The sequence below is a fragment of the Spea bombifrons genome, chromosome 1 (assembly GCF_027358695.1).
Source record: "Spea bombifrons isolate aSpeBom1 chromosome 1, aSpeBom1.2.pri, whole genome shotgun sequence".
NCBI classification, from domain to species: Eukaryota; Metazoa; Chordata; class Amphibia; order Anura; family Pelobatidae; genus Spea; species Spea bombifrons.
The window spans coordinates 136,976,543-137,120,721 of NC_071087.1; the positions used below are offsets into that span (position 1 = coordinate 136,976,543).

Below are 144,179 nucleotides of genomic sequence, written 5' to 3' on the forward strand. Positions count from 1 at the left end.
TAAACTGGCAGTATAAAGCCTCACAAAACAAATTAACAAATGAGAGGTTTAGACTTTTTTTTAAAAAAAAAGTTTTTTCTTTTATCCAAACTAAAAAGCAAAATTTGTCAACCTACAAAAACCTTAGATTCACACAATCCTAACCAAAGTAAATACATCAATTTTAAACACATAAACCAATTTATTTTTCGGTTTGTGATTTGTCTAAATATCTGTTTCCGAAAAAAAAAATATATATATATATATATATATATATATATATATATATATATATATATATATCTATATATATGGCTTTTGCAGTGTTTAACAACCATATGTAGAATATTAATAGAGCATGCCTCTACACCATAGGCAGTTACAGTACCTAGTCCACCTACATTTTAGTGCCAGCCCCAACTAAAGTACATAAAAAGCAGATATACAATATATGGACAAGTATTGGCACGCCTGACCATTACACCAACAGGGACACCACATCAAACTCATCCACCCACATTACGAGCCTTGCTTTTGTGCACTATGGCAAAGTCATGCTGGAGCAGAAAAACACTGTTGGTGACTTTTACGCACCATGCGCCTCAGCACTTGGTGACCCCACTCTCTGACTTTACGTGGTCTTCTCCTTTGTGGCTGAGTTGCTGCTGTTCCTAAACGCTTCCACTTCCTAATAATACCCCTTACAGTTGGTGGTGGAATTTCTAGCAGAGATGAACTTTCACTAAATTACTTATTGCAAAGGTGGCATGTTATCACAGTACCATGCTTGAATTTCCATTTTCTTTCACAAATGTTTGTAAATGCATACTGCATGGCTAGGTGCTTGATTTTACACCTGTGGAAATAGGTCTGATTGAAACCTGAAATCAATAATTAAGAGGTGTGTCCCAATACCTTTGTCCTTATAGTGCATATGTGATGGAAAATGACATAAACATTACATCTTAATAATCTTATGTCATATTAACTTCCAGTGAGAGAGATGTATTTGTTTTCACTTTTACATTATTGTATACTCACATTCACCTTTTTAGGTTGAGTGTCTTGCCTTAAACAGCTTCAGTGGGTTTGGAGTGGGAGAGACATAGGTAGGAGCAGACATTTAGTGACCCAGAGGAAGAGTTATCAAACCCTTGAAGCGTGCTGCCAAATGTTTGAGCTTGAGCAGGCTCTCAAATGTGTTTTAAAAGATCAATGATTGTGCCTTGCCACTGCACTTGTGCCTCCATCTTTTTTTGAGAAGTGGCTCTCCCTTGTACAAAAACATTGGCTAGCGGTTGGAGTATCCATGTTAGTTAGTTTGTGGGCTCTAAAGACCTTACATTTTGCTATAGTTGTCCGATCAACTATAATCTTTTTTTAAAATACAAAAAAACTTAACTTAGAAAGTCATAAACATTAAACAAATATTAAAAATTACAACGGTTTAATAACTGCTATAGTATACCTGATGATGATAAATGTTTGACAATTTTTGCACTCATCTTTCAAAAATACAGAATTATCTTAAATTAGTTGACCTAATCAGAACTGCTTTATGGTTAAGAGACACTGATTTTAACAGGAGGAGAAAGAGAGAAAGACAGTAAAACATTAGACCTTGATTTACAAGAATTGACTATGATGGTTCAAAATTATGTATAGTTGTTGAGATGATAGATAAGGAATATCAAACTAAAGATATATTTGTTTATTCAGTTTGGATTGATGCTTTCAAGATTTGTTATATATATATACATATATATATATATATATATATATATATATATATACAGTATATATATTGTGACAACTATATCTGTGTATTTTACTTTTTTGTCATCAAAAAAGCAAAGTCATCAGCATCAGATTAAGCAAAACAAAAATAGAATTCTTGCTCTGCTGAGCACTTACTAAACATGTATTTTCTCCTGACTATGCTTAGGGGGCTTGCTATTTGCCAATATCCAAAGCATCAAGATATCCCCCACTCATATAGGCTTTGATGTTTGCTCCCTTATGTCAGGGAACAAAATGATCCTCTCCCTCAATGCAGGCTGAGTATGATTATGATTCCAGGGATTGCAAACATACAGACAAAGCCATTAAAAACTATCTTCAGTGGGACTTCAGGAGTTCTGGAAGTGATGGGATGACCACCACAGAGCCCTGATCGCAACATCATCTAGTATGTCTGGGGTTACATGGAGTCTAAGGCTGCCTATATCCACAGAAGAACTGTGGTTAATGCTTCAAGTTGTTTAGAACAACCTACTTGGAAATATTGACTCAGATTTTGCATTTTGTTAACTGATAAAAATGAACTATTAACACATTTTTTCACACTTGCCTAAAGCCTTTGCACAGTACATATTATACATATTATGGTAATCCTAAAAATATAAAATGAATCAAACTTTTGGATTTATTTTGTTTTAAGGGAGTTTGCTGTTTCCTCATTTCATAAACTCGCCATTCAGTTCAAGATATATAAAAAATTAAATATGTTCAAAATGGAAACATTTTAGTAAATTGTGTATTATTACAAAAGAATGAAGCCCACGGGGGTCAGAATGGGCCTGAGTGGACCGTTGACTGGGTGCCGAGCAGGGATAGGCCTTGGCGGCATTTTTTGAATGTTGGGGGAGGGGTTAACGGTGGGGTTATTTAAGGGGTTGGCGCCACTGGGGCAAGCACCATTTTCTGTCACCTACCATTCGCTGTTTGTGCGACCCTCACTCCCTTCCTCTTGGTGTTTTTTGTTTGTCTTGGTATGTTTGTTCTGTCACAGTTGTGCGTATGCTTACCAGGTATTCTAAGGGGTTAATGCTGATAGGAGAGCATTGGTGGTGGGAGGTTTCCTGGTGGAGCTGGGAACCTCAGGTCTGGGTTTGGGCATCTCGGTATGTCCTTCCCTGTGTGGTACCTGGATAACCTGGTAAGCTTGGGGTGGTTTTGAATTAAATGGTTAATGTTTAATTATGTTAATTTATGTTATTTATTGTTCAGTGTGTTGGTCATTGTCCTGTTAATGCACCTATTTTTGGTTTTAGGTCTGCGTGGCAATGTCCTGCATTTAAATAAAATCGGCTGTGGCCTTTTTCTACCCAAAAATTCATGTTGTTGTGTTTTTATTGGGGGATGTGGTTATGTGTTTTCCATGGATGCCTAGCACGAAAGTCGAGGCTACTACAGTCAGGTGATTTAAGAGTTGTAGGATAAAAACTATGGCATGATATTACAGCGAAAATAGTAATATCTATCATAGTAAAGGAATAAAAAAAATATTTGGGAACTGCATGAAGCTATTACGGGGAACAAAGACATGAGAATAACTTGGTCAATTGGTACATCTGGCCTATTCTAATCATTTCATAGTGTGATTCTAATGCTCTTTTGTAGACTAAATTTGATTTCAAAGCCAAAGTCAAGTCCTACACATGCACATACTGTGTTTTAATCTATTCCTAATCTAAAGATACACGGTTGTGCATATTTAAATGATTACAGATGCACATTTTATAATTCATACATATTTTAAAAGGGGGTCATCTACCATTTTTATTACTAGATTAAAGTATTTTTTTTATATTCTTTATGTCTTCCATAAATACAGAACAGTGCCTGAGAAAATCTGCAATAATAGGTAGCATACTAAATTAGAATAAATGTTTTGTATATTAGTATCAAATAATTCAAGCAATTTATTTTAAAAGTTCATTAGACAGGCTCACTGGAAAATAATTGAAAGGACAGAGTCTGCAGATTTTATGTGAGCCATTAGAGCTTTTGATTTAGTTTATTATAACAGGCTGCTAAGTTAATACCTCTATGGACGTTTCCGTAAGCTAAATAACAAAAAATGCAATAATCATGAAGCCTATTATTTCCCATTACAAAACACATAATTATATACAACACAATATTTAGATAGTTGGCAAACCATTTTTTTGAAAATTACTAGAAAAACTTTATAGAAATATTCCATTATTATAGAAAATTAAACTATAAATAAAATCCAGTACTGTGCTATATGTACTGTATTTATTATTTTACTGCTTAATTAAAAAGCCATATATGCATAAAAAGATAGCTTATTATTAAAAAGTGTGATATAGTTTACTAATCACTTTTACTAGACTTGATCAATCTCATTCAATGAGACTTTACTTGAACAGAGAACAATCTACTGAAAGTGACTTCTAAATTTCACCAAAGTTTGGGTTACTTCCTAAACATTCCAAGGTACAAGGACTACTGGCGTCTGCTGTGAAAGAAATGACAAGGCATTGTAAGTTGGGCATTGGTGGGGACATCATATAGCCAGGGTGATAATAATGAGAAATGTAAACAATGGATAGAGCTAGGATACAATGTTCCGTTCTTTGAAAATGGGGAAATATTTGCAGGAAAAACCTTGTTGAGTATTCAAGGATGTATATGTCTCTATGATTATTTGTGACACCATGACATTCAGGAAACTGTACATTTTTATCAGTTTTGAGCTTATCAGTGCTTTCTATTAAGTTAATAGGAAAGGGTGCAAAGAAGTTGCAAATGCGCTTTTTATATTGTATCCAGCTCTAACAATGGATGGATGTAGTAAATATAAGTAGAAGCTATTTAGCCACGCCCTTTACCTTTTAGATTTCTGATGTTGCACGTTAGCCAAGACTCATTATGGCTTATAGGAAATATATCCCTGGACGCCAGCCTGAAACGAAATGCAATTACCCTAAAATGATATTATGTAGTGTTCATTTCACTAAGCCACAAGTTTTAACCCTGTGTGTGATATGAGATTTTCAAAGTGCACCTTGGGAGACAACCACATTTCTTATATGTGGTGGGACCACTGGCATCACTCAGGGGCTACTGGGGCTGAAACCCCAAATCTCAACTTCATAGCCCCGAATGGAGGCTCTAAGCATACTTTAGCCCAAGAGTCTGCATTCACTGCTTTGGGTCGATTGGGGAGATCTGGGACTGGCCTAGAGATGCAGGAACAGAGCAGGGTGATGTAAGGTCATAAGTAAGGAACCAAAAAAATGTACAGCTGAGCTAAGGGGGTGATTAAAGGAAGGAGGGAGAGGGTAAGGGGGAAGGAGGGAAAGTGTATAAGTGTGAGCATGCATGTATATATATGTATATATGTACAAATCTATGTATGTTTGTGAACATGCATGTGTGTGTAAGTATCTGTTCCTGGATGTGATCACTCACATATGTGTATGAGCACAGACATGTATGTGTGTGTAAGCATAGACGTGCATGACTGTGTGCGCACAGACATTTATGTGAGCGCAGACATTTATATGTGTTTGAGCATAGTTGTGTATGTGTGTATTAATATTATTATTATTATCTTTTATTTATATAGCGCCAACCGTTTACATAGTGTGAGGACAGATGTGTGTGTTTATGAGCATGGATGTGTATGTGTGTTTGCGAGCATGTGTGTGTATGTGTAAAGGTGTGAGCATGTATGTGTGGATATATGTGTATGTGTGTTAGTATGTGTGCATGTGTGTTGGTGTGATTGTGCACGTCTGTTCTAATGTCAGAAAATGTTTAAAAATGTGTGCCAGTGTATATGTGACTGAGGGAGAATCAAGGGAAAGGTAGGGGATGAAAGTATAACAATTAGAGATAGGGAGAAAGGAGAGAGAGATAATGAGATGGAGCAAAGATGGGACAAATGGGAGAGATAAAGAGAAAAAAGATTGAGAAGGAGAGATAAAGAGAAATGGATGAGATCAATAAAAAGAGAAGATATAAAAGAGAAAGCGGAGGAGAAAAAAGAGAGAGATAAAGAGAAATGGGAGAGAGAGAGAGAGAGATAAAGAGAAGAGGGATGAAAGAGAAGGGGAGAGAGGAAAACCGCAATTATATTGTTATACTCTCTGCTTTCGTCTTACACTAAAGTGAGTGCTGGGGATCCACCACAGACCAACCTGAACTGTTTTGTATTTTGTCCATCTTGTTCGAGTTAGCAACTGTAATTCTGAGTTGACTGCTAATGTAGGTATGAACCAAGATAAAAGTCAAACATCTCTGATGGCTATGCTGGTTTTCATATGAATTAGGTTAGAATAAGGCAGCATTCATTTCCTTATAAATCCTGTAGCCCATTCTAGAAATGTAATGTCTGTGCAGTGAAAGATGCTGAGTATCATGATATTGCTTTATTTTTTATATGGTCCATAATAACCTCTCATAATTGAGTTCTGAAGAATAAGAATATCTCATTACAATCATATTATTTTATTTCTTGTCAATATACATATTTTAATTGCTTTGACAATTCAGTTTCCTTCAGTGAAACCAATAGCACTCAAAATGAGCAAGGTTGATATTGTATGTGTATTTTCATAAAGCCATTTAAGAAAAAAAAAATTTTTTTGGTGCACAATGCCATTTAATTGTTTTGATCTCGGTTATGGATAGCTGACAATAATGTATGGCAACCTTGTCCTCTGTATAGAAAAGTGACTATATAATTATTCTACTTAAAAATGAAGACAGAATAAATCACATTAAGCACAACACTTATCAATGTCCCTTAACATAAGCATGGCATTTCAAAAATCATTCACAGTACTTTTTATACTCTAAACTCACCTAACAGAGGTTGGGCATATGCTACACTGATTACTTCAGTTATTCATCAAAGTATTTTATTCCATTTACGTTTTAAAAGATAATAAATTATTCAAATCTGCATCGCTATCTATCTATCTATCTATCTATCTATCTATCTATCTATCTATCTATTCACCTATCTATCTATGCTATATGGACAAAAATATTGGGACACACCTCTTAATTATTTAATTCAGGTGTTTCAATCAGACCCATTGCCATAGATGTATAAAATCAAGCGCCTAGCCATTCAGTATGCATTTAGAAACATTTGTGAAAAAAGATCTGAAGGACTCAGTGAATTCAAGCGTGGCACTGTGATAGGATGCCACCTTTGCAATAAGTCAGTTCGTGAAATTTCATCCCTGCTAGATATTCCACGGTCATCTGTAAGCCGTATTATTGGAAAGTGGAAGCGTTTAGGAACAGCACCAACTCAGGTGCGAAGCAGAAGACCACGTAAAGTCACAGAGTGGGGTCACCGTGTGCTGAGAAGCATGGTACATAAACGTCACCAACGTTCTGCTGATACCATAGAGTTCCAGACATCCACTGGCATTAATATCAGTACAAAAACTGGAATGTGTTTCAATGGCCAGTACAGTGGCAAGCATTAGCTCGAGTGGTGTAAAGCATGCCATCACTGGACTCTGGAGTAGTGGAAACTTGTTCTGTGGAGTGACGAATCACATTTCTTTGTTTGTCAGTCTAATAGGCGAGTCTGAATTTGGGGGATGCCAGAGGAACGTTACCTGCCTGACATTTTGGGCAATGCTAAACTTTTTTTTGGGAACAGCTTGGGCAAGGTCATTTTTATTTCCGGCATGACTAATCCAAGCAAACTCTATAAAGACACAGTTGGATTAGTTTGGTGTGGAGAACTTGACTGGCCAGCGCAGAGCCCTGACCTCAACCCCACTAAACACCTTTGGTTGAACTGGAATGGAGATTGCAAGCCAGGCTTTCTCGTCCAACATCACAAATGCTCTACTGGATAAATGGGCAAATATCCCCACAGAAAGATTCCAAAATCTTGTGGAAAGCATTCCTAGAAGAGTAGAAGCTGTTATAGCTACAAAAGCGGGACCAACTACATATTAATATAGAATGTGATGTTATAATAGTCCCTGTTGGTCTAATAGTCAGGTGTCCCAATACGTTTGTCTATATAGTGCAGGCATGTCCAAAGTCCGGCCCGCGGGCCAATTGCGGCCCGCGTTCCGTACTGATACGGCCCCCAAGTGAGCCACGGGACTTGGCGTCATCAGCCGGCGCAGGGAGAAGGAAAGCGCGAGATCTGGGCTTTCCTTCTCCCTGCGCCGGCACACACCCCTCAGTAGCGTACCGAGCGGGGGGCGGTCCGCACCGGGTGCCGCTCATCAGAGGGGTGCCAACTTGCCGGCACCCCTCCAGAGACGGACAGTAATGTCCGCCGCTGGAGGAGCAGTCTCGCAAGGGAGCGGTATCGGGGGTCTTTAACAGACCACCGGCTCCCTTGAGTGATTTTAAGCCGGTTCAAGGATCTCCCTTGAACCCGGCTTAAAATCACTCAAGGGAGCCGGAGGTCTGTTAAAGACCTCCGATACCGCTCCCTTGCAATCCGCGCGGCAACAGCTGTTGTGCACCGGGGTTTGTTGTCAGATCCCGGCGCACAACACTGAAGCCGTGCCCACCGCTGTCCGTGCCCTCAGAACCCCGTGCCCTCGGAAGAAGACAGAAGAACTGAAGAAGAAGAGGAGCGAAGAGCAGGAAAAGGAGCTGTAACGAGAAAAGAGGAAAGGTAGGAAAGCATACAGTGAGAGTGGATTGGTGTATGTGTGGATTGGTATGTGTGTGGATTGGTATGTGTGTGGATTGGTATGTGTGTGGATTGGTGTATGTGTGTGGATTGGTGTATGTGTGTGGATTGGTGTATGTGTGTGGATTAGTATATGTGTGGATTGTTATGTGTGTGGATTAGTATATGTGTGGATTGGTATGTGTGTGGATTGGTGTGTGTGTGGATTAGTATATGTGTGTGGATTGATGTATGTGTGTGGATTGGTGTATGTGTGTGGATTGGTGTGTGTGTGTGGATTGGTATATATGTGTGTGTGGATTGGTATGTGTGTGGATTAGTATGTGTGTGGATTGGTATGTGTGTGTGGATTGGTATGTGTGTGTGGATTGGTATGCGTGTGGATTGGTAAGTGTGTGAGAGTGATGGGTGTTATGCTGTACCATTTCCAATGTATTTTTCATTATATAATTATGCTCTAAAGTACATCATAACTCCCATCACTCTATACTGTTCCATACAGTGGCAGAGCTGGGAGACAGAGGCCTTGCACCCCCACCGCAGGACTCCTGAAAGGAAAGTGAACTTCAAAGAGGGAGAGGGTAGATAGTTAAGAGGGGTAGATAGGGAGAAGGGAGTGAGAAGGGGTAGATAGGGCAGAAGGGAGCGAGAAGGGGTAGATAGGGCAATCATGCCAAGTCTGCGAGTGCCTCCTGGAATCTGGGTATGCCTGGGCATGATAGGAATGTGATTGCTGTTAACAATTATATATATATATATATATATATATATATATATATATATATATATATATTGTTATTTAATTGTTTTGTCCTATTTTGGTGTGTTACTTACTTTAAATAAAAGTGTTAGATTTTTTTATGGTGTGGGGGGGTCATATTCAGTTTCGGCCAGGTAGTTTTAAAGTGTGTGTGTGGGGGGGTGCCACATACAGGATCCGCCCCGGGTGCCAAATACTCTAGGTACGCCCCTGCCCTTCCCTACACAATTTCTTCATCAGATGCCCTTGTGGCTGTGTGTGCCGGCGCAGGGAGAAGGAAAGCCCAAATCTTGCGATCTCAGACGTCGCTAGATTTGGGCTTTCCTTCTCCCTGCGCCGGCACACACAGCCACAAGGGCATCTGATGAAGAAATTGTAGGCAGTGGCGGAACTACCACGACCGCTCGGGACCTCTTGGGCCCCCCTGACTGACAGAAATCCAGGACTCCTCTGCTCGCCGCCGCCGTCGCTGCCGCCGCTGCCTGCCTCTGCGCTGCCCAGAGTGCAGTGTTGGAAGCGTGAGGAGGTGTTTGTCTCGGGTGCCGGCGCTTCACGCTGAGCGCCGGCATATACCGGCACTCAGCAGTGAAGCGCCGGCACCCGAGACAAACGCCTCACGCTCCCAACACAGGAGTTGACGGTAAGTGACCTACAAAGGGGAGTAGGGAGGGAGTGGGTAGATCGTGAGAAGGGGGGGTAGGGAGGGAGGGAGGGAGAGGGTAGATCGTTAGAAGGGGGTAGGGAGGGAGAGGGTAGATCGTGAGAAGGGTAGGGAGGGAGAGGGGGAATTGTGAGAAGGGGGTAGGGAGGAAGAGGGGAGATTGTGAGAAGGAGGGGTAGGGAGGAAGAGGGGAGATTGTGAGAAGGAGGGGTAGGGAGGAAGAGGGGAGATTGTGAGAAGGAGGGGTAGGGAGGAAGAGGGGAGATTGTGAGAAGGGGGTAGGGAGGGAGAGGGGAGATTGTGAGAAGGGGGGTAGGGAGGGAGAGGGGAGATTGTGAGAAGGGGGGTAGGGAGGGAGAGGGGAGATTGTGAGAAGGGGGTAGGGAGGGGAGATAGTGAGAAAGGGATAGATGTGGTATGCCGTTTTCAATAAACTTTGCATAAAATAGTTAATTTGCATTTAATTTTAATGGTTCAGAAAATGTCAGGCAAAATGGTCGGCCCTCGCACATGTTCACTTCATCAAATCTGGCACTCTTCGAAAAAAGTTTGGACATGCCTGATATAGTGTATATTGTAAGTCTCAATGGTAATTAACTGAAATACAATATTGTATTAAAATATTCAGTATTAGTTATTGATTTTTTTACACATTCAAAATTAATAAAAACAACATACATGAAGATTAGTCACTATCCCAAATCTATTTAAATGTATTATTTAACAATCCATATAGTGAAGTTTACAGATTAAAGTAAGTAATATACCGGTATTTGTATTTTCAGAATATGTACTGTGATGTTCTAGAAGTGATCATATAATTTCATCCTGATTTTAGAAATTACTGGTGCCTAGTAAAATATTAATTTATTGCAAAATAGTCAATTGGTCAGGTTAAAAATACAATATTTACTTCAAATAAGTAAAGATGGATTTTGCATTTATTTCCTGCTTGAGGGCTAATTCTGGTAAGTAACTTTTTAAATGTCTGGTATGTTCAAATATACTTAGTAAAGTTACAACACGATGCACACAAGCCATCTGGTAAAAATGTTTTTGTTTTAAATAGCTTAAATATAAATCCACTCAAGCAGTAAACAAGAAACACCGTTAATATATTTATTTTTACAGCCATGTAGCTATTATGTGTGATACGTGAAGCCTTGAATAAACAGAATAACAGATGCATTTGTCCTGAACAATTTCAAATGGCGGAAAGAGTTTTGCAGTGGACACTTTAGGCATGTGTTTGACAGGTATAAAAACCTAGCAGCTGCTGAATATTCTTTCCAATTGACATCATCTTTTAATGGTAGCCCTGTGAAGTTCAGCTGCTGAATGCCACTTACTGAGAAGACAAGAAGCTTTGAATCCTGCAGCTAAATGCAGCCTTTATGTAAAACAACACAAATACTGATACTCTTTTCTTATTTTACTTAAAGGGACACTCTAGCCGTCATATCCACTTGAATGCATAACAAAGAGATCCCTTTACATTTTCATGGTGTCCCTGTCCCCCTTTCAATTGCATGGGGGATTCCATAGAATACCCTCATATGCACTAGCCATTTTTCCCCCTCCAGATATTTCTCATGCTGGAGATGCACATCTCCCACCACATGGCATACATACAGTATCTCACAAAAGTGAGTACACCCCTCACATTTTTGTAAATATTTTATTATATCTTTTCATGTGACACTGCTACAATGTAAAGTAGTGAGCGTACAGCCTGTATAACAGTGTAAATTTGCTGTCGCCTCAAAATTACTCAACACACAGCCATTAATGTCTAAACCTTGGCAACAAAAGTGAGTACACCCCTAAGTGGGAATGTCCGAATTGGGCCCAGTGTAGTCGTACAAGCCGGGGTCAAAATCCAGAGAGGGTTGTCAGACGAGCCAAATCGGTAGCCAAATCGGAGAAGGTAGCGGTAAAAAATCAGCAAGCAAGAGAGACATCAGGCAAGCAAAGGGTCAAAATACTCAGGAGACTATAACAGCACAGTGCATACAGCAAAGACCACAACAGGGTAACTGGGAAGAGGATTTCTGGATTTTGAAATCCGGCGCCAAACATAAGCCCCGCCCACTGGATGACATCACTGATGCAGCTCCAGCCGGCCATCAAGACCACGCCTCCAGCTATGCGGTGACGACACGCCCGCCTCTTCTACACGGGAACCATGGATGCACCGGGATCGGGTAAGTACTTGTCTCCGGGGGTCTCCACCTTGGCGAGCAGCCTGCTGCCGCGGGGTAGACCGACCCCCGGAGAAACCCTCGCCTCTCCGACCTCGGTGAATGGTCACCCGATCGCCGACCTCGGAGGCGCCAGACATAGCTCGTGGTGCCCTTCGCGCATAGGCATTCGCCTGCTCGTGCTTGCCGGGTCCCGGGACTGTGACACTCAGACCATACGCTGCACACTGCATCAAATTGGTCTGCATGGCTGTCGTCCCAGAAGGAAGCCTCTTCTAAAGATGATGCACAAGAAAGCCAGTTTTACTGGAACCATGTCCTGTGGTCCGATGAGAGCAAGATAAACTTATTAGGTTCAGATGGTGTCAAGCGTGTGTGGCGGCAACCAGGTGAGGAGAACAAAGATAAGTGGTGGTGGGAGTGTCATGGTCTGAGCCTGCATGAGTGCTGCCGGCACTGGGGAGCTACGTTTCATTGAAGGAACCATGAATGCCAACATGTACTGTGACATACTGAAGCAGAGCATGATCACCCCCCTTCGGAGACTGGGCCACAGGACAGTATTCCAACATGATAACAACCCCAAACACACCTCCAAGACGACCATGCCTTGCTAAAGAAGCTGAGGGTAAAGGTGATGGGCTGGCCAAGCATGTCTCCAGACCTAAATCCTATTGAGCATCTGTGGGGCATCCTCAAACGGAAGGTGGGGGAGCGCAAGGTCTCTAACATCCACCAGCTCCGTGATGTTGTCATGGAGGAGTGGAAGAGGACTCCAGTGGCAACCTGTGAAGCTCTGGTGAACTCCATGCCCAAGAGGGTTAAGGCAGTGCTGGAAAATAATGGGGGCCACACAAAATATTGACACTTGTGGCCCAATTTGGACATTTCCACTTAGGGGTGTACTCACTTTTGTTGCCAAGGTTTAGACATTAATGGCTGTGTGTTGAGTTATATACCAAATATATACTCCTGTTATACAGGCTGTACACTCACTACTTTACATTGTAGCAGAGTGTTATTTCTTCAGTGTTGTCACATTAACCCCTTAAGGACAATGGGCAGTCCCTAAACCCATTGAAAACAATGCATTTTGAGCCTGTACATATACAGGCTTTGTCATTAAGGGGTTAAAATATATAATAAAATATTTACAAAAATTTTAGAGGTGTACTCACTTTTGTGAGATACTGTACCCACAGTCAGTTCCCTAATGTGCATGATTGGATAGTGCTGCTGTTAACCCCTTAAGGACCATTGATGTGCCAGGCACGTCAAGGAAAAATGGTCAGTTAACGACCCGCTAAGTGTATTCCATCCTTTTGTACTTTTTTAGGTGCTCACCTAAGCAATACTGACACTCAATTTTAAGACTACTGTACAAAGCATGAGCCAGAATATCTAATGTAAGTACCATAGAATCTTTGAGGTTTGTACTATATGCAGTATTTTAGATGAATATTATAGGATCAGTATTATGTTGGTATCATCGTGATTTCAATATACATCGCCCAATCTTTTCACTGCACATGATTTGATAGGTGTTTTTGTTATGTTGTTATAGGACAGTGACAGATACAAGGACTATTAAATAAATCACCAAAAATCTTCATGATTAAATGTAATAGTTATACCTGGTATTATTTTCTCGCCATCTTTCTGTATTAGTGGCTACTATTAAATGATTTACATTCTGGTATTTGAATAATCGCCTCTACTGTTAAAGTATTTATGGTCCAGCTGGGAGAGGTTTTTTCATATTCTGTGCACAATGGCTAAAGAATTTGTGACATGTAGAGTGGTATTATTTACTTTCTTTTTGGAGGTCATTGTCTCACTTCTATATACTGTTACATTGTTGGAGTCCAAATAACAACCTGTCCACACCAAGCTTTATCTCTGTTCTTGCGTAAACACCAGGCTTCTTCTCTCTAAAGCACTGAACGGTAGCGTCCCAGCATAAAGCATATCACATAGGGACATTATTCATAGAAATGTTTCTTTTTTGTTTATTAGTTGACCTCTGTGGGTGGAGTGGTGAATGGAATAGCTGGAAATGTCATGGTCAGCAAGCTTGCAGAGTACAACCAGGAAAACAGATTACCAGCAGTCACCTAAGTTAGTTAGCTGAGTCCTGCATCCTTTGCATTCATATACTGTTTATACATATCAGCATACCTGTGAACTTCCCAGGGTGAGCTACATAGAGCGACTTCATAAGCGTGCAGGGCCAGCTATACACAATGGCGAGGCTAGCCATGGAAGGGAGTCGTTAGCCATGTGAGGGACATAAGTAACCCAGCAACAAGGATGGGGCTACCACTATAGAACATTACATGAGTTGGGAGTGGGAGGGGAATTAGCTGATGAATGTGAATAGTTAAACACCGTGACCCAGGGAAGATCGAGACAGTTCCCAGCTATGCATCTCAGTTTTATTGGGCTAAATAATAATAACCTAACGAAAAAAATTAATCCACTCCTGCTTTTTATACTTGTCATCGAGTTCATTTTTTAAGTACTAGTAAACAACCTTACTATTTTGTAGAACCCACATTTCATTCTGAATAAGATTCAGAACCTATGTATTCCATCTTTTTAAAGCACAAAAAAACAATTAGATTCCAGCAGTTCGTACCGTATTCTTTATCTTACCCCGTGTCTTTACCTTGTTTTCTACAGCACAGAAGCCAGTTTCACATGTTCCGGCATATAATCTCACAGTGAAAATGCCAACATAGCAGGAGGCATGCTTTTATTTGAATGGGAAAAAAAAAGAAATTGACTTTCACTTCCCAAGAGCAAGTACATTATAAGACAATGCCTTTTGTTTTCATTTATATACAATGTAATAAAAAATTTATATTACGATATTAAGGTAAGCTGTTTGTTGTTGTCCATAATTATTGAAGTCTTAAGGCCTTGATTTTTGGTGCTGCTCTATGAAAACATTATTGGCACTCAAAAATAACCAAATATACACGCCATGGGTGGGATACAAACACAAAATAAAGTCAGTTCTACCTTCCTCTTGATTCGGTATCTGGCATCTGTCTATGTCATAGACAAAAGCAAAAGCATATGTTTTTGGGTTTGACACAGAGCCTTCAGATCAAGCCCTGGTTCCTCAAGCTTCTGGGTTTGTTTTTAATTTTTTCGTGCAGGGTAGAGATTTTTAGTTCTCCTCTCCCCATCTACTAAAGGCTGTCTAGAACTAGCACCAGCCCAATGTGGAGCAAGAAACACCCCTATTAGCCAATTTTTACTGAGACCCATAATCAGTCTTTGGTATTGTCTAAGATTCAGGATGCCCATCCCATTTATTTCTAAATTCTCTCACTATATAAGCCAACCAGAAGACTGTTCCGCTTATTCTGCCCCACACTATATTTATACAGAAGTTATTTTTAGTGAAGCAAATTTCCCCAATGATTTATTCAGAGTTTGACACTTAGGGTGATACAACTTGACTCCCATCCAATATATAACGAGCCTGACAGGGGTATACAACAACTTCCATCACCACAACACCATAACTCCTATCATTATAGTGATCCAGACACTGATACTTATTATAGCAAGACAGATGCAGACAGTAATGGCTCCCATTACTATATACTCTGCCAGACATTGTACAGCTAAACTCCTAATATCACATCAGTATGTTAGTATCTCTTTTTAATTGATTGCTCAAATAGGTCTTGCCCCAGCACCCAGACTGGACACATAGGACTTGCCCAGCACCCAAATTGCATCCAAACAATGTGCCCATCACCCAGGTCACAAGCAAATGACTTGCCCAGCGCCCAGGTTGCATCTACAGGACTTGCCCAGCACCTAGATTGCACACATGGGACTTGCTCCAGCACCCAAATTGCATCCACGGGACTTGCTCAGAACCCAGATTGCATCCACAGGACTTGCTCAGCACCCACGTTACATCCAAACCACTTGCCCAGCACCCAGGTTGCATCCACAGGACTTGCCTAGAACCCAGGTTGCACACATAGGACTTGCCCCAACACCCACATTTCACACATACGACTTGCCCCAGCACCCAGACTGCACACACAGGACATGATGCAGTACTCAGACTGAGCACACAGGACTTGCCCCAGAAACCATATTGTGTACATAGGACTTGGCCCATCACCCAGATTGCACACATAGGACTTGCCCCAGCATCCAGGTGGCAATCTGAGGACCTGCCAAGAACCAAGATTGCACACCTCGAAACTGCCACCTTTCTTTCTCCTCCTCATTATCTCTCCCCTATGTGTTTTTTTATTTATTTCAATATTCTTACTACTTCTCCCCCTCTTTCTCGCTATCTACCCTTCTCCTCCCTTTATCATTATGTACCACCCCCCTACCTCCCTCCCTTTTTTATAAATTTACCGTGCTGAAGTCCTGAGGTGAAAGCACGAGGCCTCTGTCTCACTGCTCCGTCGCTGTGTGTGTGCGGCTTCACTTCTGAGTGCTGGGATATGAAGTCATATTTTGCTGCTCATCTACGCGCGCTCCCACTACCACAGTCAGAGCAGCGCCGACGTGGGTGGTGGGATGGAGTGGAGGAGAGGCGCGCGAGTAGTTGCTGAAAACTTTTGAGCTGTGCACCAGACTCAGCTGCTACACTCCCAACCATTCTACTAATTTATTTAAATAATTTGTCATTTGGCTTGTTCTACTATGAATGTCTACGCCGTAAGAGACATACTTTTAACACATTTTGTTATATTGCTCATAAAAATATAAAAAATTATGGGCTCCAATAGTAATCTTTGAGGTACTCCATAATTTTGTAGCTGTTGTTAGGTTGTATAACACTTCCCCATAGGTTTTTTTTAGCATGGTTTGTTCCAAATATCTACAGAAATACAATGGTGTAATCTTTTTCATCATATTTAGTTGGATTTTCAAGTATGTCATAGTAAAATGAATTTAGTAGCTTTTTTATTGCTTAAATGTTCTGCAAAGTCCCGTGAAAATTTGTCAATCAAAACATTTTGCTTAGAATTATGCTCAAATCATGCGTGTAAATTACCTTGGCCACACATTCTAGTAATACTTTATAGGAAGCAGCTGCGTTATATACATTTTTTATGTTTTGAAATGTAACCATCCCCTATTATGATTGTACGTTGGAAAGAAAATGTATTTGTTGTGGGGTTTTTTCTGGTAAAATTGATTATGTTTTTATTTGTTTATCAGTATAACATACTTACACTTTTTAATTTTTTTTCAAAAGATCTGATTTCCCAGTTGACCATAATAAACAGGCAGATCATATTTTCGATCTTGACAATAAATTAGGTTTTTATATTAGACTTGGGCGCCGGCCAACTCTTCATGTTCGTCTTCGTGTTCGTCTTCGTGGGGGGAAAAAATCTTCATATTCCATAAATATTCGCCCGTTCCTGTGTTCAGTTTGGGCGAATTTTCATGTACATTCTTTGTGTTCGTTTTTTTTCTTTGTTTTTTGCCAATTTTTGTTTAAGGGGGTAATACGGGGTTAATGCAGTAGACTTTTAAAATCCTGGTGCCACAACTTGGCCGGGAGAGACCCCTGGTCTCCCCGCTACAAGGGTTAACGGTTCGTACGAACGACCAATAGAGTCGCTTGTACAGACTCTTGGAGCGGGGAGACCATGGTCTCCCCAGGCCAAGTTGCACTATTGGTCACCTGCTAGGGCCTCCTCTGGCATCAACGAATGCCAATTGGCCTGTCTCTGCTCCTGACGGCGAACCTATGGATTTCGGCTCCCGTAATCTAAGCAGCATTGCAGGGGTTAACAGGAGCGGAAATCCGTAGGTTCGCTGTCAGAAGTCAAAGGGCCATGAGAATGACTTTATTGGTCACCAACAGATTCGCTCGTATAGACTTTTAAAATCCTGGTGCCCCAACTTGGCCGGGGGAGCCACTCGTACGGACCTTTAACGCTTGGAGTGGGGAGACCATGGTCTCCCCAGGCCAAGTTCCACCGTCAGGAGTTAAAGGGCTGTGCGAGTGAGTCTATTGGTCACCTGCAGGGGCCTCCTCTGGCATCAACCAATAGCTTGATTTTCCTTCATTTGGATTAGAAAGGTTAGGTTGAAGGGTTAAACTTGATGGACTTAGGTTTTAACTTTATTTACTATGTAACTATGTAACTATGTTTTAAAGGGACAATTTAATGTCCATGACACTAAAGTAGTAGTGCAAATATGTATGACTTTAAAATCAAAATTTATTAACATTTACAGGTTGATAATTGCCTTTTAGACATTGTGTGCACATGTATTGCCTCTTTAACAGCAATAACTGATGCTTGTCTCACTGATTGTGAAATGAGTAAAATTAAAAAACCTTGCCAAGTTTTCTCTTTTCAAAATTTCCTTTTTTAAAATGATGAATGAATGTAGTTTTGCAGTAATCAAGCAATCAGGTACAATTTCCATACTGTGCGACATAAACTGGATTATTATGACAGCCAATCAGAATTCATAAATCTAGAGACATTAAAGACTGAGCCCATGTTTTCGTTTCAAGATAAAAACAAAACATTTAATAATTGATTAATAAATTATCAATTTATCAAATTATTTACCTAATAAGTTCAAAGTGATTTACAGGGATCAATAATTAGATATAGATATTAGAGTTTTTTGTTTTCTTGGTGTTCTAGCACATAAAATATTTACTAAAAATAAATGGACTTGTTTTGCATCCATGTAAACATTGGTCCATTCTAAGATGGCAACTTTGCTCCTTATAGGAGAAACATATGTAGCCCTTCATAATTCTTAGTTAATAATGGTGGCCGTTTTGGATGAAGCTTTCTCCAGCACAGCCTAATTAAATTCAGTCAATACTTAGATTGTGCCTTTTGTGCCTTTTGGTGCCTTTTTGTAGTCAGTATGGCTCTTTGGAGATGTTCAATGGGCAGACTAATGGTTAATACTGTGGAGGTAGCGTGCAGACCATGCCAGGCACCTTAGGGAGCATGTTAACGTATTTATATTACAAATATGTTTTACAAGCATTAGGTGTAAAAGGGGTTAAAGTAATCTGACCTAACTAAACAACATTTGGATAGGCCAAGACCTTTATTTAAATACAAATGCCCACGTGAAAGGGCAACTGTACAACTGTAAATAGTGTATTGCATTGTCTGTGAAAGCAGTAGTGCCTGTTTGTAAAATATGTGTGATAAGATCTGTAAAGAGAAGCCTGAAGCTTTTGTTTAGTGTGAGCCCTTTGGTCTCTGTAAATGTGATGTCATTGTCCCTATGAGAATTGTGGTCTCTCCTAGTACCTGGTTACAATCTTTACATTCTTGTTGCAGTTACTTACATCTCTGTTATTTCCTTGTTACCATACATCTTCATTCCCAATGTAACCCTGTGTGTGATAGCCTTACATAGGCTTCATCGCAGTATTAAACCCTCCATTTTCTTATCAAAGAAGCATTTTCTTGTTATTATTTGAGCTATGGGGGATTTAAACTATTTGCCCCTAGACAGGGTTGTGTCGGCCAGGAGCTCCAGGCCCCTACCCTACCTACGGCCGCATTAACGCAGGGCATAAGGGGCACCTGCACCCTTACGGGTCTGCGGCCGCACAGGGTTTAAATTAAAACAACGGGGTTTTTTTTTTTTTAACTTTATTTAACATCCTCCAAGTCAATCCGGCCCGGCCCGGCCCGGCCCACCGGGGAAATGCCCGGTGTGCCCGATGGCCAGTCCGGGCCTGTATGTGTGGATTGGTATATATGTGTGGATTGGTATACGTGTGGATTGGTATACGTGTGGATTGGTAAGTGTGTGAGAGTGATGGGTGTTATGCTGTACCATTTCCAATGTATTTTTCATTATATAATTATGCTCTAAAAGTACATCATAACTCCCATCACTCTATACTGTTCCATACAGTGGCAGAGCTGGGGGCTCTGCGTTAATGCGGCCATATAGGACCAGTCAGTCCGGTCCTGACTGGGCCTATTTTAAAGTGGGGGCCTGGAGCTGCAGCTCCATCAGCCCCTAAATCAATCCTGCCCTGCCACAGGCGCGGTCGCAGTTGCTGCTTGCTCCGGCAACAAGGTAAGTAGGGTGAGGGAGGGGGGTGCAGTGAGAAGGGGCAGAGGGGGGTTAGATAGTGAGAAAGGGGGAGAGGGGATAAATAGAGGCGGTACATATTGAGAAGTTGGGAAGGGGGTTACATAGTGAAAAGGGGGAACATAGTGAGAAGGGGCAGATAAGATGAAGAGAGGGGGTAGTGTGAATGCGTATGAGAATGAATGAATAAATGTATGGATGAATTGCTTGAATGATTTGTGAGACTGCATTAATGAATGTGTTAATGATTTGTGTAAATGATTAAATGCAAAGGTGGTACATGAAGGGTGGGCTTTAACAATAAATAAATAAATATGGGCTGCTCAGGCTTAAATGCCCGGGCCTATTTTTTGTCCCAGTCCGGGCCTGGTGTCGGCACCCGGAATCCCCTTTTCCAAGTATACCCCATTTGCGACAAATACAACCTCAGCAAAGATAAATACAGATGAAAATAGATGGTAAGATGCAACAAAAATACCCTCAGAGGGCATTTTGAAGTTTAAAAAATTAGCATTTTTCGCAAAACACAGTTTAGTGAATAAGCCACATTATGGAGAAGTTATACTATGGAATTAATTACCTCTATACTTTAATTCTATAAGTCTACTAAAAGGCTAAAAACCTTGCTTTTTAAAAAAACTCTGAATTTGCCAGAGACTACAAGCCCAATTATCTTCTACCCATATCTTTTTCATTCTAAATGCATTGTTCGTACAACCATGACTGCATAGCTAAGTAAAATGGACTATAACCTACCACCACTCACTCAGGCATTAGGGCCAGTATGATAGATTGTTAGGTTTGTAAAGTTTTTCATGAAATATTCTTAAAATATTTGCCCCATAAATGTTTAACCCCTTAAGGACAATGCATTGAAAACAATGCATTTTGAGCCCGTACATGTACGGGCTTTGTCACTAAGGTGTTAATACTTTCTATTGTAACTTATAAAACAAAGAATACATTTCTATATTTATTTACGATCCTTGTATCAGCCCTATTATCAAATAAAATAGCACTGACATCAAATAAGGTTAAATCTGAATCACTGAGTGCATTTAAAACGCTTAATTAATTACTTTCATGCGTACAATGCTGCTCATATACTATCTACTATCTACAATCGCCAATTATTTTACAAGGATTCTGTCTATAAAATTTTCCTTGAGACGGATTTTAGGAGTTCCTCCTTAAAAGTGCCCTCTTTAACCCCTTAAGGACAATGGGCGGTCCCTAAACCCATTGAAAACAATGCATTTTGAGCCCGTACATGTATGGGCTTTGTCATTAAGGGGTTAAAACTTTTTGTTTTTACAGATTTCTTTTTTCTTTCTGCCAGTAGATATTATCTCGCAGAGGATCATTTAGAAGTACTTTTGAAGGAAGATAATCTATTCATCTTTTTCCTTTTTAAGTGCTTTATGCTGAGTAAAAAAGTATGATATTTATACCTCTATTTTCTGCAGTGTTAGGATCAGCATTTTCTATGTTCTATATTCTGTTGAGCAGGTAGTTTCACATATCTGCTTACTTTACCAATAGTGCGGCACGCGTTTTTTTTTTTGTTTTTTTTTGCTTTTTCTTTAATAATAATAGACATAGTTAATATTATAGTAAACACAGAATCAGTAGTGAATGGCATTATTGATTACCAATTCTATCTCAAATTCAGTGTTATGTTACTTCTTTTATTGTGGTTGGATACAGTGTACATTTACAACTATTTTACTATTTGGTTCATGACACAACAGGCAATTCCTCAAAATAAAAAATAAAAAAAAATAAAAAATGCAGTCCTCCCTGTTTGTTACGTTCTCCCTATAGAGCCTACATTGTACAGTTTCAAGCAAAAAATATCAAAATTATAGTGGACAGAATGATGCTACCAATATTTTCTCACTAAGAAAATATCTAATATAGGCATTTTTATCCACGTCTTTATTATGACATTTATTCATGTCCTTAAATACATTATTTCTTGTAAACAAAAAGTAGATTAACCCCTTAAGGACAGAGCTCTTTTTTTTTTGCAGTTTTGCAGTTTTGCTGCACTTTTCTTCTCCTCGTTTAGTGTACCCACACAATGAATATATTGTTTTTTCAAGTCAAGAACTGCTTTATTTAGATAAGATTGTTTTGATCATATCATAATATATCATAAAATATGATGAAATATCAAAATAAATGTTTATGATTCAATGTATCCCATCAAACCATATATTTATTGTTGATTGCCTCCTCTTTTAAAGCACATGTCTGTCACCACTGTACATGGTGCACATTGTTACATACCTAGGGATGTTCTAAATGAGCTGGCCATGAGACTCTGTAAAAATTAACCCTTAGTAGCCCATTGTAAAGATTCTTTGTATTGACCCGCCAAATGTGTTACCCAAACTGCTCTAGTACCAGCCCTAATGAAAACCTTGACTTGTCATTATTTAACGATACACTTAATTGAGGGAGCAAAATGCACTCAGTGGGACTCTTAGATATCATCAGATCAATATAAAGTCAGGTCCAAACTGTGTAAACCTGCCTCTTCAATGAGACCCTGAGATTGAAGCAAAGACCCTGATACTCAGTTTTCCGTGTTGCTGAATGACTCAATATCGTGACACTACAGCAACAGCGTTTAGGAGAAGAAAGTAATCTCTGATCGCTGTCTAACCTCATTTAACCTCATGACATGCCATGCACGTCAGCTGTCATCAATGGGTTTAAAGGGACATTCCAGTCACCATATGACATTTAATGCCTATATGATAGCTGAGTGGTTTTTGTGCGGTCCTCACTGCAAATTCATGGAGGAATTTTGCATAATCTTCCCCAATATGTATTTGGGTCTTTTGTCATCTCCCAACTATTTGGCTTACAGGTGAACACATCTATCTCTGCTGTGCCCACAGTATACCCACCACCAATCAATTTTAGCACTTTCAGCAACTTTCGTAGGCACAGAAATAAATGTTAACGGGACAATTTAACATCTATGGAAGCCCTTTCCTGTCGTCAGTGGTGTAAAAAAAGGAAAAACTGAGGGGGTGTTGTGCTCTGAGCTTCAGCTGCCTTGAAGAATGAATACAAGGTACTTGCATTATTCCTTGATAAAGTGTCGCTTTAACATATATTTCATGCTGAATTTCTAGTAACTATGTAACTATATAAATAATTTTATAATTTTGAAAAGAATAAACTTGCAGATTTATACAATTATATCAGCATTTTAATGATTAATTAAATGTGAATTACAGAGTAAAACATATCATTACTATAATTGCTTCTTTGAAGTTCTTAACATAGAATATTTTATATTCATCTATTTAATATGTTTTCTACTAATTAGTTATACTGAGTTCAAATCCCTTTTCAGATTTTAAGTTAATATGTTTGACACTGCATATTTTTGGTGCAAATAAACATTGATATGATATTTTTTTCCCCATGAATATTTATACATCACAAAGTAGTATTTATTTTTTTATCTAAATGGATATAAAAACACTTAATTGTCAAAAACTTTTTTTCTATAAAAAAAAGAAAATGTTTCGGTATACAAGTTTGTATTCAAATCAATTTTTATTCTGATAGGACAAAAGATGTGTATAAGGTGTGACTATCTATTATAGCAGACTCTGAACTCTGAATGTGACAGTGGTAAGGAGTAAAGGCATCAGGTTTGTCTAATAATCTAGCTACCCTTCATATGCGAAAGCACAGCTATCAAATACTTACTTGATGTACCATGCCCACTGTGCCAAAGCCCACCCACTCTGTCAAACCCACCAAGTTAGAATAATTTAGCCCCATCTAGTTATTATGGTGCACATTATATCACAAAAGTTCACAGACATGCCATTGCACCCACAGGACTCGCCAATACCATGAACCCTTAAGGCAACATGATCAATACCTCTTGTGTTAAAATAATTTACCTAGGTCAGCTCTATTGCCTTACACATACTATATAAAATCAATGTGGGAGGGAATACATTTGGCATGGAGGGCATATCCAAATAAAAACCAAGAATAACCTGGAAATGAATCAGAGGCATTACCAGAGCATTAAATATCTGCATATCACTAGTTAATACAATCAATTAAATATTAAAATAAGATTGGCTCTATACTAAAGAAGTGAACAATAAGTCATTTAATTAATAAAATAACACAGTTATGCAGCAACATCAACTTACAGAAAAGGGGCGAACTACAGATAATACTACAAGGTATTTAAGGCACGGCCTAAGGTGCCTGACATGCCAAGCTTGTGGTCACGAGACGCATTGCAGACAGGGGCTGATCCAGAGCCTGAGCTGGGGAGGGGCACTCACACTAAAAGACACACCCATATTCAATCACTAACAAACATGCAGAAACAGTTACATACCCAAACACGCTAACATACCCACTGAAACACTTGCAATAACCTACCCAGACAAACACACACAATCACATACCCCCACACACAATCACATACCCCCACACACAATCACATACCCAGGCACACACACAATCACATACCCCCACACACAATCACATACCCAGGCACACACACAATCACACACACTAGCCTACCAACACATTAATATATCCTCACAGACACACTAACATACCCAAACACGTCCACACTAACATACCCTGTCACATAAACACTAACATACACACACGTACACACAGGCACATACCCAGATACATATTCAAATATCCAGAAAAATTCATGTCCTCAATAATATTGTGAGACACACACCTTCTCCTTCTCCTTCTCCCCTCCTCTCCCCATCACCTTTGATATACTTAAACTAAACAAAAAAAGATTTAATTAGCAACTTTTGTTTTAAAAATATAATACAATATGCAAAATGGTAGCATGTTAATGACCTACCAGTATGGGACATTACCGTGTTTTTATTCTTCTACAGTTATGTGATCTACACACAGAGGTTCCTTTAGAGTGTTTTTAAACACTAGATTGTTATGGTTGCACCAATCAGATTAATACTGCTCTAACTCTGTGATCTCAAATTGCTGCCTGTATTTGAGTGCAATGTGATAAAACCACTGCTATATGAGAAGGAAAAGTGAATCAACATTTACAGCACTGTACAGATGCAGTAAAAACACTATGCAATTGAGCATATTGTCAATATATATTACAATTTCAGTACAATTTCAAAATCCCCCTATTTATTTTGCTAAGCATAACTATTTCTAAGTAGCAGCTGTACTGAGGAATATGTAAAATGTTTTACATATAGGTTAGACATTTTTGAAAGTGTCATGGGAGGCTTAGTGGGGCGTTTTATGATGCAACCCCTATATTGCCTCCATCAATCTACAAATTTTTTCCATACCAACCTTTTTTTCCCCATGTGCTTTTATTTCCTATAAATATCCACACCTGGAAACTCTCCGGGTTTGACTTCAGTTTCTGGCTAAACCCATGCTTCCCAAAGTTTTAGGGTCAGCCCCTTGCCATGTTTCCCATGCCTATGCTGTGGCTAGCCATGCTGCTTACATGTGGTTGGCCCTTACCCTATTGCAACTTGGCCCATCCCTATGTAAAGTCACTCTTCCAGAAGGTGAAGAGCTCCTGGTAGCATACCCTGAGAAGTTCCCAGGTATGCCAATTCCCCACCTATGTAGTGGAGGAAAGGGTGGAATGTTTAGTGCCTAGAGTAGCTTGTGCTATAAATCAAGACCAGATCACAAAAAGTTAATTAGTTTGGCAATATTCTGCTCTTAAGTCAAGTCATGTAATGATGCTAAGCGATTTTTAAATTAAACTTCTTTAATGCAACTGGGAAGAGCACTTTAGTCTTTCAATAATGTTATAAGATGGCCACATAAAAGAGGTTTCCATACACCGCTCATCTCAGGCAAGTGGATCTAAATCTGTTATCACAAGAGCACCATTGCTTTACCATAAACAATAATCCCTATATGTTATTTTTATATTAGATAATTAAATGTTTCATGTAAACTCACAAAAAAATAACCCTAATACCAATGATGTCATAAGATGCAGTAACATTAACCTTGCTATATCAGCGATTTTTTCCAAGGCACAGCTAATGCTAACATTTGGGAACGTTCCAGGTTAGGCTATCTGGAGTTTCCCCCCTTCTAATGGAATGGGTTTATGGAGTGATGGGGTTGCTACATATATGGAGATGTCTAGATGGTGAGTAGGAGGGAAATGGGTGGGCACGGCCAGATGCTGCTCCCTTGCCTAGAAACAAAGACAACCTCACACTGGGAATTATTTTGCTGAGAACCGCCACTAATTTCATAAGGATTTTAATTTATCTGGATTTTTGCAATGTTTCTCTTCTTGGATACAATTTGATTTCTTTATATGTATCTTTATAATTACAAAATAGCATATGTATGTAGCAAATGCATTCCTGAAAACTAGGAAAAACTGTCTACCAAGCCCCAAAAAGGAGGCAACACAATTATTGACCTGGAGTGCAGTATCAAAAGTGACATGGTACAAATTAAGATAAATAGATATTTTGGATGTTGTGATAACATTTATATTTTAAATGTTATAGCAACAGTATAGTAGTAGGGCTGTCACTGTGGTGGCATTTCTCAAATAGAAGCAGAGGCAAGGTTCAGCAGCTTTGTGACCCCATGATAGTAGCACAGCAGCTTGAGAGGATTTTCTTACTATTTCCAGCTTGCCTCAGGTATTCTTCATACGAGGCCTCCTCAGGGAGCACAGCTTAACTTATGTTCTCCTCAACAGTGTTTACAGTTTTAAGGCTAGAGGGGATTTAAATGTCCATGACCTACACTTGCACAGAAATCCCAGGCTGGATAGTCACAATCTGGCATGGACTTCTGTGGGAGAAGGGAAATGAAGCATTGGCCCACGCTGCTATCCAATGGTTCCCATATGCAGGTGGGACCCACATATATGATTTGTACAGCACATGTACACAAAATACAAACAAGTCATCTCCCTAGGGCTTACATTGTCACTACATACTATATATATGTCACTACCTGGCGAGGTCCTCTTACTTTAAATATTATTTCATGGGTAGCTGATGTACTCACTTGTTTCCGAATCTCAGAGTTTTGCATAATTGCAACCAATTAGTTTTTGTGAGGAGTATGGCCTAAGAATACATATGGTGTGTTTCCAATATTTAACTTTGTTGACTCATTCAATGAACATTACATAACCAATGTCATAGACAACAACTTACTTTCAGCATTGTAGAAATGATAGGGACATTGAAACATGTTTGATAAACTGTGTTGAAATGTTATCATCTGCTGCCTTCTATTTTGGTGCTTTCAACTCAGAGGAAATTTATTGATTTTCTCTCACTGCCTTTTTTCTCTACCCACAATCCAGAGGGGTGCCTTATCATGTGTATAACACCATTACATTCTAGCAGGAACATATTCAAAGTTTTTTTTGTAGATGGAATTTGTCTCCCTTGCTATCAGTTACCAGCTTTCAAAATTATTATTTAATCATGAATACAATGTAGTTAGTTTGCTAATTGATGGTTCGAAGTAATTGAAAATGAGACCACTAAAACAAATCACAAAAAAGGACATTTTCAGGTGTACCCTTTTACTTGTAGACTACACTATATGGTGGTCACTGAAAAGCAATGTGGCTTCTTTCTGTACATTGATCTCACATCTGTACACAGAAAAAAATGACCATTTTCTTTAAACAGTTTGCATCTCCCAATTGATGAACAGCCTTAGTAACAAAAAACAAGCTAAAACGTTCTAAAGGCTTTATTATATGAATTTCCATTTAGCCTGCCACTCTTTTTTCACGCCGTATCCATGGATGATATACTTATATGCTTTGCTGTCATTCTAGTGTGATTGCCACTTTAGTTATATATGTTGAAGAGCATGAATAATCAGATTTAATTGTGTCTGAGGTTGCCAGTAGTAAGTATGTGAGCTGGTGTGTAAATAAAAGATAGGTACCTGTCACAATTGTCAGTTTTTTCTCTTTTTCCTTGATGGATTGCGAAGGGAATATAATAACATTACCTCAAGTTCTATAGTAAAAGTCCAGAAAATAAATTTGAAATGGTTAAATAATTACAATAGTAGGATATTTAAAAAAAATCTGATATTAACATGATGAGTATGACAATTTTGCTATTTTTGCACTGAAAACTAGTTTGTTGTTATTAGAGAAGGAGGGTATGTGGTTCTAATATAAAAGAACAATATCTAGTAAGTACTAAGAGAAAATACCTTCAAAACTATTTCCTTTGGTGGTCCTGTAGCAGAGAAACATTCTTATTATTAGTGTTCTCTCCAGAAGCAGTTTCATTATTTAGACAGGTTGTTTAAGCTGGGTCCATTTTCTCAGTCCTTCGCTTAAAAAATTCTACCCAAATTAGCGTAAAACAGACTGTTAAATGCAAATTAGAAATAAATCTGTTTATAGCATTTTGTTTCACTTGTCTTGAAATCTCTCTTGGTTATTTTTATGGCTTCTTATGGTGGGTTAAGGTGATGGAAAACCCTTCCAAAATTAAGAGGGTAGTAGAAGTATTATTAAACCCTCATCTACAGACACCAGACAAGCCAGAAGGTTTGTTTTTCCCTCAGAAATCTCATGGCGCTGCCACAACCACAAGGGATTCTGGGTAGGCGCATGCAATTTAGGTCAATAATAATCACCTTTTGCCTCTATATCCACTTTATACATGGATCCCTTGAAAGTAATTGCCCGCTGTACAAGACAGCCTTTAGACAAAACTTGGGTAAGAGTACTATTGGGATACCTGACCATTACAACTAAAGGGACTTTTATGATAATCACATTCTAAATACCATATCAGACATTGAATGTAGTTGGCCCCCCTTGCAATGTACATCGACATGTCGGACCACAGTGTGGCTCTTTATTAAGATAACCAAGTGACAACGAACGGAAATGACCTCTATGACATAGATGCCCCACTCACTCCAAAAAGCAAGGAGTGAGACATAAAATTCCACATGCCTCCCTCAATTATAAATAAAAAAGAAACAAATATAGCGGGGAGGCATTGAGAACAACAGAAAGAGAGAAGAAGGGAATTCATCACCATAGCTACCAATGCAAACACAACAAGGTACATGCTTAACAGCAACAGAATACAAGGGAATGCATCAAAAGGCAAGGTATATACAAAATAATATCCTGTGTGCATTATGAAAAGATAAAGTAGCAACATGTTGCAATCCCAAGGGGTACTTGTACCTGCTTGATCTCACTTGACCTCCTGGCTTTGGCTTTTGACCTTTGGCTTGTTACCTGGTTATCCTGAAAAACTCCTGCTCCAAGACCTCTGCTTGTTAACCATTCGTGATCATGCATTACCTGCCTTTGACCTTCTGGAAGGATTGTTGACATTTGGTTTTTTTTTGGACTGCCTGCTACTGGGTGTCTACACCAGCCCAGTCCTTAGGCTAACAATGCATTGTCCTTAGATTTAAGTTTATACCCATGCTGCTGTATTAAAAAATAAGATCCAAGTGTGTATACTTTTGGAAATGTAGGCACGTTATTATTTGTTAACTGTTTTTATAATACTATGCAATACTAATTTTATTGTAATAACCACAAACCAAATTGAAGATAGTTATGCATCTATCTGATCCTGGAGCAGCGTGAAATGTGTGTATAGAATATTTATTTTGTCTATTTACTTAGGCAAATGTAAATTGCCCTTTCTATAATGTTTCTCTTTTTTATCTTCAAGTGTAAAATTACACTTTATGAAAGATAATTGTCTGAATAAACTTGGGTCATGACATAATCAAGCTTTTGGTGCATTAATATTTCCATTATGCAATTTACTTTGATCACACTAATAATAATATAAAAGCACTAACCTTGACTGTTGTTATTATTATAATTTATTCATCTGCTAAAGCTGTGTTGAAATACTATAAACTAATGGATAGTATAGTTGTTTTTTAACTTTAATGAAATATAAAAAAAACATTACAGGCATAGTGCTCTTCTTTACATACATTTACCAACATTATATATTATAGTAGACCACAACTGATAGACTGAAGATACTTAAAAGGGAAAAAAATGTATGTGTGATTTCAAAAAGTTTTTTTAATTTTTATTTACAAGAGAGCAAGAACTGTTCTCATGCTTGCAACTTACCTCCGTGATGGGTACTCCAGTACCAGCCGCACGCCGAGTCTCCCTTCTGTATCTAGTTGGGCTGCAGAGTGGAGCTAGGCTTTGCATTCAGCCCCCCAGATCCTCCCAACAGCGTGTAGTATCAGACTGCCCTTGGCTTCACTGCATGATGTGGTGCCATTGCGTACCAACCCATAAGGGGGTTCTTAGATGAGCCTTTACTCAATTCCAGCTGGGGAATGTCTAGATGCCAGGTACACCCTATTTAAACCCTGAACACTTGTGGACAGGTGCTCAGTTGTATTGTGTGTCTGAACATGGTTTTTCCAGCTGTGTGTCGCTACCTGTTTGGTTGCCTGTTTTTGTTACCTGACCCAGTTTTGTTTGTTTTTTTGTGACCCAAGCCCCTTTTACTTTATTGTTTATTGGACTTTTCACTATTGGTGAGGACCTTTTTCTGCCTCACTACTGTTGCCGACCTCATGTCCTGATTTTGACCTCCCTTTTTTGGATATGTTTGTACTCTTGTTACCTGGCTTGTTTGACTTAATTCCTAAATGATCGTCCGGCTCTGATGCTGCAGTTTGGTCATTATGAGTGGGTGACCGCAGTTTTTGGCCATTCCTACCTAGGACCCCTCCTCCTGCACTATGGACCAGGTAAGGTCCTGATAACTATATACTGTTTTTGGAAAACCATATTACGGTATTATTAAAGAAACTGTGAATCAACATAACCTATTCTGAGATGTATTTGTAATTTTAAAATTATACTCTCACTCTCTCACACTCTCATACTCATTCATGCTCTCTAAATATTCCCCTACCTTCTCTGCAGACCACTTCCGCTTCTGCTGACCACTTCCACTTCTGCATCTATTCAATTAACCTGTCGGGAACTTACATCAAAATGGCAATGCTTTCGATCATGTCCTCTCTGATCGGAGGGTTCGGGGAGAGGATGTCACCGGAAGCTCCATCATTTTGGCAGAAGTTCCCGCAGGGTTATGTCCGCGGAGATGTGGATGAAGATCACAGATTGAAGATAGAACAGAAGAGAGAAGGGAGAAGATGCAAGTTAGAAGAATTTGGATCATGGATTCAAATAATACTTAATGTTTTGATGCAAACATAAGCAATTCTAGCAATTCTTGGTCCATATATCTTTTAATATCTTTTGAAGCTACTCCAACATGTAGACTTTATAGACTTCTTGGGTTAAATGACCAGCTGAGCAACTGGTCAATATCAATTCCATGCATTTTTGGATAGGATAGCTATCCCAGTTGGTTATGGTGACTGACGAATCTAAGTTAATAATTTTAACCCTCAAACCAAAAAGTGAATCTGTATAAGATCACAAAACTAATGAGAATTAACCAATGTAGCGCTAATTCTTCTTCAGGACAGTAACAGAGGTCCAAGAGTCCATGAAGTATTCCTGCCCTAATAGACATAGTTATGTATTATTATTATTATTATTATTTGTCACAATTACTAAAATGAGAATATTAGATAACCAATAATATTGTAAACATAAAAATCTTGCATTTTCAGGTATCACTTCTTGAATATTTCAATGGATTTTCTGTTAAAATTGTGACAGGGATTAAATATTGATAATCCCTAATAACAATAATCTTTAAAATAAAGAATATTCCAAAAAGAAAAGATGTAAAAACTTTGGCATCAAGCAGCTGCTTAATCAAAATGGAGTAATAAAAATTTACGCAAATTACTGTCTGAGCATCAAACTTGATAAAATACGACAGAGAGTTTCACTGAAACCAAATTATGCATTTAATTACACTTATAATATATTAAGGACACTAATTAACTGTACCATTTTTGGCGCTGTGAAATTTTGTTCAGTTAAATATGTCTCAAAGACAGTAGACTTCATGTCTAGGCATCCGGAAATGTCTTGATCTATTACTGAATTACATTGTCATACTCAAGTGAGCAATAAAGCTATAAATTAAGACGCTCCACTCACATATTTCATACTTTATTATGAATGTGTTGCCTTTGTTCTGAACAACCTAAGAAACAGATGGATGTGAATTAATTCATAGTTAATGCAATAATAAATGGAACGGTACTATATATATATATCATTTCATAATGGAGGGGTTGGTGTAGACGACGTTTAAAGAAAATGAGTATGAGTATCTCTTTGAGATTTTCACTTACTAAATCTTGTATTTTTTTAAAGGCATAACTTAAAGACTCGAAGGTTTTCCTTGACTGAGTTGTATTAAAAAAGGAAAATTTATAGGGTTATATAAATGAACCTCCCAGTGAATTGAAAATAGAAAAGCTCCTTGTAGAAGTTTAGAATAAGAAACAGAAGATGAACAATGGAGAACATAAAAAAATATGACCAGATCTTTTCTTGTAAGATCTGTTTACATTTTTATTCAGCCATATAAGTATCGTAAACATATGAATAAGTCTCCTTAACTATCCCAACAGTTGTCATACTATAAAATTCTAGTTCCTGATGTAAGGATGATCAGGTTAATCCTAGACTATTTGGCACCCCAGGCAAGAATACTCTCTGATACCACCCCCCTCATTTTTTTAAAGACAGTTTAGCTTGATCGTAACAGCAGATCGTTAGCTTGATGCTTCATTGAAACACTTACAGGAAAAAACTAAAATGGCAGATCTGTTGAGGTTTATTTACTTAGCAAACTAGAGAGTACTTTTAATGTTTTGTGTAAGCATCCTTAAGCTTTGTGTTGTAATTGGTCAGAAATTGTTAGGACAACTCTGGTAAAATATTCTTGAAATGACAATGTTTGATGCGACAAACTATTGTTGCTTCTCATTCTTTGTATATGTAAATGAGTATAATTTGAGAAAGAGATTAGTAAATTGGAACTAGTACTGTCAGGCCAGGATTGGCCACCTGAAAAATCAAATACCTGGAGGACCAGTCCCAGCTGGTCCCTTAGTGTGTGACTGTACACCGCAAGAGTGCATGTAACGTTATTGTGGGAGAAGGTCCTGTAGAACATAGTAGACCAATCCACCAGAGGGCAAGGGACTATGATCACAATAACAGAGGTGAAGTCAGCAAACCAGGTTGGTACCATGGATAAAAACAACTAGCCAAATCAGGATCCAAGAACTAGGTCAAGAAACCAGGGAGCATGGTCGAGGAAGCCGGGTCAAAAAACTGATAAGCACAATCAAAGTAGTTTATTAATTATTAGCAATGGTGAAGTATAGTACAAGGTACCTCTGAACAGTGGTCCCAGTTTCATCCTTTTTACCTCTGTGTACAGTAGTTTGTCAATTTTATAATGTAGGTTTCATAAAGAGTAAAGGTTTTTCTTAGAAGGTATTATGGTCAGGTGCTCATTCTTCTAAAAAAACAACTTTTTGTTTGTAGTTTTTGTAGATTTAATAAGACATAATAATTTAAGGTCACTGTCTGCTTTATTTCAAGCATCTTGATTTTACTGAGCTTTAATGCTGAAGAGGTGCCAAGGAGGTAACTCAAAAGTATTTTGCTGAGGTGGGGCTATTATATAGTCACTTTACTTTGTGCAGGTTTGATGAATTTAACTTATTGTTCAGTTGTGGCCATGTTTTGCATATTCATTTATATTTTTTTTTTACAGAAAGACAGGATAATATTTCCAAATATATAATCATTTATATATTCTGAAACAGAACATTGAATTAATTTTTACATGCCTTCCTCTGCCTACCTTCAGAGGAAGGTTTTTAGCCTAAATGTTGAGGGTTTGTCTTGTTTTCTTTATGCCATTGTCTCTATTCTGTAAGTGACATTTTTTGGCTTGTTTGAGTGTGTATCTTGTTTTGCATTAAATTGATTGGTCTATTGAAACCTGTACGCAATTGTTGACTTATTTGATTATATTGGTTCTGGTATATAGATTTTTTAGAAAAAGTTGCAGAGCTCACATTTTATTTTGTTATTATTTTAAAATTAAACCTTGTCTTGGACAAATGCATTTTCTTTATTAGTGCAATCACACAAAATAACGTATTGCTTTTTCAGGATAAGTAGATTTTTAATTTGAAGCCATATTCACGCATATAACAAACGTATCAGCACCAAGATTTTTCAAAAATGATAAAAACAGGGGGAAATACTTAGACTTTCCACCACAAGATTTGTTCCTCTGCTTAAAAAACTCTAGGGCCATTCTAACCACTTTGATCCTGACTCAAGAGTAGTTCAACACCATAAGAGGCATCAACTGATTACAAAGAGATATTCTGGACAAGCGAAGGCCCTTGAGATTTTGTTCTATTCCTTTTGTTTGGAAAAGAGTACTAAGATGTGAATGTATTTATAAATGTAAGGAATTTTAAAAACATAGGTGCACTTTACAACCATGGTGCAGAATTACTTGTGCGTATTTGTGATCATATGGGAACTGAAACAGTTAACAGTGACTAGATAGACACACATATATATATATATATATATATAGAGAGAGAGAGAGAGAGACAGAGAGAGACAGAGAGAGAGAGAAAAAGAGAGATCCTACTGAATTTTACATTTCAACATCTTAAATATTAAAATGCAAGAAAATCCACACTTGTATGTATGTGGATGAGCCAACACTTATTAGCTTTTGATGAGAGTCCGGGGTTACTTATTAACTTCAATTTACCTATTTGAAAAGAAAAATTTTGGGTAATGAAATTTTATATACCGTCTAAAATGTCATGCTAAATGTCATCGAATAACAGAATCTATTATTATCATTTGGCTTAAAATGGAAAATACATATTATATTTGTTCTTCTCACAGTTTGTTAAATCTATTTAAATGTGACCCGTCTTATTCTAATATATATATATAAGATAAGATAAAATAAAAAAAATATATACTAAAAATTGCTACCTAGGCTGCAGGTGCCTAGTGTACCCATATTTGCTCCTTATTTTTTTCCTATTCCCATAATGAAGCTCACTGATCTACTTCTTCAAAACTATTGTCAATCGCACGTGATAGGTAATTGTAAGGAACATTATAAGCAGCCAGATGGAATAAAAGAAATGAGTGCAGTCAGCGACATGTTTTTGCTTATGCCAACTAGGCCTATGGCACAATATCCAGGAGATGCCAGATTCTTCAAAGTCCCCCATATGCATTTGTCGCCCCTCATCCCCTCACCTCAAATGTCGGCACAATGCTGGAAATACATTCTGGAGATAATACATTCTGACAGAATTAGCAGGTTCGCAACAAGGACCCTTATGGCCTTTCTTCATTATGAAGAAAGGCCAACACTAGTTTCTCCAACAAGAAGGGCTGAGCAGACCCTCTGTATCCAATGGGTGGAGAGACTTTTTCTTAGAAAATTTTACACAATTAACAATTCATTATTCAGAGCTATATAAGCTCTTCCTGCAGCAGAAGCTTACTGGGTTTGGACATTCTTAATATATAGTGAAGCAAGTGAGCTGCATCTCTCCTGATAAGTTTCCTCAGTGAAATGTCTTTGAGGTCTCCTCACCTATTGCATTGTCCATCTTTTGTATGCAATTTAATATTTTATATTCTTTTGGCCTTTTCGTATAGGTGTGTAGTTCAAATCTTGCCTCAGTACCATAAAATTAAATCTTACTGGGACAAAAACAAAGCATTGCTCAAATTCATTTCAGCAATGTGTTTTTCATTTCTTGTCTTAATAAGTTTGCTTCTCAAATAGCTGTAATGAGAAGGCCCCAGGCTTTGGGAATTATCATTTCAGAAAGCTGTTTGATGCCAATTATAGTATCATTTTATTCTGAGACATCTATCTACTTTTCTACTGCTTTCTCAGACTCCACAAATTATCTGTGAATTCCTCTGTATCAAAATGTCTTACGAACATGTTAAACTATTCATATCTTTATCTATACACATAGGTCCAAACACACGTGCACTTGTATTCCATGCTAATATCAGATCCCTGAAAGCCTTGCTCTAGACTTGGCCAAGACCTCTTCATGACAAATTCATCAATCAAGTTCAGTATGATTGCAAACCTGCTGGGTGAAATTAGACAGGCTATGGGTAATAGTACAAAGTTAGAGATGTGTAAACTGAAAATATATCCATAGTAGGACTATTGTGTATAAGGAAGAAAATGAACTTCTCAAAATAATTTTCGAGGCCTGTTTAATTATGACCCCTTTTAAAAACCTGTTGACCTATAGATTGTCTTCAAATTATTTGTTTTATTGGTCGGAATGACTATGTATGGATTTTTTTTATTCCTTTGCCTTCAAATTTCTAAGCCATGTGTAGATTCTTTGTACATTTGTACATTCCTCATCATTATATCATAGTTGCCAACTCTCCCATATTTGCCTGGACGGTCCCATGAATTGTGACCTTCTCCATGTGCTCTTAGTGTCCTGGGACATGCCCTGGAAAATTGGTAGTAGTGGGTGTTGGGTGCGGGTGTTCATGGATCTCCCTCTAAGCAGCTTAAAATTAAGGGAGCACAAGGTCTGTTCTTTCAGACCTCTGCTTCGGTTCTTGATGGGAGCATGGGATTTGATGATATTCTTTCCTGTCTTCTCTCGCAGAGGCGGCAATCTAACTGGATTACCAACAGGATCAACTCCTCCGCATGGCAGGAAGTCCAATACGGGGTAGCTCATCCCTCACGTTGTCATTGAGTCTGAGACAAAACTAGTCTATAAGGGTGGAGCTTCCAGTGATGTCCTCTACCCAGACCCAACAATCGAGGGAGAGGGCATCGCCAGAAGCTCCTCCATTTTGGCAGAAGTTCACAGGGAGATCATGTTTTGTGGAGATAAGGATGAAGAAAAAAAGAGAGAGTAATGCATGAGCGAGAGTGAGTAAATGTGGACAAGCGTGTGAGAGAATGTGATTGAAAGATCCCACGAATTTCAGATGCAATTTTGGAGCTTTTTCCTTAATTTTTGTCCATTTCGTGTGGGGTCTGGCCTTGTTTTCAGATATTTGTACGAATTGACAAAATATGCAATTGGTGTTACATTTGCAATTCATATTAATTTGAATGCATAAGTCTAGTATAGACCAACTGAATGAGACATACAAACCCTCTATTTGCAGGTGCTGATCAACTGAAAATCACAAGCAAACTCATCATTGAAGGTATAGATCAAATAAATAATGCATGCAAACCCTAAATTGCAGGCATAGATCACACCCCAAAGGCCAACCCTGGTACCCAGAACACATCCACACGGCTTGCCCCGAACCCAGACTGGTCTCATTATCTCTTCCCTTTTTGGCCATCTATCCCCTTTCTCATTCCCCCCTTGTATCTCTCCCTTCTCTTTATCTCTCCACCTCTTTTCTTTTTATCTCCCATTTGTTCCTATCTCCCTAATTGCACTGTTTTTCCTTTTAAACTCTGCCCATTTTCTTGTGTCTAGTAATGAATCCCTTTTCTTGAAATCTTTGCTCTTCCAGTCTCAGAGGATGACCTTTGTTTTTTTGTACATTTCTGTTAATCAACAGGTGACTGGAGAGCTCTTTATTTTGGTCCTGCACAGGTTATATCATCATCTTTAAGACGCCGTTTTACTAGACCTTTTTAGTCTCTATTCATAACTAAGGCCTTTCAATGCCTAATTCATACTTTGATAATGTAACTCTAAAATGCCATAGGCACACATTACTAAACTAAAAATGTTTTTTTGTAGATACAAATGTATATATATATTACTTATTTGGCGCGTCAAGCCCTTAAAAATAAAACAGGACATTTATTCTGGAACATCAGTAAGATCCCTGCAATGCTTTTTTTCCCAAAAGCTCATCATTTTATAGTTAAAAAGCACTAAGGCAATATTTTATTCTAATCATTAATAAGATTTTTAAAATGTATTTCTATTAACCTTTTTAATTGTTTTCTCTGTTTTTAGTTGTGATAATGTGTGGTCAGGCAAAGCCCTATACATGCATGTTTATACTGGGAATAAATTGTGCAAATGGGATTAAAATCAAGAGGCACATTTGTCTTTTCCACTATATTATGCAGAAAATATGTATCTCCAGAGACTTGTTTCAACATCTGGTTCATGAGCTGGATAAACCTTTGAGAGCTAAAGAAAAAGACATCAGACATGTAAATTTAACTTAGTGTCATTATGCAAAACATAATTGAATTGGTAGACTAACATACCTTTTGAATATAGATAATTATTTCAATGTTTTCACTATTGTTTTGCTGTTTTCTCTTCACTGTTACACGGAGATCTGGCTATTAAGACATCACATTCAGGCAATTTAAGAAATGTTAAGCTCAAAATTCAAGGACTTCTTTACCTTTCTCTGAGTTTTGTAGTTGTTTCATTAGGAAGGTGTAATGAGTTGTTTACACATTAGAGATTAGCTAGGTAGGACTTCTTTTTATGACAAAGACATAGTCATAGTTTAGTTATCAGTTCTGTTATGGGCCATATGGTAAATATTTTATCTGCTTGGAGACTGACATTTGGAACTAGACAAAAGCTCTAAAATATTAAAGTACTAGTTATCACAATCCGCATTTGTCACTATTTTTAACACAGGAATTAAAATATTATTATTTATATTATGTTTGCATAATTTGTCAGCATGTTGCTTGGTGTGGACATGGTGTGAAATTGTATGATATAATGGAACAAAAAGTGTAGAGGACCCTTATGTGAAAGCCTGATAGACAGGTCAAAGTGTTTCCTAGGGTTAAAGTAGTGGTAATGAGAGAGGAGGACAGATGTAGGCCTTAAGGTGAATAATCAAATGTAGCATTCTGTATCGTCAAATGAGAGTTTCGCAGGTGACGACCATGATTTTAAATAGAACAGCCAGCCAGTGTAGAAATTTACAGTAGGATAACATGTTAGGAGAACAATGGAAAAAGATGACAAGCCTTACAGCTGCTTTCATTATGGAATATGGATGGCATTAATTTAGACAAGAGAGAACAAGTGCTTGAACTAGACTCTTTGTGCCTTGTGTCAGTATAGTTTGAATATGGTTATATTTATGAATTAAGGGTGACAGAGCTTAGAGATTTATTCTGAATTATGTTTAACTTTATTCCAGAGTCTGCTGTTCACCTGCTTTTGTGTAAGTCTTTCCGATGCCAGTGGTTTGGGGATATACTCCCCCCTGACATTATATGACATAGACCGTGCTCATTCTTCTCTTTTAATACATTTATAAAAGCCAGAAAGTTACTCTGCATCCATACCTATTGTCAAATGATGTAAAGTTCACTTTGGTTTTTTTTCTTTAGGATTTGCTACATACAGTGACTATTCCTCACCTTATATGCTAACATCTAATCATCCTTTCTTTAAAAATCCTTTATTTATCATGCTTCACCGACTTTCTGAAACAATTTATTTCATTTTGAAATGCTCTTTAAAAAATGAGTTTTTAATTTCAAATATAAAGATACTTACTGGATTCTTCCTTAGCAACCAATCTCTTAAGAAAAGAGTGTATTTTAAGCCTACTGTCAGATATAATTAACTTTTTATTGACTGGAGCTTCACTGCTGTTGTTTAGTTCGAAAAATACACTTTTAAGCAATTTTAAATGAAAATTATGTATACAATACATTTATTGTCAATATCAATGTTCTATGGAATCTGCTTGTTCTCTATAAATATATAGGATTAGGTACTATATGTGCCCCAGTTCTTCCATGTAATATATTTAAAAATGTAAATGTAAAGATTAAATCTAGAATAAAATTAACATACCGTATATTCCGGCGTATAAGACGACTTTTTAACCCCAAAAAATCTTAAAAGTGGGGGGTCGTCTTATACGCCGGGTACTTACCAAGCCGGAGGTTCCCACAAAGCCACCAATCTCTCTAATCACTACGCGCCGGCTATTGATGCCGAGCGCAGGGATGCCGTCATGTCCCGGCGCCCGGCATCAATTGCCGGCGCGTAGTGATGAGGGAGCAGGGAAGCCCGAGGTCTGGCACTTCAGACCTCGGCTTCCCTGCTCTCTAATCACTATGCGCCGGCTATTGATGCCGAGCGCAGGGATGATGTCATGTCCCGGCGCTCAGCATCAATAGCCGTCACGTAGTGATTAGAGAGCAGGGAAGCCGAGGTCTGAAGTGCCAGACCTCGGGCTCCCACAACTGGATGGAAGAAAGAAGACAGAAGATAAGGTAAGAGATGGGGAGAAAGGGAAAAGGGGGGGAGAAATATATATATATATATATATATATATATACACACACACACACTGGTGTGTATATATATATATATATATACTGGTGTGTATATATATATATATATATATATATATACACACTGGTGTGTGTATATATATATATATATATATATATATATATATATATATATATACATATATACACACACACACACGTGTGTGTGTGTATATATATATATATACATACGTGTGTGTGTGTATATATATATATATATATATATATATATATATATATATATATATATATATATATATACATATACATGTGTGTGTAAAGGCAGGGGTGTGTGGTGAGGGCAGTGTATAAATGTGTATGTATGGACAGGCATATGTGTAGATATATATATAGATATATATATTATATATGTGTGTGTGTGTGTGTAAGGGCAGTGCATGTATGTATAAGTCAGCAAATCAACCAGCAAATCACCGGTAAGGTACATCACTTGCCGTGAATGGCTGGTTGTTGTACCGTGGTAGAGGGGTAGTCTTATACGGCGAGTATAGTCCAAACTCTATATTTGGACTGTAAAAGTTGGGGGTCGTCTTATACGCCCAGTCTTCTTATACGCCGGAATATACGGTAGCTAATGTGATCTTACATTTTCTTAGAGATATTAGTAGTGGCGTAACTACAGAGGTCCATCTGAGTGAAGGGGTATGAATATTGTAAGTATGTGAACATGAATGTGTATGTATAAGTATATGTTAGCATAGTTGACTATGTATAAGTGTATGTGGGCATGGATATGTATGTTTGTATGTATGTGAGCATGGATGTCTATGTAAAAGGGTATGTGAGCATGACTGTCTATGTATAAGTGTATGTGAGGATGGATGTCTATATATAAGCGTGTATGTCCATGAATGTATGTATAAGTGTGTGAACATAGATGGCAAAGGTAGCACTGTGGGTCATATTGTTTGGTGAAGTTGGGAGGCGCCAGGGTAATTTTTGCTCTGGGGCCCTGTAGTTTCTAGTTTCTATGCCCCTGGATACTAGATATTTTATTTAAACCCTTATGTCCCTTTGGTAAACTGATATATCCTCAAAAAAGAGTGAAAACTATATGTATGTCCAGCATTTCTGTTACAACCTGGACCCTCCCCTGTCAGCTGGAGCAACCATCACTGGCAATAAAAATGCAACTAATTAATTATAATTCAGTGGCAAAGAAACAAAATAAAGTCTAACGGTAGCAGACATTTTTCTTAATGGGTAGATGTCTCAATGTTGTTCAAGGTTATTGCCGGACAACAAAGGTACAGTATAATGTTTTTTGTATGTTTTCATGAGTATTTGGGAATAAAGCAATCCAAGGGCAAATAAATATTCCTGTCATTCATAAATAATTACACTAAAACAATAATAAAGGGTGCATTTCAAAGTTTGTGTATTTTCATATAGTTAGAGCCGAACTGTTACCAAATTAATAGGTTGTATAATATATGTGTTAACTATAACAGTCAATCGCTATAATGTACCGATAGATACTTTTTTCACTCTGTGATGGCTTATGCAAGTATACACACCCTTTTAACTGTGGTTGGTTACATATCAAAAAGGGATAGACAGCGACATTACCCAATTACCAGACGTCTCTAGTCTTTGCTCTTCCATCCAGTCTACTGTTCAGTTTTCTTACTAAATACTGCATTAGAAACATAATTTCCAGTGCTGTTTTATGCCCAAACCAAAAATAATTCCTCAAAAGTGTAAAAGGTGGTCTCGTTCATAATGTTGAACAGGAACACTTCATTCTACATGATGCAAAAGTAGGTCTTATTAGCTGTTACCTAAACAAGAGTGTATTAATGTTTTGTCTAAGTGGGGCAGCACCTTTAATGTGAGCTACTTCTAATCTGTAGAAGAATTTTTTAAAAGTATTAAAAAACGGTTTATTATAATGTTGCTTTAACTCCTTTCTCACAATGGCTGATATAAATTTTTAACATTTCTGTGGTGCCCATGTTTAGTTGTAGTTTTTTCACACAAGTTATATATTGTTTTTTTTCAGGACAAGAAGATGTCTTTAGATATCAACCGTAGTCAAAGTTTGTGATAGTAGTTTTTTGTGTTTTTTTTTTTCACACACGTACCATTCGTATGAATTTACCGCTCCTGGCATATGTCACTGTCAAACATCACCCCAATATGTGTTCAGCATCTCCTGCATACAGTGATACCCCAATGCATGGGTTTGTCCGTTTCTTTGGACACTAAAAGGCCACATTTGGGAAGTGTGCATTTTTCCAATTGTATTTTCACATGTTGAAAATTCTGCACACATATCCTATTTGGGATATCTTTGAAGCCATTCAGTTGAATTGGTTCAATACTCCATCAAATCATATATTTTTGAAAACTAGACATCCCATGGTATTTCAAATGCTGGTATTTTAATGCTTTCCATGCACACATTTTACCACCAGCCTTGATCAAAGTTTGCAGTAGTATTTTTTGTGGGTTTTTTTCACATTGTACTTTCGGTATTACCGCTCCCGGAATATGTCAGTGTCAACCCCCCCAATATGTCGTCATTGACATCTTCTGAGTACAGTGATACCTCTCATGCATGGGTTTGTTGTGTTGTTTGGGGGCTAAAAGGCCAAACTTCTCAAACTGAAAATTTGACATGTGGTCATCCTACCCTCATGTTTTATTTGGGACATTGTTGAAGCTGACCAATTCAATTTACCCCCTCAAACCATATATGCTTGTCAGGCCCGGCCGGGAACACCTACCTCGCTGCGGGGGACGTCGCCTTGGAGCGCGATCCCCACCGGCAGACCTCCTCGCGGCAGACTCAGCTCTGTCTCCCTCCACTCAGGTGTAGCAAGGGGAGGGAGACAGGCACTGTGGGTGGGAGGAGTACAGGTGATAGGGGGTGGAAGCCTAATTACCTGCCCCTATATAAACTCCCCAAGCCTCTACACCAGTGCTTCTTTGTTAAGCTCCAAGTGTTGCTTGTACCTCTCTATAGTATTCGTATCCTTGGTATCCTGACCTTTTTTGGCTTTCGTATTCCGTTTATGCTGTCTGCTGCCTGCCTTGACCTTTGGACCGTGACCCGACTATTCTCCTGGATTTGCCCCTCTTTGTACCTCGCTCCTGGACTCTGTATAGTGGTGCCTGCGCCACGCTCCGCACCCCCTTACCTGACAATGCTTGAGCCGAGAATCAGGTCTGGTAACCAGTAAAGCGGGAAGCCGAATCAAATCCAGAAGAGTAGTCAAACAAGCCAAGTCGATACCAAACGTTCAGAGAACAGGAGACAAATCAGTAAACAGGAGCGAAGTCAGCAAGCCGGATCAAACGAATAAATCAGTCACAGTGACTCGCACAGGAAAACAGCAGAATACACCAACCAAGGGTGACCCAGAAGAGGAAGTCCAGGTTTAAATAGGTAAAGGTGGAGGTGTGTCCTGCATTAAGAGGTCACCCAAGGTTATAAGAGCACCTTACAGATGTAACGTGCAATATTATGTGAAGACGCCGACCAGGTAGTGGTGGTACTCGCTGCACGGGAAGCCGCTTAGGAGGAAGCGTCGTGGGACCGGCCACGGAGCGGGACCGGAGAGGCAGGTAAGTCCTTAAAGTCCTCTTCTCCTCCTGTACCAGTAGTTTTCAACATGAGTCAATGTTATTGTCAGTTGTGTATATTGTCATGTTAATGTTATTTTAAATATATTGTAATAGCACTGCGGAATTTGCTAAAACAATATAAATAAATCTAAGGTAATGTAAGCACATGAAATCATAGTCTAGATAAGACAAATACCCCAAATCTATGACATTTTATACATTGCAGTAGCAGCAGTTATAATAATTTAATAACATTTCACATGACACCATTATTAACTGAGAGCCATAGTTATGCTTAATTATATTTTATTCCATGTCATCTACAAAGATTGTATTAGAAATATCTGCCTCTTTCTTTGTGTAAGAAATGTCACAGATGTAGAATATGCTACATCTAATAAACCTTGAATCATTCATGGCATATATTGGTCAAAGTGAGGATGTTGAATAACCCAATAATCTTAAAGTGTACCTGTCGCCGAAAATGAACTTGACATGAATCAGTAGAATATAAAAGGTACTCATACATTAAGTTACATTTTTTTCACACCATACATTTTTGTGTAATAAAATGGGTTGTAACTAAACTTGGGTGCCGGCTAACTCTTCGTGTTCGTCTTCAAGAGTAAAAAAATCTTCGTATTCCACGAATATTCGCCCGTTTCTGTGTTCGGTTCGGGCAAATATTTGTGTACATTCTTCGTGTTCGTTTTTTTCTTTGTTTTTTGCCATTTATTGGTTGATGCAGGAGGAGGCCCCTGCAGGCGAACCTACGGATTTCCTCTTCCATTAACCCCTGCGATGTTGCAAAGATAAGGAATGCTAGAGAGGGAAGGGAACAGGGATATTAATAAACGAAGATGAAGACAAACGAAGATTCTTCGTGTTGTGTGTCTTCGCCTTCGTATACGTTTTGCCGCTGCCATGTTTGTTTGTTCGGTATTCCTGCTGAACAATGAAAACGCGCCCTTCATGTTTGTTTTCATGTTCACAAAAGAATGCACAAGTCTACTTGTAACCCATTAGTTGTTCTTTAACAATTGCATTACAAATACAATATGGCAAGCTTAATGTAAGACAAGTTACTCCTGCAACCAAAATCTAGGGGGATGTCCTATTGCTAGAGAGGCCATTTATCCGTTAGTCTTAGCAGCGGCACTTCTCGATACCTTAAAACAATGTGTTTAATTGTTAAACACACCAAGAGTTCATAGAGGTGGGTTAAATGTTGGAATAGTATGATTATGTTGAGGCTACAAGTTGTCTTTAAATAATAATCAACAAATAATTGCTCTGCACTATGGATGAATCAATATAGCCCAAATGTTAAATGTATGAAATCCGAAAACATGGAATAACATTTAAAACTGACAAAACACTGAAATCGGTAAGCGGGCAAAAGTTCAAGTTTGATAATCCACATCGTTATAAGCTACTTACAAAGTTAGATGACTAATATACAATGCCATCTGACAATCAAGCTTAATACATCATATATGTTTTTGAATTGTGTTTGTTAACAAAAATGGAAAAAGAAGTCCTTAATATCCATGACAACTTGGCAAGTTCCCGTTTTTCATGATGATGATACTTTCAGTTCCTACAAAATACGCCATTGTCCTTTTTGAGCTTGGTTATAGATGCCTTGACGTTGAGTCATACAGTCAATTTGGATTATGTTGGAATTTGCTAACAGTAACTCATGTAGGTGTGAGTAGACTTCCCAGACAAGTAGAGTAGTTAGGTAATCTACTAATTGAGGCAATAACTAAAATGACATTGAGTTATAATCATGGGCGACATTAATCTTCCTGATGTGAACTGGAAAACCAAAGTAGCTGGCTGTGTCAAGAGTACAGATATTATAAACTACCTACTGGATTTATCTTGAAAACAAGGAGTTGAAGAGCAAACTCGTAAAGAGGCCTTCTATGTGTTCAGCGACATCTCCTGAGTACAGTGATACTTCTCGTGCATGGGTTTGTTGTGTTGTTTGGGGGCTAAAAGGCCACATTTTTCAAACTGACGATTTGACATGTGGTCACCCTTCCCTCATCTCTTATTTGGGACATTGTTGAAGCCGGCCAATTCAACTTACCTCGTCAATTTTAAAAGCGGTGTAAAATTACGAAGGGACAAGCAAAGGGGTGCTCCTTTATGTTTCACTACTTCATCCCTGAGGGTTAATAGTATCAAACATGCCAGGATTAGCCAAAATCACTAACATAGGGTTACATCTATCCCATTGTCATGGCAGTGCCCATCACTTTGGTAACAGGATATGGGCAGATGATGCTTGGACACTACAGCAAACCACATAGTTGCATAATTGTCACTGTGTATGATACAACTTTTACGCTACCTTTTCCCCTAAGCTGTTGCCATTTAAACCCAGGTCACAAGCCCTCTGGGTTCGCTACTGATTTAGTGTTCATTACTATTCCTTCCAGTTCCAGATCGTTGCCTGATCCTGAATTAGTTGCAGCCCAGTACCAATTTTGTTGTTTGACGACCCTATCATCTTGAATGTATCTGAGCTATCTCCTGCTAACCCTCCTACTGGGATCTTATACCCATTACATTATATTTCACAATGCCTATTCAAGAATACTTAAAAAATGAATCCTGGAAACTGGTTGGTCTTCGCCCCGTGGGTTAATGTAACCCCATCCCACCATAGATGCTCCCCTGCCCCTTCTTCCACTATTAATTTCACAGTAAGCTGCAGGTCCTGCCTTTTAATTAAAACCAACATCTCCCATAACAAAGTGAATTAGAGAACCAAACTGATATGAACTTGGCTGCAACTCACAAATCAGAATCCATCAACCCATTTATAAGAATGCAAATAAATGTTTAAAATACTTGTTGAGTTGCAGTATGCATCCCACGCCCCACGCCCGAGACTCTTTAAATATTTGTCATTTCACAGTCTATCACAACGATTCTATTTCGGAGTTACATGGTGGTGGCAGACAACTGGTTCTAATAACAATCTTTATAAAAACCATTCACTGTTTGACTATAGATAGTCCTGTGACTACCACAGATCTTCTTGAAAAGCAAACAAGGAGAACTTCCCTAACTAACACTGATAGAAATCAACAGTACTTGAATAAACAAGACAAAACGACATATAATAGTAAATATTAGTGAAAAGGGGCAAATTATTGTATTGAATGATGATGTGGAAGCAGGTGCAGTAAAAAAAAAATGTGATTACTGGGAAATGGGGCTCGCTAGGCATTAGTTTAATGGATTGGATGATCTAAGTGTTTTATGAGAAGATGAATTAATGGTGTTAATGAGGTGTGATATGAACTATATTATAACCTAGTTAAAGTCCTAGTTGAAGAATCCATTAATATTTAGTGTAAAATAAGAAACTGTTGGGTAAATTAACGTGTCACAAGAACCCAGAGATATAATAGAGACTATAGATTTAATGATTAGACATACTTTATGATAGCATGTGATTGGTTCGCCCTGAGAATTGTGTAATAATAAAATATATATATAAAGAATGGGATACCACTTGAGTAAATATATTCTTAAAAAATGTTGCATACTTTGTACATTAAAATATGCATTCTACTGTTTTGCCCTATTCAATCATTTGTTTTAATAGCAAATAAACAACTGATAAAATAATAACTATTAAAACACGACAACATCAAATAATCTCGCATTCCCTATTCAAGATTTTAGAGTGGATGCATTTACGCTCAGCAGAGCCTACTCTCCCCAATAACAATAGTATCAGACAAATATAGGATGGTCTATTATAGAGTGTAAGTCCTTACACTTTCATTTCTTTGCACTCCATATATACGGTATATATATATATATATATATATACATCCAAATGCATAAAGGGATTCATTTGCTTTTGCTTTGTTTCTGTGGATTTTGAAAACACTTCTGTTTCAATTATGATAACAAATATTCCAAATCAATACATTTTAGTTAGAAGAATAAATAAATATCACCATAAGGCTTCAGGCTCATCTGCACATAATAAGAGGGAAATATTGTAGCAATCTCATCTTCATCGTCCTTGTCATCCTCAGAAATGTGTCAGTTCAAAAACATTGAAAAAAAAATTGTGCCACATAAATTACCCTAAAATATCAGGTATATATTATACAGGTATAACTTTACACTCAATTTTGCTGGAAAAAAATGTAGTAGTTGTGTATCATACACACCCACTAGATTAGGTCACTGATTGGTGAGATTGATCAATCATCAGTGCCTTAAAGAGTCATTAAAGATTAACAATTTATAAGGTTAAAAACTGATAAAAATAATATAATAAATTTAACAAACACTTTGAGATCATTTGTAATCCCAAACATGCAATTTGGTTTGCCTGCCGCCCCCCGTGGACCTGCAACCTCAGGCCTAGTCGGTCTAGCTCAGTATATGTCACTGAGCCTTGCAGGCATAGAACTGGAAAATCACATACAAACTCACCACTGAAGGTATATCAAATTAATATGGCGTGGAAACGGCAGGCATAGATCACAGGTTGCACAGATAGCCCTGGCACCCATGTTGCACACATAGGACTTGCCCAGCACACAGATCGCATCCACAGGACTTCCACAGCTCCCAGATAGCTCTCCTCTTTCTTAGTATCTCTGTCCTGTCTGCCGCATCTCCCACATCTGCCCATTATGTAAGGGGGCCATGGCACACTCTAGACCCCCCCTAGCGATGTCACTGTATAGGGAATGTGAAAGCTGTGATTACTAATAAACTCCTACATCTCCTACTGTACATCTCCTACTAATTTGCTCCTGCTGCTACTGTAGAAACCATTGCAAACACATCAGCTGACAGCAGACCCGGACAGGCCACCTGGCACAACAGGCAAAGGCACCATGGGCTTCTGCATGGCATTGCTCCATACACACCTGATCTCCTGTTGTGTGCAGCTACCTGCTTTATATGCCCAGTCATATTTACCCGTGTTGTCTTTGCACTGCTGGTGTGGTACATGCATGTGCAATACTGAGAACGCATGTGCAGGCATTGGGGAAGCATGTGCCTAGTACATTCTCCATTTGCAGAATAATTCAACATTCACAGCTGGCAGCCGTTTGTGCCAAGGCTAGTGTACCATCAAACCAAAAGGGGTTTGATGACAACAGTGTCACTAGAGACAGCAAAGAATCAGGAGGGGTTTTATACAAAAAATGTTTTGTCAATGGAGATAATTTGTAGCCTCCACTCTCCAAACATTTCTGATGTTGGTTCACAGTAATATGCAGCTCCTTACATGCCTGGCATGGCAGGCTGCTGACAGTTAACCTATTCAGTCAGTGATGAATATCTGCCATGGATATGAACAGGTAACCCACTGGTGGAGGCAAGTTTACTGGTGTAATCAAGAGAGGAGATATATTAGTCCTAGGTAATACTGTATTTACGTAAAAAATGGGGGGGGGGATAAAACTACACTTACACCAAAGCATATAAAAATTGATTTGTAAATGAAATGTTGCAAAATTGCACATGTGGCACATATTATATATAAATATTTTTGCCAGGTTTTTATGCTCAAACAATCCTACCACATTGCAACCACAACAACTTAGGTTGTAGCAGTACATCTGTTTTTTTCAACCCCTTCACCACAAAGCCCATACCTATACAGGTTCACAATGCATTGTCATTAATAGGTTTAAGGACTACCCGTTGTCCTTAAGGAGTTAAAGGCTGGTATTTCGCAGGGCTGTAGCTTCCATAGGGTGCACTTGAGCCACCCAGCTGTAAAACTCTTCCAGCTTTCCACTTCTATAAGCAGATGTGACATCATTACTGGGCAAGATCTCTGATCCTGCCCCAGGCAATAAGAGCTCTAGTCATGGATCAGGTAGCTCCATTTACACAAACCATTTTATTGCATCACATTCCTACATAACTCTCAATTGTCACTATACAGGGCTCACAGTAAGGCAGACTCAATTATTTTATAATAGGGTTATATCTGAATAACATACCATAAAACACGTTCTAGCGTTACCTGGATCCAGACACAGACTTGTAAGAGAATCTGCCAATTTACCATCTCATATCACTATTATCTTTGTATTTATTTAGCGCTAACAACTTACACAACGCTTCTTACTGTACATACATTCAAAGGGTATGACAAAACTAGAATTGACAGAGACAAACCAATAAAACCAAAGGGCGCCCAAGTTTACAGTCACAATAGTCTATGATTTGCCATCTACTGCTTTTCAATAGGATTGGAGTCAAGTCTGAGACCCCTGATTAAATCTGACATCTTGCAAGTATAGATACAAAGGGCATCATAATGTGTGTGTATAAATAGACTATTATTTAGTAGAAACCAGACTTTGTAGAAGAAAAACAAAATACACAAATAAATACATACACCAAATAAACCTTTAACTCCTGCTTTAAAAAAGGTAGAAGCTTACAATAGGATACCAGATACATCTCCCACATGTACCCCTATGTCCAGCTTTAAAATGATTCTACATTCAAGCCACTAAGGCTAAAGAGTGACGTGTAGGGGGCGGGGTTGACAGATATCCCTTCTGAAGGGGGCGTGGCCCACACAGATCGTGGGGAGGGCTGCTCCTTGTGAACTGAAGAAGGAACCTGCTGCTGGTGCTGCTCCTTGCACTCTGTGGCTGCAGCCAGCATACGCCTGAGGACCTATATAATAAGAAGCTGCATCCAGAAGGATACTTACATCCCAAACCATTATTTCCTATCACTGGTGTTTTTTTTCTCTCTGTGGCTGGTGTTTTTTTGTTCCTCCTTTATTTTTAAACCATCTATAGAAAAATTGATATTTATAGATATTGGTCTAAAGCATCACAAAACGGATTTGGGGGATTCGTTTCAGGGATTGTGAGACATGCGTTCAGTAAGGAAAAGGTGGACTATCTGCACCATAAGCATCCTCCTGATCTTTTACAAGACGAAAGAGATCGCAAGACCGGAGGAGCACCAGGATTCCCAACTCACAGGGTAAATGCGAAGTGCTAACAAATGGAGAAGGTGTGCAGTTATGTCTGGGCTCACTACGGTGTGTGGGTGCGTTTGTATTGCGTTGGTCTGATACACCGTAACTTGTTATTTAACCATCTGACTGCCACAAAGGGTGTGTATGTGTGTGGGTGGATTTAACGCTGTTCAGCGGGGAAGGGTGACCATGTGAATGCCAACAGAGTGGGGAGAGTGCTGCCTGGCACTTCATGGGTTAAATGGATGTTCGTTTGCTCACTGCTTGGTTTAGAGCTTTCATCTTTTTCAATGGGTGCCGGGTAGGGGGTGACACATTGAATTGGAATCTTAGAGGAGTACAGTGGGGCGTTAAGGGTGCTGTGGGGCTTGCACCAGTAAGGGTTAACCTGCACTCACAATAGCTGCCGTAGGTTTTTACTTCTGTACTTGTAAGCTTGCTGTGTCTGCTAAGGATTTCCTCTGTGGGTTTGACAATCTAAGCGACCGTTGTCATGTGCTGAGCGTGTCAGTTACAGGCTGGGTGTCTGCATCCTTATGTTTGTTTATGTTGTTATTTCCATTGTTGTTTCTGTATCAAGAGATAAAAGCCACGGATTTTCGTGTTTATTTATAATGCAGTCCATTGCTGATGTTCTCCATTCCTCTGGTAAATTGTGATTATATCCCCTTTCATCTAATGGCAGCTAAACAATTCCAGCAACTTAGTTTTCCAGAACATCTTATACTGTCAACCCCAGTATTTAAAAACTTTCAACTTTTTATTGTTAATCCTGTTCTATAGCAGAATAGTATTTTTTCACCATTCATTTGTAATAGTTTAGTAGTATCCACACAATACTAACAGTAAATGATTCACTATTTAACAAATAATTCTAATTCTAAATTGATGACCATCTTAGTAATGATATATGTAGCTGACCCTGCTTGCCCATACAGATCCTGTGTTTTCTTCTATTGTTTTTTACAGCCAGAGCTTTATGGTTCTTTGTCTTCCAGATGTTACATACATACAGAATTCCCCAAGTCACATTACAGATTGGAGTAATTGTTTGTATGTATCCATGCTGAACACTATGTTAATATTACTAATAGTTAAAAAACTCTTCTTTGATGTCTATAAAACCCTATAGCAGCTATAAGGGCCGACCCTCACCCTAACCTAGGAATAAAAGGTGCATAGGAGCCCTAGCGCTTCAATTTACATTGGCTGCTAAGTAATAATCCTATGTTAATGATTCATGTTTGATTTACTACTGTTTTAATAGAAATTACTTTTGGGGCTAGAAGGCTTATCTGTTTGTTTGATATTTGAGAAGACAAAAAAGAGTGCAGCGTACAATCCCAACCAAGGGGCACAGAGGACTAGCCGAAAAAATACAGGGTATAAAAGGGAAGGTCAGGAAAGTCAAGCGTCTTAAAAAGAAAAAGGGAGCTGACTATAAAGACTCAATGGGTCAAATCAAGAAGAGAAATGGAGAAAGACAATGCCATGGAGCCAACATAAAGACACAGACAAAAAGAAAAAACGTGCATAGAGAATGAGAGGAACAAAGCATCAGAAAGACAAAGAAACAGGCCACAAGGTGCAGATAGAGAATGTAAGAGAACCTTATGCAAGTGTATTATAACCTGCGATGTGGTAAATTAAGAGGAGTACGGATGGAGTTAAAAGACAAAAAAAATCAGAAAAAAACTAAAGGTTTTTACTGTCATAAGAGACAAAGTAATCATTTCAGAAGTGAAATCTCAGGAACAACAGTGACTTAAATAAAGGAACACAAAGGTCCCTTTAACCGTCGGTGTGCAGGTGGTGTGTAGCACATTGCTTTCAGAGGCAAATCAATAGTGTCTGAAAGGCAGGCTAGATGGGTGTGAAGCATGTTGTGTGGTTTCGTACAGAACTGTCAATCAAATAGAGGATCAGTTTGACAGGTCTGGATATCAAGGCAAATAAGTGTGGGATGCTGTCCAGCCCGGTATGGCAAAAGTCACGGATAAATAACTCGTATTTTACCGACAGAAGTGACAGCCAACTACATTGGGCAGTTATTAAGTCTCACTTGTCTGTGAGCTTCCATTGATTGTTACCATAACACCTTGTGACTTTTAATATCAGCAATATGCCCCCAGCTTAAGCTGCGTGTCTGCATTTTGTGTACCATTAATGGTTACAACTTCTAAGGGGAAAAACAAAAGAAAGCAAAAAATAAAGCCCACACAAAAGGTTTTTGTTACAATAAACACATGAGCGTACGCCGTTCAGATAGCAGCGCCCTCCTTCTTAATTAACTTCACCAATTACAAATCTGTGGGTTGAGACAGATTGGGTGCACTCCAATTCTAAAGCCTTCTGCTGCTCCTTTTGTATATTATTATTCAGCGCTAGAGACCACAAATGATCTCGCTAGGAAAATATACTATCTCTGTGGGACATTAGTATTTTATGAAAAAAAAAGAGCCATTTTAAGCACAGCTTTCCTATTTGGTGAAGATATGGCTTTGGATGTCATCCAGTTTACTTGAGACATCATAATGGAAAATTCAAAGACCCAGATTGTGAATATGGTAATTAGCAAAACACTTCTGGCTTCTGCAAAAGTAATTGGAGCCTATATTACGCAACCATGTATGCGTTTTGATTTACATATTTTTTTGTTTGCTTTTCAGCTGAAACATTATTTTATGCGATTTGTTTGTCCTACGCCGAAGACGTGCATCTGTGTCCTGCTGTAGGATATTTGTTAAAGCATGTGCCGTATTCATCTTCCTAATTTAGTAGTGGAAATGACTAATAAGAATTGTAATGGTCTCAAGAACTTTTTTTAAAAAAAAAATTGGCAGAAACTCAAAAACGTGAACAATTTAGGATAAATGCCTTACAAATTCAGCACATCAGTTTGTGTTGTTATCATTAGAAGGATCCATTAGAAATAATTACTATTTCATTTCCAGTATTGATTTCTTTTCCACAATATTAGGAAGTGCTTTGTTCAAATAAAATGATTTGCATGTAAAAATGAACACATAGTTCCATTTATTATTATTATTATTATATTTTTAGTGTACTTACAGAAGTTTATTTAAAAAATAAAAAGTTGATGGAAGTTCAGTCCTCTTGCATAGTGGGGTTAAAGCAAGTTCTGCAGTTTTATACAAGCAAGTTCAGGTTTACATATATGGCAGAGAATGATAATTATGTCAAATGATCGCTTATAAGTACAAGTAGTCCTCAACTTACATCAACCCAACTTTCATTAATTCATATTTACATCTTCCTCCTGTTTTAAAGTTGTTGTGGCAGCCAATCGCATGAATGAACATAGATGAGACTAGACTATTTCTTTAAAGGGATACTCCAGCTATCATATGTCTCCCTTGCACATGCATTGGGGGATTCATGGGGGTGCATTTGCCCCTTTCCCCAACCACCAACTATATGCTCTGCTGGAAATGTGTTCAGGTGAATACATTTTCTTGCATGTGATATACTTAGTATAAGTCAGCTTGAGTGCTGGCTCAGTGAACACAGCAGGGGCATACTTTGAGTATTTGGCACTCTGGGCAGATTCTGTATGTGGCACCCCCAATTTGCAAACTAGAAATCTGAAAAAATAAATTAACTTTTACTGAACAGATATGGTACAGCATAACCAATATCACGGTATACTGAGCCAGACATTGATGGTGGTACAGCGCAACTCATATCACTATATACTGAGCATCTCAGCCTGCCTGTGCCACTACTGCCCCTGAAACAGCCTGCCTGTGCCACCTCTGCCTTTTGGGGAGCCTGCCTGTGCCCCCACTGGACTTGAAAAAAATAAATCTGCCTGTGCTACCTCTGCATCTGAAACATACAACTATACTTTGTAATGTTGTAGACCCAAGGGCTCCTACATTCCCCCAATGTGCCAGAGTACCCAGTATGTTTATGTGTTGTATCGGTTCTCATGCTAGATGTATACTGGTGTTCTACCACAGCTTTATCATCAATGTGGTAGCCTTTAGTCACAGGAGCAGGCCTGCCAGCCATTTTTGCGCACTGGGTAAACAGGCAAATGTGAGCAAATCTTGTATGCATGCTGTCCAGGTTGTCTGCGTGCGTGTTCTGGCTTAGTTATAACATTCTGGCTCACCAAGAACCTTTGAAAACTAGAAGGTGTCAGAATAATTATGCTGGAAAGAGAGATGAAAGGTCCCAGTTGTGATACCGAGCAAGTATGTTTTTTACGACAGTGTAACATTCTGGATTATGGCTGATGCTAGAGGATGGATTTTGGAAGCTGTTATTGCAAAAATAAATTGTGAAGCAGACTTACAATGTAATAATGTATACAGGAGCCAAAACAAAAGGTTTTTTTTTATTTATTTGTTATTTTATGCTCATTGCTAATTACTTTTAAATCATCTTTGTGGATATAGTATATGTTCACAAACCATGCTTGATATCTGTATATGAACTACATAGCTGCAATAAAAATCAAATAGGTGTAAATTATTTATTTTACTTGGATGCTTTGTTTGTCTCATTTTAATGTCTCAGTGTTGTTCCCACTTGGCTGTTCTCGCAATAAATGTGAATGTTCTAATCTGCATTATGTTTCTGGAATTTTAACAGTGATAATGAACATTGGAGATTGTTTGACGTTGTTTTGTCCTTAAATCGATGTGCATAACCCGAACACTTATATAAAGCACACATTTTATACTAATAGACTTAAATTATGACTATTAAGAGGCTGTAGTTTTTTCTTTATCTCAATGTGACAGTCTGTTCTGAGACTCTTTTGTTGTTTCCAGCAATCTTTAGTGTTTCCCCTTACTGCTTATACTATGTGCAACCTTGGTAGAGTGAGTTTATAGTAAAATGTTTTGAAAGATGGTATCTCTGTTTTATGCTTAGCTGAGTTCACATCCTCATCGTTGTTTAATATCTGAAAGGTGGGTCCATACCGATTGCTACTGACAGATGCACCCAACTTAGAGCTTCAGTACTTGTCGCCCTGCATGGGAGCCGTCTAAACTGAGTTACTATACGCCATTGTCACCTCTAATGTGAATTACTAAATATTTTATTTGTAAATGACTAAATATTTTATTTTCCCACGGCACAGTATGTACGCCTTATTGTCTTTGCCTGTTTTTAGGAGGAAGTACAGGTTTTCTTTGAGATCATTTTCTACCTCGAGGACTGCTTGTCTAGAAGCTTAGAATATTTGGTGGCTGTGGATAAATCACAGTGTCCTCAAAATAATTTATATAGAATCAGCAGACAAAGAAATGTGTTTATAAATCACATTTAATCTAATTGCCTTACACCAGGGACGGGGACTGCTTCGCAAGAAAAATGACAAATTGTATACAACTTTTATGGTACAGTATAATGAAAAATCTATCTAGTTATGCCCTCAAGAGCAATCACCATGTTTACTTCTATAGTTCAACAGAGTACCAAAAAAATGGAAAGGAATATATGTGTAAAACTTCATGTTCCTTGATAATAGTCAATTTTTTGTTCTATAATACCCAATGGCCCCTGAGACTATGCCATATATTAAAGTCTCTACACGTTTCTTGGAAAGTCTGGTTATTAGGACCATGTTTCTAATGTCACATTGAAGCCCTTTTAAGTCCTAATCCCTACTGCATTTTGAGTCACTTAGAAACTGATTTGTAGAAAAGCAAACAAATAATTGCTGATAACTATTTTATTTTCTGTTAAAACGAAGCTTGTGAATTGTTGTGCGAAGCAAGATAAGCTTATCCAGCCATTTTGGCTCCATAGCCCGAGTGGAACCGATTTTATCTGGTACTAATACAACTCCCACAACCATCTATGGCACTGTCTCTCCCTCTTTCTTTCTACCTTATGTTTTTCTACACCCTATCCCTTTTAGATTGTAAGCTTGTGAGCAGGGCTCTCTTTATCTAATGTATTAGTTTGTCTTAGTCTGTCAAATTTAGTTTTCTCATGCCCTTTGAATGTATGTACTGTAAATGCTGCATATAAATACAAAATAATAATATCCATAATACTAATTGTTACTGTGTTTGTAATGTATGTCACTGTCATATTTGAGAACACCATGTTTATTAAATTAATATTTATTATTATTATTATTATTTTATTTATATAGCACCAACTAAGTTTCAACATGATTCACTATGTACCATACATGTATGCTTATGGCAAGTGCCAAATTTGGATGTTGGATCTGCACGGAGTATTATGTATCCCATGTACCAATAGGCCTATAAGCAGATGCTTAATGATTGTTTAAATGTCACATTTTCTGTGGGATGTAAATTTGGCTGTGTGTTTTTCTGCTGCCAGTCTATCCAGATGCTTCGAAATAAAAAAAAGCTTGCTGAATTATGTGATTGAAGTTTCAACTAAGTAACACTAAATAACAATAGTAAAGGAAAATCAGTTTTGTCCACCAAGACATTGGTGTGCTCAGTTTAGTTTTATTTTCTAAAATCATTTCGTTTTGAGTTGAGTATAAACATTCTGCAAATATACAACTATATTATTTCTAAATGATCTAATCGGTAGGCTGGGAGGTAGAAGACAAAGCATGTTGGTAAACCTGTTTGGCGATTGGCATCGCTACTGGGCCAGGTAGCATCTAGGACAGTGATGGGCAACCTTTTTGGCGTGGTGTGTCAAAAATCGGCAAAAAATCGAGCATAACTCGCGTGGTGTGTCACTTCGACAAAAAAACATAATTTTGCGCAATTTATAGTTTAAACTACAAAAATTTATAATTGCAATATATAATTGTATTTAATAAACCAAAAACAAATTATTTAACATACCTGCTTAGTAACTACTTACCTTTCAGGAGTCCTGCGGTGGGGGTGCAAGGCCTCTGTCTCCCAGCTCTGCCACTGTATGGAACAGTATAGAGTGATGGGAGTTATGATGTACTTTAGAGCATAATTATATAATGAAAAATACATTGGAAATGGTACAGCATAACACCCATCACTCTCACACAGTTACCAATCCACACATATATACCAATCCACACATATACACCAATCCACACATATACCAATCCACACATATATACCAATCCACACACATACCAATCCACACATATACACCAATCCACACACACATACCAATCCACACACATACACACCAATCCACACACATACACACCAATCCACACACATACACACCAATCCACACACATACACACCAATCCACACACATACACACCAATCCACACACATACACACCAATCCACACATATATACCAATCCACACATATATACCAATCCACACATATACACCAATCCACACATATATACCAATCCACACGCATACCAATCCACACGCATACCAATCCACAAACACATACCAATCCACACATATATACCAATTCACACATATATACCAATCCACAAACACATACCAATCCACAAACACATACCAATCCACACATATATACCAATCCACACGTATATACTAATCCACACACATACCAATCCACACACATACCAATCCACACACACACACCAATCCACACATACACCAATCCACACACATACACCAATCCACACACATACCAATCCACACACATACCAATCCACACACATACCAATCCACACACACACATGCCAATCCACACACACACACATACCAATCCACACACACATACCAATCCACACACACATACCAATCCACACACACATACCAATCCACACACACATACCAATCCACATGCATACACCAATCCACACACACATACCAATCCACACACATACACCAATCCACATGCATACACCAATCCACATGCATACACCAATCCACACACATACACCAATCCACTCTCACTGTATGCTTTCTTACCTTTCCTCTTTTCTCCTTACAGCTCCTTTTCCTGCTCTTCGCTCCTCTTCTTCTTCAGTTCTTCTTCCGAGGGCACGGGGTTCAGAGGGCACGGGGTTCAGAGGGCACGGACAGCGGTGGGCGCGGCTTCAGTGTTGTGCGCCGGGATCTAACAACAAACCCCGGCGCACAACAGCTGTTGCCGCGCGGATCGCAAGGGAGCGGTATCGGAGGTCTTTAACAGACCTCCGGCTCCCTTGAGTGATTTTAAGCCGGTTCAAGGGAGATCCTTGAACCGGCTTAAAATCACTCAAGGGAGCCGGTGGTCTGTTAAAGACCTCCGATACCGCTCCCTTGCGAGCCTGCTCCTCCACCGCCCCGCCCCCTGCTAGTTACGCTAACACACGTCCCGTCCCGCGACACGCGCAGGATTTCCTGCGATTCATCCTCGGCTCCTGCACGGCCGCCGAGGATGAAAGAATCTGTGCTGGAGGAACGGGTCCTCCAGCACAGATTCTTTCATCCTCGGCGGCCGTGCAGGAGCCGAGGATGAATCGCAGGAAATCCTGCGCGTGTCACCCCAAATGGCTACGCGTGTCACCACTGACACGCGTGTCATAGGTTCGCCATCACTGATCTAGGATGTTCCTATTTCTGAGGTTTAAGATTCTGCTGACATACAGAATACCCCCATCACCCATTTCTTTTCTTAAACCAATCATAACATCACAAAGTAGCAGATTGGATTAAGTGTTAACAGTGATGATAGCCCAGTATCTTAAAGCAACCCAACTAGGGATTCGTTTGTGCTGTGTGCATCAGACTGTGGCTCTTTTGGGACATCAGCATTCAAGAGGAAAACCTAAGCTTATAGAGCAGGGTTGTCCAACCTGCAGCCCTCCAGCTGCTGCAGGACTACATCGCCCATCCTCCTCAGCCAGCCCCTAAGCTGAGAGAGCATTATGGGAGATGTAGTCCTGCAGCAGCTGGAGGGCCGCAGGTTGGACGCCCCTGTTATAGAGTAAACCTTCAAAATCAGGAAAACTTTTCTCTTTTTAAAAAATAAGCCCTAAATATAGGTGTGCTTTACAAGTATTCTTTTAAATTAGTAATGATGCTAGTAATGACTCTGCTTTACATTTATTATTTTTATTAGGAATGACATTAATTAGAATTCTTTCTTTCTTGCATTCCAGAGAGGGTGAGCTAACGTTAAGTAGACTGATGGTAAACAACACTGATAAAATACTAAGAAAGGAAGGATCGGCAATCTTTCACCATGCCGGAGAAGGTTGGAAAATCAATTCTTCATTGGCTCTGGAGATTAGGTGGGTAATCTATATAGTATCAAGCGAGTGTGTTACTTCATTTATTCAATTTGATTTTTAGAATTCCATACCAAAAATAAATATTCTGTTTCAGCTGTTTTTTTCATTTTAACAATGTTTCCCTCCTTATCCTCCCAGTTAGATCTAACAAGCGCGGTGCCCTCTTTCTCTTCTGTATCCGTGTGTCTTAACACGTTATTGTCAGTTTTCTATATTGCCAATTTCAATGTTTGTGTTCTCTTTCACCCTGTTGTAATAGTGCTATGGAATCTGTTGGCATTCTATAAATCAATGTAATGTAGCATAATGTTATAGTCACAAATATATGTGGTTTTATTACACTATAGCATCTACAATATTTCAAATTACCTGTGCCATAATTAACAGACAAAAACTACCTTAAAACGTATAATCTCTGCTCTGCTTAACTCCTGATGACTGTATGATCAGGGAACCGCCGTAAAAGCGAGGAATGAAGATGGATAAAGTATAATGGTATCCACTGTTTTGATTAACAAAACAGCAGATTTGAAATGTATTATTTAATATAGTTTATCCCCATATACAGTGGGTATAAAAAGTCTACATACCCCTGAAATGCCAGGTTCTTGTGATTTTAAAGAATGAGACAAAGAGAAATCAGAACTTTTTCCAGCTTTAATGTGACCTGCAATGTGGCCAAAATACTGCAGCAATGTCTAATAGTGTTTTCTGGAAGGTGCACCAAAATGAAGTGCACAATAATGCCATTTGCATGAGTTTTTGCATCAAAATTACTGACAAAATTAAATGTTACATCACACATAGGGGTATTGCATTAGCGACAGAAATAAGCGTAAGGTAGGTAATAATGTTTTCACATATTATGTACTGGAAGCAAGTTTAACCCCTTAATGACAAAATGGGTTTAGGGACCGCCTATTGTCCTTGAGGGGTTAAAAATCATGTGCAGTGTGTATGTTAAGTTTAGTGACTTATTATTATTATTATCTCTTTTTTATATAGCGCCAACAATCTACGCAGTGCTTAATACAATACATATATTCAAGGGGTATGAAAAGACGAGAGAGCCCTACTTATCCTCGTCAATGTCCTGTGTGTTGCTTAGTAGACATAACACCGTTAAGATATTAAATGTGTGTTTAATAAAATGACAAAAGCTTACTGATTCTTTACCACAGGCTCCTAAATTGCATTTTATACCTTGTTTGTTACATTCCAATCAAAATCAAAGTGAGTGAAAGAGGAACGGGTGGAACATCCACAAAGTATCATATCATTTGATTAACATCAGCGATGCGTGCATAACCCGCAGTAAAATGCGTTTCTAATAAATAAGAGCAGAGACGTTAGTTAGGACAAAGGCAGCTGAAGGAATATTGTTAGGATGATTTGAAAGACTACTTTTAAGATGAGCTCCTGAGGCATCCAAGACGAAGCTGAATTACTTCTGTTTGGATTCTTCTGGCTGGTCCGCCTTTGGCATACAGTAGTGGTGTGTCCTGACTGGACTTTGGCTCAGTTCACTGAGTTCTTTAATCAGTGCTTTAAATTGTCTTTTTGCCCTAGGGAGGAAGTTTGGTGCTTTATACTTACTTTTAGGATATTCCAGTAGGAGGAAAAAAAACACATCTGTGCAGTCAAAGATTGGAAAGCAGGAAGCACCAGATTGTGATTTGTGAATAAAACAGGATAGAGAAGGAGAAAAACAAATGTAAATTGGCTGTTAATATACAGTACAGATACATTCTTCCTGGCTGTGAAGTAACATCTATAAAAGCCGGAGGGACAGAAATGACCCTTCTCTTTCCTTTTTCAATGGCAAACTTTAAAATACTTATGATATCTTCCGTATCTCCGGCAAGGGCTGGAAAGTTGTATGTGCCCCAAGGGATTCTTATCACCCCTTGTTTACAAGGCAGCTGGTAGATGCTTTTGATTTGACTAATTTTATATGAGAAGTGTTTTGAAACACTGTTCTAATTCTGTACTGCTTCCTTATATAGGGATAGAATAACCAAAAGTCTTTTGGAAAGTACCAGAATATACACCAGAAGTGGTATAGCGACCATGCCGTGCGTTCAGTGGGTGATTGATCTACTGTTTAAAGTTGATCTTGTTAGAGTCTGAGAACTACCTGACTTCTATAGCTTATTAAATACCATTAGTATTAAAATCAGACGTTTTCCCTTGTGTCTCAGTTTAGTAGCACAAAAGAAAGATCACTCCTAAGAGATCTGCTGAGTTTAAATCACATCAGTTGCTAATTTTGACACAGGAGGTTGCAAAATGTTGCTTACTTTGAACAGTCACATAAAATACACAGTGCACTAATTCAATTACTTACTGTAGTGAGTTCAATGATTATTGTCTAGTAAAAGTACAACACAAAGAGATATAGGCTATTGTGTCTTCCTAGGCAATTTTATAAGACACACACAGTAGTTCATTACTCTCTTCAGACACTGCTTGTTGGCTACCAATAGATGCTCTTCCAGTACTAATTTGCAGATTTTCCATGAAAAAGATCAGGGTTTGAATAGAATGGAAATTATTCGGTCTGGAGAGGCAGTATGTGTGGCCTGCTTTATTTTGAGGGCTTATACCATCTCTCTGTATTTACTTTTTAAAATAAAAGAGATATAGCATGAGTCAGAGAGAAAATGGAGTCTTTAGTTAAAGTTGATACGTGGGTCAACATTCAAAATGATAATGGGTCACATAAGCTTTCAGAATCTCAGAGGTCTCTTCTTCAGACAGAAATTCAATCTGAACAAAGACCTCTGATGTCCCATAAGCTTTTGCGAATCTAAATGTCTATTTTGGCCCACCTAAGACTAGAGACTTTTGAAAATCACAATCATCATTCCAGACATTACTATGCAATATATATATATATATATATATATATAGCAATGGGACACAGATGCAGAGATGGAAAATGCATAACATATAATATTGATGAATACATCATCATGTCCTATAAACAAAACTTAATATCCATGTGGAATAGAAAGTACATATACAATATCACAATTGGAAGAAATAATGTAGGTCAAATAGTAAATCCTTTCTATTCTGCAAAACCACCTTGTTCTGGGGGCACTTTAGCATTAGTTCAGTAAATATTGAGCTCACTCACATTAATAGCTGTTAATATACTGAATTCCCAGGTCTCAATCTCTATCCTAGCCTACCCAACCTATCCTACATAATAAAATAGTTTTTCTGGGTCCAGCTTATCCTTAGACTAGCCTTAGTTGTTGGTATAGTCAGTCCCCAGCCTATGATCTAATGGGTTACTATGTCTGAGCAACTGCACACAAGCTGAAGAAACCTATGCACAATGCATAGTGTCCGCTGGAATGGCATAAAGCCCAATGCCACAGGACTCTGGAGCAGTGGAAACGTGTTCTCTGGAGTGATTAATCATGCTTCACTGGAAGTCTAATGGACAAATCTGGGCTTGGCAGATGCCAGGAGAACACTACCTACCAGAAGGCATATAGCCTACTATACAGCGTGGTGGAGAAGGGATAATAGTCTTGGGTTGTTTTTCAGCTAGGTCCCTTGGTGCCAGTGAAGGGTAATGTTAATGCTACATACAATTGTATGCTTCCAACTTTATGGCGCCAGATATAGGAAGACCCTTTCCTGTTCCAGCATGGCTGTGCCTCTGTGTACAGAGCAAGGTCCATAAAAACATGGTTTTGACAAGTTTTGTTTGAAGGAACCCAAGTGGCCTACAGAGAACCTTGACTTTTAACCCAACTGAACACATTTTGGAGGAATTGGAACCCCAATCATCCAATGCCGGTGCCTGACCTCAGAAATACTCTTTTGGCTGAATGGGCACAAATGCCCCCAGAAATCTTGTAGAAAGCCTTCCCAGAAGAGTGGAGGATGTTTTAGCTGACACGCTGGGTGGGGGGAAAGTCCGTATTAATGCCCATGGTTTTAGAATGCGATGTCCAACAAGCTCATATAGGTGTGATGGTCGGGAATCCACATACCTTTGGTCATGTAGGGTATGATTATTAATAATATTTCTTGTCATGCCAAATAATGTTTTCCAAATCTAGGCACAGCTCACATAAAATATAAATGTGAACAAAGTCAACATCATGTGACTGCAGCTGTGGCTGACTCATTTTAGTAAAACATTTGCATAGATCTGATGTATTAAACCCAACAGGAACAAAAAAATGTTGAGAAAAACAGAGGAAGTGGTGAGTAATACTGTATATCAATGTTTTTCACAACTCAAATTCTCGTCGCTACATTAAAATGGTGTACGTATGAAATAAAGAGAAAATTATTATTATTATTATATTTGGTCTCCTCAACTTTGCGTGGCATTAATTTCAGTCAAAGAATATAAAGTAAAACAATAACAAAATGTATTAGTAGTAACTATGGATGAATTATTTGCTTATAGATTCCTCTTAATAATTTGATTGTGTTATAAAGCAGGCCATTGGTTTCCATACCCACTGGGAAGACAGACTGCCCGGTTTACAATACACATTGGGATATTTGGAACAAGTCTTACATTAGCTATTTGTTAAAATGCTACAAATAACCATAAGCCTGGTTATGGCGGAGGGAATGAGGTCATGCTTAGGGTAAATGCTCCTGGGAGAAGGGAGGAAAACGAAGCAGCTCTGAGACTGGAAAAGGAAAGCATAAGTGGATTGGCCTATTCCAAATACTACATTTTATACTTTAGCACATTATTATTATTATTATTATTATTATTATTATTATTATCTTTTATTTATATAGTGCCAACAGTTTATGCAGCGCTTAATACAAAACATATATTCAAGGGGTATGACAAATCAAGAATTGACAGACTAAGAGAAACCGATACCTCTGCTCACATTTAATAAATCTATGCTATAGCGTTCATAGATTAAAATGAGGAATGGGCATGTTTTCTAAACCCATCGTTTTGTGTATAAAATAGAGACAGTAATCTTTATTTCCTGTTCTCAAGATCAGTATAATAATTTCTTACCATTTTGAAATGGACAAGGGCTATATATTCAGAATAGAACATTGAGATGCGGATCCCACCTTCTCTTATTCAAATTGTCCCGTAGTTTTAGAGCTTTGTACTTTAATGCAAAACATAGAGGTATGTAACATAGAAAATGCAAAACGTAGAGACTGTAAAAGAAACCGTGATCAAAAGGAAAATTTGAGTTTAGATAAAAGCTGAGAAGGTGGACATTCTACTGTAAGGAAAACCTTCAGAAATAATCTATAGGGACTAGTTCTGTAGCATGTTATAGCATGTTGTTACAGTGTGTACGTGTGAGAGTCCATGGTGTTAGCGGTTGTGTTAGTATATGCTGTTGGCATACGTGTGTGTAAGTAAATGGTGCTATGTAGGCTGTGCGTGTTAGTATTTGGTGTTAGCATGTTTGTGGGTGTTAGCTTGAGTGTCAGTGTATAGTGCTAGAGTGTCAGGGGTGGGCCTAAGGTTAGAGGTTGAAGGCAGAAGAGGGGAACAGTGTGTGTATGCATGTGTAAGTGTTTGGTGTTAGAATGAGTTGGTCTTAGAACGAGTTGGTGTGTATGCATGTGTTTGTGCATTTTAGTTGGAGAGGGCACTGCACCCAGGAGCCACTAACCCTTGGCTCACCCCTGCTAAATGGAACACATAATATAAGCGCCAAAAGAACCTCTTTGAAGGTATAGTGGGTTATGAAAAGAGAGCCACTGGGTTTAATTTACTAGGCTGTCTCAACCTTAATTGGGTTTAACGTAAAATAAAAATATATGGTTAGTGAGTCAGTGACCTAAAAATGTTTTTCAGTCATAGAATCTAGGTTAGCTAAAAAAAAAAAAACTACAGTGAAAGCTAATAAAAATATTTTCACTTAAGCGATTCAATGGGGTCTGTAGAAAATTGCCACAATTGATACATTTCAGCCACGTTTTCTAGGCAGAAAAAAAGTTAGAAGTCTAAAGATCCTTATAACAGACAAATTAACCCTTTTTGCAAGAAATGTATTGCTTAGCATAATGTATGTAGGACAGTGATAGGCAGGATTTATTTTTAAATTGTTAGCAAAGCTGCTATACTCATTCATTCATACTAAGGCAAAATACTTAGATGGTGTCTGGATAGGGTGTTAGGGAATGAATTATTGATCAGTGTATTTTCGTGAGTAGCTGGATATGAATAATTAGGGTTTCAATTGAAGTGATTAAAAACTAAGTTTTAAAATTAGTGTGGATATTCTTTTGCTCCTTTATCTTTATGGTAGAATTTGACTCCGGGTTTAAGTATCCAATATCCAATACAGCTAGATTTGCATTTTTTAAAATCAAATTAACAAAAAAGCTTCCCAGCTGTGTTTCAGTGTCAGATATGTCCATGAAGATATTAAGTACAGTACTTTACAGTATAGTATGGTACCATCAGACATTATTATTATTATTTATTGTTTATACAGCACCATCAAATTCCGTAGTACTGAAAAAATGGGTAGACAGGACATAACAAGTAGTATGTAACAGTTTGACTTACAGAGACAACAGGTGAGGAGCATACCTGGGATCTCTCCAGGTTTAACCCGGAGATTGCCGGGTAAAGCACCGGTTCTCCGGGTCAAGATCTGAATCCTCTGGGTCGCTGGTGCCCCGCTCCCTGCACATTTTCCCTTTGAAAGGGGGTGTTTCCCGCAGCCGTCAGCGGGAATGCCCCCACCGACGTCAGGGGGAACTCCCACCGACGTCAGGGGGAACTTCCACCGACGCCAGTGAGCAGTCCTAGCCACGTCCCACAAGGGAAGTCTCCGGGTAGCCGGAGATCAGAAGTTCCCAGGTATGGTGAGGAGGCCTCTGCTCAAACGAGCTTACAATCTAGAGGGATTTAGGGTGTATTACACAATAGGTAAAGGGTAAACGTGCCATTGTTAGGGATGGACCAGCCACACTAGTGTAAGTATTGCAGAATAGGGACTAGGAGAGGTGAGCTAAAGGAATATGTATATTACAGTATAGGATGGTACTACCAAGGCTGCGCTGGCGATTTTCATACCTTTAGCACACCAACAAATTATATAAACATATAATTCTAAATGTTTTCAAAAACTCTTAACGAGACCTAAATACTTTCTTATATTTAAATACTCTCCAAAGCAATACTGTTTTCAGCAGAGTAGCAGCTTACGCTCATAAATCACATTATGCATTATGAGGGGACAACCAAGTGAGCCTTCTTTCCTACTAGAAGAGGAGTTCGGGACAAATGCATAGCTCAAGAAATCTCATTGATTTACCTATGTGTTATAATGGGTCAACTAGCCACGTCTTGCTCAGTAGGTTCAGTGGGGGCTCCATTCGAAAATTGCAACTCTCATGTAAACTCATGAGTTATCTTCTGGTCTCAGAATAAACTCTGAATATCTCTACAATGTTTAGTGTACCACCATATCTAAAACACTGCTTATTTCATAAAGTTTGTTACTATGCATCATATCCTTTGAACATACATTTCACACAAGGGTCATACCAATAGTATAAATTTCACATAAGGGTCATACCAATTAAACATTCATGGGGTAGGCAGAAAACCACCCTGAATCTAACACAAGACCAAAGGCTGAGTATGGTCTGTGCCTGGATGGTTCTTATCTGCTATCAAATTACTAAATTCTAAATCCACAAATCAAAACCTGAAAGGAAAGAAAAAGTATCACAGCAAGTATCCAGTAACAGCAGAATACTGGTTCTAAATTTGTTTAAATTACCCTTAACCCCTTCGCGACCTTTGCCGGTTCAGGACCGTCATAACAAGAAGGTCACTAAATGACCTTTGACGGTCCTGAACCGTCAAAAAATTAAATAAGCTTAGAAAGTGATCAAGGATCACTTTCTTCGCTTAAACGGCCTTGCTGCAATGCCTCGATGTCGAGGCATTCAGCAAGGCCGAGATCGGCATCGGGGGCCATGTCTGGCCCCTCCCCGGGGCGTCAACAGCCGCCATACATTGTATGGCGGCGGACGCCCGTTTTAAAAGCGTTTAGGAGGCGATCAACGATCGCCTCCTAAACTTAAATGGTGTCGCTGGAATGCCTCGATCGGGAGGCATCCAGCGACACCAAACACTTACCTCTGGGTGGGCTGTGACCGCTCCGGAGAGCGGTCACAGCCGCCGCTGCCGGTGATCTTCGCCATCAAGTAAGATGGCGGCGGCCCGGGAACTACAACAATAAAGACGAAAAAGTTCGCTAGAGGGTCTCCAGACCCTCTAGAGAACTGGCTCCACTTGCTGGTTGAATACAGGTACTGCATTCAACCATGCAAGTCAATGGAGCCCAGCTTTCTAATCACTATGTGATTAGTAAAATATTCAAAAAAAAAATAAAAAATGGAAAAAAAAAATAAAAAAAATGTGCTAACATTTAAAAATAATTATGCAGTGATGTCACTAGATGAACCATCCAGTACCAGCAAAATGTGTAAAAAAAAATATAAAAAAAGTATTAAAAAAATAAAATAAAATTAAAAAATAAAGTTTATTATTTTGAGCAAGTGCTAAAATTTCTCAAAAATCTCAACAAAGAGTTAAAATAAAAGCACTTCAAATACCCAAGGGGTGTCTAATATATAAAAAAAATGGCTGATGGGGTAAATTGGAGTGGCCTAGCTCAAAGATAAGGCATAGTGTACCTATCCAAAATGACTGACCAAAATGGAGAAAAAAAGCGCACTTCCCAAATGTGGCATTTTAAATCTGAAACAACCCAACAAACCCATGCATGTTGGGTATCACTGCACTCAGGAGATGTTCCTGAACACACATTGGGGTGTTGTTTGACAGTGACATATACCAGAACCTGTATATCTATAACTAAAGTACAATTTGTGTGAAAAAAAAAAAAAAATAATTACTATGACAAAGTTTGACAAAGTGTAGTTCTATAATTGGTGCATGGAAAGGGTTAAAATAACAGCATTTGGAATACCCTGGGGTGTCTAGTTTTCAAAAATATATGGTTTGAATGGGTTAAATTGAGTTAACCGGCTTCAAAGATATTCCAAAGAGGAGAGGGAGGCACAATGACCAAATGACCACCTGAATTACGCATGCCCCAAAAGTAGCCTTTTACCAGCCAAACAATCTGACAAACCCATGCATGTGGGGTATCGCTGTACTCAGGAGATGCTGCTGAACACATATTGGGGTGTTGTTTGACAGTGACATATACCAGAACCTGTATATCTATAACTAAAGTACAATTTGTGTGGAAAAAAAAATAAAAAAAATTACTATTACAAAGTTTGACAAAGTGTAGTTGTATAATTGGTGCATGGAAAGGGTTAAAATAACAGCATTTGGAATACCCTGGGGTGTCTAGTTTTCAAAAATATATGGTTTGAATGGGTTAAATTGAGTTAACCGGCTTCAAAGATGTTCCAAAGAGGAGATGGAGGCAGACTGACCAGATTTGTTAAAAAAGATTTGGAAATCATAAAACGCTGCTTGTACTTATTGCCCTATAACTTACAAAAAACAGCAAAAAAATATAAAAACATTGGGTATTTCTAAACTCATGACAAGTAGTAGAATCTATTTAGCTAGTTTTTTTACTTGCTTTTTTAGGTGAGTAAAAGATTTTTCAAATAAAAGTCATAAAATGTGTTTTTTTCCAATTTTTCACCATGTTTTTTTTATTTTTTTTATAGTAAATAAGATGATACGATCAAAATAATGGTATCTGAAGAAAGCCCATCTTGTCCTGAAAAAAACAATATATAACTTATGTGGGTACACTAAATGGGTGAGGAGAAAATTACAGCTGAACACAAGCACCACAAAAGTGTCAAAACAGCCTCGGTCCCACAGGGTACAAAACGAAAAATGAGCCCGGTCCTTAAGGGGTTAAATTGAGCAATAGGTTCATGAGTAAACAGAGAGCAATTCTATGTAGCTTGTACACATGCCCTTTATAATAAGGTATTATTTTCTGTTCAGAGATAAAAAACAATCAAAATGCTGTACATTAAACATATATTCTTCCTATCTTACTCATACACATGTACTGACTACAGGAAGACTCATCATACACAATCAACAGCAAAGTTTATGCAACATCTAGAGCCAGAACATTGAAGACAATTTTCAGAATGTTTCTAGCTTACATACAAATTCTGCATTTAAAGGTTTCTACTCCAGGAGTGGTGGTAAAAATAGAAACATCTTCAGGGCAATGTTATACCCCTCATACCGTGTGCCAATGTTTTTCACATGTATTATTTAAAATTGTGTATGCTGGCCTGCATGTGGGCATTTGAGATATGTATCAATTTATCTACAACAGTGTAGCGGGGGAGAAATGAATGTATATAGGGAAGTTGTTAAGTTAATACAATCATAAGACAAAATTGTTTGAATTTTGCTATATTATGAATATATAAAAGAAAAAGGTTAGCATTATTATGACTAAAACATCTACTAAGTAATTGAATGGCATAAGCAGACTACTAGTGCCCTTTAAATAATACATTTACTGTATATACGTACTTTTATACAATAAAAAAGCCTAGATTCCATAACACACTAATAAAATGTAATACATTGTACAAGTCTTAAATAAACACCCTGCACACGCACAGACAAGAAATGAACAATAAACCAGTGATGATTTAACTCTTTCAATGCCAACATTGAAGCCACTATACTACTCCAAATACTGAAATAATTAACTTATTACCTAGCACAGAACAGGCCGTACCCAGAACAGCGCTGCCTGCCATCCTCTCCGCACTGCTGTTTCTGGGCACCGGGATATCATATCTGGGCACCTTACATGGAAGGAAACTAAGCAGGATCAAATATTCACTTTCATCTCCCATATTTGCCAAAATGATCTGTTATTTTTCAAAGAAATATAGCAGTTGGTACATATTTTTACCTACAACAAATATATTCATTCAATACAGGGATACAGATGCATAAAAGAAAAATCAGCTACTGGCTTTACCGCATTGGCTATAATGAACTTCAGCTGTGGCAACGACCTCCCCTAGTAGAAGTTTTTGTCTTAATTATTAATATGATTTAAGCATACAAAGTTCTATTTAAGAATACATCTATATTTTAAACAGGTCAATAAATTGAGCCTCCAAAAAAATACACTGATTAACCATTTATTTTTACTCTGCCTTTTATTATTGAATTTTGTGAACCTTTTTTAACCATAGCTGCAACTCTTCCAGATACACTTGATTCTGCCCAGGGTTTTTTTTCTTATAATTTTCGTATATGTATAAGATATTTCATGACATCTGCTGTACAATTTCCTGTTTCGTAAGCCAAGGGTAAGTGTAATGAACTAACGTTTAATGCTCTACACTAAGATATTTTCAGACAGCTGCATATTAGTCATTTGTATGTATTGTAGTTCTGTTGTCTTAGTCCAGATTACTAGACAAACACCATTGTCATACTGAGTGTGATAAAGAATAGAATGGCTTGGTCTTAATCACCCCATCTAATACTCTGACTAATGAAAGTCTAGGGTGGGAATGCGTACATTGTAGAGGGAATTCGCATTGCCATAAAGAATCAAAGCAGTGTGGTGTTTGAGCAGGGAAGTAGAGCCCTGCGCGGGACTGCTTTTTGAATCCCGCTCCCGCTGTTTTGAATCCCGCTCCCGCAATGTGGGTGTTCCGCTCCTGCCACATTTGTGGCCAATCAGGCCCGCCTTCGAGTTGTTCCCTCACAGCGTCTCTTTTCTTGCTCCGCCCAGGAACAAGGCGGAGTCACAGGACGTGACGTCACATCACGTGACTCCACCTTGTTCATGGGCGGAGCAAGATAGGAGACACTGTAATGGAGCAGCGAGAAGGCATCCTTGCGGGACTGCGCGGGATTACCGTGACCCGCTCCCGCTCCCACCCGCAGCCCCAGAAAGACTGCCCGCGCCCGCAAGTTTTTTGGCGGGAACCCGTGGGACCCGCCTCCCAATGCAGTCCTCTACAGGGAAGGTCACCCAAACTGTCACATGACTAACAGCAATGGCAGCCTCCAGGTTTGGAGATAAAGGAAGTTTATTTGAACAAAATGAAATAAAACCAAGTTTTCCTTTCTGTATACAGCACTGGATTTTAGGGACAAGGAAAACAAAACTTTTTCTCCCAAGGGGGCATCCAGGAATCATTGGGACCTTTTTCTAACCTAGTATGAACAAGTTTGTGCAAACTTTATGTGTAAATATATAAATTGTTTTTTTTTTATAAATGATTTGTTGTGTGATGTTTCTTTTCTTTCAAATGGGCACACTAATAGTGTGAGTTATTGTTTGTATGCCATTATACTTATACTCAATTACCAAAATTGTTATCCTGCTGGGAAAAATAATTAGTATTGTCACTTTAATGACAAGCAATAGTTGGGTGAGAGCTGTTCGTATTGAAATGAAATAGAAATATCATATAATTATATATCCACTTTCTGAAAGCTTAATTAGAACTTGAATGTATTATCTTTAATTTCAGATTTTTTTTTTTAATTCAATGTTACCGATATCTGGGTCAGCTCTGCTTTCAACGTGAAGTCTTTTTGTAAAGGAAAAATCAAACCATTTTTTATGACGTATAAATAATAAATTCAGTGAATTTGGTCTCCCTGATTTCCTCCATAGTCTGTTTTAGTTTTATCTACGGCTTCACCTATAGATATCTTCACAGCTGCTATTAGCTTAGCCGCTTAAAAAGAAGTCATATTTCTTTTTGCAGGTATCACAGAGCCAAATAATTTTTTATTTATCATTTCAATGCCTTCAGTTTTTAGGTTTGGTGAATATATCTCTTAGGGGTTTATTTCTTAGAGTGGGAGTTTGCTGTGGTTTCATCTCCATGAATGGCTTACTCTTAGTAAGCCTCTTGTCCAAAAAGAGCTTAGTTGGCCTTGTATACTGTATACATATATAAATGCCTTCCTATTATTGGTTTTCAAAATGTCACAAAGAAGATATAATGCCTATAGATGCCTATTAATCCTAAAATAATTGAACAACTTATAATTATACTACTTTGTTGCATTGTAAATATTTATTCTGTACATTTTTTATATAATAGGCCATACTTATAAAAAAAATTGTTATTCCTTGCCAGACATCTAACAGAAACATACACATGTATTTTATAAAGCTTTAGAAAATTATTAGACCTTTCCAATTATATAAACATATACTTCTACCTGTAGTAACAGACATTATATAACAGTTTTGTAATTTAAACATAAATAACATGTTGGTTAACTCACCATATAACGTAAAAACAAGTATGTACAATATTGATGGATAGCATTAAATTGCTTTCTGGTAGTTCTGCAAGCGTAATCCATTTTTATTGTGCTATAACCTCAAAAACAAGCAGATAGAATAGAAAGTAATGCCTTCTATTGATGATAATTAGCTCCCTGCATCGGAATAACTTTTATTACAAATAAACCAAATGCTTTCAAACATGTACAACTGGACCGTTAAAAAACATCACTCTAAACTGAGGGATTGGTCATTATCTACAGAGATGTGAAAATGTAATAGATCTGGAAGCCATACAGATCACCCGGTACATGCTTTAGTACTGATCCTTTATCTCCTTTATCATCTTGATTTATTTTATTATGGGTTCATTGCAGTAGACAATAACAACCTGTATTTATAAATGTGTTACTTACTTTATGTTATAATAGAATGCTCACTAATATTCTCTATGTATTGTTGTCTCAAACCTCAAAACCTGGTAAAATAAATTATTTAAACTATTTGCTCTTTGTGCTTAATGTGTTTTACATCTGAAAATTATGACGCAGGCTCTTTTCTGTTATTTTTTTTCTTTCATCCAGAAAGGATATTCTCCGATTTTTGGATGCGGAGAGGGATGTGTCTGTGGTTAAAAGCAGTTTCAAGCCGGGAGATGTTATTCATTACGTTCTGGACAGACGCCGCACTCTAAATATTTCACAGAACTTACATAGTCTGCTGCCTGAAGTATCGCCAATGAAGAGTCGGAGGTTCAAGACCTGCGCAGTTGTTGGTAATTCTGGGATCCTTCTCAACAGTGGATGTGGCAACGAGATTGACAGCCATGACTTTGTAATAAGGTGAGTTGCCATCTGTTGCTAGAGATTAACACTTGATATGGATCATTTGGACCTTTCAGTCTAGGGTTGCAGACACTATCTATCAAACTCAAGGATTAAGTTGAACTGCACAGTAACTGCAGTGATATATTTGACAGTATTTTTCCACAAAATGTGTGACCCACGTGCCAGTTTTATTTTGTTTCTAGTACTCGTTCATCATTGGAAAGATAAATGCCTTTAGGATTTATTTAAAGTTGATTTATCTGTCTGCAGTTGCCTATTTTGTGCTATATATATTGAGTAACCTTACTTAATTTAATATATAGCCATTTAACTTTTCAAATAGAGGATTTGAGTAATTGGTGTATACTATATTTGTGCAAGCTATCATCCTTTAGGCAGGCAGGTATAGAGTGTACCTGCAGGTATAGCCTTATTTCTATGCCCTGATACATACATACTTCCTCCCTAGCCTCATTTTTAACCCTTTGTATGCCACACATCCTGTTGCTAATAGTGTATCCCATTTGAAGGGACCTATATATCACATTTTTGTTTTTGATTTTGTGTTGTTTATTTTTCTTAGTTTAGCATTTTCCCTTTAGCAATTACTTTTATGAGAAACATTTCTGTCTCAGAGCAATTTAGCCTCTTCGGCATACCTTGGAACATCCAGGCTCCAGCTACCTGGCAATCATTCCTTTTTTTTTAATGTGAGTAGGAGGACCTGCTGATGTTAGTGGGCAGTCCTGCTGACATTGGTAGGAGGTGGGCTGGATGACGGTGACACTTACATCATCAGACAGTGACACTCCCACTTAAAGCTGCCTTATTTTGATGGGAAGTGAGCAGGAAGTGGGGGTACCACAAATCCGCCCCTGCAACCCCGAGTTTTCCGGAGACCCGCTGCTTCACTTGGAGTCTCAAGGTGAAACCCGGGGAGATCCCAGGTATGCTCACCTGTTGCTGGAACTGACATGCATTGTAGTTCCAAAGACAACTGGCCTATATTAACACTGTTAACAGGGTTTGACACCTATGATAAAATGTATTGCTTCTGACTCTAAAGATCAGCGCAAATATTTGTTTGCGTATTTAATTGTCTGTGCATTGTGTTATAGAAATAAAGATATTCACCATGCAGTGAGAAGAGATATATTTATTTAATGAAATAACTAACGTGTAGAGTTGCTGAAGACACAATCCGTTTGCAGCTCTTGCAGAACTTGTACTCACTAATTGCTGGCTACAGTGTTATCAGCATTTGTTACACAAGCACCTCCTAATCTGAAAGACTATCCCAGAAGATCTCAGTTATTTGCTCATACATTTTGCTATGAGTTTATGGCTTTTTTTAGCATATAGGTAGGGCATATTGGGAAAACAGAAACATAGAAACAAGTGACGACAGAACCATTTGGTCCATCTAGTCTACCCAACCTCTGAACAGGTTAGAACATTGGACAGCGATAACAGATAATAAATACAAAAATAATTAAGACTTCTATAGGGATTAAGATAGAAAACATGAACAAGCAAACAAAAAAGGGGAAGAGAAGATCTCTCTGGTGTGGCCCTTTCAGGAGTGGTAGATTGATTTTAGGAAATATTAAACTATATTGATTGCTTGGAGCTGGATATATTTTTTATACAAGGGAGAATAGAGTTAAATTAAAAAGGGCCAGCATTAAGAAAATAATTATATTTGTCAATTTCAGTAAAAAAATCTTTAGACTGTGTGTATCCAGTGGTATTTCTGTATAAAAATATTTCCTGTAATTTCACTTTGGAGTTGCAGGATTATAACGCAGCATTTCCAGCAAGGATACAATACAAAAGAAAGTTTTCCCAAAGTAAGAAAACCTAAAATCTATGCTAGAGGAATTTACCGAAAAAGAGGAAGTTTTGAACGGGATGCGGCATCTTGAGTCTCAGACGTCGCTGACATCTTTCTGCACCATTGATATATACAAGGCCGCATAAAATGGAATCAAATAGAGGTCTGACTACAAGACTAAGATCCAGATCCCCCGCAGCGCTGCAGGGGACCTGGATACTCCTCTCTGGCAGCCTCTGGTGCTACCCGCACATCCTCTGGGGGCTTCTATGGCGGAGCACCGGCATCACATGACCTTCCAGTGCTCCACCATAGAAGCCTCGGCGGAAGTGCCGACAGCAGCGGAAGTTGTCTGCGCGCATCCTGCAGCTGATTGCTTTGTGGAGGAGTCTATACTGAAGGTAGTTGGCGAAAGTCTGACTATCGGCGCTACAAATTAATGCTACGTTCCTACTACTCTGCTCTCAACCTTGCTAAAGAAACCTACTTCACCTCCCTCATCTCCTCCCTGTCTCACTACCCTAAATGTCTACCCTCACCCACGGGTACTGGACTCCCTCATCCATTTTCTGATGCCTCACATATTTATGTCTATACCCCACAAATGGCTTTTCTGTCTGGGTTGCTTGGAGTTTAATACAGGCCCAGGTTTAGAGACCCAAACTTCTTTAATAAAGGATGATCAGGATTGAATCTCGGTAAAAGCTATACCTGCTCAGTATGCAGAGAGACCATCCGAGAACCTATGACTTCAATGCTTGCAGAGAACTAAAGCTTTCCAGGCTATCATTTCATAAGAAATATGCTCAGAAAATGTGTTGTTTTTTTTAATGTATAGTGTTTTCAGAGGGGGAGGGGGTTAAAATCTCCCAAACTCAACTAACATATTAAAGAAAAATGTTTTCTACAGTGACCATAAGAAATAAATGAATTTGTGAGTATCTTTAGTTAAATATATTTAGTTGAACCAAGTTCATTGTTTTATTTCTTCCACAATTTTCTACCTAAATTGCTAATTTGTTTCCAGGCGAATGACATGAACCTTTTTGATTTTTTAATACTCTTCCATAAAGATGTTCCTTGGGAAATCAGTGAAGAGTATCTAACTGTGCTACACAATAGCTGCTAAATTCAGGAGCTCAATGATGCTATAAATGTCCATGGGATTTCCCAGAGCTTTGCAGATTCTTACCAGTAATTATGAATGTTCTGACCTTGTAAAACACTAACAGAGCAGACTTTTAGCATGTTTACTTACTGACGAGAGAAAATGCCTATTGTATCCCTTACCTCTTTATAGGTAAAGAGTACAAGTAACCTGGCACTCTTATGTGAGAGATTGCATTAATGAAATGTATATATTTATGAAGTGTACTATTTGTGAGGCAATACTAGAATTTCATCAACAAAATAGTGGAAAGTGCTTTGCAGGCATTGGATCTTGAGCAAAGATGATGGGATATACAAGGAAATTGTCAAGAAAGTTATAATAAGTGACCCATAGACTGGAGTTTACAAAGATATTGTAACCCTCTACATTTTTGCTCTCAAGCAGAACTATTAGTTTTCCCGCATTTAATTACATTACATACATTTTACAATTCTCTACACTACAAAAACTTGTGTCATCCTGAAATAGAAAAGGGCTTTCACTAAACTTTCCCCACAAAGTTGGAAGCATAGCATTGTCCAAAATGTCTTATGCTATGTTATGCTTCCAACTGTATGGGACCAGTTTGGGGAAGGCCCTTTTCTATTCCAGCATGGCTGTGCCCCAGTGCACAAAGCAGGGTCCATGAAGACATGGTTGGATGAGTTTGGGGTGGAAGAACTTGACTGGCCCGCACCCCATCGAACCCTGCTAGGATGAACTGGAATGGAGATTGTGATCCAGGCCCTTTTGCCAACATCAGTGCCTACTGGATGAATGGGCAGAAATCCCCACAGAAACACCCCAAAATCTTGTGGAAATCCTTCCCAGAAGAGTGTAAGCTGTTATAAAGGGGGAAGCAACTTCATATCGATGTCTATGTGTTTGTCATAAAAGTCCTTGTTGGTGTAATAGTTAGGCGTCCCAATACGTTTGTCGATATAGTGTGTTTTTGTGCCATTTTTGTACATTCATCTTATATGTTTCTGTTCTCAGGCTGTCTATGGTTTTTTCTCACCATTAGGTTATTGTTCTCATATTATTAGGTTATAGATTGTTGGTTTAGACAGGCTAAAGGGATAGCTATAGGACAGAGACGTGATTAGGTAATGTTAGCTGTGTCACATTCAGACACATATCCTAGCTTCCTTGAGGTTCACTTTTAACCCTTTAACAATCTTAGGATATTCTATTAGTAAAAGTAGCCCAAGCAAACTTAAGAAATAATGTTATGTCCTGATTATTTTGTATTGAAGTGTATATTTCAGATTGACTCTGTGACGCCCAATAAATCTTAATGCCCCTTGATACAAACAGTGTCATGTGTCTCCAAAGAGAGGTTCACTTTTAAGATGATATTTTGGAATTGAGGATTATATATGTGTTATATATATATATATATAAGTAGTGTAGCGTAAATGTGTGTATATATATATATATATATATATATATATATATATATATTATTTGTTATAATATATTTACTGTCCCTTTAGAATGCATAGAAAAAACAGTTTTGTGTGCTCAAACTGTTGGGATTTTTTTTGCTATAACTATCAGATTTCAGTTGTATTTTCCACTAGATCAGCATGTTCATATCTATTATGTACTAGATTAAGAAAAAGGACACATGCACTGTATTTCAATTATTGTAAATAATATTAAAATATGCTGGGTCTTTTGTCTTTTCCTAGTAACGTACAAAAATAGTGTAATTGCAGCTTTATCTCCCAGGGGTAAATCCAGAAAGATGTATAAATTTCAGATGAAAAAAAAGAATATGGATTTCTGAAAAATGAAGTGTTTAAATTGCAGACTGTGTGGATTTTTTGGGAAAGCTTGTAAAATATTGCAGTTAAAAAGGATGGGTAAATAATAAAAGTTGCCAAAGCTGCTAAGCTGGTAAGTCATATTAGTGAGTGTAAGGCAGATAATGTGGTTTTGTAAAAAAAATTGGAAACAGTTTGTCTGAGACTCACATGAGGCTATAACGGTTGTTTAGAACATGCCAACAAATTATCTCCAAAATCTTAAAATCCATTTGTTCTAAGTGGATATTATGAAAATGTTAAAATCACTCAATACTTAAAGAGCTCTTAAGCTGCCCAGATTGTAAATCTATTTTGTAAAAGCTTAGGGAAAACACAAACCCAGTGATGTACATTCCGCTTTTTTATTGTAAACATATGATTATTGTATGCATACCGTATACTGCTGTATTGTAATTAATTATAAATGGCAGTGTGTACTAGACAAACAATATAATAACTTGGCCTTCTAGCCCATTACAACTTCACTTTTTCAGATTGTATTCTATATGGATGTGCTTGTATTATTCTAAAACGTGTAGAAAATAGGTTTTGATGTTATAAAAATAGCATTTAAACATTAAGTTGAATGCAATATATCCTACATTTTTATAGCGTTCCCTACCAAGAGAAATACCCACTATAGAGAACAAATATTCATATAAATATAGATTGAGATCACCGAGAAAAAAACCCTTTTAAAGAGGGATTACATTTTTGTATATGAATATGGCTTAAAGGAGATCTATTAGCAGCATTGTGTATATATCACTTTTATGTTCAATGGAACTGCCTAGTCTACTCTGCTGAATTTGACACATTTGTAACTAAATGCAGAATTGGAAACATTATCCCTTGTGCTTTGGGCTGTGGTTTTCCTGTAATTTACCAGTGATTATTCTAGAATAGAAAAACAGTAAAACATTTCCTCCTCATTTGAGCCTGAAGTGTATTCGCTGTGCAGATGACATATCCACGTATGGTACTAGCTATCTCCCCATTCTTTTTTGAACCCTATGTATTACCTGCTCAAAGTAGTCAGTCAGTGGCAAGAAAGTGTTTCCATTGAAACCAATGGAGGGTTGAACCCCGTGGAGGGTTGAACATGCATGAAAAATTCCCTAAGCCAATGGCAGAGGTGACTGTATGTGGGTATATCATGTGCAGGAAAATGTGTACAGCTGAAACACATCATAGAATCCACCCAGGCTAAACAGACCACAAGAAAACATAAAGGGATCACGTAGCTATCCATCTTATTTTGTACCATGAAAACCACACAAGTGTCTGCGCAGCCAAATAATAAGTGATTAAATTATATGTGCAACACAAAAATAATATGTACAAAGATACCCTTCCAGCGAGAGTTCCCACACACAGTATCCAAAAGGTTCATATATAAAAGGAAGAGAAAAAAGAAAGAAAAAAATGATGGTGTAGTATATCAAAGTAGGTCTTTAAAAAACGCTATTAAGCAGATCGGACCCTTACAATTTAAAGGGCATAAATATGCCCATACATAGAGTGTGATGATCTCCTTAGGAGTTTCTTTATCCCACACTGGTACTTGTAGATAAAGAAGGTAGGCAGCTGAGGGGAGTAGATAAAAATGATCATTTTAATGTATAAAAGAAAGGCAAACTTGTTGTCCTCCGTTTCGGATGTTACAGAGTCCAGGCTTCAAATTTCGTAGCAGCGCTACCACAAAGAGACGCCATCTTAGTCCTCTGATCCACTTCCGTAATGCTACTCCTCCTCCCAATGTCGTCAACACGCACTACGCGTTTCGCTTATCGCTTCATCTGGTGCATTTGGGTGCGCAGACACTTGTGTGGTTTTGATTGTATTTAATTTGGAACATTTTGGGGAGTTTGTTCCTGTGTTTTTGCAGCACCACTTCACCAGAAGGTGTAATACTTATACTTAATTAGAATATTGCGCTTCACTTTTTTGTATTTTGAGTATTATTTCGTACCATGCTCATTATTCCTTCTCCATACCACTAAATTGTTATTCTGTATAAAAGCCAGTTTCAAATCATAACTAATCCAGTATGAACCCTCTACGCCTTTGTTTTTTACAACCCTACTTCATTTAATGATCTGTGACCATCATTTTTATCACTCCAGCAATCTTGTTACTGTTATATTGCATTCTCGCCGCTCAGGTATAATGTGTTTCATCCTCATTGTCATAACACCTTCACAGCTTTTAGTGTAACTAAATTAATTTATTAGCGCTGACTTTTTTTTTTTCACTCAGTGTAACTGCTTTCCTAGAGGATGCCAACATCTACAGCAAAATAGCATAACAATTATTTTCTCCCTCCATCTATTTACCGCATCCATACAGATGCTCCACTAAGAGGGAGGGGTAACTCAATAGGGAAGAATTATCAGGGACAAAAATTCTTTATCAAAATTATCAGGGACAAAAATGGAGGTTCCTTGTAGTATAAATTTAAGATGATTTATAATACAATTAACACCATAACAGAGGTTTATTTAGGGTACAGAACATACATATATGTATATACATACATACTAACCCTTTATCTTTAACATATCTCCTGCAAGCCAAGTGGATGCATAATTTGAAGAGTTCAGAAAAGGGGGGAGGCTCATAAAAATTTAAAGGGACCCCTCAGCTATTGTCTGCATTAAATGGCATATGATGGCTAAAGTGTCCCTTTAAGATTGCTAATATGACCAGTAACTTGACCAGTTACTAACAAAGGTCAAGCTGTATTTAAAATTAAAAGTAGAAAGAGCAATTCTCGTGCAACATTCTAAAAAAGTCGAACAGCAGGGTCATTCATTTGGCTGCCATGGTGAATGTTCCACTCTTATGACTTTGAACCCAAATTGTTTTACATAGAAAACCACTATTAAAATTGCAAACATGTTTGGGAGTGTTTATTTCTATACAAAGTTTGGAATAATTTTGAAGTAAAATTACAGATAGAAAGCAAGAAATGTTGTAATCATCTTGTATTTATCTTATGATTATGTAATCAACCCAAATTATTATGCAACTTTTTAAACTATTTATACAAATTGTTCTAGCCTTAATTTTCCATTTGTTCCGCCACGGCTACCTAGAGGTTTGTATTCATTTTGGAATGTATATGGTTCCTGGCAAAACATACATAATGTTATCTGCATTAAAAATCACTGTTTAGTGAAAAGGAAGAAGATATATTTCTCCTTTAATCCCTGTTTTGCTTGGTAGAGTATTGTAATCTAATATTTGCAAAACCAACGGCAGCTACCATTTACTTTTAGTAGGACTCAGCAATGCATTATTCACCCCAGAGATAAATAAACCACATAATATTTATTATGATCTAATTTGTTCACAAATGCCATGTGGAAAGGGATTAAAATAACGGGACCTACCCATTATTTGCTATCTATTAGATAACAAATGTGGTGTCACTGGATACATTACTGCATAGGATAAAGTATTATTTCAAAATAAAAGGGTTAATGATCCTATTCCGTTAATCTGTCTTGCAACGACCACCCTATACAACATTTTACTGCATTACAAGACAATCTACAGACATAATACATTTTAACACTTGACTAACTGTGATTGACGTGGATTTTGTGTACAGAGGATAGATGATACTCCAGGGAACTACAAAGATTCACCTTCACAACTAATAATTTGTCTCAAGTGGGGAGGAAATTAAGTGCCATCTAAGCATCTTGACAGAGTCATAAGCCAGGTTGCTAATGCTAGCAGAGTTCTTATGTTGTGTAACAGATTGCTTCATAATTACTGAGGTAATGGTGGTAAAGCAAACACATAGAATGTTATCTAACAAAGTAACCAAACTCCAGAAGTCACGTGGTACCTGAGAGCTCCTTTTAAATGTCTGTGCATTTGCGAAGGGGAGGCTGGGGGTGCTGCCATGGGCCAGGCCTAGGGTAAGGCCCAGTGTAAATATGCCACTGATCCTAATTGTTTGTTTCTGTAAGCCTAAATTGTTCTGTGTACAATGTATGGTATATGTATTGTACTGTCTGTGTCCTATATACCCATTCTGAAGCACTGTGGAACATGATGGTGCTATAAACCTCAATAACTAACAATCACATAATATATTATTATTATTATATATATATAATATAATCATAATGGGGAATTCAATGAGAAGAATACCTTGTTTCACCAGACCCTGTGGTTCTTGGAAACGCCCAGTAACATGTAGAATCCCATTAAATTATGCAGTCTTTGTTTATCATTAGCTTGTCTTAGTAGAGTTAGAAAAATCCTCACAACATTTTTATCTTGTCTGTATTTTAATTAGAGATAAGGATATCCATTTTGTTATACACTGTAAATTATCAATTAACTACAGCACATCAAATGCATGATTCAATTTGTTTTAACTGCCTTTTTTATGCTTCATTTATTTGGCTAAAATTTTATTACGCAATTAAGTAAAAAGTTAAGAGATAGAATAAGTTTCTAGCAATGTTATCCCTGGAAGACATATCAAATATTACTCCCTATTAACTATTAATCATTTGGCTTGTATACAGAAATTAAGATGCAGTACAGACTACAGTCCAATTATTAGTTCATATCTTGCTAGTGAAAATAAACCACATGCCTACAACAAGGGAATTGGGACAATTTAACGATTTAAAGAATAATAACATCATCTTCTTTTTCCATATTCTTCCAATTACGATATTTCACGTAGGTAATGTTGACCCATGGAAAACTGAAACAGATATAGTATTTACGGTTATTTATTCTGGGAAAACTGAAATGGAAATAGTTTTTTTTTTCCTTCTTCTGGATCAGCAAACAAGGATAATATGTTTGTGTATGTTTGTAGGTTTGTGTATGTTTGGCAGCCTAAATAACCATGTAATGACCTTTATAACAATCAAACCAATGTAGTATTTTACATTGCCTTGCAAGAGAATGACTGTAATATTTGTATGAATGCTCCTGAGATATGTTTTCTTGGGTGAATAGCTAGTCATAAAAAGTTTTGATGGGGGTGTTGTCTGTTTTTTTTTATTTTTGGGGGCCAGAAAATGGAGGTTCAAGTGGATTTTGGGCTAGAGATCAAAATAGGCTTAAGACCCTATATTAGTATCTTACCATTGAGCTGAAATGAGTCAATGTTTCCATATAAGACATTATATCACAGTGAAATATCATCCAGATACTTCCCTTCTAAACCACAAGGTACTTTGACTAAAACGAATAGTTGATTGGTCTTGAGTTACAATTAAATAATAGTCCCCCGCAGGAATAATTGTCAAATTTGAGTGTCGAATATTGTCAGGAGCTTTTTAAAAGGCTGTTTTTGCACATTGACCTCCTTTGTGAGATCATTTCTTAGAATTCAACAAATTATTTATGCAGCCAAGAAACAGTATTTTCAAAATTTAATTTTAAGGGTAGTAAACTGTGTATAAAAACAGGTGCCCATTTTAACAAGTATTATGTCAATTGTATGTGAATTCAGTACCATAGATACAGTGTTTGTATATATATATATATATATATATATATATATATATCTTACTTGAATTGTTCAGTGTGTTTTATAACAGTAGGTAATGACTGATATCTTTGGGGACCAGTTTAAAACATTTGATGAGCCATTCCATACAATCTACATGATGGAATGTCAAAGGGTTAACATGTAGAGAGTCAAAGGGTCAGGTTCAGGTCATTTCGAAAGTTCCCAGGTATGTCAATTAAACAGCCCCTTCTCATAACATAATTACCTCTTTCTCTCTACCAAATGTTATTGTGCTGTAATGTGGCACCCTGTATTAATTATTTTATGTTATGCTTTCCAGGTGCAACCTGGCACCAGTGGTGGAATTTGCTGCTGATGTTGGAACTAAATCGGATTTTATTACCATGAATCCATCTGTGGTACAGAGAGCATTTGGAGGCTTTCGCAATGAGAGCGACAGAGAGAGATTTGTCCATAGACTATCCATGCTCAATGATAGTGTCCTGTGGATCCCAGCTTTCATGGTCAAAGGTGGCGAGAAGCATGTGGAATGGGTTAATGCATTAATCCTTAAAAATAAACTGAAAGTACGAACTGCATATCCATCACTGAGACTCATTCATGCTGTCAGAGGGTAAGTACCATCAAATGACTAACCTGTCCTAGAGACCACCTATTTCATACGTAACATTCTATCTTAAGTAATGATTTATAAGGAAATGTATGAACTGGGCATGTATAAGCAGACTCAATTCAGAATGGCGTGTTTGTCCACTTTGAAATAAATTCACAAATAAATAAATTTCCATTTTTCCTCTTATTGATTTATATTGAGCGAGCAAGACTGCAGCAGAATAAAATAATAATGTTTCGTGGTACAACATTTTATTATGTGCTCATTTTTATCTACAGTAAGGTGACCTTAATACAGATGCCCCAATAATATTTAGTCATATTTTAACAAAGACTGGATACATCTTAGTGTGAATTCATGTATAGTATTTCACCAAATCTCATTAAAAGAATAGCCAGAGACAGATGAAAAGATACAATTTATTTTGTATGTGGCTCTTAACCCTTTGTGAGCCAGCGGGTACATGCCAGGCTGCTTTATCCACCAGGATTAATGAGTACTTTGAAAAAGACTCATTACTTAAGGATACCAGCAATGGCAAATTATCCCTTCATCCACTGACAAAGAAATAATACAGCATCCCTTGCACCCGGGGGCAATGTGGGCTTTTGGATACATGTGTTTGATGTGCTTGATCCAGGAATCTAAGTCTCTAAGGATTCTGGCACCTTATGCCAAACCTGTGCCCTTCCCTGTGGTATGAAAATATACAGCAGGAGTGGATAAGAATATGACACCCTTAATAGGGGGCAGAATGAATAATAAATGGATTGACAGAGAGTGTGCATGGAGGGAGTGGACCAGAGAATAGACATTGGAGGACAGGTGATTGGGTAAAGAAGCAGCGCGGAGGAAGGGAGAACTTTACCCCCGATGTCCCAATTTTTCAAAACATGAGTTTATCAACATGTGATTTTACAGCTCCATTTTAGTTTGTTCAGTTGGAGCCCACAAAAGAAAAATGGATATAGCTTCATTAGCCCAAGAGAAAATGGAATCTTTACCCAAAGACAATTCCTTTTATTGAGCTAAAAAAGAAGTAGAGTTACAAAAGCTTTTAAGACATCAGTGGTCTCTCCTTCAAATCTGAAGAACAGACTTTTGGGCTCAAGAAAGATTATGTAGCTACATCTTTTTTTCTACACTGGCCCAATAACCGGTATCAACTTTGACTCCTGTAATCTGCAGTAATCGTTTACTTGATGTATTTCCTGTTACGTTGTTATTTAAGGCACTTGTGCATTTCCCATTAATGTCACATTGACAGTATATTTATATTCCGGTTATGTGGATATGATTTCCGCAGCAGCTGGTCAAGACCGTCAGAATTGCATTTAGATGCAGAATTCATGTGATTACTTAACCATTAACCATTGGAGTTCTGAAAATGAGCTTAGATGTGTCACCCTCATTCAAATTATTTTTTTTTGTGATCTTAAAATTAATTTATCTTTGAAAAGCAAAATGTGCCTGGTTTCACAAGATCCATTATACATTCTATTGATGTTGCAAATTGATGCCCTCGCATAGGCTTCCTGTGGAGTGCATGTAGTACAGGATGAGAAATCACAACAGGTTTAATGGTAGGTAAAAAATAAATAAATAAAAAGGTACAAAGAAGGAGCAGCTTAAAGTTCTCCCTTCCAAAAAGTCATTACCCTGGGGCTTACCTATCAGTTGCTTGCCTTGAGCATCCACCACAAAACTGGAGAGTGTCCTCCATGTATGAGATAACCCTGATAATGAAAACTGCACATCGAACATGTGTTGTGGTAGACTTTAAGCGAACAAATTATTACATTACTCAGGTTAATAAATTATATGATAAATGTATCTTTTTTACAGCTGTATGGTAACTGTGCCTCCATTTTTAGCTAGGTGGAGTTTAATCTATCAATCTATCTATTTTATAAAATGCCCCTCATTAAAGACGAGATCTGGTCAACCTAATTTATTACTCTACGTTTCTATGGAATAGCATAGACTACTAAAGCTGAGGAACACTGGTTAAATATACTGCAGAAAGGGCCTCAGTAAATTGCCTGATAATGTAGCGATATATATATATATATATTTATGAAATAAGTCAGAGGCAAACCAATAAATCAGGTAAGCAAGTTTACGATATAGAGAATGCAGAGACACAACTGTATAGAAGAAGGATACCTTTTATACTATGATGTAGGAAATCACAATATTACTATCTGTTAAATATTATATTTTGTGAATCATAAATATAGTTGTTTAACGAAAATAAACTTAAAATATGAGACCAGGGTGACATTGCTGTAATGTGTTTTACCATTTTTGACCTCAAGGTCCTCTTTTTTATTTGCTGTAGAACAGTTAAGCTAAAAGTTAAATTTGTTACCAGGGAGACAACTGTACTCAATTGGTTATCTACATTTGAAATAATTGCCATCAGTTGCCTATATTGATTAAAATACTGCCCTTTACAAAAGCTGACAGAGTATTTGATGTCTCACTCTTTTATTGACTAATATTGACTGCACCTGCTATTTAATCCTCTGATGCCCAGGAGGTTGGTGGCAAAGACATTGTTAATTTCAGGTTAGAGATTATACTTGCTCACCTATCCGTTATAGAGGCACGTCTTCCCCTTGGCTTACATCAGACCTTGGTTTGGTATTGATGTGCCCAGCAACACTGGCTAAACCCAGGGTGGTAGATCCAGGGGGTGGCAGCTCCTCTGCAAGAAAGCAGGGGCAAATTGCCCTTTTGGGTGATCAGACTTCCTGGTGCCTTACTTACCAAATGGACCAGTTGTAACCAGTCCATTTAGATCATGAAGGTCTGTTCATTGCTAGCACAGTTTCCATAGCATGTGGTTCCTTAAAGTTTCATATCCTTGTGCTTAGGAGAGTGGATGCTGGAGCAGAAGTGAGTTTTGGGGGCAACTGGGAGTCTGCTCTGGGTCAGGTTTAGGGTAGCTCCCAGCCTAAATACACCATTGCCTAGGAATTTACAGGGCTACCCCTTGTGGAGGAGGCAGGAAGAGTCAGGGGTTCCTTAAGGAGCAGACTAATTTCAATAGACTTGAACGGGGTTGGGGTCTGGGTAGTATTAAACATTGAGAATAAATATTTATTGGGAGGACTCATGGGAGAAATATGGATAGTTTCCAGGTATGGGCACTGGAGATCATTGAAGGGCATGAATCTATACAACACAGTAAAGGACCTAAAACAGGTGACTTGGTACCTTTTTGTTTTAAAAAAATGAGCCTTTAACATTTCCAAGCAAATATCCATTACATATTAATAATCTATTCATCCATGACTGGACTGGGGCAACACCAAGTCATGTTTATTTAAAGGACACCAGCCCACGGATTGAGTTATTACATGTTGTGCAAATGACATGTAGATCCAATGGTGTTTGTGTATGGATAGCTAGTCCATACTTGGGAAATATGATGATGCTTTTAAATCAGTAAATAATTAAAACAATAATACTATGTGTCTTTATTGAGCAGTATATCATCAAATGGAAACAAACAAAAATTTGTATGAGTAGTGGCATTCATTTGCTAATGAATACAAGGGCGGATAGACAGACAAATATGCAATATCTTTTCAAGAGTATTATCCAATGAGAAGGAATTGTGGCAGTTTTTGTAAGAGCATTATCTGTAAATTTATAAATGATAAGTTTCCCAAAAATGCCAATACAAAGCCTGCATATGGAAGGATGAATAGATTTATCCACCGAGTTGATGAATGTTCCTTTAGATTAACAAAAGCTTTTGGTGTCTTCAGTAGAAATGAAAGATGTGATTGTCTGACTAAACCGATAAAATGACTGATTTAGTACGTGAGTTAATAACATATAAAATATCACTACCCACAAGATTAGAGGTGTCATTTATAACAAGCCTTGCTGCACAACAGGGTGAATAGCTGTGTTTAAATTATTGTACGACTTCCCACTGAAATCAATTTTTTCTTAGCTGCTTAAATTTCAAATAATGTTTATGCTTCTATAAGTTGTTTTTGTAATTAAGGTTGCCCTGCTGCACCATGGTTTTTATTTTTCTCCAGTTGAGATTTACATTGGGAATTGGGAATAGGTTAGTTTTTTTTTAGTCTTCATTTGACAAAGTAGGAGTTTGGGAAAGTTTTTAGTGGATTAACACCACATCTCTAAGGGCGGATTGGAAGCTTGATGGTTTATTTGCTTGTAAATCAATATTTATTTATATATTAAAGGGCTATTTTAACTTAGCAGACCTGTCACACTGGAGTTGGTGGTAAAGCCTGCATGACTATTTACTTTCCCTGCCCTGAACTTATCTCTCTCAGATTCTGTGACTAACACAATGAAGAGAAACCTTCCAAGTCATCAGCACGCAAAGGTAATACCACTGCTGTCACTATCAAAGGGACACTCCAACCATCATAATGTATATTATAGCTGAGAGAGCCCTTAAATTTACATGGTTTCCCCCATAGAACTGCAAGAGTGGAATTCCACAGAGTCCCTCAATGTGAATATGCCCCTTTGCCCAACCTCCAGCGATTTTCCATGCATGAGAAGGCCGAACACATCTTCTGGCTTAGGATCTGTTCACCACCAGTCACTAGTACCGGCTCGCGAATGTCTTGAGGTATCTTCACGTGCGCATTCATTTTAATGGGAGTGCTTCCCTGCCACTGGTTGGCTGCCTCAAGCTTTTGGTACCACACTTGTTGTAACGCTCAGAATTCCTACTTTGTCTGAACCTTTGGGATGTTATACATTTTAACTTTTTTAGTATTTGTTAAAAACATCTTGTTAAAGGAGATTCCTTCCTGCCTTTTCGTCTTTCTATGTATGTGAAGACATAAAAGGATTTCATCTCACTGATGTTTTGAGATTCTGATTATGGGTTTTATTCCCTAAAATATAGGTTACATTTGGAGTAGAGTGTTGTTACTAGTACAATATGTAGTACATTTTGTGTAGAGAAATGTACAGGTTGTCAATTTCTTGCAAGTTTAACAACACAAAGAAATGTTCATCGTATTTCTATAGCGTGTGCGATATAAAAGGATTCCGACAAGTTTCCCCTGAGAGTGAGCAGGGCTAATATTAAACATGTTATATTTGTTAGTCTATAAACCCAAGACGTTTTTCAGGGCTATTAATGGGCTAGCTTGGCCTTTAGTGCCTCTGTAAATATATCATCCGGAAGACAATTCAATATTCAGTATTGCACTTTTTCTTGATTGCGGCATCTAATTTGTGAAATATCTTATTTTGTCTTTTTCAAGAATACATTATTGATAACAGTGATAATAATAATATTTTGCAAGTTGGCTTCATGCTGTTTTAATACTAAAAAAAGGAAACTTTAGTCGTTTTTATATTTTTAGTAACATATATTTAATTAACCTGATCATTTAGTGGTGATTTATAATCCCCACACCCCTATGAAAATCATATCATTCACACATTTCTTCTTTATTGTGAAGTCATGAAGTAGAGACCAAAAAAATCTACAGTATATATATATTGCTATATTACAAATGATTTCAATAATTGAACACCTCGTTTAATTTGCATTTATGTGTTTACACAAAGACACTTCTTTTATAAACCTGTGCTCTTCAGAATCTATGCAGTTCTCCAATATATCAGGTATTTAGCCTTAAAACTGAGACAGTTTAATCTAATTTCTGTTAAATAACACTCATATCTCAAATAAACAAGGTGTTGAGGGCAGCAAGTACATTGCAGCTTCATGCTTTTTTATTTCTACATGTTGTACTGTATTGCTTAGTTTTGATGTATTTTTACTGTATTGATTACTAGCTAAATTTCATTCAGATGAAGGCACCTTTACCAAAAAAATGGCTACAGCAATGCTTTTTATCCTTCCATTTGGTTTCTCTTTGATAGTGTCTTTTGTTTCCCTTTTTGTTCTCACATGAAATATTTTAAGCTGAAGTTACCATTTTTATAGAAAAGAAGAAGCTTAGTTGCATGTCCTTAGCCATGACAGCTTTTTATCCCCGGTTTTTTCTAAGAATCTTCTGTTAGTTGATTGTATGCTGCATGTTTCATAACATATAAATTATTCAATCTGGATAAAAAACAAGTATTTTGCCCTGTTTCGTGTACTATGGAAAAATTCCTTTAAAAATGCAGATTACACAATGGTACGTCTCCAGAGCACAAATCATTTTTTTGGCCCTTGAAAAGAATTTCACTTATTCTGACATAACATAATATGTGTATTATTATTATTATTATTATTATTTTGCTTTGGTAAAACTCACAGTTAATGTTGAAACTCAGACATAGTCCATTGACCTGGGCTTTAAAAAAAACCCTTTAATATATTTTTTTCAGTTGTGACTTGGAAACTGATTCTGAAACTGATAACCATTGAACCGTTGTATTAAATCAAACACTGTCCAATAGACCTCTTAGCTGTAGTCATACTGCAACTCTGTTCCATTTCCTTGTTATTGTCAAGGAAAGATTGCTTCTGGGAATTAGTTTAGCAAGGAGCCCCTCTATCAGCAGTAAAAATGGTTGATATGTTTACGTTTATCATAATGTAGCTCATTTGTATTCAGTGTTATTTATATCTTATTTGTGCCTGCAGAGAATTGTCTGAGAATTGTGTCTGCTTCTTTTTCATAACAGCACCACCTGTATAAAATCATTGGATTATATTAAGGTCTGTGCTGTAATAGAAGAACATTCTGAGCTTTATACGTTGTTCTGTAGGCATCCTTATTTTTAAGCATAAGTTTATTTTGTGTTTTTTTTTTTTCTTTTTAACTTATTTAATAATTTACGATAATTTATGGAGTGTGTGTGTGGGGGGGTTATTGCTACACTTTTATATGGACAATTGGACTCTTTTTTGCACTTTTTATATTCTGCAATCTGGCCTGGGCTCATGTGCATACCTGGGAACTCTCCGGGTTTGAACCGGAGATTGCTGTGTGAGCACTGCTCCTCCGGTTCTCCGGGTCAAGACAAAATCCTCCAGGTCGCGGAGGCAGCGGGAACGCCCCTGACGTCAGCGGGAACGCCTCTGACGTCAGTGGGAACTCCCATTAACGTCCGTGGGACCGCCCACCAACATCAGCGGGACCGACATCAGTGTGCAGTCCGGGCCGCGTCCCGCAAGGGAAGGCTCCGGGTAGCCGGAGCCCAGAAGTTCCCAGGTACGCTCATTTTTTTGCGTTTGGAAACCATGATTGAGTTTATTCACACAAAACATGCACTCATTATAATTGCCACAGTAGAGCCGGGCCCCTGAAGATTCGTCTTTCGATTGGACGTTGTGGGTTGCACCTTCTGGTCCCCTTGAAGACTTCCTTGGCCCCCATATTTTGAGATCTGGACCTTGTTTTAAGGGAAAGAAGATTGGATACCCAATGTAGCCTTACATGAAGCAAAAGCACCCTTACAACATCTCTGGCATAACATCTCTGGCTTTTAACTTTATTTATACTTTTATATTTCACTGGATTTTTGTGAATTTTTTGTATTGGTTGCACTTTTTTTATCTCATTTCCCTGCTCATATTTTTTCTGTCTTAGAATTTTAACTTAAATTTCTATTAGGATGCTAGCGTAAGTTTATAAATCTCACTATATTGATACTACATTAATAACAATTAACCTAATTTTAAGGCAAGTTAAAAAAAAAAAAGACAATTCACACTTGGGCAATTAACACTTATAGACTTACAAACAAGTTTTACTCCTTGTATAGAGTATGTCCATGGTATTTCTTTCTTATACATAATAACATGGATGTGTTTTTGATTTATATCATTTATTTCTGAATTTTGAGCATGTTTATTATTGCTTTTAGATAAAAGTACGTATTCTCAGCAACAGTAATTACCAAAGATGTTACATTAAACAATCAAATTACGTGAGGCTCCTTCACATGACATAATTCAATTTAATGACCTAACTGCTTACCACTTAAAGATAAAATATTATTGCAGTTTCCTTTTCTAGAGCAGCTAGTAGGTAGCAATAGTGTCAGTTAGTGATGGGAAGTTCGGATCATTAAAGTGAATCGGATCATTTCGATTCGTTCACTGAAATGATCCGATTCATGATCCGGATCTTCGGATCACTCAGTGTGTCTGCACGGAGTTACTGTTTTCCAGTAACTCCGTGCAGGCACACTAACGATTGGCCCCGCCCCTTTTATTATGAATCCTCCCCCCTGCCTCCAGTGATGTCAATGAAGGCAGAGAGTCGTTCAAAGATTCGGATCTTACAGGGATCCGAATCTTACAGTGATCCGGATCACTGTAAGATCCGGATCATTGTAAGATCCGGATCATTGTAAGATCCGGATCATTGTAAGATCCGGATCTTTGAACGACTCTCTGCCTTCATTGGCATTCTAATCATTAAGAGAATGTCACCATACTGTTATAAATAAATATATTAATAATCACTGCCCCCAGGATTTACATTCCCCTTTACCTGCAACTGCACCTTAAGCTAACTTTATTAAATTAATTAAATTAACCCTCACCATTAAATTAACCCTAAACACCCCATCAACCATGACTGCCCTAAAATTAACCCTTAACACACCATCAACCATGACTGCCCCTAAAATTAACCCTTAACACCCCATTAAGCATAACTGCCCCAAATTAACCCTAAACACCCCATTAAGCATAACTGCCCCTAAATTAACCCTAAACACCCCGTTAAGCATAACTGCCCCCAAATTAACCCTAAACACCCCATTAAGCATAACTGCCCCCAAATTAACCCTAAACACCCCATTAAGCATAACTGCCCCCAAATTAACACTAAAGACCCCATTAAGCATAACTGCCCCTAAATTATCCTTAAACACCCCATTAAGCATAACTGCCCCCAAATTAACACTAAAGACCCCATCAACCATACCAATTTATTAGGTAATTTATCTGGAGTACATGCAATTAATTTAGGGGTAGTTATGGTTAATGGAGTATTTAGGGTTAATTTCAGGGGCCGTTATGGTTAATGGGGTCTTTAGGGTTAATTTCAGGGGCCGTTATGGTTAATGGGATCTTTACGGTTAATTTCAGGGGCAGTTATGGTTGATGGGGTATAAGGGTTAATTTTATGCTGATGACTGAGGGTTAATTTAATTAATTTAATAAAGTTAACTGTAGGTGCAGTTATAGGTAAAGGGGGGCAAACTCAGGGGAATCTAAATCCTGGGGGCAGTGTGAACATTATTAATGTATTTATTTATAAAAGTATGGTATCAGTAATATTCTCTGAATGATTCGAATCTCTGTAAGATTCGGATCCTTGTAAGATCCGGATCCCTGTAAGATTCGAATCATTCGACTCTTCGGTTCATTCGACTCTTCGGTTCATTCGACTCTTCGGTTCATTCGACTCTTCGGATCATTCGACTCTTTGAACGACTCTCTGACTCTTTGAGTCATCGTTCCTATGAGAATTAATGAGCTGTAACCTGACCCCAGAGTGCTCTGCAGATGACTCACAGCTCTAGGATCAGGTTACAGCTGCATGATGATTCACAGACTGAACCGCTACAAACGAATCGTTCAGTCTAGTGAACCGACTCATCCGGATCACTAAAAAGAACCGGATCAAATGAACGATTCGTTCATGATCCGGACATCACTAGTGTCAGTTTAAATGACTATACATCAATGTGGTAAGTTAAGCTTGTGCTCCAAATGTGATCAATATGGAGAGGCTTCTTATTCTAGGGAGTAACATGATTTATCACTCTTTCTCTAGGAATGAAGAACTGTTTAGTTAGAGCCTTCTAGAACCAGGAGAATAACTTGTTAGTAACTTCTGATTAGCACATATCAGTATAGTGAATGTAAGCTTTTTGATTTGACTGATGACCTTGGCCTCTTTCCATACTATCCATTGAATCAAAACACTCCCAACACTATCCATCCATTCTAAACTATCATTCTGTATCATTTCTACTGCTTTTTGTAACTTAACCCATTCACAATTTGATGACATAATTACAGGGAAGAGTGATGAGTGGAAGGTGACAAATATGCCCTTTATCCATGTATTTTAATAAACTAGTATGTGTCTCAGCTTGCAAAGATTCTAATAGTCTTATAATGTACTATTTCACTAGCATAATTCCAGCTTGCTAGGCAGTGTGTATCATGTATTATAGCTTTCAGTTTTGAATATGGATATAATTTAGAGCTTGCTTCAGTGCCTTTTTGGCAACTGCTCATCTGTGTCGTTGCCAGATGTGCTTTCTAATACTATAATACAGTACAAAAAACCAGGGGAATACAAGCGCTTTACTGAACATAGCTACAGCAATATTAAAATGCGTGCACTTTATGTAGTTATGTGCAACAGGACTACCCATACATATGACCTTTTGTTGACTTTGAAACATATAATTTGATAGTAGATAAGAACCATTTGGCGTATACAATGATTGAAATGTGAACAGATATTTTTTTATAGAAACATACTGTAGTACATATGTAAATTAGTAATAGTACTCCATAAATACAATGCAATATTCAATATTGTTTCTGTGTCCCACATTATAAAATCCATATAGCCATTTCTGGGAACTTCTTGGGTTTAACCTAGAGGTCCCTGGTGAAGCAACGTTCACCTAGTGCTCTGGGTCGGTTTCTTATTTCCCCAGTGTTCAGCCAACTACTCTTCAACTCCCCACCCTGTAAAGACTGTTTGAGGTCTAGCTCCCCCCCCTTTAGATTTCTAGTCCTGCCCCATTATCAAAGCACTCTCCCAAAGGGAACCTACCTATATCCTGGTGGCCTACCCTAGAAAATACTTAGGTCAATATATATATATATATATATATATATATATATAATCAATACACTATAGAATCAATCACTAAATTACTATGCATTATGAAGGAACAATTCAGATAATCTTACTCGAAAACCTCATTTTTTAGGACAAATAACATATCAGGAAGAGAAACCCTTGTAGGCGTTGGTATCTTGTGAAACTAGGGTAAGCTTGTGTGGGAGAGTTGCATAATATCCCGTTCTAGTTCCCCTGAAACCCCTGGCTGCATACCTGATTCTAACCACAAAACATTAGAACGGCAGTTTTGGCAGAAATAAATCATGAGATGCTATTATCTATATGTTTCCTCCAGATAAAGAAGACAACCACTCATAGGAAAGAATGTCAGTGACCTACCTCACATGGTCTACATGTGGTAAAACAATCTTAGATCTAAAGCAAAAGAACGGTCAAAATCTACATTTATTTTACAAAGATATTTTTTAATGTTCTAAATGAATGTTAGTGCCAACTCTTAACAATGGAAGTGTAATTATTCACTGATAGGTAATTAAATACTATATATTGTCTACTCGTACACATAAAAGTGACAGGGTACTATAGCTAATTTTATTATAATTACTTAATTTGCGTTTTCACACCTCCTCAGTTTTTATTTTCTTTCAGATCTCATATATTTGTTTCTAATCTGATACTAAAAGTGTGAAGCCGTTCTAAAATATAATTCCATATTATTGTACTAATGAATCACTTACAATAGCCCCAATTTACATGACAAAGGAGAATCTGCAAGTTTCTTATATATTGCATAATTACTTAACACACCACATGGCAAAACAATAATACTATTAAGGAATCTGTATTGTAAAAACAAAATAGCTACACCAAATTGATACTTAAAAATAAAAATAATAAGAAGTCTTATGTATAGTGTCTCAAAAAGACCAGCTTTTATTTATTTATTAATTATATATATATTATTATAATATACACATATACTTGTTAAAGTTGCAGTTTCACTATTCATAAGGAGACTTTAAATTTCAGTATACATCTGTACAATATGCTCTAGTTAGCATTGTTGATTTTTTTATATTAAAAACACAAATTTAAGATAATTCACTTTTTCTCCACTGGAAAAAAAAATACTTGAAAGAATTAACTAGATGAAGTAAAAGGTAATTAATTTTAGTTATATGATTAAGTATGTTGTATTGCTATGATGCAGGAGTATTAAAACTCTCCTGACTCTACTCTCTCACAACATTTGACACCTTTGTTTTGCGGGGTGTGGTTAGAGGTTTGGGTAGGTGGAAAACATTTCTTTGTAATCTTGAGCCCTATTTATAGCTGTGTAGTTGACACACACTTGTTTACACATTATGTTTACTTAGTACACTCCAGACCATTGTAATAGACTCATACCCAACAAATATTCTTAGCTCCTAGAGAAGGGTGGCATAAGATGAGGAAAGATGGACTAAAAAAGGACGCTTGGAAGGAATGTTGTCCACAATAACAGCTACATTTGAAGCAGTGATGAATCAATAATGGGCACCAAGTTCTGGGGGTTAAATGGTAGCAATGGTAATGAGAAGGTTTGATTTGGATACCTTCCGCTATACCTCTATAAGCATATCTGGTTCATAAAGAGGTATATGAGGTTTATAAAAACATTTAAACCAGGAAACATCTTCTCAAAGGGTGTCCTGTTGTCAGAAGGAACTGCAGGTCACAATCAGATGTAGACAAGGTACAATAATATAATTTTGGTTCATTGTCAGCACTAGTGTATACTGTATAGAATTCCCACACTGCATGGTGTCCTTTTATTAAAACGAAAGGAACAAAATATCTATTCTTGCAACAATGCCAATATGAATCTATAGAGGCTATATATAAAAGGTGTTTCTGGTAGTTCATTTCTATAACTTTTATTTTTACTCAGCTGTTGTTCTGAATATAGAATGAGGAATGTGAACATTTGTGTTACTGTTTTGATTTTGAGATGTGAAAGCACTGCGTTTTGGCATTTCACAAATGCCAGTAAATGTGTTTTATAGAGCACTAATACATAATGAATAGCAAATTGCCTTGCACTTTGTTTAGTGGAGATTGCAGACTTCAAGTGTGACGTGTGTCTGTGGTGTCTGCGTTTGGGTCAGGTGCACCCAGCAATGAAAATGAGGGGGGTGGGAAACAACGAGAAAAAACACCCTGCTCCATGGCAAATGAACAAAACCAATCTTTTTATAAAACAAGTCATACTTCAGAATTATTATTTTATATGGAAAACAGAAACCTGTCCTCTGAGAGTTTTGCAGAGTTCTATGAGCTACTATGGCCGCTTCCTTTTGCTAGTCCAGGCATACTAGGGTATTCAAATGCCATGGACTGCTCATGAGAGTCTTTAAAATGCTGTCCCACCTAATTTACGCAATTTAACTATTTCAAAACTAAATGCATCATTACTAACATCAGTCTTATTTGAATGCCCCAAATCTTTGGAAAAAGTAATTGTTCATATTTTGGTCAGGAACACATGACATATGGCACTTAAGGAGGGACTAATAGGTTGTTACCATATAAACAGGAGAATATTTCTTAAACATTTCTCAGTTTTTTATGTCATTTTACCTTCAGATGAAAGAATAAATTGACACGTCTGCTAAAGTATATTTGTTTGGTGTGCTAATTTAATGTTCATAAAATAGATTCTTGATGAATCTCAGGATATTTATCACGTCACAGGCAACATCTTTCCAACAGACTTTAGAGAGCAGTGAGCACCATGCTGTGGTTCTCCGCTAAGCAGCTTTTGTTTCTGAGCGTGTTTATTTATGTGGCATACCTCCCAACATTCTTAAAAGACCAAAGAGGGACCTTTTTATATTAAGGAATGTGGTTGTGGAGTAGCTATGAGACATTGCTTTACTGAGACTTTTTTTCTGTGACATATTAATAGTTATTTATATAACATTAATATGGCATATTATGTTTTTACACACATTATTGTCTTTTCTTAGAGCTGTAGAACACTGTAATATACCGATACTCACCATCATTTTTTTCAGCTTTTAGAAAAGAGGGGCAGGTGGGTTTGGGTGCAATTTGACTACTGGAGGTATGTTTGTAAGCATGTGTGTGAGCCAAACAATATGGAAGATATAGTGTGCACACATGTATGGATCTATGTGAGCATGTGTGTATGTGGAGAGAGAATATTTGCACACGCACATAAATATTGGTGAGGCAGCAAATTAAATGTGTTTCTCATCTGATTTTCCAGTGGTAGGCATATAAAGCTACAGGGTTCATTGCTGAAACCAGCTGGAAACCACAGTGGGATCATGTGGGGTCAAAAAGCATCCCTAGGTAAATCAGTGGCCAGAAACAATGCCTATGTCAAGAAAACTGGGACAGTAAACCAAACATGGTCTTAAAAAGAATCATGAGAAAATGAGCTTTTATGTGAAAGTATCTGTGGACCAAAAATGTATATGCTACTCCACCAGCCACATGCAAAATTCTTCACTTTTAGCTGAGCATCTTTTGGAATAGCAGGGTTTAGCTGCCATGTTGATCGACAGCTCTCAATTTTGACATTAAGTCAATGAGCTCTAGCTCAAATATACATTAGACAGAAGGTTGGTTGCACGTATCACTTTAAATAACTTTTGCTGGATTCTTCATGTAATGATTAATGGAAAAACAGAGGTAAGCTAGATACCCACGGCCTAACAATATAAAAGTTGAGCTGTGGAAAGTGCAAAGCACAAATGAGCAGCATAATTGATTGAAATGATTCTCGGCTTTCAGTAGTCGTTGCCAGGAAAAATAATTGCAAAGTAATTCCAGTAAGCAAACCACATAGCCTTTAATGACCTTGAACTAATAGGGTATTTTTCTAAAGACATACAATGAAGTACTTGAAAGAGATGTGACCTCTGTCACAAATGGAAAGCTGGCAAAAAATACATTTTAAATGGCTTAAAGTATCAGATCATGAAATGCCACCATTTGTTAACAATAAGCCGTGCATGTAAATTGATGAAAAGGATGAATTAATTCAGCCATTTAATTTCATTCAGTGGTTAAGTTGCCCTTCTGTACATGTGTAGAAAGTGTTTTAACAAAGTTCAAAAGTTCATCCATCACCCTCAAAGAACTCCCTAAATGTATGAAATCCAGGATGGAGCTACATCGGTCATCTTCGACGGTCTTGTTTGCTCATAATGGTCATCTTTCCCAGTCTAGTTTGCACATGATGGATATTTATCACACATAACACATCAAATAATACTGTGTTTAACATTTAACTGGCAAAATATAAGGTTAAATAAAAATGTATCTGTTTAGTCATCCCTCCAAACTAAGCATACTTCTCCTCCTTTAGTAGACACATCATAACTTTAATACCTTGTATACAGGTAATGTACAGGTATGTGTCAAATTACTACTTTATGGGTAATCATTAAAATATCGATCAACATTACAACAATATAATCACTTTAATCGGTTACAAATACTCTGCATAAATTGTGTTTTGTTATAAACATATGGTACTCTTTTTTTTTTTTTTTTTACTCATGTGGGGAATAGGTACTTGCGTGGAGTGTTATAAGTCAAGAGGGATTCTGTAAGAACTCTCAGCTTAGAAAGGAATAGTTGGAATATGAATATTATGCTGTGTTTGAAGACTGGTGTAGAATTAATTCACTAAGAAGATCTGGAGTCTGTAGGTTGTAGCATATAGTTTCTGTGCAACAATGTTGTTTGTCCTCAAAAAAAGAGAATAAGGCAACCTAGCAATCTAGCAACCAAGAAACCTCACTGTAGAACTAGTTAAAGGGGAAGTGTCCTACTTTCCACAAGATGATGTCAGCAGGCTAAATAACGATCCAAGTCAAGTCTCAAAAACAGCAAATCCAATAAGCTGTTAAGTATCTTGCCTTCTGCCAACAGGCTCATTAGAGCAGATCCCAAAGCACTCTTCATATTTGTGACCTCATCCTTTTACAGTTTAACAACTATTTTACTGACCATCCGATTTTCTGTTCCTCTTTGGTTCTTTTTTATTTTAATCGATGCATTATTTACACGAGTGCAGACCAAGCGACGTTTACAATCCATTTATTTGCTCTTGCTTTCATCACTTCCTTCCCTCAGCACCACTTCCTCTTGTTATTTTGTTTTCTATGGTTCTTACACAAATTATATTTCCTTCCGGGCCATTCATCAATCATAAATACGTTTGTAGAGCATATGCACATGACACAGCGAATTCTTTCAACCAATAAAGTTATCTTCCTCCTTGTTGAAATTCACCCAGTAACAGAACACTTGCAGGTTTCCTGCATTTACTCTTGGAGGAAATAGCATGTTTGCTTATATTTTCGACTTGAGTTTGCCTGTGTTTATCAACTACACATATAACTTAAGATTCTTCACACAATGTGTCTGAAATATTTCTGGCATTTTCTGCTGACAAGTGAATGTATATTTAGTCCCTTGAGTAATATTAAAATTATAATACCCGAAAAGAATAAAACAAAATATGTTATTAACATTTTTTAGTATGAATGGGTGGTTCCCCTTCAAAATGCATGAACTGAGTAAAGAACAATGATATATATCATACATCAAAATTATGTTTAATACATAAAGTATAGAGGTTCAATCCTAAAGAGAATAGTTCTTCACAGCAAGGAAATGCAGTAGCTGGTGAGGTGGTGCTTGCAGATAATTTGATTGAATATATAGAAAGTTAACTAAAAAACATTAATCTAGAGTTGAACACAATTTAATTTGAAGTTGTAAGGAAAATTGCATCCCCACGGCAACTTCACCTGTTAGGGACCCTAAAGAACTGCCTGGGGCCCCACAATGGGACTCTGTGTCGTCCATTAACAGCACGCAAAACTCCTAGAATTAATGGCCATGGAGGTCAATGTCTGAGCAAAAGCAGACCTTATAGGATAAAGTTTCCTCCCCTGTCTAGAGAGGTAGGCAAGTGAGAGAGGATGTTGGAATATGTTTTGTAATAGTAATCAATGTTCCCTCTAATTTTTCTTAGGTGGTGGGCGCAGAAAATTTTTCTTGTACAAAAATTTTCCCAGAGCCAAAATTTTGTGCACACAATATGCTTCTGCAAATGTTACATTTAAATTGTTATTCTATATTTTTGATACAGCTCACTCATGGTTGATAACACTACATTATAGTGTGATTATATACTATAAGTTACACAACAGTATTACTTATTGTAATGTCAGCCTGTCTGACAGACAAGCCTCTCTCCTAATGTCCATTTTGCTCTGTCACACAGTACATATAAAGCGAAGTTGGTGGAGCTGAAAAAATTCACATTGTAAGGGGGTGGAGCTATATATTTCCACCCCTTTTGACTTCACTTCCATGGTCTGTTTTAAAGGTGAGATTCTCACTGCTTTAGTAAATTATGAGCGAATCACGAGCGGAGACTCCGGGCAGCATAAAGGATAAAATTATTGGGAGCAACTGTTGTGCTGTTGTACTGTTTGGCACCCGGGGCGGATCCTGTATGTGGCACCCCACACACACAGTTTAAAACTGCATAGCTTCTATCGTTAGGCAAATATTGACAGGGGTACAGCATAACTGTTATCATTATATACTAAGGCAAACATTGACGGTGGTACAGCATAACACCTATCACTATATACTGAGGCACACATTGACTGGGGTACAGCATAACACCTATCACTATATACTGAGGTAGGCATTGACGATGTTACAGCATAACTGCTATCATTATATACTGAGGCAAACATTGACGGGGGTGCAGCATAACTGTTATCATTATATACTGAGGCAAACATTGACAGTGGTACAGCATAACTGCTATCATTATATACTGAGGCAAACATTGACGGTGGTACAGCATAACTATCATACTGAGGCAAACATTGACAGTGGTACAGCATAACTGCTATCATTATATACTGAGACAAACATTGACGGTGGTACAGCATAACTATCATTTTATACTGAGGTACGCTCTGACGGTGGTACAGCATAACACATATCACTATATACTGAGGCACACATTGACGGTGGTACAGCATAACCCCTATCACTATATACTAAGCCAAACATTGATGTGGTGTAGGCCTACCACTTTAGTGCCTGGCTTAGTATAAAGTAAAGCTGCACCAAAATGAAAATTCTGGACCAAAATCGAAAATTCAGTATTCACTTCACTGAAAATGACCCCCCCACACACCTTTAAAAACAAACAAAAAAACCCACTTTTATTAAAAGTAAGTAACACACACCAAAATTAGACAAAAAAAACAATATTAACAATATATATATATATATATATATATATATATATATATATATATATATATGCAATCACACTCCTATCATGCCCAGGTTCAAGCATGTGCTGGTTGCCTGGGCATAATAGGAGTGTGATTGCTGTTACATAAACTACAGCATAACACCCATCACTCTCACACACCCTCACTGAATGTTTTCCTACCTTTCCTCTGTCACTGTCACTTTTCCTCCTCCTCTTTGTTCTTCCTCTTGGCTCTTTTTCTTCTATGTTCCGGTGCAGTGAGTGCGGAAGGCGGTGGGCGCGCGCATCCCAAGGGAACAGGATCGGAGGTCTGCATTAACAGACCTCCCGCTCCCTTGATTGACTTTAAGCCGGTTAGAGGGAGATCCTTGATCTCCTCAACCGACCCCTGCTCCTCTAGCGGCGGACATTACTGTCCGTCTCTGGAGGGGTGCCGGCGTGGTGGCACCCCCTGATGAGTGGCACCCGGGAAGGACCGCCCCCCACCGTGTTTACCTGATGTATACAATATCAGCTTGCGTGCACAGGTTAAAAGACAACTCTATAAGTTGTGAATAACATCACTTTAAAGGATATCTTCATGGAGTATTCCTATTTTTTTCATAAAACCTTCTTTCAATACTTGTCAACTGATTCAATCTCATCATTTGTGACTGGGTGATTTAGCTAGGATTTACAATTTAGATTAATGATAGCTATATTATTCTACTTCTCCAGTAAACTTTAGCTGTTGTAATTGAAGTAGTTGAGCATGTAAGTTAACGATATTTTTGCAATGAAGATCAATCACGATCCTTGACTTCCTTTTAGCTTTTCACAATAAATTATGCAGACTGTAAGACGAAAGAAAGAAGTGATTAAAGGATAGAAAAAGTGCTGAACTTGTTTCAGAATGCTTGCATTTAGGGAATCAAAGTCAATAAAGAATGCATATTTTAGAATAGATGTGTTTGTAGTCCTACAAGTGGGAATGGATATCATAACAAAGTTAAAAATTGATTTAGGATTTTACTATTAAGATGCTGAATGACCCTTTTCACTTCACTTGGTGTAAAAAAGGAAATGTACTTAATTTGTGTGCCTGACATCAAATTGAGTTTCATTTTGTGTTGAACTGTAATGCATATGACTACAAGAGTCAGTCTGGTGGGATAAGAGTGGACTATCTAGAAGTATTATATCAGGTAGTCACATAGACATGACTATAACAAAACCCCAAAAATATGACCTGGCTTCCAACCCCAAGCATTTGTCCCAACTCAGAAAAGTGCTAAATGAACAACACAGTTCACTGCACCCCTATGAAGAGTAGTTCATGCTATGAGCAGGACTGTTTTTAATGTAAGGCAAACACAAGGGGCCCGTAGCAGCTGTTCCTTGCAGCTACCATAGTCCTGAGGTGGCGGTCTGTGCCCATTTGACCCAGCACTTCCTTCATTCTTTCACACCACTGTTGGATATCCTGGAAACCAATGTCATATCCTGGTTCCCAGCAGCAGGGGGCACTCAAACCATGGATGACGAGTTAGTGGAGAGATCTTATTAATGTAGGCAAGGCATCCACTTAACCCATTAATAATAAACACCACAGACACATTATGCTAAATGCCACTAAAACTAAGGTACTAAAGACACATCCAAATACTATAAACTGATGTTTTAACTGTATGTTAAAGAAAAGCAGACTCCTTAATAGAAATCTTGATATTTATGAGTTATACAGTTCTTCAACAGCCTCCTAGTTCCCACAATGTAAACCTCTGATCTTCAAATACTGTTCTGATGTGGCTCCCTTTCAGAACAATCTCCTGCAGTGTGGTACTGGCATTAAAGTAAGCACATCTCTGCCTCCCATTAACCTTTAGTACTGTTCTCCTTGACAAATTCATTGTTGCAACACTGCAATGCACAACTTATTATACTTAATAGATGTTTAAAACACACACACTTACTTGACAATTCTCCCTTGTTATTTTGTTGGTATTATACAGTCTGTGTGTGACTATGACCCACTTTTTTCACTGATGATATTTTAACTTTACAGTCACTATACCTATGTATAATGTGATTCTTTGAAATCCTTTTCATGATGGTGCAATCTAGGTTAAAAAAAAGTGGACATTTAATCTTAAGTAATTTTAAGGCAATACCTCTGTGCAGACCTTTGTAGTCTTTTTTTAACACATTTTTATGTCTTGCCCTGGTGTTTTGCACTGATGAAGTAACCTCATGATATGGTAACTCTGGGGTTGCTGCCCTGGGTCAAACCTAGAAAAACAACCCATCCCCTCCATTAATACATAATTAGGAGGAATGGAAAATGACAGGTGTAGGTGTCCCCTAGGCACACAAAAATCAACAATAAAGTGTTTCACAAGTCTTTGGTTTTATCATAGGAAAATGGCTAAATGGAAGCTCAGAGCAATGTGTGGCTCCACATTGTGCACATACTAATCACAATCTTATTGATTAAATAGGAGGTGTGCCAAGCTAAAAATCACACCAACATAATCAATGGACAAATCACATGGAAATGCCCTTTACAATAGCATTACTTAATGGTAGGTGGGATTTCAGTTAACACATTTAACCATTTTCCTGTGATGAAGCCAGCAGCTTGCTAGTGAGTATGTTGGGCACTTTATCATTATGTTTTGGTCTTACCTTTTTGTGTTTCACCTCTAGTAGTATAGACGTTTTGATGAGGCTGGAAGATATCTTCATAGTGATAGTGGTCTGATAGAAAAATTATGTGCACTTTGCCTGAACCCGTTTTGGCTTTATTTCATTTTCAGTGAATACACATTATTAAGTTATCAAAAAATTCCACACTTAACCATCAGGGTACTTAATGCGTTTTTTTCTATGCCCTGTCTTTTACATATGATTTCGACAAGATGATAAAGTTTGTGTTTGCCAAATAAGCATACTATATTACAGGGCCTCCTGGGCCAGCCTTCCATGAAACAGATAATATATGGCAGATAATATTTGTATAATATGTCCAAAACTTCTAAAAACAGAATGTCCTGTATGTAAAATCCTTTTTTAGATTTGTTCCCCATGACATACTTGAAAATGAATACAAGCATTGGTGCTTGAACTGGGCTCCACCAGCACCCCAAAATATCACAAATATAGACTGTAAGGTCCATTGTCCATTCATTTTTGGACTGCAAATTTAATTTCCTGTCCTTTTGGTCGGATAAAATTTTGTGGGCTTCCTCCCAGGGTTGTACCTAGAACATTTGATAACTGGGGCGGATCTTATAATTGGCAGCCCTCACCCCCTACACTTTAAAATGTAAAAGCACCCACACTCTTACTCATGCTCCCTCACACGCACTTGCTCTTAACCACGCTCCTTCACACTCTCATTAATCTTTACTCTCTCTCTCAATGCCTGCCTACCTTCTAAGCCGACCGTTTCCGTTTCTCTGCCTCCTTTTCCACAGCTCCGCCTCTTCTCTTGCCTCTTCTTAGTCTTCTGTCTCCTTTCTTCGGCCACTTCTCCCTGGCATCAGCTCTATTAACCAGGCCTTTTGGAGCGCTTCTGCAAATGGGTAGAACCTCTGTGCAGACCCTCTCCCCTATTGGAGAAACATGGTAGAGTCTATCCCTGTGGTGCATGGCATGCCTCCACCCTTTTGTGGAAGTACAAGTCCAAGAGGCCAGAATATTGCAAATCACCATTTGCTGAAGCATTATGGGAGGCCAGGTTAACAGCGCTGATACCATGGAAAAGCAGACAAAGAAAGAAGGCAGAAGTACTAGAAGAGACAAGACAAGAAGCAGAGCTGCTGAAAACAAGACAGGGACACAGAAGTGGTCACTGGAGAAGGAGATATTGGTAGAGAGCGTGAGAGAATGTGTTTGAGAGTGTTAGAAAGCATGAGAAAGACTGTGAGTAAGAGTGAGTGAGTGAGTGAGAATGAAAAAAAATGCAAACGAAAGTTCAGAGAGTTTGTATTGTTGGGGGTCCTTCCTTATTTTCAGACATTTGTACGAATTAACAAAATTTGCATGAATCCACATGCACAAGTCTAATAACTTACTTGAGTTCTTCTTGCCTTTCTCATTTTCACTTATGATCTTTCAATATTTTACATGTTCCCCCTTATGGTTTATAGGAGTATTGGATGGAACTCAATGCTTCAATACGCTAACAAGCTCCAAATTGGAAAAATGTCTGTGCTTTGTGTTTCAGTCTTGGCAGACTCAATTGTATACAAAAGACTCCTGGTGCCTTCTGGTCTTTATCTCAGTAAGGCTGAGCAAAATGGTAATTTAAATCAGGATTACCCATAATGCTTTTCTTCCTCTTTCAAGTGTAAACTTTTGATAAGAAATTGAGCTGTGAGTGTATTTTACTGCCTACCAGCACCACTAATATCTACAAATATAGATGGCAATCAAATCAAACATTTCTTATTTATCCACTTATATATTGTTAGCTATTTCAAATACAGTAAAATTAAATTAGGTATTTAAATGTGTACCTGTTTTTATGCTTTTTCAGCAGCTTTATTCTATGTTCATCCTCTAAATGCTCTCCGCATAATTTTTTATGGTTCAGAAAATAAGGAACTCATGCCTGAAAAAACTGGAGCTGTGCTGTTTGAGAGAATTTCAGACACTGCTACAGACGTTTGGCCGACTTCAAAGAACTCTGTCCTACCGAGAATATAGCCTTATACACGTGCACACGTTGTTAGCTTACATAAGGTCCAAAGCAATTTTTTTCCAGCTGAGTATGCATTTTTAAAATTTTACTGTTTGCAAATAGCATAAGGTTTGCACGCATACAAAATTGGGTAGAAAATTATTATTTTTTTGTCAACAAAAAATATTACTAAGGAAAGTTGCCGTGTGTGCAATCACAAACCTCCCTGAAAACGAGATTCTGTATTCTGCTTTTATAAAACAATTGATTATGAACCCTCTTTTTATCTTCCTATAAATATGGTTTTCTTCTTATGTTATGTTTGTCAGACCACAAAATATTTCAAAAGAAATCACTTCTATTTCACCCACTCCACGAATAGGCTGTTTGAAATTGGCTGCAAGTCTTTTATTATTAAACAGAAAAATCACAATATTGCAGGTCTTGCAAACCACTTACACTGGCACGTCCTTAAGATGGAAGGCAATGTTCATTCGTATGAAGTCTGGATTTGTGCTAGCAGAGTGCCCACTTAATCCAGCAGACCATTGTCACTAACTAAGCACAATAGCACTGGAGAAAAAAATGTGGAATATATATATGTATATTTCATTTTCTTGTAGGATGGCTAGCAAAACATGTTTTTTCCCTAATATTTATTTTTAGCATAAATTTAAGTGTGACATTTTTATAGGACATTCCCTAAAGAGTATTCCATTGTAGATCTAACAACAGCTGTCATCCAATGAATTACTTTGGAATTACTGTCAATAGTTTAGAAACCCACCAAAAACATAATTTAGCATTATGCTAGAGATTATTCGGCTGTGCTTTGGCTTTTCATAGAAATTTCAATTTAATTTATTTAAAAAGCATCTTCTTGATTGCTCAGGCCAATAGCTGGTCAATACCCCTAACCAGTGGTGTATTTAGGTTTTGTGGTTCCCTTGGTCTGACTAAACTCGTGTTCAAATTCAGGCCACACCTTTTCCACTGTAAACTCCACCTCTTCCTCTTTTGGTCCTACCTCCTCTTTAGGCTCTAACTTTTCCTATTTGAGCTCCACCTTTTCCTTTCTGTATATCAAGCGTGGATACTGAGAACCTACGCTTTAATTTTGTGTACCATTTCAAGCGTTTTCTCTTTAATTAACAAACCATTTTCACCAGGATCAGTAATCCATGTCGACTATACTACAGTAGAAAGACCACAGATGCTCAAATTGGTTGAATTAGCACATGGTCAATCCGATATGTGAACATGATGTGCGTAACAGCAACTAGTGTAATTGTACATTCACACACATTTGTGCCATACAAACAGCTCACCAGTGCCATCTTTGTCCTGAAACCGCTCAACAGTGCCAACTTTGTCCCCAAACAGCTTAACATTGCCAGCTTTGTGTCCACACAGCTTAACAGTGCCATCTTTGTCCCCCAGTTTGTCTCTGACATCTTTGTCCCCAAACAGCTTTACAGTGCTATATTTGTTCCCAAACAACGTAACAGTGTCATCTTTGTCCCCAAACAGCTTCCCAGTGCTATATTTATCCACAGCTTGTCTCTGCCATCTTTGTCTCCAGGCAACTTAACAGTGCCAACCTTGTGCTAAGGTCTATAAACCCCCTACTTCTCTCTTCTTTTTAAAGGGACACTGCCACAATCTTATGCTTGAAGCACATGATAGTTTTGTTCCCTTTAAAGTATTTGTTTGGTCTCTCTTGCAAATGCACAGAGAAAATCTGCAGAATCCCCACTTCTATGCATTTCCCTCTTTAACTACCCCCAGCTCATAACTTTACAAGCTGAACACATCTCATGCCTGCTATACTCACTGTCAGACAGCACCAACACTAGTTTGCGCGAGAGCCCCAGGTAGCTAACAATACCCTGTGCCACAAGTGGTACAAAACAGGGTGAATGAGTATTTATCTATTTATGAGTATTATACTAGTAACAAAGTACTTTAATATGCATTCTTTATTTGTGGTCTCTTACATGCAGTAACATTTGGTATAATTTGTAATCCTCCTTTTTTGAAATTATAACTAAATGCAGCATTAGAAGCCTCATTGCTAATACTGTTGAATTCCGAAACCCTTCCCAGAAGCAGTTCCTTTGTTCATGTAATATTGTGTCTCATAATCTGTGCCAGGAACACTTAATAGCTATGTGATACAAAGCAGGCAATGATAGGTTGTTGCCATAGTAACTGAAAATCATCTAAAAAAGATTTTGCCTTACGATAAAACCTTCAGAGGAAATAATAAAATAATAGATCTGCTAAGGTTTATTTGCTTAGCATACTAAATAACTAAATTACTATATTGTATTTTTTTTTTGGGGGGGACACCATAATAATCATGGTTTTGTAGGTTAATGTAGATAGGACTAACAAGCTCTATCTTTAGAAATACATGGACTCACAAAAACAGTTGTTTTTAATTGTTTACTATGAAATTGATTATTGAATTTGTTTGCATTTTTTCCTGTGGATTAAATGTTTTACATTCCTCTTACTAAATGGAAACCATGATGACAAATCAGTAAAATAAATATGTGTCAAATAGAATACAAGACCAGTTCTCCCAGCAGTGTGTGTTTTCAGTATGTGCTCTTGTAATCACACTTGGATGAATAATTTCAAATTCAGCAGCTACATGGTATGCTCTATGGGCATAGCTTCAGGTTTGACCTGGAGTCTCCAAGGAAAGTCCTGCTTCCCTGTCTCTCCAGGTCAGTGCAGGCACCCATTCCCTGCTCACTTCTGGGTACTTCCCAGCTACTTTTCTGGTGGTGCCAGTTACTTCCCACTAAAGGCTGTCTGGTGTTAGTGCTGCCCCTGTGTGCAGCTAGCCTACCCTGGAAAGTTCCCAGTCATGTGTTAGATGGGTACTTATATATATATATTGTGATGCCACGTAACATAATCTTTGCCATCATGATTGAAGCAGTGTAAACTACCACCGTGATTCTGAATCATGTACAGGTCCTGTGGAGTATGTAGTAGCTGTAATGCAGAACTCTGGGTAACAGCAGCTGTGTGCGATAGTTGGCTAAACATCACTGGGCTCTTGGCATCAGCAGCTATGGGATTTATCTTTATAACCTTCACACAAAATTTAATAAACAATCTATGTATATTGTGCAGAAATCCAAACAGTTCTGCATTTCTTGTTTATAGTGTTATATAATAAAAGTTACATATTAAACATTTGTGTACTGCAGTGAACACTGTCGCAATATAAATGGAAATTAAAGGTAAACTCCAGCCATGATATTTGTTTTAGTCCATATAATAGCCCAGTGTAAGCTTTAAATTAATATTTTTGCATGCTCTCTAAAAATCCGCTCTCTTTCCCTGCCCTCCAGCTATTTACCTTGCAGGAAATGCATTCTAGCGAACGTATCTTCTGGTCAGCATTTTGCATGCCCAGGATACTCACCACCAGTGGCACGCACAAGAGTTCCAATGAGTTTAACAAGACCCCCTGCTCACATGTGAAGAAAGCACTTCTATTCACTTAATTACAGTGGGAGTACTTTCCTTCTAGTGACTGGATGCTTCAAGCTGTCAAAGCTCCTGTCCCTTTAACACCTAATTACAAATTGTATTAAAAGCAGATGGATTTCCACTTGTTAAGACAGCTCCTTATTAAACACAAAAAGAGAGGTTGGAATGCAGCACTCAGCAGTGAAATGGTGCACGAGCCAGGGTACCACCAAGTCCCTCAATAAATCCAAAATAAAGAAGCCTGTGTGAAATAAACTCACCTTATTATTTGAAGTGCTGAGCCTCTGCTTCTTTATTTTAGCTCCTTATTAAAGTGACCGTCGTATCTCTAAAGAACACAGGAGTAAAGAAGTAAATATATGGGTTCACATTTTTAAAAATTAAATGTACCCCCTCTTTTTTACATCTCTTAAGTGACTACACATACAAAATAATTTTATAAATTACATTATAAAATTTCAGGTGTCCAAACCATATTTTGGGGGTCTGGCTAGAGGTGGGGAGTGTCAGGGCCGGGACCAGGGTGCCCACCTACCTTACCTAAAGAGCCATCTTGCAGCACTCAGCATTGTGATATAGACATGTGGCTGGAAAGGAGGATTGTGTTTTTACCAGACAGCAGGACAGTGCCCAAAAGTTGGGATGGTCCCACAGAAAATAGGATGGTTGGGAGGTATGCAAGGGTCATGGCATTAAGGCTGGCTACCAGGCTGCCCACCTACCTTACTCAGAGCCATTTTGCGGCACTCGGATTCAGAGCATTGGAATGTAGCCATGTGGCATCTGCAATGGAAGTTTTACAACTCATTTGGGGTGGTTGGGGAGAACAGCAGGGCTCTCCAACCGGCCCATGATCCCCACTGCCTGCAAAAGCCAGGCAGTGGGATTGCTCGGTAGAACAGCAGGACAGTGCCCAAAAGTCAAGATAGACCCACAGAAGATGGGATGGTTGCGAGGTATGCGAGGGTCACTGCAGTTGAGATGTGATGATTGTTACTGATATGATAACACAACCTATGCTGTAGGAAATGTGATATAATGTTGACCTCCAAACTAAAGCATGTATACTTCTGTTATAGGAACTTGAAGACGTTTTATATGAATACATATTTGAGTTATATCATAGATTCCATATTGGATGGGTTTCATTTTTTATTTAGTTCCCCTAATATATCTTTGTATTATGTAAAAGTACATTTTTTCTGAAACTTTTGTGTGCTGTTTATCGTAATTGTTGTACAATAAACATTTGATAAAGGTTAACGTTATCTTTTTTGTTCTTTTTTTTAGGTATTGGTTAACTAACAAAGTACAAATAAAGAGACCAAGCACTGGCCTTCTCATGTATACATTAGCAACCAGATTTTGTGATGAAATTCATCTATATGGATTCTGGCCCTTCCCCAAGGATGTTAATGGAAATCATGTTAAATATCATTATTATGACGAGCTGAAGTATAAGTATTTTTCCAGTGCCGGTCCACACAGGATGCCACTGGAATTCAAGACTTTGAATTTATTACATAACAAAGGGGCACTTAAACTCACAACTGGAAATTGTGTACAGCAATAAAACACACTGAAACTTGGTGGCTAAGGAGAATAAATCATGTTTCCTGGGATACATCGTCACTGGACTTTTTACAGGACAACTTTGTTAGAAGCCTAAGCTTTCGAAAAGTGCTTAAAGCTGAGTTACTGTTGCTCATTGATATGTTAATTGCAAGGTGCTATAAGTTGAGTTAAAATGCCAGGATTTTGAAGCAAGTGCCACTTTCGTCGATAGTAAGCCTGAATGTTTAACTAGTGTTTACAAGACCTAAAAAATGCAGTCACAATGAACCGAAAGAATGAACTTGAATCGATATCCAGAGTTTGCAGCAGAATGAGAAATCGGGATTGCTGAAATGGATAGATTTTCTGCAAAGTCTCATGAGAATACGGTAACTAGTTTACAATCAAATTTGATAATCTGTATTAATTTAACGGTTTCTTGCTAATGATTTTGATTGCTCTTGTATCATAGATTTGTAAGAATTTTTGGTTTTGTAAGCTAGGATTTGCAAATGAATGTAGTACATCGGAAAAGGAAATGATATCAATTTGATATAACTATGAAACAAGATTGCCTGCCATGGCGTTGGACTCAACCTTATTAGATCATCCTGGTTAACCATTTAAGTGCCAGTATTGATTCCAGACTTAGATCATGTATAATGATCAGGCATCAAACAATTATATGTTGAAAAATCACAATGCTTTCAAAAACAGCAATTTTAAGCCATGGTAAACTTTTCAGTGCATACTGGACCCTGGAACAACCATGTTGCTACCAAGAAGACAAGAGAAAAGACACTTATACCTTTAATATTATTTAAGAAGCTTTGGTTTATAAATTATGGGTGCCCTTACTTTTGGTACCAAAGATTTTAATGATTTTGTATAAATTTGTGAGGTTTTTGTTCTTTTTGTTTTTATATATAAAACAAGAAAACAAATGTGCATTTATTACTGCAAAGCTATGCTGCTGGTAACATCTTACAGTATTATTTTTTATTGTTTTTTTTTCCCCACTGAAATTCTTCATGCTTTAATTTTATAACACGTGATGTAGATTATTTTCACTCAAGTTGAGTGTTTACATTATTTTGTGTCTACTGATTTTTCTCGTCTTGTTTTAGTTTTAGCCAGTCTTGTAGTTTACGTAAATAATGGTGATATTTCTGAAAAACAAGAAATGGAAGCTAAAGAATAAAAATGTGGCATTGCTTTTTTTCTGAGATCCGCACTTTCCTAGAGCAGTTGCATTTAATACAGTATTATAGGCAGTGCCATTTTAAATGTCTTTGAAACTTGATCTAAGAAAGCAGTTTTGAAACAAGCAATGTTTAAATTAACTGCACTTTAGGAAATTTAATTAGTTTTACATAAAAAATAGAGGTTTGGTTATTCCACTTAAATTAAAAAGAAAACACAGCTAGGGTGATAATAGCCAGGATTTTGGGGTGGTCTCCATTAATTAAAGAAAACAGATTTACAAAAAAGATTTCTATGGAGAATCAGTTATTTAGTGTGAATTTCATTATGTAATGATGTAATAGTGATATTTCCATCTATCTTTGAAAGATTTTTGTTTTGTGTTTTAGAAAATGTTATGTTTGCTTACATTGTTGATGTTTTTATGGGTACACATTTGTTCTATGTTTATAATGTAGCTGAATAAACAAGAAGTATTACCTTGTAAGAAACTGATGTAACACACAAGTTTTAAACTAAGTACAAAACTAAGTATATTCCATTGACTGGGCATCACACATCATCATTATTATTATTATTATTATTATTATTATTATCATTTATTTATATAGCGCCAACAATTTATGCAGCGCTTCTTACAATACATATATTCAAGGGGTATGATAAGAATAGAATTGACATACTAAGACAAACCGATACCGATACATTCGCAAGCTTACAATCTTGAGGGAATGGGGTGAGGACAACAATAAAGGACAGAGAAAGGGTGAGAGGTAGTGTGGTGGTTGTATCAGTGACAGGGAAGTCCTAGCAGCTAAGATGGTACGGCTTCTCTGAAGAAGTGGATTTTGAGATTTTTCTTGAATGTTGGGAGGGTGAATGCTGAAGGTTCGGTGGAAGTAGATTCCAAAGATGTGAGGCAGCCCGAGTGAAGTCTTATAGACGGGAAAAGTAAGAGGTGATTAGTAAGAAGAGCGTTAGCCCATGGAAAGAATGTAAAGATCGAGTAGGAGAGTATTTGTTTATGAGTGCGGAAATGTATGGAGGAGCAGTGTTATGGAGGGCCTTATATGTTAGTCCCAGGATTTAAAATTTTATTCTAAAAGTAATAGGGAGCCAGTGGAGGATTTCACAGAGTAGGGAAGCAGAAGAGGAGCCCCATGCAAGGAAGATAAGCCTAGCAGCAGCATTTAGGAAAGACTGCAGAGGAAAGAGTGGAGACAGTGGAATGCCAAACAGAAGAGTATTGCGGTTTTCAACATATACATCTTACTTCCCTTTTATAACTTATCTCATGGAAACATAGCAATTGAGAACAGATAAGATCCAATTGGCCCATCAAGTCTGCTCATTATTTCTACTGCAAAGACTCAAACCTCTTTTCTCTTGTCTTATATATTAAGGATACCAATACGCTGACTCCATGCCTATGCCATATTGAATCTCAATAACAGACTCAGACTTACATCATATTACTATTACACTTGTCCCATGTGCTTTTTATGTACATCTTACTGCACTATTAATACAGACATGGCCTGCAAAACATAATATGTCAGCTTTACATGATGAATACAATGCTACATAGCATTTATGTTAGGTTAAAAAAACAGCACCACGTTTTTTCAATGTAATGTAAGGACTACCTGTATATAACACATTTTGTGGCCATGAGGATGCGACATAGTCAGTAGAATAAATGTTTTAGGAAAACATTAGGTTCATCAGTAGTCAGAGCAGGGAAATACCTGCTTTTACTGAAAACTGTATGGGACATCAGCTACAAAAATTCAAAGTAATACTTCTTGCTTGATTGCGAATTTAAAAATAAACAGCCTTGATTTCAATGTTTTATGCCTTTTCTTCTATGACATTTGCACATTATTTCCATGTTAGAAGCACTGTATATGTAGGAAAAAGCACAATTGTTTGTATATCGCAATAAGGAACCACTGTCACTGCAGCTGGTGTGGACAAATCCCACCATGCTCTGGGTGCTAGAGGCTACCTGTTGCTGTTTGTATATGAAATGCAGTTTACTGAGTGGTATTCCTGGTCGATAATTATTGTATGATTAATATTTTGTAGGCATTTGAAATAAACAGTGTTTCATCAAAGATCAATGTAAATACATATCCTTTTTATGTACACATTTTGTTGTTTTATTATTTAATCATTTGTATGATTCTAAAATGTTATTAAAATGTTTTCTTTTGTATTTAAATCCTCTCATATTGTATCCACAATGCACTTAATCTAGAGTGGGGAAAAACCAATTTCTAGTTTAAATTTGTATTTTATTGTGTGATACCTTAACTTGATTAATTTAATTCAAAGATCATTTTCATGTCCTTGATACCAAAGCATGTTAAGTGATGCCATACAAGGATGATGCTACTATGTATTTAGACAATTTGGGGTTATGAGCAATTTCATTTGCTCTCATGACAAATTACATTTAACAGTGTATATAATCAAAATCTGGTTTTATTGTAAATGTCACTTATTATATATCATTAATCAATCCATGGCCCACTCGGTTGAAACACATTCTGATCATATGGAGATGGCGGAGTAACCGGATCTAACGTAACAGCAAGAAGTTGATTCTCATAAGAGCAGACAAAAACAAAACAGATGTCACCATTACAGATACAGTGTAGGCACAATTTAGGATTGTGTGGGTTCTCCCCCATTTGCATTCACAGCTATTCTGTATGATGTGGCGGGATACAAGTTGACCTGCCTCAGTATTATTATTATACTTTATTCACAAAGCGCCGACAGATTCCGCAGCGCTGTACGAAGACGAAAATGTTACAGATAACGACAAGTACAATACAGCAATTGACATACAGATACAAGAGGAATGAAGGGCCCTGTTCCTGCAGGAATCTAGGTATCAGTATCAGTATTAAAAAGAGTAGACCACTAAAGAGTGACCACTCCCTTGGTTCATAGGGAGCACTGGGGACCCCCGTTTCATTTTTTTAAATATATTTTATTAATTCCTTTTTTATTAACAACTCAGGTTTCAGTGAATAAGAGGGATTATTTGCATGTGTTACCATACCTTTAACATGACTCACCACTTGCTCCACAACCTTGTAAGGGATCCTAAATCAAGTGATTTATTTGGGGAAAATGTTATTATGTTTTTACTTTGGCGTCTACTCTTTTACTCCCCTATCTTTTCATTGAAACAATATTCATATGTTTTCCTGTTTCTTTACCATGTGCCTATGGTAAACTATATTTTGAAAAGAGGGTACTCGTGGAATATGGGCCCTGTGTAACTTTCTTGTCATGTGGAAAAGACAGCCATAGTTAGAGGTTATACAAACCACCCAAATTAGTACAACTGTGTTGATAACCACCAAACTTCAAACACAACTTGTAATAGCCTTGACAACTCAATTAAAAAATAAAACAACAGTATTTGATTTCTTTTTAGTGTGACAGCTTTATGGTAGGGTTATCTACCTGCCAGTTAGGATTTTTACATATTAACAGAATATTTGTGCCCGCAAAAAAAAAAAAAAAAAAAAAAAAGACTATTCCTGCTGAACAGTGAAGGGTATTACAAATAAACTGTATGTGTTGTAATGAGCAAAGTGGAATGTTTTCAACTGTAGCCTGCTGTTTTCTGTGCATAGTTTAACAACAAGCTTCCAAGCTATCCTTCTGTAAAGTACATATTGATTGAAGGAACTTAGAAACCTTTATCAGTACATCCACCTGCTCACTCGCTTTAATGGGTCACAAAGTCATATACTCAGTACACCAGTAAGTCAAAACAGAGCTACGCATCAAAATATTAGGAAAGAAGCTTATTTATTTTTGTAGGGGGGAAAAAACTACCGTCTGGCACTGGAAATGGCCAAAAATGTTTAATTATAAAAAAAAACACTTGCGTTGGACTTGCCACACCAATAATAACAAGTATACTATGGTATGTTAGCTCTCCCTAATATGAAATAAAGAAAATGTAACAAAAAAGAATATGCACGAATGATACATACAGTGGTCAGCCTAGAGTTAAGTAAACGGTGATGTGGCAGAGGACATCAGAAACCTCAATGAGGGTTACCAGACTAAAACAGTTGAGGGAAGTTGTTGTCAATAAGAGGGGCTGAGGAACAGGGTGTTATCCCTTGTGATTTCTATTTTATTTTTAAATCAGGCAGAGTTGTAAAGGAGGCATTGGGTTTGTAATATAGGTAAATGAGTATTGAAAAAAATTAAGTTTTCATGGAACATAAAGGTACAGTGATTTAAAAAAGTTTTTGCCCCCTTCCTGATCTTTTTAATTTTTGCATATTTGTCACTCTTAAATGTTTCATAGCACTATGTTGAAAAGTAATTGCCCCCTTAGTGACTAAATGAACCAATTAACCAAATTTAATTGATAATTAAGTTCAATGTCACTAGACAACCCCTGGCACAATTACTGCCAGCCCTGTTGAATCTAAACATCAATTAAATAGAACCTGTCTTCAGGGCCGGATTAAGATTAGAGAACACAGAGGAATTGCTCAATGGCCCCAGCATTCTGACTGATCCATAAATGTCATCTGTACCATGAAGTGGTGATCTGACCCCACGAGGTGCAGCAACCACTCCCTCACTGACACTGCGCACTTCTTGATGCACAGCATCAGTAAGGAAGAATGTCGCTACACATCACAGGACATAATCAGATCATTGCTCAGTGAGGGAGCTTCAGGCTCAAGGAACATACAGGAGGGAAGTAGAGGATGTGGTAAGTACTGTGTGTATATGTATGTGCATATACAGTATCTCACAAAAGTGAGCACAACCTTCACATTTTTGTAAATATTTTATTATATCTTTTCATTTGACAACACTGAAGAAATGACACAATGTAAAGTAGTGAGTGTATAGCCTGTTTAACAGTGTAAATTTGCTGTTCACACAGCCATTAATGTCTAAACCTTGGCAACAAAAGTGAGTACACCCCTAAGTGGAAATGTCCAAATTGGGCCCAAAGTGTCAATATTTTGTGTGGCCCCCATTATTTTCCAGCACTGCCTTAACCCTCGAGGGCATGGAGTTCACCAGAGCTTCATAGGTTGCCACTGGAGTCCCCTTCCACTCCTCCATGATGACATCATGGAGCTGGTGGATGTTAGAGACCTTGTGCAGTGCTGGCAGCACTCATGCAGGCTTAGACCATGACACTCCTACCACCATGCTTGACACACTTGTCTTTGTACTCCTCACCTGGTTGCCGCCACACACGCTTGACACCATCTGAACCAAAAAAGTTTATCTTGGTCTCATCGGACCACAAGACATGGTCCCAGTAATCCATGTCCTTAGTCTGCTTGTCTTCAGCAAACTGTTTGCGGGCTTTCTTGTGCATCATCTTTAGAAGGGGCTTTCTTCTGGGAGGACATCCATGCAGACCAATTTGATGCAGTGTGCGGCGTATGTTCTGAGCACTGACAGGCTGACTCCCCACCCTTTAACCTCTGCAGCAATGCTGGCAGCACTCAAATGTCTATTTCCCAGAGACAACCTCTGGATATGACGCTGAGCATGTGCACTCAACTTCTTTGGTCGACCATGGTGAGGCCTGTTCTGAGTGGAACCTCTCCTTTGAAACTGCTGTATGGTCTTGCCCACTGTGCTGCAGCTCAGTTTCAGGGTCTTGCCAATCTTCTTATAGCCTAGGCCATCTTTATGTAGAGCAACAATTATTTTCTTTTTTCAGATCAAAAGACAAAGCTCGGGAGAAACAAAGTTGCTGAAATCTATCCATCTGGAAAGTGAACCTGATGGGATAGACCTGTCCATTAACACGCATATACACATACACTGCCCTTACATACACCTGCCCATACATACTGCCTTTAGACACACCTGCCCATAAACACGCATATACACATACACTGCCCTTACACAACCCTGCCTTTGCAAACACACATATGCACATACACACACACCAGCTTACAAACACACAAATAAACTCCAGTGCAAATCTAATATCTAAAAATCAATACATGTCAATGCATCCCAGGTTTAACGAATCTTGTAAAAATATATTAAAAGGAAACAAGAAACAAACCAATAGCACAATATAGTCCAAATAAACTATCCCTCCCCAATATTGGTTGCTCTTACAAAGGAGAAGGTAGTATAGGCTCCTCAAAATGTACACCCTGGACCTCCAACTACCCCAGGTAACCCCTCAATAGAAGAGAGATGACAACATTTCCAATATACCAAATCTTCCATTAATTTCCGTTTATTTAAATATTGAAAATAACATTAAATAGATAAAATTTGCAAATACAAAGTAAAATATGCCGCAGTCCGATATGCAACAGGTTTCACCCGTTCAGGACTTCGACCAGGCGTCCTGTTGATCTGCATCCTGCTTCCTATATACGTCATCCTTGATTATGTTCCGTATACATCATCCTCTCGCGAGACAGGTTAGTTTTGCGCAATATTTGATCCATCAACGAGAATGTTCACAATATCATAATATGTTGCCGAAAAGATAGAGAAACCGATTTTCACAAAAATAAACAAAGGTATATTCAATACAGTACCACATAATTTATACAGTACATATTAATCAATACGTGCATTTTTTATCCCCTCTATTTATGTATAGGACAATATAATAGTGTGGGCAAATGCAATCCATCTATGTATTAAATGCTTTATAAACACACAAATACCTACATTGTTCTTACACATACCTGCTGATACACAATCACAAGCTTACAAACACACACATATATACACATACACTGCCCTTACACCCCTTTCTCCCCATCTCTTACATTTCTCTTCTTCCATCTTCCTTCTTCCATCCGGTCGTGGGAGTGCAAGGTATGTTCTTTCAGACCTCTGCTTTAGTGCTCCCTCATCACTGTGCGCTGCCTATTGATGCAGAGCGTGGGGGGTATGACGTATATCCCGGCGCTCTGCATCATTTGCCAGCACTTAGCGATTAGGGAACACGGAAGCTGAGGTCTCAAGTGACAGACCTTGCGCTCCCTAATGTTGGGCCAGTTAGAGGGTGTTTGTGAACTCCCCAACCAGTCCTGCAGGCTGCAGCTGCTGATGGGGCGGCTCTGCGCCACCTTGCAGCTGCGCCCGAAGTGAAATTGCCTCACCCTTCCTAGGGCCCTGCTAATTTATCTGGGGAGTTGTCTCCCCGCCCCCCACTCCTCCACTCCTGCATGATTTCCTGTGGGGGGGCTGCGCCCCCCCCCGGTTCTTACGCACATGTCCTCCACATCCTGTTTATCAGGGCGAGGGTTTAAATAAATACTAAAAACCATTTGGAAGGGCACGGATCTCATCCCGCGCCACTCATCCTTACAGTACATCCTTACCCTATGGGATAATGAAGGTATGGATTAAAAAGCCCTAACTGCCACCTTCTGTATTTAAATCTCTAGGTAGGGGGAGGGGTAAGGTCCATCTAAACATCCTTTGGGTATAAGGGTAAACAATGAAAATAATTCACCATCCTGTGTGCAATCAAAGGGCAAAATCCATGGCAAAAAACAAATCCTTCTTTTGTTAAACAAATGCACCATATGTTAAAGGTGCTATTCAGTAACTGTGCTGAATGGTACACCTATATAACTCAATATAGCATTCGAAATGTATTTCCTAGTAAAGTATCACGTCCAGTCCCCTCATATAAATGATTTCTTTATTCATGCAAATTTAGCTTAATTCAGAATTCCTCAATTCTAGTCTAGTAGAGTGGACATTAGCTCCAAGGGGTTCATGTATAAAGTGGATATAGAGGCAAAACAGTAATGATAGTTAACCTAATTTGCACACACCTACCCAGAATCCCTTGCAGTGGTGGCAGTACTACAAGATTTATGTGGCAACAGCAAGTCTATGGGCTTCTCTAGTGGTTGCACATTAGTGTTTAATAATGCCTTTGCCATCCCCTTAACTTTGAGTGGTTTTTTTTTCATCACCTTCACCCCACCACAACTTACGCTGTTTTTTGATTTATGTCATTAAACCATAAGGAAATACCTGATTTTCTTAGATTGATTTGCTGCTTATAGTGCTAAAAACTAGACTCGCATGCTGTCAGGAACTGGGTCCATACAGACTACTGGAATGACCCAAGAGCGCCCAAAGATGGAGTTCAGGAGGTATTGCGAAGTAGCGGAGTTGAACAGGGCCTGGTGCAGGGCGACTGCACTATCCCAGGTGGGCATCTAGGGTTGAGCAGCCACATACCAGCACCCTGACATAGCAGCGGATGGAGTCCGGAACAAAGCAGAACTTGGAGGTATCCTGCAGGCACCCTGGAGCAGGCATGAGAGAAGCACTAGAATCATGTACAGGATGCTGCAGGCTGGAAATAGGGAAGCTAAGCAGAGTATATAACAGAAACAAATCAAGCAAGGAGGACAGAGCAAGGAACAGGGAGACCAAGCAAGAAACATAACCAGACAAGACATACATGAAACAGGGCACAACAAAGGACAGGGAACAAGGCAAGGAACACAGGGGATAGAGTGAGGAACCAGAATCCTCTGACACTGCTCCTTTAAGCAAGGATATGACATCTTAACTGGGACATGGGGAGAGGAGAGAGGAACCGAAATCCTCAGATGATTCAGGGAAAGGAGGACAAAGGTACATAAGAAACAGACAAACATGAATACAAGAACTAGCCTAGGACTATGAAATAACAATTGGAGATTCTGTCACATCATATGGCCATAGTATGCTTAGCCCACCACCACGCCAAAGTACTCCAATATTCGGTGGGTCCTAACGCTAATCCCTGTTAACCGAATCACTAATAAACTGAAACCAAACATTGAATCTAAACACAAAACCAAGGAAATATCTTTAGACTGCAGACTGAGACAAACATAACAAACGGGTGGGGAGACCTTATAAAGGAAACAGAGCTAAAGCAAAGAGCAAGACTGGAATCCAGGAATCAGAGGTTCAGGACAGAGCATATGGAAATCCAGGAATGGATTACAGCTAAATATGGGAATTGAGGCAAGGCAGGGAAAAACAGAGAAATGCAGCTCCGCAGCCTGGATGGACTCTGACAGGTGCCAGTCAACTCTTTGTGTTCGTCTTTGTCTTTGTGCGGAAAAACATCTTCGTATTCCACAAATATTCGCCCGTTCCTGTGTTTCGTTCAGTCGAATATTCGTGTACGTTATTAGTGTTCGTTTTTTTCTTCTTTTGCCGTTTTTTGTAGAAGGGGTTAACGCGGTATGCACTATGCAGCAGCTTTGTCGCCAGGAATTGAAAGGTCCGTACAAGCAACTTTATTGGTCGCCGGCAGGGGCCTCCTATGCCATCAACCAATAAAGTGCACCGGTTGATGGCAGATGAGCCTCCTGCTGGTGAATAAAATCCTGGTGCTGAAACCAATAGAGTTGCTCGTATGGACCTTTAATTCCTGAAACGGGGTCTCCCCAGGCCAAGTTCCGTCATCAGATGTTAAAGGTCCATGCAAGCAACTCTATTGGTTGCCTGCAGGGCGATGGCAGACACACACCCTGCTGGCAACCAATAGGGTCACTCGTACGGACCTTAATTCTTAGAGCAGGGAGACCCAGGCCAAGTTACGCCGTCAGATGTTAAAGGTCTAATTGGCTGATGGCAGACAAGGCTGTACGAGTCGCTCGTACAGAGTTTTAAAATCCTGGTACAGAAACTCTGTATGAACGACCAATAGAGCCCCTTGTACGAACCTTTAACTCTTGGAGTGGGGAGACCATGGTGTTGTGTGTCTTCGTGTTGTGTGTCTTCATCTTCATATACATTTTGCCAAAATTCTGACGCCAGCGAATGAAATTGGGACTGTGGAATTGTGGTCCTGAATCCAGAAAAGCAGGACAGAGGTAGAGCTCGGTAGGACAGCAGGATAGAGTGGCCACAAAGCGGCCTCTTTTTGCTGCAAGGTCAAGTAACATTGGGCGACTCCATAACCAACCACATTACAGATATTGATCAAAGTACCACATTTTCCCCTGCATTTTGTGTTCACATATTAGGCATTATTTATTTAGTCTAATTGTAGTGCTTTTCCTTGCTCAAAGCAAATTTAGCTCTCAAACATCCATTGAATTAATATAACTTTATACGCCTGTGATAGCCATTTAGTAATAATTTATGTATGCTTTCATTAAGGCGTTAGACTCAATGAAAAATAAAGGGTGTATTATGATTTAAATCGGATGTGGTACTTTTCCCAGTTCTTACGTTTTACAGTTCTATACAGTAAATAAATATACATTTCAGAAATATACATTTATTATAAATTAAAATAAACAATTAAAAACCTAACTTATATGTGTACCATGGAGTAAGGTATTTTAATTTCCTTTTATCTGCCTGATTTTTCCTACCACTAAACTTACCTATGTCCTTTGTTACCTTGCACTTTATAGTAGGGTGACCAGACGGTTTCCAAGGACAGTCCCTGGATTAAGGACACTGTCCCTGGACAAATTATGTCCTTGGACCAGTCCCCGGATGCAGGGCCGGACTGGCCCACCAGGAAACCGGGAAATTCATTATTAATTAAATAATACAAAAGGGGAGGGGGTGGCTGGGGGTAATATACATGGCAGTGGGGGGCATCAATACATGAGAGGGTGGTCGGGCATCACATAAATCAATACTAAATGGGTTGGGAGCATCAATACACAAGGGAGGGGGTTGGCTGGTAGGCATCACATAAATCAATACTAAGAGTGGTCTAGATGGGGGGCATCACACAAATCAATACTAAGAGTGGTCTAGATGGGGGCATCACATAAATCAATACACAAGGGTGTGGGGGCATAAATGCACAAAGGGAGGCGATACCCAAGCGTTTGGGGGGCATTAATCAATAAAAAAGGGTGGCCTGGCTGGGGCATTAATACACAAGAGGCAAAAATATAAAAGGGGGGTTAATGACAGAGACTGTGGCAGAGACTGTCCTGGTGTGTGTTCGCGTGTTGTGGGGCTGTCACTGAGGTGGTACCGGCTGTCGATCCTGGCTGCAGAAATTGGAAATAATAAATTTCAAGGGTCAGGCAAAAGAGTAGTCGGGGGCCACAAGCAAAGGTCAGGGCAGGTGGCAAACAACGATTGTCAGAACCAATAGATACAACCAGGTCAAAATGCTAGTGTAGGCAATAAGACACTATCACAGGCAAAGGTGTAATGCCAACTGAGGGTTTAAATATCCCTCCATACTACTAGATCCTCCAACCACATAATTAGGGGAGGAGGAAAAAAGATAAATGTCGCTTTAAGAAGCGACATGAATATTCCTAAATTAGCTGTTCTCGCATGCGCGAACGGCTCTCATTACGTTGAGACGCACGGCCGTCAAGATCCCTCGATCTTTGCAGGGACGCGCGACTAGCCGCAGGACGGACCCTGTCTTGATGTGTGTGTGTTTACGTGTTGGTGTGGCAGAGCCTGTCCTGGTGTGTGTGTGTGTGTGTGTTTGGGTCTTGGTGTGGTAGAGCCTGTCTTGGTGTGGTTTCTAGGCCCAGAAATCAGTAAGATGAAAAGTAAAGGTTTTTTTGTTTTTTGATATATTTCAATCTGCATATTTTATCAAGAAGGATTAGTGGCACTAAATTGTGGCTTCAGGTGTCCCGTTTATGATGACTTTTCTAGTGTATTTATGTACTCCCAATCCCATTACATAAGATTCTATCCTATATAATCTGAGGAGCACTGATGTCATCTTTATCCAGTACACATCGATGCTGAGGAGTTTATATTCTATTTTAATCCTCAACACAGGCCCATGATGCTCACAATCTGCCCAAAAGATTCTAAGAAGTATTTTTTTTAATCATGGACAAAATGTGAGAAATAACATATATATCATACAATCACTTCATAAACATATACCAAATATACTGCATATATAGTTTGAAAAAATAGTTTTTTTACCATTTGGATTTCATTTAAAAAATCTGGTCACTTTACTTTATAGTCAATCTTTTAAATTGACAGCATAATAACTAACACAATCACATTAAATTTAAATGATTACATTTCATATACTATAAGTATTTATACATCGTAGAGCCATTGGGCTAGATTCAATGACACATCTAAAATTTAGAAACGGTGCTAAAAAAAACCCCAAAAAACCCCGAAGAATAAATGCTAAAATCATACAAAAAAAATAAGCTATTCAACTCCCAGGGCGCAAGTCCCAAAAAGATTGCTAATGGCTCAAACCCATGTACAAACATTGCAACCTAATCACACCATGCACTAATTCCAGGCCTAAAAATAGAAATAAAATCGAAAAAAAACTTTTTTAATAAATATTAGGGCAGGTCTTTGCCACAGCAGAAGTGGATTATGGACAATATTGTACAACTGCAAGTTTGAGTACCTTTATGTTTGGTGATGTCTGCATTGCCGTCTGTTTATCTATGATTTAATATATTATTTATTATTTTACTCTATGTGGCATTTTAATTTTTCTATTTTTATGATTGGTATGCTGTGGAAAGTGGACCTAGAGATGACTTAATTTGTTTTAGATTTGTATGTATTATGAAGGGATATTTACTATTGGTAGTATCATTATGTATAATTTCCTTTATTTTGAAAGTGACATTTTTTGAAAGCATTTATAATACTAGTTAAGTTTGAATAGGTCATAAAACCATATCCCCTATCTCCCTCTGCCAGATACCGAGGGCAAGCTGATGTTTAATAACAAGTACTCTTTTAGCTAATAGGTGACATGAAAATTGTTTATTTTATATATTGTAAATCATGTTAGTAGAATACATGTTTTGACTCTGTCAGGCTGCCTGGAATGATAAGAAACTCCCTGCTGGGATCCATGCTATTTGGCTCAACACACTGGCAGATTTGCAGATTTTTATCATATGGCTAATGTGCAAGCTGCAGTCTTTAATCCATCACCAGAGACAGGAAAGTTTGTCATACCAAGCTACAAACAGTGGCATCACCAGAAATCATACACGGAGGGCGATCAGAGGTGTCCCAAATGCAAAAGTAGAAAAAGCTCTCATAATGAGTAATATTATCAGTAATTATAAGTAAGTATCCATGAGGCAAGCACCACAAATAGACTGCAAGCACTACAAATATACTGCAAATGCCATATTATACCATCTTATATATGGTGGGCTGGGTACTCTGCAACATCTTTGCACAGCCTAGGGTGACATTCAATGCAGTCACCCTGTGATCTCTCCGGGGTTCCCTTGCATTGTGGTATGGCGTATGGGTCAGGTGGTCTCCTCTGTTGTGCTATTAACACAAGTGCTGCAATCTAATTTTAGCCTGCAATGTGCAAAAAGGTATGTGAACTCCTGGGCTAATGACTTCTCCAGCAGCGAATTGGAGTCAGGAGTCAGCTAACCAGGAGAATGAGACAAGTTTGAAGGTGTTGATCAGAGCTATCCTGCCCTAGACAAACACGCACAAAGTTTGAGTTTGCCATTCACAAGATGTATTGCCTGATGTGAACCATGCCTCAAAAAATAGATCTCAGAAGATCTAAGAGTAAGAATTGACAATTGACAAAAAAAGGTTACAAAAGTATCCCTATAAGCCTTGTTACTCACCAGTCTACAGTAAGGAATATGTCATGCAAAAAATAATGAACAATACTGTGTTCATGGGAGGATGCATGAATGTTTCACAGCGCTACTAGCATAATATTCAGTGGACCAACATCAAACCATAACAAAATTGCAAAGTATGATGGAAAGGGAATCATGGTTTGGGGCTGCTTTGCTGCACAGGGCCTGGATAGCTTGGTGTCATTGATGAAAAAATGAATTCCCAAGTTTATCAAGACATTTTTCAAAAGAATGTTAAGCCATCTGTCTGTCTATTGAACCCAAACAGGAATTGGGTGAAACAACAGGACAATGGCCCAAAGCACATAAGTAACCAAAATGGTTTCAACAGAACAAAATACGCCTTCTGTATCGGCACAGTCTTAACCTCAACCCAATTGAGATAATGCGGCATGACCTCAGGAGAGTGATTGACATCAGAGAGAATATGAATATTGATGAACTGAACCAGTTTTGTAAAGATGTATCAGGGTTCCGGGTCCCCGGGTCAGGTTGGAGTCCCTGTGTAGTGGCAAGATCAGGCATGGAACTCAGCTTGAAGCAGACAGTCTCAGCTACACAGAGATACAAAGTGAGGTAGTAGTTCTATGCTGTTATGTTGTGATGGACAGTTAATGCCCCAAGTTAACTGAAAATGGTAGCACACAGGTGTTTGAATAAAATAAAGTAGTTATATTATATTATATTTATTTATAGAACACTAGAAGATTCAGTAATGTTATAGGGGGATAGTGAAAATGAATAGTAAAATTTAAAATTACAACATACAATTTGACAATAACATTGAGTAAATACAAAATAATTGCACATTATGAAGCCAAATTAAATAGGAAAATTAATAATAAAGTTTTATTTCTGGTACCTATTTTTATATACACAAGACAAATATATATCTCTCTCGAACTCTCATTTTCCCTCACTCTCTAATGCTGTCTGCCCACTACTTCCACTTCCGTGTCTCGCAGCTCTGCTTCCATGTCTTGCATCTTCTTGTACTGTCTCTGCTCCATCACCTTTCTCCTCTCTTCTATCTTCTCTTTTCTCTCTTTTTCTTCTCTCTTTGTCTGGTCTCCCCGGACATAACTTCCTTCAAACTTGTGCCAAAATGGCGGAGATTCTGGTGTCGTCTTCTCCCCAATCCCCCAATCAGGGGAGTGGACGTCATCAGAAACTTTCCCATTTTGGCAAGGTTATTGTAGGGCAAAACGGCTGAACTTCTGGTAATGTCCTCTCCATGATTCTCCAGTCGGAAAGGGGTGTCACCAAAACCTCTGCCATTTTGGCCTTGAATATGCTGTGCAATTTTTGGCACCTCTTCTAAAGAAGGATATTATAGAACTGGAAAAGGTGCAGAGGCGGGCTACAAAATTAATAAAAGGAATGGAACACTTTAGTTATGAAGAAAGGTTAACTAATTAAATCTGTTTAGTTTATATATATTCGGGGCCAATAGAAACCATTGTGTGGAAACTTATTTGTAAACAGGACTATGCATAGGACACATGGTCACGCATTTAGACTGGAAGAAAAGAGATTTAGTCTAAGGCAAAAAAAATAGTTTTCTTTAAAGTAAGGACAGTAAGGATGTGGAATTCTCTGCAGAGGTAGGTTTATCAGAGTCTGTACAGACATTTAAACAGCAACTGGATGAATACTTGCAAAAACATAATACTCAGGGATATCATTTTTAAGTTATGGGGAAAACACTTCTTGATCCAAGGAGAGATCTGACTGCCATTCTGGGGTCAAGAAGGATTTTTTTGCCCCCTAGTTTGTTGCGAAATTGGAAAGAGCCACAAACTGAGTTTTTATGCCTTTTGGATCAACAGCAATTAACAGATATGGGAAAGGCTGAACTTGATGGACGTATGTCTTTTATTCAGCCTATATAACTATGTAACTATGAACTCTGCAAAAGGGAGAGACTATGGCGGAGATACTCTGGTCGAGTATTGCAGCTACACCATAGGTGGTAAATGCATCCTCTAGCAGGTCCAGGAAAAGTGAAAAAGCTGTATAGTATAACTAGTATAAAATCTTGCATGAAATGTCCTTTTATATATGTAATAGAAGATAAACATCTGAATAAAAGAAAATTGAACTTTAAATATAGAAAATGCTAATGTACATTATAACGGATTTCCAATGCCTTACTGAGTTATGCTTTTTAAACAACTTATCATTTTGATTAATTGGAAACTGTATCTGTGCTGAAGGGGGGCCCATAGTGCACCACTGCGTGATTTGTAGGTTACAACGGATTTCTGACCTCTCAATCATCTTCAGTATGACAGTGCCAAACCAGGACACCATCTATAATTTGCAGGGGAATGTGCCATCTTGGGGTAAATGAGGTTTGTAAAAGTTGGGCAACTAGCTTCAATACTTTTCTGTCCTGAAGTTCTCTCCCACTCTCATACATGCTGCCTGACTCAAACAACAACTGGCAGCTTATTAATGAGAGAGAGATCAAGCCAGTTTATAAGGAAAAATATTGGCCATCTCATTAGCAGTCAAATGGTCAAACTTTTGTTTTGTTTGGCATACAAATACACTCCTTTTTGGCATTACTTCCATGTATATTCTTCAGTGTATGTATGTAGTTTTGTAGTCTGTAGGTTAAAACATTGCTATATGTGTTGTTCACTTCAAAAGTTATACCACGAGATTCGCCTAAAAGAAAAGAAAATCAGCAACAGTAGCTGTGTTTTTTTAGAAAAGAAAGTTTATCAACTTCAGAGAAATTCTTATTTAGTATTTTAAAAAGACAGACACTTGTCAATAAATTTCCTTTTTCTTGTAACTGCTTGTTAAAGCTACTAATACTGTGCTGCCATTTGATATTTGTACGTTACTCTGTTGATCACAGCAAGCAAATATTGTTCTTTTATGTTTCTCTAGCCTTTGTCTTTTACAGAACTTCAGATCAACATACAATAAACAAAAAATCTAGCTTGCTTTCCTGCTGTTAAGCTCTAGGCTCAGTTTTTGACAAAAATAAAAAAGACAAAAAATTGAGGTCAGTAAAGATAAATGGATTTTAACGCATAAAAATGGTTTCTTGTAAACCAACTATATATATAAATAAATTAGTGTTATCATTTGGATTATACACTCCTAATGCTCAGTCTTATTCCAACAACGTTTTTAGTAATTACACATTGGGCTATAAGCACCTTATTTCCATGATGCTCATACAGGTTTGTATAAAATTTTGTCTTTTTTTCCTATTATATTTTTTCTTTTATCTTGGGCAGCAGTGGCCCAGAATAAGGTCATGAAAATGTCTAGATTTCACACTCGATATATTAGGGATATGACTAAAATACCATATTTTCAGTGCTACTAAAAGAGGCAAAAAAGGGGGAGTTAATAGAAATCCCACTACTCTTACATCACTCCAAAAAATTGGGAAGTTTCCTATTATATCACACTCAGTTTATGCCTATCCCCCAAGAGTCTTTCTTAGTTCCCTATTTTAAGGTGTGAGTACAGAATGGTCCTTGTGTTTAGGAGCAGATGGCGTGTTAATATGGTTTCCCATTATATAAATCATGTACAACAAAGGTTGTGGCAACTGACAAATTCTGAAATGTAAACAATTTACACAATGGTCATTCAGCCATTATAGTGCGGCTGCCCTTCATTGATGTCAGAGGAGCCCCCTGTCCTGTGGACTTCAAGAGACTACACCCTTGTAGTTAAATAAAAATCTCTGCCTGTCCTCCCTGTTAGCATGATAAATCTTGTGTTGAATGAACAGGCCAAATGTTCTTTAGTCAGAGTCACTTTATTTTTTTTATTTTTAGAATTTTAACATGCTCCCTGCTGGACATTGTCTACCTGCTATACCCACACATCATATATAGAATTTTTAGAAACACCAAAGCATAGTTTTAAGAACAGTCTAAAAAAGAGGTCTGAAGACTATGAAACAGCAAAATACATTGTTTTAAATTTCTATTCGACTCTTTGTTGAAATAAAATTAGCAGATAAACAAATACAGTTCAAGAGGTGCTTTCTAGCAGAAATGAAATTTTAAAAAGGATAAATCATTATTCTAATACTTTAATCTTCAAAAAAGCACCTGTAATCAATTTTTGTCTCTGTATATACTCTGTAAACCAGAGTATAAAACTTACATTTCAGGTGAATACACTGAGATAGTTTAGGAATATAAACACGATAAATGCACCATTACATCATTAAAATGGTAATTAAAATTCAAGATGTATGTCAAATGCATTTACATAATCTTGTTGTGCATTTTTTTCTCTACAATGTTTGGTTGTTTTTGATTTTATTTGAAATTTATATTGAGCTTGTCTAAAGAACAAATGGACTTTTCCACAAACAAATATATCCAAAGTGATATAAACATAATCTAAATATTGTTTGTCATAGTAATATATTGTCTTTCCTAACCTATTAAAACTGGTAAACATGTTCTATATGTGAAAGGCACCTTCACAATGTTTTAAGGCAATAATTTTCGGAGAAGCCAGACGGGTCAAGAATAACTCAGAGACAACAATAGTTAGGGGAAGAATTAAACTATATTGTTAATTGAAATAGATGATATGATATAAGCATAAGTCATATATTCATCTCAAAGGAGGTAAAACAAAGGGCTACACCTTGACACTCGGAGTGTCAGTTTTTGGCACTCAGGAGAGGAAAAACCACCTTTGAAGGAAACTGCTGGAGAACAATGGCATGGCAAATTGTCTGTTCCTCTGCGCACTAAATGGTTAATTTAACATAAAGAAAATATTTAAAGAAAAGTGAAGATTCTAAATACACTCCTACATGGATATTGTAAGCCTTTCAATGATATTAAATTAAATAAGTACCAGCATTGGAAGGTATTATTTAACACTTTTCATTAATACTTTACTTTTCATTCCATAAAGCATTGCAATGGCTATTTTAAACACTTTTTATTACAATGTCGTTATTGTAAATATTATTCTAAAAGCCCTTTTCTACTCAGAATAGTGAGGTTTATTTCTAACCAAAACTGTTACTATTTTGTAAAGTTAAGTAGGATATTGCCAGTTATGTAGCAGCACCGCACTCTCTAGGGTCAAAATATAAAAGTGGGTAGGTGCGCTATAACAAGATGATACAAGGAATAGGTGGATTCAGCATATGTAAAAGAAAAGAGCAAATAGAAAAATAATGTGGTGTAATGTGTATAAAAATCCAGATAATCCAGAAGCATCCTCAGTACTCTGAAACAAACTAAAATGGGGAGAAAACATGATACTAGTGGCAAGAGATGTAACATCTCACAGTATTATCAAACACAATCGGGGGTGCAATGCAGTTAAACATATTCTAGAAGAGGATAGTGGATTATCTCCAGACCAGATTGACCACATAGTCTGAGGTATTATCTTAATTTTGCATAATACCTGTTTTTGGTTTCATGAAGGTTTCTACCCACAGAAATGTGGTACAGCTATAGGAACCAGGTTTGCCCCAAGTTATGCAAAGTTGGTCTGAACATAAGTGGAGAGCAAACTTAGTCTCTTACAATAGTTATATAGATGATCTGTTTTTTTGTCTGGAGACAAAGATAGCCTGGTAGAGTTTATAAATTATCTCAACAATAATAATTTGGGTATTAAACTTAACATTGAATACAGCACCACTTAAGTCAACTTTCTAGACTTGCAGATATATATCAATAAGTCCAGAGCAAAACTTTTTCAAAAAAGTAGATGTCAATCGTTTTCTCATGATAGACAGTAGACATTAGCCCGTGTGGTTAAATAGCATTCCTAAAAGCCAAGCTTTGAGACTCAAAAGAAACTGCACAGAAACATCAATATGTGAAGATCAAATGCATTTATTAAAAACAGACTGTAAAAAAGGATATTTGTGTGGAGTTGGACTATAATAATAAAAATCTCAAACTTTAGTAAATCTCTAGGATTCTCACACACCATAGACTACCTGGTGAGAAAAAGAAATATAATTTATTAACACAGACTTTTAGTTGTAAATCAACTAAAAGTCAGCTGAATAGATGAGATACATTCAAATACAACACTACCAGATGTGAATATAAAGTCAAATAATTTTTAAATTGTAATTCCACATCATCTCTCGGTTGGAATGTATCTGTGGACTAGAATACGTAGGAAGGACCACCAGAAAGATAAAAATGAGACTTAAGGAGCATTGTAAATATATAGTATATAGTAAATAAAATAAAAAAAAGTTTATTAACCACATCGCACCTATGCTATAACATTAACCCCAACGAGCCAGCCTTCAAGGCAATAGCCAACACAAATAAGAACTGGAGAGGTCTATATTAAGAACTAGGCAAGTTGGAGATGCAATGAATCTATAACATGAAGACTTTAACACCTAAAGTGTTAAATATAGATTTTTAAAAATCATTTTAATATTGACACATTAATATAGCTATATCATTTAAATCTCAAAAAAACACCTTTCAGGTTACACTATACACATTTAAGACCACTTCTTCTGATTCTTTGATTCAAGTCCTGCTCTTAGCTTTAGTCTATAGGTATGTTTTAGCTCTGTTCTGTGTTTAGATTTAATGTTTAGTTTCAGCTTTTTGAAATTCGATAGGCAGGGTTTAGCGCTAGGACCCACCGAATATTGGAGTACTTTTGGGTAGTGGTGGGCTAAGCATACTATGGCCATAAGATGTGATTAAATCTCCAATTGTTATCATATAGTCCCAGGCTAGTCCTGTATTTGTGTGTCAGTCTTTTATGTACCTTTGCCCTATTTTCCCTGACTCATCTGAGGATCTTGGTTCCTCTCTCCTCTCCCCATGTCCCAGTTTAAGATTTCCTATCTATGCTTAAAGGAGAAGCGTCTGAGGATCTCAGCTCCTCACTCCATCCCCTGTGTTCCTTGCCTTGTTTCCCTGTCCTCTGTTGTGTCCTGTACCATGTATGCCTTGTCTGGTTACGTTTCTTGCTCGGTCTCCCTGTTCCTTTCTCTACCCCCCTTCCTTGCTATGTTTCTGCTGTTACTCTGCTTAGCTTCCCTACTCCCAGCCTGCAGCATCCTGCACATTTCTCTCTTGAGCTATGTCTCAGGGGCGCTAATGTAAAAAAAAAGAATACACAAGAACAACAACACTAGTGTAGACTGTAATTACAAACTGACCAATATGTGGTGTAAATTGCACTTACAATAGTGCCTTAAACAAAGGGAAGTATTTATTATTTATAAATATTTGACATTAACTTTTGAACACTGAATTTATTTTGGGTTATCCAGTTCTCTTTCACTACTTAAAATTCATTTTTCACAAGCTATGTCTCATGCCTGCTCCAGGGTGCCTGCAGGATATCACTTTGTTTTGTTCCGGATCAACACGCGCTGCTATGTCAGGGCCCTGCTATCTGGCCGCACAACCCTAGGGCACAACCCTGCACCAGGCCCTGTCCGACTCCGCTACTGCGCAATACCTCCTGAACAGCATCTTTGGGCACTCTGGGTCATTACAGTTGTCTGTATGGACCCAGTCCCTGACACCACGTTTTAAAATATATCTTCACATATATATGTTATGTATAAATATTCCACATACACTAGTGTAAAATACCAATTATCATTAATTCACCAATTTCTGATATATGATTGGAACTGTGTAACCCAGCATGCTATACAAATCTTGCGACATGATTTTATGTACTCATGAAGTTTTAATCTGATATGTATGAATATTCTTGTTTTTACATGGCACAAACAGTTTGAAGGTAATGCTGGCACAGGGAGAGTGTTTGGGGGTTAGAGTGGCAGGAATAAGCTGCTTGGCGGGGGCAAATGCAGCACTTACAGGCTGTTTCAGAGCAAACGTGGAACTGTGGGACATGTTGCTTAGTTAAGTTAGGGGGCTCCGTGGCAATTTCCACATCAGGGTCCTGTGGTTTCTAGCCCCTGAAAGGAAGTGTAAATGTACACAATGCTATAGGGAAATCCAGATGACCTGGTACCATATGGCAATACAATGTCTAATGAGTAGCTGAAAATCTGAAAAGACTTCCCTGCAGAAACCACGCTCCAGATGCCCTGCTCTGGTCATTCTAAAGGTTGAAGAACCACCCATGTTAAAGTGTTAGCTATACAACACAGATGGACAAGGTATAACATCATGCCTTGCTCTGTGTGAAAGCATGGAGGACACAATAATTAGCATACACAATAAATGATGACCATGTGCTCTAAGGTCTAACGCAGGAAAAGGTGATATCATTGCCAGGTCACTCCTAAAAGGAACCGCATTGTTTACTTGGTTTGACGCTAGTATTTAAAAAGTAAATAGCTTTAGAAATGTGTTCAAACCACAATTGTGCATTATCAGCAAATAAAAATAGACGGGGGCCTGGTTACTAAACTGTGAGTGCTTGTGAGTTCTAATCCAATCCCCTCCTGATGGAAGTGGACTGTAAATGGCCATGGTTGCAAGGAAGTATGTGTATATATATTCCCACACACCATGTATTGCATCCTCCACCCTCCACACCACCACCCAAGCACCCTCCAATTAATAGGTGGCCTTTATGATTCTTATTTGTATTAATTGACCTTTTTTATTTTTACGTTAGGCAGTGACAGGATTAGCAAGTTTTATGTGAGGTCATACAAGTTTTCATTGGATTTGCTTGCCCTTGCATGTCCTTGTCTGAAACTGGTGTCTGGTCAGCTGAGTTAACTCTAAATTGGATTTACCACTTGAATTCTTGAGTAAACCCAATGTTTGCTATCCATCTGGTTTGATTCACAAATAAATCCATTGTGCACGAAAGAAATATTTTAACCATCAGCCATTTTTCAAAATCTTTATTTTTAACACCTGTTGTCAGGAACCATAGGGCTTGGACCAGCAACCCCGATCCTGACTGTTCACCTACCATTCTCCTTCGTGTTCCCAGCAAGCTTGCATTAGATTCCCGACACACCTGTTGTACGTTACTAATCAGAAGCCTTTATAACTCGGGTTACTCCTGTCCTCCTTTGCTGGCAGGACTAGATTACAGATTGAGCAATTGCTCCAGGGCCCCAGCATTCTAAGGGGCACATACTTTTCATTGGTCCCACAAAGTGGTTATCCCATTGGGTCTCACGGCATAGTCTTATGCAAAACTGGCAATCATGCGCCTCACTGACACTGTGTGTCAAATTCACATAATTTCACTGGATAGTAAGGGAGTTGCCACTTTTTGCATCACGTAAGTACTGTGACCTGCAGCTCCCTCACTGACACAGTGAGAGAGCTACTAGTGGCTATAGTACTTTCAGGATGTTGTAAGTGGGACCTACTACAGGATACAGTACTTTGTTTTTGTATGTATGTATGTGTAACGGGTTTTTGGGTAGGCCAACCAATATCTCTGTGGTCCTTAACATCTTTGCGCTCTGCAGGCCAATCCTGAGCCTCCGCTAACTGTGGCAGTGCCTCCACCAATGGAGCATCCAGGGTATGGATGTAGGGTCCCATGGGGAACATAACTGAGTGATCAATAAAACTGACACAGGGCTAAGTTAAAATCACCTCTGGCATCCACCTCTCAACTCTAGGGTGACCACATTTTATTTCTGCCATTCAGGGACTATGAAGTGCATGAGATTACAGACACAGGTATATATACCGTATTTGCCCGAATATAGGCTGTCCCCCCACACTTTAAGTCTTTAAAGTGGGGTGCAGCCTATATTCAGGGTTTAGCGCAGGAATGCGCAATTCATATCGCCTGACGCCCGGGACATGCAGTTCCGGACGCCGGGCAGGCAGCAGGGTTAGGATCCAGAACCCCTGCACTTTCACACTTTCATTCACATAATAATTTATTCTCTTACTCATTCACACAAATCCTTCACACATCTATCCCCTCTCCCTCCCTTCTCACTATCTATCCCCTCTCCCTCCCCTTCTCACTATCTACCCCCTCTCCCTCCCCTTCTCACTATCTACCCCCTCTCTCTCCCCTTCTCGCTATCTACCCCCTCTCTCTCCCCTTCTCGCTATCTACCCCCTCTCTCTCCCTTCTTGCTATCTACCCCTCTGCCTCTCTTCTCACTATCTACCCCCTCTCTCTCACTTCTTACTATCTACCCCCTCTCCATCCCTTCTCACTACCCCCCCTCTCCCCCACTTCTCATTAGGTGGCTGTCAGGCCGCATTGATGTCTGAGGGCCACAGGGCTACTGGTCTTAGGACTATTTGCTATTTAAAGACCATCTATACTGGATAACATACATAGTATTGTAGGTTTGCCATGTATATAATTGGCATGATAATTTGAATGCTCAATTTAGTTGCAAAAATGATAAATGCTTGACTGGTGAAACACCAACCTTCCAGAAAGCAGAAGACACACCGGAGACATATCTGGAATTAATAGGCCAAAGTATTATACATTGACAAGTCAATTATTGATGAACAACATTAAACATATAAACAAAGAGAAGGCCTGTTCAGGGGGCGGATTTCTTCTCATATTGCATACTGGCATTCCACCTAGCACAGCAACGTTCGACCAGGCTGCAAAGGGACACCAACCCATCGAGCAAGCCCATCACCAAGCCGCCCTTAGACCAATTAAAATGGAGGGAGTGTGGTCAAAACCAGCATTTAATAGTATTAAGAATGCTATTTTGTTCTAAGAACTGACATTTAAAAAAATATATTTACTGATTATGTCGCTGTAGTTTTCTCATATATATATATATATACATACATATACATACATATACATATTTAATTGATGCATATAAGCACTAAAATAACTCTGTTTTCTAAAATATATTTTGAGTATGTAATCAATTGCTTTGAGCACCCAAAAGCAAGGAAAGTTATCCTTTAGGATTTATTTTCTGAATGGTAGACTGTGCAATAGGTTTTACGGTATTTTATATTGTAGCAAACTATTATTAAATTTAGTTGAACTACTGTTGAAAAATAGTTGGTTTAATTGTAAGAGAGGCCCTTCCTGTATAATTGGTCCACTGCACAAAGCTCCTTAATCTCGCCTTGCTTGCTAGAACATTGTTTTCTTGGCGCACATGCATCTGGTATTAGTATTTTTACCCTTGGCTTTGACAGCAGCCAGCCATCTCCAATCAGGCACATTTAAACCAGCCTGAACCTATCCCAGTACAGAGACTCCCGCCTAACCCAGCAGTCGTAACACATTTTTACACTCTTATGTGTTATTATCTTTAAACAAGATTCTAAAACATATATTAAAGTTTAGATACTGATTTCCATTTCATAATAGTGTACTTAATGCAATAAATATATTATACATTCCAGTTAGAACTGGTGACTGGTATTACCCATTTAGCAATGTACAAATGTATCTTCAGATTAACTTGTGAAGTGCTCTATTTCTTTCATTTGTTTGTTCCATTATAGTGATCGCTGTAATAATTTATATAGGCTCTCAATTCTCTTTCCAAGTGTATCTCATTTGAGGTGAAAGGCTTTTCATCATTCAAATGAACCTTCCAAGCATCTTTTCAGTGCACTTCAGATACTTCAGTACCTTACTAAGATGTAGTGGGCTTTGAAATAGTTATTGTTCCCAAAAAAAACATTTCATGATAGAGTCTCAGAGTCATAGGTTCTCAGAAAGTATATAATATGGAAAACGGTTTCAGCTATTTTAAATTTAAGTCACAATTTCAGTGCCAAGTTGGTGAGCAACACACTGTTTGTTAGGAAAATAAAAGTTGATTAAACTAGTATTCAAAACATTAAGGTTATTGTGGTATAAATTGATCTTGAAATTCACATGTATTCAAAGAAAATATTCATTCTACAAGACACAAAACAAATACCGTACTTTAAAAGGACTGAACATGGTATGGGGTGGAAGCATATTTATACGTAGGAAAAATATTTTCCGACAAAGACATTTCTTCTCCGGAAGGCACTGGGAGCAGCCCACCAGGCTTTTGCCTGGGTGTCATATGCCAAGTCCAAGCCTAATAAATACATTTAAGCAGGATCAGGAAGAATATATTTTTGGGAGGCTAAAACCATCAATGCAAGCAATTCAAATCTTACATGATTATATACTTCCTAAAGGACACCACTACTTTTGCCTGGGTGTCATATGCCAAGTCCAAGCCTAATAAGTACATTTAAGCAGGATCAGGAAGAATATATTTTTGGGAGGCTAAAACCATCAATGCAAGCAATTCAAGTCTTACATGATTATATACTTCCTAAAGGACACCACTACTTAAAAGGCATTTTTACTCAACATTAGCTAAAAATGTTCATAGACAAATTAAGGTCATAAGTTGTGTAAAATTAGTGCTAAGGGAGCGGTAGAACAAGGTTAAGTGGCACCTTAAAAGTCATTAATTCCCATGTGTGTGAATGTGAGAATCTGTATGCATGTGCGAGGGAATGTGTGTATACATATAGAAAAGTATGTTTACGACAGAGTGTGAGTACATGTATGTCTTTGTACATGCGTGTGAAGGACAGTGTATGTTTGCTTCCCATCAACTGTGGCATGTGAGCCAGCTTGGTGTTATTAGAAAATCTTGTTTTTCCCATTCTACTGAAAAATAGAAATAAACTAAGGTGAAATTTCTACTCTAGACATAAATAAATGGACTTGTTTTGAAGTAATAATGTATTAGAAACATTTTCTGCATAATTAGGTTTATTGTTTCCTCATTAAATGGTTTAGTGCACATGTCACCTTAAAGAAAATAAAACACACCGCAGAACACAAAACCACCTTATATTAAACAATAAAATGAAGTGAACTGCAAAACACATGTTTTTTTTGAAGTATTAAACTAAATGGCACAATAAAATAACCATTCAATAGACGCAGTAAAATGAACTGCACAATTAAATAAACCATTTTTCCACAGATCCAAACATTCCTACGCATTTGCAAAACAATTTAAATATTGAAATAAATATATTTAAGATTATGTTGTGCAAATAAAATGCCAATACAGGCTAGAATCTTAAATAATGATAATCTTTAAAAGGAACAGTAAATACATTTTGGAGACAGCCAAATAACTAAAATTGTTCATTGAGCTGTTTCACAACTTTGTGCAAGTAAAATTCACTGTAATTGGCAAACAACGGACCGGTATTTTTAAAAATATTTCTTTAAAATGCAAACTGTGCCCTTTGTCCTATGCTATCCTTTCTATGTGAAACAATACCCTTCCCCGATTCTTCCAGGCTGAATCCTGTAGTGGGGAGCTAGGGAAGGAATGTATCTGAACACTTCTAGTGCTGATGCATGCACAAAGTTATGTTTAGAAACCTACCTACGCACAGATACACTGATACCAGAAAAAAGTTGATTAATTTATAGATATAGCTTGATAAAAAAAATCTAAATACAGGAACAAATTGACAATCATAATCATTGTAAATCAGAACACAAAAATCCTACTAAAAAAAAACCAACATATTTAATCAAGGTGCCGTCAATACTAATCACTTTGGAGTCCGTATAATTTTTCGATGTTTATTTCCGAAACCATTGTGAATCTACCTAGTTATTGCTCCATTACTTTAGGCGACAACTGAGACTTGCATAAAACAAATAATAATGTAAAGAAAAAGTACAAAAATCAAGAAATAGTCATGAGAATCAAGTTTATTGTCATACTCATCATCGTACTATTTTTTTTTTATCTAGACACACCAAAAGTATGTAAGAAAGTATTCGCTTTCATTCTTCAAAATGATAATAATTATGTGGTACTATGAAATAAAATGTTGTCACAACTACGCTAAGCCTTCTTGGGAACCACCATGAATGAACATTATTCAATCATTATTGTGTTTGATTATTGTGGGTTTTTTTGCAAAATGGTGCATACATTTAGCATAAATACACATTTTGAGAAAAAAACAAATAATTGCTGCTATATTGTAACTGCTATAACTACTTAGTGTAGAGATGGAAGGGATGTAGAGTTTTTTTGCCACACTAGTTTACTGTACATAATACGTTAAATTAAACAGTAGACCTTCTTCTTATTGCAGACTGGAGAGCATTGTGTGCTTGGTCCATTCTTGGCCTGCTTTCTGCCCAACCGCTGCTTAATTTCCTACTGCTCCCTGCTCAGTTTACTCCCACTAGAGGGCTTTTTTGGGGGCTAGCCATGCTCCTCCACATAACTATTTCCCAAAAGAGGGAGAGCTCTGGGGTAGCCTACTCAAGGAAGTTCCAGAAATGTCTAAAAAATGACATCTGTGCATTTCAGACATTCTTGGGGATATTGATGAATACTCCCAGCCCAAACAATGTAACAGGATAAAAATAATCAACCAGTTTAGCAGTATGTGCTATGCCCTGGCGCTCAAACAGTTAATTTGGAGAAAATTTTTCTAGACTTGAATCTGTAGATCTCATATTTAGCTTTATTCTGCATTACAAATGGTTAGAAATGTTTATAGCTGTTATCTGTCAGTTCAATACCTCTTTAATTGCTTGAAAGTGCTTGGTGTATTTTTTGCTTTGTCTTCTCATAATCACTGAAGCCCTGGAGGTGATGCATGTGTGACTATGAACCTGTAAAGAATCCAAGACATATTGCCCACATTTTCTCATTCCAGATCTCTAATGCAAAAGGAGAAAACAGCTTGTATGCTCAAAAAAGGAGAAGCTGATTTGATTAGTTGTGGGATGAAAATATCATAAATTTGTATTACTGTCACAGGTAATTTGTATTTTGGGCTCCTCTCTTTTTATGGAAAATACAAATCTGGATACAGTGTGATAAGGACACAAAACATTTGTTAATTTCCTGGAACAACATAAATCTGAGGGTTATTTTTTCTCTTCTCAAGGGTACTGTATTGCTGTTCAAATAAAAAGCTACTAGGTCCTTGTATATATTGTTACAATATATATCAATGTACGTTGATGGAACATGGCTTTATGGTGAAGTGTGAAGAAATCACTCTTTTTGTGGATATGACACAAGGGGGGAATGTTCATACTTTTTAAACTGGGAACATGTTAAAAAGCCGCTTTAGCGGATTGGAACCCATCCATGCTAAGAAATATATTTTTGAAATAAAGGAGGATGTTCCTTAAAAAAAAGAAATGTGCCAGATGGATGGATAGATTTAGGTTATATAAAAAGGTACTAGTTAAAAGTAGATATTGCTTAATTTTAACGTTATGTTAAAAATGATCCGTCACATCTCCCAAACTTTTAACCTCTAATATAATATTGTTTACAGAATACTACTACTAATAACATGTATGTATTAGAAACCCACCTTATTGATATCACAGTGGAAGCAGCCAACTTTACTGCAGCTATCTTGGTAGGGATGGGATCAGGCAATGGAAGGTAAACAGGGAATTGATTGTATTTGGTAGTCTAAATTCCCTGGGGTAAAAGAGTCTTATATGTTAAACTAAACATCTCCAAAACTAGTATACTGATTGAAAAATAAAAAGTACAAGTTATAGGTAAATAGAATAAACCAACGTTATTGTGTTCAGCATTTCTTCCCCTAGGCTAGTTTCTGTATAGGAGTGTCTTGTCTTGTTCATGTCTGTAGTATCCCCTGCACCTGGGCTCCTTCTCTACCTGTGTACCCGGTTCGTGACAGAATGTCAAGGCCTTTACAAGGAGTCCGCGGGGATACCTGCAGCACTGGAATTGTTGGAGGACTGTGTACTCCACTTTTGCAAGTCAGTAAGGACTGTGTTAGAAGCTGATTGCGTGGACACAAAGACCAAGACCCAGACACAAAGAAAGATGGTGAGACCACAGGTCTGTGAGCATCCGGAGGCTGCTCCTTGCGGTGGGGGTATGTAACGTTTACCCTTCGCTGTATGGACTTGTTTAAACTTGGTGCTACTCATTTTACATTTTCAGCCACTAATGGCCGCCCTTGCCACTCAGAACCACTCAGACTGATTATCAGGTCCAGCTGCAGTTGATTACTTGATCAAGTCAGCCTTTATAAACCTGCCCAGCCCTGCAGTCTGGGCCTTGACATTGACGTTATAGGACTGCATGTTTGGTTCCTGATTTGTTCCTGCTTTGGTTCCTGATCTGTTCCTGCTTTGTTTCCTGATTTGTACCTGAGTTGCGGCCAGCGCCCCACTAAGTGGACTCCCAAGTCGAGTGCTCTGCCAGTGAGCAACCTG

The 144,179-nt window shown here is 37.9% G+C and overlaps 1 protein-coding gene across 1 annotated transcript; it reads left to right on the forward strand.

The window, feature by feature from the left end:
• Positions 1 to 50,712: 50,712 nt before the first annotated feature.
• Positions 50,713 to 114,578, forward strand: ST8SIA4 (ST8 alpha-N-acetyl-neuraminide alpha-2,8-sialyltransferase 4). The gene is made up of 5 exons (XM_053474603.1): positions 50,713 to 51,097; positions 60,131 to 60,262; positions 74,136 to 74,393; positions 85,008 to 85,301; positions 112,915 to 114,578. The coding sequence occupies exons 1-5, from the start codon at positions 50,985 to 50,987 to the stop codon at positions 113,195 to 113,197; spliced, it is 1,080 nt and encodes a 359-aa protein (XP_053330578.1). The 5' UTR covers positions 50,713 to 50,984; the 3' UTR covers positions 113,198 to 114,578.
• The last annotated feature ends 29,601 nt before the right edge of the window (positions 114,579 to 144,179 follow it).

Coding starts and splice junctions, on each gene's coding strand:
- ST8SIA4 (XM_053474603.1), top strand. CDS start 50,985: ATGCGTTCAGTAAGGAAAAGGTGGACTATCTGCACCATAAGCATCCTC. Junction 51,098..60,130: donor CAGGATTCCCAACTCACAGG/GTAAATGCGAAG, acceptor CTTGCATTCCAG/AGAGGGTGAGCTAACGTTAA. Junction 85,302..112,914: donor CTCATTCATGCTGTCAGAGG/GTAAGTACCATC, acceptor TCTTTTTTTTAG/GTATTGGTTAACTAACAAAG.